Source organism: Mytilus edulis, chromosome 4 (genome assembly GCF_963676685.1).
Source record: "Mytilus edulis chromosome 4, xbMytEdul2.2, whole genome shotgun sequence".
Classification (NCBI taxonomy): Eukaryota; Metazoa; Mollusca; class Bivalvia; order Mytilida; family Mytilidae; genus Mytilus; species Mytilus edulis.
Window position 1 is genome coordinate 10,847,718 of NC_092347.1, and position 144,179 is coordinate 10,991,896.

General features: G+C 32.0%; 6 protein-coding genes across 8 annotated transcripts; 2 read left to right on the top strand and 4 right to left on the bottom strand.

The window, feature by feature from the left end:
* Nucleotides 1-23,505: 23,505 nt before the first annotated feature.
* On the bottom strand, nucleotides 23,506-25,138 carry LOC139518932 (complement C1q tumor necrosis factor-related protein 3-like). Its single transcript, XM_071310625.1, has 2 exons — nucleotides 24,919-25,138; nucleotides 23,506-23,957 (listed from the first exon to the last, which is right to left on the bottom strand). Exons 1-2 carry the CDS (start codon nucleotides 25,091-25,093, stop codon nucleotides 23,521-23,523), a joined length of 612 nt encoding a protein of 203 aa, XP_071166726.1. The 5' UTR covers nucleotides 25,094-25,138; the 3' UTR covers nucleotides 23,506-23,520.
* Nucleotides 25,139-26,651: 1,513 nt separating this feature from the next.
* Nucleotides 26,652-28,782, bottom strand: LOC139518371 (complement C1q-like protein 4). Its single transcript, XM_071309924.1, has 2 exons — nucleotides 28,552-28,782; nucleotides 26,652-27,088 (listed from the first exon to the last, which is right to left on the bottom strand). Exons 1-2 carry the CDS (start codon nucleotides 28,736-28,738, stop codon nucleotides 26,667-26,669), a joined length of 609 nt encoding a protein of 202 aa, XP_071166025.1. The 5' UTR covers nucleotides 28,739-28,782; the 3' UTR covers nucleotides 26,652-26,666.
* Nucleotides 28,783-31,991: 3,209 nt separating this feature from the next.
* Nucleotides 31,992-75,033, bottom strand: LOC139518972 (ubiquitin-like modifier-activating enzyme 6). The gene is made up of 35 exons (XM_071310677.1): nucleotides 74,923-75,033; nucleotides 63,698-63,750; nucleotides 62,721-62,815; nucleotides 61,779-61,807; nucleotides 60,856-60,950; nucleotides 59,976-60,087; nucleotides 59,312-59,392; nucleotides 58,500-58,622; nucleotides 57,403-57,532; nucleotides 56,504-56,616; nucleotides 55,814-55,876; nucleotides 54,421-54,497; nucleotides 53,517-53,730; nucleotides 52,750-52,817; nucleotides 51,968-52,046; nucleotides 49,006-49,077; nucleotides 48,580-48,657; nucleotides 48,252-48,300; nucleotides 47,578-47,607; nucleotides 46,719-46,824; nucleotides 44,748-44,853; nucleotides 44,092-44,181; nucleotides 43,339-43,419; nucleotides 42,941-43,069; nucleotides 42,401-42,452; nucleotides 41,503-41,566; nucleotides 40,315-40,384; nucleotides 39,717-39,788; nucleotides 39,095-39,218; nucleotides 38,369-38,448; nucleotides 37,529-37,642; nucleotides 36,795-36,925; nucleotides 35,859-35,946; nucleotides 35,492-35,586; nucleotides 31,992-35,032 (listed from the first exon to the last, which is right to left on the bottom strand). Exons 2-35 carry the CDS (start codon nucleotides 63,733-63,735, stop codon nucleotides 34,912-34,914), a joined length of 3,069 nt encoding a protein of 1,022 aa, XP_071166778.1. The 5' UTR covers nucleotides 63,736-63,750; nucleotides 74,923-75,033; the 3' UTR covers nucleotides 31,992-34,911.
* Nucleotides 75,034-75,429: 396 nt separating this feature from the next.
* On the top strand, nucleotides 75,430-95,725 carry LOC139518973 (ubiquitin-associated protein 1-like). 2 transcript variants are annotated; one of them, XM_071310678.1, is made up of 9 exons: nucleotides 75,430-75,554; nucleotides 80,223-80,268; nucleotides 84,547-84,620; nucleotides 85,836-85,886; nucleotides 87,113-88,426; nucleotides 89,080-89,115; nucleotides 91,315-91,518; nucleotides 92,064-92,165; nucleotides 93,715-95,725. In XM_071310678.1, exons 2-9 carry the CDS (start codon nucleotides 80,232-80,234, stop codon nucleotides 93,838-93,840), a joined length of 1,944 nt encoding a protein of 647 aa, XP_071166779.1. In that variant the 5' UTR covers nucleotides 75,430-75,554; nucleotides 80,223-80,231; the 3' UTR covers nucleotides 93,841-95,725. The 2 variants fall into 2 exon arrangements, with proteins under 2 accessions (XP_071166779.1, XP_071166780.1); XM_071310679.1 differs by lacking the exon at nucleotides 89,080-89,115.
* Nucleotides 95,726-101,208: 5,483 nt separating this feature from the next.
* LOC139518933 (chitin synthase chs-2-like) lies at nucleotides 101,209-121,061 on the bottom strand. Its single transcript, XM_071310626.1, has 18 exons — nucleotides 121,023-121,061; nucleotides 119,376-119,439; nucleotides 118,956-119,011; nucleotides 118,550-118,699; nucleotides 116,769-116,880; nucleotides 115,209-115,547; nucleotides 114,718-114,776; nucleotides 113,091-113,268; nucleotides 112,284-112,433; nucleotides 110,002-111,308; nucleotides 108,976-109,212; nucleotides 107,598-107,677; nucleotides 107,089-107,191; nucleotides 106,545-106,698; nucleotides 105,868-106,074; nucleotides 105,267-105,402; nucleotides 104,746-104,946; nucleotides 101,209-103,830 (listed from the first exon to the last, which is right to left on the bottom strand). Exons 3-18 carry the CDS (start codon nucleotides 118,991-118,993, stop codon nucleotides 101,879-101,881), a joined length of 5,403 nt encoding a protein of 1,800 aa, XP_071166727.1. The 5' UTR covers nucleotides 118,994-119,011; nucleotides 119,376-119,439; nucleotides 121,023-121,061; the 3' UTR covers nucleotides 101,209-101,878.
* A 15,033-nt stretch (nucleotides 121,062-136,094) lies between these two features.
* Nucleotides 136,095-142,954, top strand: LOC139518372 (ileal sodium/bile acid cotransporter-like). 2 transcript variants are annotated; one of them, XM_071309925.1, is made up of 4 exons: nucleotides 136,095-136,201; nucleotides 139,803-140,210; nucleotides 141,690-141,894; nucleotides 142,492-142,954. In XM_071309925.1, exons 2-4 carry the CDS (start codon nucleotides 139,831-139,833, stop codon nucleotides 142,927-142,929), a joined length of 1,023 nt encoding a protein of 340 aa, XP_071166026.1. In that variant the 5' UTR covers nucleotides 136,095-136,201; nucleotides 139,803-139,830; the 3' UTR covers nucleotides 142,930-142,954. The 2 variants fall into 2 exon arrangements, with proteins under 2 accessions (XP_071166026.1, XP_071166027.1); XM_071309926.1 differs by lacking the exon at nucleotides 136,095-136,201 and adding an exon at nucleotides 139,196-139,248.
* Nucleotides 142,955-144,179: the final 1,225 nt, after the last annotated feature.

The following is a 144,179-nucleotide window of genomic DNA, read 5'->3' on the forward strand; positions in this document are numbered from 1 at the left end:
TGGTGAAGTTGAAATCATCCCTTCGTAAAATTTACGGACGCCATCACGAGTTGGTTGCCCGTTATGGAATAACCGTTTCACAAATGATATCGGATATGTTCCTCACGTCGTAACTACAATCCCCTTCCCTTTCATGAATGTGATCTACCGAATTAGAATATTTACCGGATTTGTTATTACATAAGCAACACGACGGGTGCCACATGTGGATCAGGATCGGCTCACCCTTCCGGAGCACCTGAGATCACCGCTAGTTTTTGTTGGGGTTCGTGTTGCTTATTCTGTAGTTTTCTATGTTGTGTCGTTTGTACTATTGTTTGTCTGTTTGTATTTTTCATTTTTAGTCATGGCGTTGTCAGTTTATTGTCGATTTATGAGTTTGACTGTCCCTCTGGTATCTTTCGTCCCTGTTGTTTTCATTTTTTAATAAAATAAATACATCCTCTATTGTTAAAAAAAATAATTAATTCGCCTGTCCCAAGTCAGGAGCTTCTGGCCTTTGTTAGTCTTGTATTATTTTAATTTTAGTTTCTTGTGTACAATTTGGAAATTAGTATGGCGTTCATTATCACTGAACTAGTATATATTTGTTTAGGGGCCAGCTGAAGGACGCCTCCGGGTGCGGGAATTTCTCGCTACATTGAAGACCTATTGGTGACCCTCTGCTGTTGTTTTTTATTTGGTCGGGTTGTTGTCTCTTTGACACATTCCCCATTTCCATTCTCAATTTTATATCTATATTTAAACTGTCGTGTCTCTCATTGTACATTTAATTTCATGAGATGATTGGATTATTTTCTCAACTCATAGTTTTCTGTTACAGGTCAGAATTTCAAATCATGTTAAACGTCATAGAACTATTCTATCATTACAATTATGATAATTAAAAGATGATTTATCAATTTGTGCATTACCACAAGTTTAACATAATAAGAGTTTCATCGAATATGCACGTCATACACCAGTCGATACAGTTACATTTGCAATTGTTTGATATGTACGTGATTAGCACAAAAAAGGTGTCAACTATTATCCTCATTTTAATAGGTGTTTGCTTTGTAAATAAATCTAAAACATGAGAATATATTCTCTACATACACAGACACGATTCTTAATTAGTGATAGCATATATAGCTAATTGTTATACTAAGGGATTGTGGGTTGCTCAGTCTTTTGTTGTCTATTTAGATTTTTGTGAACTATTGTTTGTCTATTCATCTATGTTTCTTTCCTTTCTGAAAAAAAAAATATCAAGGGCATGGAGTAATCACTTGTCCATTCGACCGACCAAACATAAACCTTTAAATCGAGACGGCAGTAACATATGGTGTACAGCGTTATACATCAGAATTTAGAGTATATTGATATTTCAAATCTGATATACAGATGCATTTTAGGTTTGAGTTACTGTCTGGCATGCGTCCGTCGTCATTGACCTTACTTATGGTTCAATCAGTGTTAAATAAAATACAAATTTTCCATTGTTGAATTACCGTCTTTATGTAAATGTATTCCTGTAGCTCATGCATTTTTATTATGTATCTCCAGTTGGGACTAATTTACAGGGCCTCCTATAAAATCAGGATTTTCTTGAGAGAGAGTTATGACTAAGAAGTAAACCATTGCAATAAGGGTTTGTAATTATAAAATTGCTGTTATCCCGTGAAAATTAAACGAATTCTGAAATATATCCCTTACGTTGTAATCAATTTCAAGTTTTTTCTTACTGTCGAAGGAAATAAAATACGATACTTTCCAAGAAAAAAGTTATCTTTTTGAAAAATTGTACATATGATTTTGACTATACAAATTTATAAGGGTTCCGCGGAACCCAGTGTCTCGCCTACTTTTCCGGTTAATCATAGGCTCAACAAAAATGAGGGAAAAAATTATTAAAATATTCCACTCAATATTATCTTTTTTTTGGAAGAAGCTTCTGTCCAAATTTGGTAACAATCCAGGGTAGTTAATGAATCTGATAATATTTTTTTAAAACTTTAACTGGAGACTGTATGTAATGCTTACTGCAAGAAAAACTAAGTCCATCTATAGGTTAAATACGGATAAACAAGTACAAAATTTTCTTCTTGATACTAGATTTTGATCATAAACAAGCTTCTGTCCAAGTTTGGTAGAAATCCAGATTAGTTTAAGAAAGTTTAAAAAAAAAAAAAAGTTATTTGAAAAACTCTAACCACAGAGTGAATATTTGTTGGCGCCGCCTCCGAAGACGCGTCATCAGTGTCTGAGCAGAAAGTTGATGAACCAGGGGTTTGTCAAAGAACGTCTCGTCCTTTTTCTAAAAAAGTTCAACGGAAAATACCAAGACCTTCTTGATAAATATTCCGTATCAACTTCACAAATAATACATGATTGTCTTGATGTATAGATTCTGAGTACTGACGTTGTTTATCATCTTAACAACGTGTTATATTGTTCATTCATTTGTCTTTGTTCTATTATTAATTTTACTTGTACTTTTGGATTGTTTTCTGTGATATCCATTTAACGTGGCTCGGTACTTATACATCCCGTCAATGTGTTTGTATTATCTTTCATTTGCTGGTGTGTTTTGTATATGCGACTTTTTGTGTTTCTTTGGTTCTTATTACGTGACTCTGTACTTTAATAGATCCTGTCAGTATGTTATTGTTCTATAATATGTCATTATGTAATATTTCTATTATAAATTAGAAAATACGTTGAACCACAAACGTCAAAATTATTTAATCACGTAGTGAAATGAACCATTTGTGGATTCTAATAAATTCTATAGAACTTTGGGACTATTTTAAATCTCGGTCTATTTCTGAAATTAATTCTTACATACTTTTGATTTTTTAACCATGTATGCTTACATTGTACATGTGACATTTTAAGATTGTGTGTATAAACATTGAACGACAAAAATATGTGACGTATAAAATTTTCTGACGTCAGACACGCTAAGCAATTGTTTCTTTTAAAATTGTAACACGATGATGACTGATGTACCCATATTTTGACTATATTATTTATTATGTCGTTTAGTTTACGCATCACTGTAAGTATAACGGAATTCGATGAGACTGTCATACAAAGTGAGAGGTTTATCGCTATAAAACCAGGTTTAATCCACCATTTTCTACATTTGAAAATGCCTGTACCAAGTTAGGAATATGACATTTGTTGTCCATTAGTTTTTGATTGTGTTTTTGTTATTTGAATTTTGCCATGATTAAGGACTTCACGATTTGATTTTCCTCTGAGTTCAGTTTTTTTGTGATTTTATTTTTTATTAAAGATACAGTTGCGACTACAGTGTTCAAAGGGATAAATTAAGGAACACGAACAAAATGATAAAAATCATATTTAAGTTGGTTTTGGGTTTATATATCTCTGGGTATCACAAATATAACATAAAGGCAACAGTAGTATATTTCAAAAGCCATAATCGATTAAGCGATAACAAATCCGGGTTACAAACCAAAACCGAGGAAACACATCAATTATTAGAGGAACAATAGAAACACTAGAAACACTAAACGGTTTCAAACGCCAACATAAGAAACGGACTATTTAATAACAAATGTCACACTCGAGACTTGGTACAGGATATTTTAAGACAAAATGGTGGATTGAACCTGGTTTGATGGTAAGCCAAACCTCCCGTTAGTATGGCAATGTTAACAAAACAACGCTAAACTGACAACAAAACGTGACAGGAATACAGATCAATAAAACGCAAGGATACTCGGGACAGAGATATACATATATACGAACTAGACCTACTTGATCGACTGAAAACAAATACTATATGCAATAATACAACTTCACTTCACAGAGGAGAATTTACGTGTGTGGCTGAATTGCATTCCGTTGTTTGAGATGAGGAAAACAGAACAAAAATAATTCCTCCAGTTTGATTCCATTAGGAAAAACCATAAACAAATACTCCAAGGCAAATTCATAAAGGGGAAGTCAATTAAAATACAAAATCTGCTACCATGGAAGCTAATCGTGAGAAACATCAAGGTAGCAACTAAAATAAGAAATGCATATGTACATGCATGCACACAATGCAGAAAAATCTTATACCTGGTACCTTTGATAACTATTTTATCAATTGGCTGACATCTACTTCAGGTGCTTTGCTCGATAGATAAATTTTCAAAAAATTTCATTTTGAGTTCTATTTCAATCTTTGGTCATTATATTAGTAAAGGAAATCAAATGAAAGATGCACAACTGTATCAACTTAAATAAAAGAAGTTACATTAGCTGAAATAGGTAATTTTGTATGAGATGTTTTATCGTATGTTTTAAAAATAATTATGTCACAAAATATATATATATAACGTTATATGTACCTGAAAAAAAAAAGATTTTAAATAATTAAAATATGTCTTGAATTTTGATAGTTTTCAACTACTTTAACACATAAATAAAATGTCATTTCTTTTGTATCTTAAACAATTGCATGAAACATACACAAAAGATTTATTTAATATTGTGTCGCTGAAGTATTTTTCAAACAAAATTTCAACAAATTATGTCTGTTGAAATTCATTTACATCTTTTGTACACTTTGGGGTTTAGACTGTATCATGGTATGGACCCTTTAACTTCCAATGTTGCTCCTTGCATTGCCTGTAACATTGCGGATGTTGTGTCGTTGAAAATTTCCGTAGATCTACCTTTTTCTGTGATTAATTACAGTGACTTGACTGTTAGTGTTGCTATCCACCAATAGCAATTCATTCAAAATTTTGACCAAATTGCAATTTGTTTTATTAAACCAAATTGTTCAACTGGTCAGAAATTTGAACCAACTGCTGTAGAAAACCACAGTCAAGACTGAAAGTGCAAGGTGATAAAATAAAACATACTTACAATCCTATAAGACTTTAACTCCACTTTATTGATGGTATTTTTAAATAAAGGCAACAGTAGTATACCGCTGTTCAAAACTCATAAATCCATGGACAAAAAACAAAATCGGGATAACAAACTAAAACCGAGGGAAACGCATTAAATATAAGAGGAGAACAACGACATAACACTAAAATGTAACACACATAGACAAAATCCCACGAGAATAATATATATAACATCAAAACTAAATACATGAATTTGGTATAGACAAGTACCGTGACACGTCTTATCGCAATGTGAATTTACACTCAAAAATAAGAGAAAACAAACGACACAACGTTATAATGTAATACACACAGAAACGAACTATAATATAACAATGACCATATTCCTGACTTGGTACAGGGCATTTTTAAAGGAAAAAATGGTGGGTTGAACCTGGTTTTGTGGCATGCCAAACCTCGCACTTTTATGGCCATGTGAAATATAACATCAAAATGACAACACAGGACTACAATATAAATAAATTGGAGAACACAATTGACAAAGAATCACACGAACAACAGCCAACAAAAGGCAACAAGTTCAAAATTTTAATACGCCAGAAGTGTATTTTGTCCACACAAGATTTTAAATCAGTCTATCAATCTGTATAGTTATATTATAGCCATTACCATACTAAAGGTGAACTGTTTTATTTTTAATTGCTATAAAAATGTCCAAACTAAGCTTTTATATAGTTTTTCTTTCGAAAAGTATTCTATATTCATAAAAATCACACATTATGTGAATAAAAACATTTCATATTCAGTAAAATATTTGTGAAATTGCAATATGTTTGTAGGAAGGGGAGATAATCTTTTTTGGTTTCAAAAAATCTTTATTCAAAAGAATAGTATTTTAGGTTATCTCCACAAGGAAACTTATCAATAGCATATTGTTATTTCACACATATTTTACTGAATATATGATGTATTATTTTAAATGATATATGATTCTTATAAATATAAAATCCTTTTCAAAAGAAAAACTGTATAAAAGCTTAGTTTGGACATTTTTATAGCAATTAAAAATAAAAAGGATTTTATATTTATAAGAATCATATATCATTTAAAATAATACATCATATTTTCAGTAAAATATGTGTGAAATAACAATATGCTATTGATAAGTTTCCTTGTGGAGATAACCTAAAATACTATTCTTTTGAATAAAGATTTTTTGAAACCAAAAAAGATTATCTCCCCTTCCTACAAACATATTGCAATTTCACAAATATTTTACTGAATATGAAATGTTTTTATTCACATAATGTGTGATTTTTATGAATATAGAATACTTTTCGAAAGAAAAACTATATAAAAGCTTAGTTTGGACATTTTTATAGCAATTAAAAATAAAACAGTTCACCTTTAGTATGGTAATGGCTATAATATAACTATACAGATTGATAGACTGATTTAGTAATACCATCAATAAAGTGGAGTTAAAGTCTCATAGGATTGTAAGTATATTTTATTTTATCACCTTGCACTTTCACATTTTGACTGAACAATTTGTTCAATATTCTGACCAGTTGAACAATTTGATTTTATAAAACAAATTGCAATTTGGTCAAAATTTTGAATGAGTTGCAATTGGTGGATAGCAACACTAACAGTCAAGTCACTGTAATTAACTTTGTAATTAGATAATCACCTAACGCGCATTTACCTCAGTATGTGCGAACTATGTACGAAGTAAGTGTGAATAATTAGAGGTCCATTATATAAACTATAACATGTAATAGGATCAAACTCTAATTATGTAGATAAACATCATCCAACTTATAGATCGATAAAGGCAGATGAAAGTTGTCGACATGAAATAGATATAATTATATACATAAGCAATGGCAAATATGTTTACGTCATCAAAGCGTATATAAAAAAAGACGCATATTATATTTAATGAATATCTTGGTGATGTATGTAAAATCGAACACTGTGGATAATATTACAGTAAGTCAGAGACAGTGATTTTTGAATATCGGATTTTCTTCATATTTTGTAACTTCGATACAAACAATATTAGCAATTTCTTATCATGCTTTGGGTTGTAATCTTAGTTATTTGTGTTGTGCTTTGTTGCATTCATATTTTGGCAATAATAATTTTAGCTAAGACTAAAAAGCTATCGAAAAATAAGTTTGTGCGCATGGCATTGTTTCTAAGCATAAATGATGGAACCATGATGTTTGAACGAATACTTATTGAATTCCTTATACAAATGTCTATAAACTTTGACGAAGACATATTTCAACACTTTTGTGGACTAATGATACATTTAGTGGCGGGAACAATTGTGTTTTCATTGATGCAAACATTTTTAATCTGTTTAGAAAGATTAAATGCCACCTTTGCAAATCCGAACAAACTTTTGACATTTATGACTAATAATATTTCCATTTGGATATGCTTTTTACTTGCGCATTTATGTCCAATTTTAGTATTTGTTTTTTCCGAAGTGACTGCGGATGATCAACATAAACACAACGGATGTCATCCCCAATTCACAATGCAAAACACCACTTACTTGTTGTTTGATGTTCCGAATGGAATTTTAGTTTGTCTTATTACCATTTGCTATGTTAGGGTAATAGTAAGAATGAAGAAACATCTAAACCATCTGATTTCTGTTCCTACATTATCAGAAACACAGATCAAACAAAGAAGAAATAACATATTGAAAATGCGCAAGAATGTTATTACTCTGAGCATGATTATTGTGTTGACAGTTTGTGGAATTGTACCCCGAACTATTTATGGACTATACTCCCAAAGTATTAGAGAGCCATCGACCTCTATAATAGCTATAACAAACTCTCTTCTTCTGCTGAATCCATTGTTTGATCCTTTTGTGTACGTTTTCAGAATACAGGGATTTCGAAATCGACTCAAATGCAAATGGTTCAAATCAAATAAGATTGGACACCATGCTACTGAAACTGCAAACCAGAATAATATCAAAATTCAAGTACTCGACAACGATGGTAATAAGTAACACGTCAAATGTGACAAAATACACTCATAAAATCTACTACATTGGTGAGGTATGGATAAGGCACATACATTTTAATAGACAACTTTCGAGTTCGATGCATTTCTATGGAACGCCATGACTGTCTTCTGATGTTGATTGTTTAATATGTTCGGTGCTTCATGCATTATGTTCAGTAGTATGTATATTATGTTCAGTAGATATCCTATTATGTTCAGTAGTTATTACATTATGTTCAGTAGTTATTACATTATGTTCAGTAGTTATTACATTATGTTTAGTAGTTTTTACATTATATTCGGTGCTTTGGTTATTATGTTCAGTAGTTTCATTATTATATGCAGTGGTATTTAAATTATGTTCGGTACTTCTGACGTTATATTCAGTACATTTTTCATTATGTTCAGTACTTTCGACATTATGTTCAGTAGATTCAATAATTCAGGAGAAAAATAATGGAATTGAGAATAGCTTGTGTTTATGTCAGCAGCAATATTTTGACTAAGATTAATAACAAGTTTTTCATTCCCAAAGAAGCACTGGAATCCCCCCCTTTTTTTTTGGTGCTCTCTATTTTCAACCCTCGAATTAAGCTTTCCAATCTAATTAAAATTAAAACCTTGCTTTCTAACCAATCTGTTCATGCACCGGACCTGCAACTTTCTTTATTTAATACGAAAATCTTAAGTGCCGTTATACACATGCATGTTGTTTGCTTGGCGGAGTATACGCCCGCAAAGAAAGAAATAGCCTAATAAAATTGAGAATGGAAATGGGGAATGTGCCAAAGAGACAACAACCCGACCATAGAAAAAAACAACAGCAGAAGGTCACCAACAGGTCTTCAATGTAGCGAGAAATTCCCGAACCCGGAGGCGTCCTTAAGCTGGCCCCTAAACAAATATATACTAGTTCAGTGATAATGAACGCCATACTAAACTCCAAATTGTACACAAGAAACTAAAATTAAAATAATACAAGACTAACAAAGGCCAGAGGCTCCTGACTTGGGACAGGCGCAAAAATGCGGCGGGGTTAAACATGTTTGTGAGATCTCAACCCTCCCCCTATACCTCTAGCCAATATAGAAAAGTAAACGCATAACGCACATTAAAATTCAGTCCATGAGAAGTCCGAGTCTGATGTCAGAAGATGCAACCAAAGAAAATAAACAAAATGACAATAATACATAAATAACAACAAACTACTAGCAGTTAACTGACATGCCAGCTCCAGACTTCAACCAAACTGACTGAAAGATTATGATTTCATCATATGAATATCAGGCATAATCCTTCCCGTTAGGGGTTTAGTATCATACCATCATAACATATATGGGAAGAACATAACCCGTGTCATGCCAACAACTGGTTTTTGAATAAATGTGTTTAGTTCCGATGCAAAGACCCTATAAGTGAATCAATATTAACGCCAAAATATGCAATCTTTAATGACCTGACAACAGTATCGTAACTATATCCCTTCTTAATAAGTCTGTTCAAAGGTTTTGTTAGTTTTTGAGGTGAATACTGACACCTTTGTGCTTTATAAAGAATATTTCCATAAAAAATTGGATGTGAAATACCTGAACGTATAAGAAGTCTGCATGTTAAGCTATATTTACGAATGATGTCCTTATACCGATGACTAGTTTGTGATATCGAAAACCCTGGTGTAATAATTTTTCAGTAATACATAAATTTCTCTCGTTAAAATCTAAAACATTGTTAGATACACGAGCGAATCGTACAAGTTGAGATGTATAAACACCGTAAGATGGTGACAAGGGAACGTCACCATCACAAAATGGATAATTAACGATATGAAATGAAAAAGCATCTCTTTTATCATAAATTTTAGTATTCAGCTTTCCGTTAGTGATATAGATATCAAGATCGAGGAAAGGACAGTGGTCATTGTTAGTATTAGCTTTATTTACAGTAAGTTCAGCAGGATAAATTTCTTTAATATACATACTGAAGTCGTCATTATTGAGAGCCAAAATATCATCCAAATATCTAAAAGTATTATTAAATTTGTTTATCAGATGTTGTTTCGATGGGTCTTTGCTTATTTTTGTCAGAAATTGTAACTCATAGCAATACAAAAACAGGTCCGCAATAAGTTGTGCACAGTTAGTCCCCATTGGAATTCCGATAATCTGACGATATACGGAATTCCAAAAGCGAACAAAAATGTTATCAAGGGCATATATAGTAGCAAAGCATGTCCAATTGACATAGTTTTTTTTTGTTTATTGCTACTAAAAAATTACCTAAAAGAGTTTGAACATATATATTCACATTATGAATTTTTAAATGCCCATTTAATTAGGTGTGTGAATTTCTTCTTAATGAGAATGTGAGGCAATGTGGTATACAGGGTAGAAAAATCAAAACTTTGAACAGATTCAAAATCACCAATATAAGCATGCAATTTATCAAGTACTTCCAACGAGTTCTTGACACTCCAAAAGTAATTAATTCCACTATTTTCAAAGGCCTTATTTGAACAATTTATAAGCAGATTTTTAATTGTACCAAGTGTGCTGGTAAGAAGAATAGACAATTTAGTAGTGGAACAATGGCTTGAAGACGAAATAAATCTATATTTGTAAGGTGTTTTGTGTAGCTTCGGAAGCCAGTACATAGTTGGGACTTTCATTGTATTTGGCTCTGCTTATAAAAGCGGTAGCTAAAAGTTTATGTTTGTTACAGATGTCGTTTTATGAAAATGGAGTCAGTTGGAATGTTGGTGAATTGGTGATTTCTTTTTTCAGAACTTCAATGTAAACTTAACGTCAAACAATAATAATGTTATTAGCAGCTTTATCGGCCGGGACAAAAACAAATTTCATGGCTAGTTCTTTTAGTTTATGTTTGAAACGAGAAATAGTTTTTTTTTGTGGTTATTGTTAATAGTAAAATGTTCTTTAAAATGTTGAATACGTATATCAACTATCTTCATTACAGAATTAAAAATAGAGTCCAAAGATGTTTTGTCAGCTTTTTCCCGTTTTATCCATTTCATACAGTAAGTATGGAGTGAGTCGTGGATGATATTACGACACTCATTCCAATTAATAATTGACGGGGGACGATATTTAGGTCCTTTACTGAGGAATGATTTTAACTTTCGGTCTTGAACGATGTTAAGATCTCCTGTTATAACATGGGAAATGGGTCCATAAATATATTCGGAGGTACTACAATTACATGAAGTAGGTGTATTTTCACTGGTATTAACATCTTTACACAGTTGACTATAATTAAACACAAATTTCCGGGTAGATTTCTTGTAAATATAACAAATAAGAGGTGCTTTACGGCTCCTCATTTCTTACCCGTGAAAACTTAAAATCTTTTGTATTCCCCTCTAAATTTAAGCCAATTAAGAAAAATTATCCCCTTCTACAGTAATCCGAAAAAATTAAAGGCGACAATAATAATACATGTAAATATTGTAAATAATCAAAATGTTTCTGTGTATTTGGTTTTGGTTTGTTCTTCAAACTATCACTAAACTATCACTTAAGGGCAGTGTCTTGCCTGAATAGTGAAGACGTGCCCTTACTCTAAGCCCAATTATGAATAATAAGAATTCATGAACCTCAAGAAATCTGACGTACCCATAATTGACAATCCTGATACGAAATTATCAATTGGCATTTATCCGTTTCAGATCCGTTCATCATCCATTTTATCCGTTATACGCCCGGTAGAAGTCCGTTTCACATTCGTTCAACATCAATTTTATACGTTAAACCACAAGCAAGTGCCGCCAAAGGGCAGTGTCTGGACTGAATAAAGCTGCTTGATTGTGAAGACGTGCCCTTACTCTAAGATCGATTATGAATAATAAGAATTCATGAATCTTAAGAAAGGCTAATTGGCATTTAAGACGCGAAATTTCCAATTGGCATTTATCCGTTTAAGATCGGTTCATCATCCGTTTAATCCGTTAAACGTCCGGTAGAAGTCCATTTCACATTCGTTCAACATCCGTTTTATCCGTTAGACGTCCGTTAGAAGTCCGTCGATGAATTTATCTGCCAGACCTCAAACGGATGTATAACGGACACGTTACGAATACAAAACAGAAGTGAAACGGACGAGTTCCGTACAAAACAGACGCCTACCGGACGTTCAACGGACATTTCATCCTATGGACGTCAGTTCAAAATTTGAACATGCTCAAAATTTTCCACCAGACAGAACGGACGTCGACGGATTAAACGTACGCTAAACTGACATGCAACGGATATGGACGGACGTCTAACAGATAAGAACGGACGTCTAGCGGACATAAACGGATTGAAAAAAAAATTATCCGTTAGGCATTTGTTCGAGCTATCTTAGTCAAAATGTTGCTGCTGAAATGAACACAAGCTATTCTTAATTCCATTATTTTTCTCCTGTCGTTCATACATAAATACGCGAAATCTTGTAGCGACAACTTACAAATTAAGTCAGGAGTTATTTTTCCTGGTGAAAAATGTTAACTTGGAAACGTAAACCACACCGATTTAAAACTGCTTCCATTTCTTTCATTTTCATTTAATCATGTAAAGGTGTTCATGAATAAAACGTCCGTCAAAAATATCCGCGTTCGTTTTTTTCCGACAATTTCCGTTATTGACTTCCCGACTTTTACTACATCATCATAATGATACAACCACTTTTACTACATCACCATAATGATAAAACCACTGAACATAAAGTTGAACAAACCGAATATAATACAGATGCTTTTACTGAACATAATGAATAATCTACTGAATATAAAGAAAGCGGGACTGCTGAAGGTATTACATGATGTACTGCAAATAATATTGAATCTACTGAACATAATGTCAGAAGTACTGAACATAATGAAAAATGTACTGAATATAACGTCAGAAGTACCGAACATAATTTAAATACCACTGCATATAATAATGAAACTACTGAACATAATAACTAAAGCACCGAACATAATGTAATAACTACTGAACATAATAGGATATCTACTGAACATAATATACATACTACTGAACATAATGCATAAAGCACCGAACATATTAAACAATCAGCATCAGAAGACAGTCATGGCGTTCCATACATTTCCGTCAAAAACTTTGGTTTTAGTGAACGTCATTCGTGCGTTTAAGAGCGTCGTCACTTCCGTTCCAATGTTGAGCGAGTGGTTGGAAAACTATAATACTATCTTGTACGAATTATTCGGCAAATTGAATTTCTCATAATTAATAATCAGCACTGCTGTCATTAGGCAATTGTGATTAAGTAACTACAGAACAAGGATTATTTCTAGTTTATCCTGCACAACGACGATCACTAAGACGCTTGATGAACGTTTATAGTGCAGGAATACAAGCTATCCACTCTATCTGGTAACTGACGTCATAAAGGCGCGCATAATGGACGAGCTTTTCTGGCGATGGACAAACTCAAAAGTGGTCTATTGTCACTCTACATTTTGTGTATTTTTGTTAATGAATGAAAGATTAAAGAAAATGTATGCAGAAACTGTCTGTCTTATATTGAAGTTATACTTTTGACCTAATTACAGAGCTAATGATCTTTTACGACAATCTAAGATCATCTTTCTAAATGCACCAGCTTTCAATGTCAATGTTTGTTTTACAAAGGAAACGTTGTGAAAGCTATATTTTAGTATATTCCATACGTACAAAGAAATAATACGTTCTTCGTTTTCTTTCTTTTGCTCTTTATAGAAATAGAACCTCAACAGGATTTTTAATGTCGGTTGAATTGTTATTGTTCGATTCTTTATAAGGACTCATTGAAAAAAAAACTAGAAGTCTCTTGTCAGTGGCATATTTAGGGTGGTGTAGATTTCGTACGTCTCCTTTTTTATCTGAAATAATCCTTCTTTAATGGGAGGATAAAATCGATTCGCTAAGTACGACGTAGTTTTCACCAGTACAGGCAATTACACAGTTTTTCCTCGACCACTAGATCGTTTACTTTGTTATGTTGTATTCCTTCCCTAGTAGGATACGATAATCTTGTATGATTATTTTCAACTTCGTAATGTATTTAGCCTGTAACTTTTTGATTTGCGCGTACCTGATGGGTCTCCAAGGAAAATTGAATACGGAAAGCCCTAATCAAATGATACAATCAAAAGCTCTTACACACCAAACAAATGGTTAACAACTGTCATATTTTGACTTGGTACAGACATTTTCTTATGTAGAAAATGGGAAATAGTTCGTTTCTATGTATGCTGGCTTTCTTTTGTCTTGCTTTTCAGTTTTCCTCTTATAGTTAATGTGTTTCCCTCGGTTTTAGTTTGTTACCAATATTTGTTTTCTCTCAATCGAATTATGAATTTTGAACACTGGAATACTACTAGTGCCTTTATTTGTCCCACTTGGGTAATTATGACGTATGCGAGTAGAGTCTATAGATAACATTTATTAATTGATATACCAATCGAGCGTAACTGATAAGTCGGATTTAGACGAAACGTGCGTCTAGCGAACACAATTAAAATCCTTGATGAGTTTTAACTTATATTGGGTTTCATGTAGCCGTAGTTGTCCTAAATACCGATTTCATGTAGTTAATTGTATTATAAGTTTGACTATTCTGCGATTCCATAGATTTGGACAAGACAATAAAGCTGGGGTCACACATTCACGATTTGTAATGCCGTCCTTCACAGCACCATTCCCGATTAAAATTTGTCAAAAGTCTGACAAGATCCTGTGAATATTTTTGTGTTTTTACTTTTTGTTATCATGAATGAAAAGTTATATTGAGCAATGCAATTGCTTACGGAATTACACGTGATGTGCAGTAAACCAATCAATAAAGTATCATAATAAAACATACATCTAATGTAATTATAATTAATTTGAATATATATCATAACTTCAAAATTTGACACCTTTTATTTTGAATATTCAAAGTGTTTATCATAAATGGCAGATCTTTTAAAGAAACCTCTATAAAAGTCATGTACAGTCCGGGTAACTTCGACGTTAACGTATGGCATAAAACGTGACTTTGAAAATCACAGTTGCCGCCCTACGATCACATGATCCAACATTACCGGAAGTAAACAAACGGACTATCAACTTTTTTACTTTCACGCTAAAACTGTTTATTAATGAGGCTTTTCTCTTAACCTGTACTCCTGAGTTGCCCAGGTGACGAAGATTAACAACTGCTCAACTAACAAAATTACCCTCTTTTCACAGCTCTGAAATTCGAGCACTAGTAAAAGGTAAATATTATTATAATGCAGCTATATTATACCCCACTGATCTTGTCCATCACATTATTAGTAATTACCCAACTAAATATATTTAAGCCAGTATATACATGTCAAGCTCGTTCTATCATTAACCATTCAAACATTCGAACGACAGGAGTACTTGCCACCGAGCTCAAAGTAAACAAAGGTAGACCAGTAAGTAAATACATCTTTATCTTACTACTAGCCAATGCCTTCGACACAGAAACTAACCCAGGGACCATAACACCAAAATGACCTTGTGGTACTTGTGGCAAGGCTGTGACTTGGAAGACCAGGGCAGTATGTTGTGATAATTGTGATAAATGGTTCCACATACAATGCCAACATATCCACACAGGTGTATTCAGATTCATGGATGCTAGTAATGTGTCTTGGTAATGTATCAATTGTGGAATGCCAAATTTTTCAACTGCTTTATTTAACACAACCTATAGCATTGAAACAGAAAACCAGTTCTCAAACTTAAGCACAAGTTCTCTGGTCAGTAGCCCTGGTGTCCCAGTAGCTACTTCATCACCAAAATTGAATGAAAAAAATCAAAACATTCCATCTAAATCAACCTCGTCTAAATTTAAAAGACCAATTAGAGTGGTAAACATTAATTTTCAGTCTATCTGTAATAAAAAAAAACAGAACTTGATGAAATTATTAACTCTGCAAAACCTGATATAATTATAGGTACTGAAACCTGGTTAAATCCTAATATACCATCACATGAACTTTTTCCACCAAACCTTTACAATGTATACCGAAAAGATAGAACACATAATAACAAAGGAAACGTTATGGCGGAGTATTGATTGCTATCACCAAAGAGTTTATAAGCTCCAAAATAGATGAATTCCAAACAGATTGTGAAAATGTATGGGCCGAAATTAACATCTCAGGCACCAAAAAGATCATTGTCGGATGTTATTACCGACCTCCATCAGATGATGGAACATCTCCTGAAAACTTAAATAGTTCTTTAACAAAAATCAAAAACATCTCAAATTCTAACATATGGCTAGGAGGAGACTTTAACTTAGGCCATATTGATTGGTCAGTTCCATCTATTATTGCTGGAAAACCAGAACAAAAATTACACCAACAACTTCTAGACATAGCTTTTGACCATAATTTACAACAAATGGCAGATATAGAAACACGCAAAGACAGAACCCTAGATCTGTTCTTCACTAATAATCCATCTAGTGTAAATAAAATGACAACTTTACCACCAATTGGTAAGGCAGATCATGATATAATATACCTTGAAATTGACACATGGCTAAACAGGGTACGGGAACTACCTAGAAAAATCATGAAATTTAATAAAGCAAATTGGGAGAACATAAAAGCTGATCTCACTGTATTATTAACAACAATACAAGAAAAATACAAACACAGTAATGTAAATGAATTGTTTAAGATAGACCTCATAAAATCTATAGAAACAAATGTACCACACAAAATGATAACTTACAAACATAAATTACCTTGGGTAACAGACAAACTACGTAGGCTTATAAATAAGAAAAACAAAGCTTATCAAAAAAGGAAGAAAGATCCAGAAAAATATAAAAAGTTAAAACAAATAGTACAAAAAGAATTACGAACAGAATATTGGAAATATATTGAAAAAATGATCTGTGACATATACCAATAGACGAACCTGGTCAATATGAAACATCAAAAGCAAAACCAAAAAATCTGTTCAGCTATATCAAAAGCACACGATCTGACAACACTGGTGTTGCACCTTTGAAAAAAGACGGCAAACTAGTTACAGACACTGAGGAAAAAGCGAACATTTTAAATCAACAGTTCCAATAAGTATTTACAGATGAAACAGATGATAACATCCCAGACAAAGGTACAAGCCCCCACCCAAAAATGCCAAAAATAACAATCACTGAAGCAGGTATTACTAAATTACTGTCAAACATAAATCCACATAAAGCTTGCGGCCAGGACAATATCAATGGCATAGTCCTTAAAGAACGAAAGGAACAAATCTCACCAATTCTTACATTGATATTTAAAAAGTCACTTGATACTGGAGAAACACCTAAGCACTGGAAACATGCTAATGTAGCTCCAGCTTTCAAAAAGTGGGAAAAATACAAACCCGTAAACTACAGGCCAATATCTTTAACCTGCATATGTTGCAAGCTAATGGAACATATAATTACAAGTAACATCATGTCTCACCTTGAAAAACATCACATATTATACGATCTACAACACGGCTTCAGAAAATCAAGGTCGTGTGAAACACAATTAATAGACTTCATTCAGGAACTAGCACGATCAAATAATAGTAACACACAAATTGACTTAATCATATTAATGGACTTCGCTAAAGCGTTCAACAAAGTCTCACACCTCCTTTACAAACTCAAATTCTATGGTATTGAAAATAACACACTAAATTGGATTCAGGCATTTTTACAGGACAGAACACAAACAATAGTCATTAATGGTATCTCCTCCACCTCAGTTCTCGTAACATCTGGTGTACCACAAGGAACAGTATTGGGCCCAATACTGTTTCTTATCTATATAAATGACTTACCGGAATACCTAGAACACAGTAACCTTAGACTCTTTGCTGATGACAGCATAATTTACAGGGAAATAAAAACACAAGATGATTGTCATAAGCTACAACTTTACCTTGACTCAGCAGCTCGATGGGAGTCAGATTGGCTTATGGCATTTCACCCTGATAAATGTTCAAAACTTTCCATCTCTCAAAAGAAAAATAACTACCGGCATAATTACATCCTCCACAATCACATTCTCGAATCAGTTACATCCGCAAAATATCTAGGCATTACCTTACAATCAAATCTGAAGTGGAACAAACATATAAACAACATAGTATAGAATGGGAACAGATCACTTGGTTTTCTAAAAAGAAATTTAAAAATTACAAACACAGAAACAAAATCAAGAGCATACCAGGCACTAGTAAGACCCAAACTGGAATATAGTTGTAGTGTCTAGGACCCCCATATGAAAGAACAACAGATTCAATTAGAAAAGGTACAGAGACGCGCTGCTCGTTATGTACACAACAACTACGATTACACGAGCAGTGTCACAAACATGCTAAATCAGTTGAAATGGCCACCACTAGCTGAGAGACGGTTAAAAACCAGACTTATTTTATTTTATAAAGTAATACAGTGTCTTGTGGCCATTCCATCGCAAAGAAGAAGAAGAAGAAGAAGAAGAAGAAGAAGAAGAAGAAGAAGAAGAAGAAGAAGAAGAAGAAGAAGAAGAAGAAGAAGAAGAAGAAGAAGAAGAAGAAGAAGAAGATCTCAAATAAGATCTCAAATATTCTCCACTTGTAGTAGCTAATGAAATGCTGTTACACGTATATACATGGATAACATTTACTAAAGGAAAATTCGAAAAATTTCTGTACTTTATAAACAACTTTTATTTTGATGCATCAAAAAATGTTATATATAATTATTTGTATCGAATATATTTGTCTTCCCCAATTTTGCACTCACCAAAATCAGCTGCAGTTTGTACACGTGTCGGTATTGCACTTTTAATATCATATCCATCTTATGTTGAATATTTCAACACGATTAAAAAGTCAAGTTATCAATATATTAAAAAAACATACAACTTCGGTTGATTACTTCCGGTATAATAGTGAAAATAGGAAATGCTTATGTCATTTTAAGTCTGTTACTGGCTGTTTTCAAAATAGAAACTCAATCATTTGAAAAAACTTCAAAAGAAAATCTCAGATTATTTCACGTTTTAACCCCCCAGACAAACAAAATACCATTAGATAATTTTCTCATTTTAATTAGGCATCCAATTTACATTTGATCAATTTAGTTATTTCGTATTTAAATTTAATCAATCACTTTTTTCGTTGCACACAGAATGGAATCAATTAAAGTCTGATCATCGTTTGCAAATGACATTTAATTGCTGTAATAATATTGAGATTAGTAGACATCTTAATGGAAGTCAGCTGTAATCACATGACCAAGCTTCCGCTCCAAATAAAGGCAATCAAAATATACTTGAAAAGGCATAGGAAGATATCATTGTAAATAAACACACGGAAGATCCCGTAACGCCTGATTGTTCAACTGTCTGTCAATATTTGTGTTGTTTAGAACAATTTTATTGTTCTCCTAACTCATTTGTGTTGATTGATAGCGGAAATACTGAAACAATGCTGATTTATGTTACCGATTGGAAATACAAGATTTATTGGCATTGATTTGAAATTAAGAAAGCGTTAATTTGAAAAGTAAAAACGTTGACATGACGAGAACAGAAATGGATATTGTGGCAAAAATAGTTAGTTGTTATTCCATTAAAACACCAGCAATACAGGAAATGGATAATTTTGTTTGAAAAAATTAAGTGAAGGTTACTGTTTTAATGGATTGAAAAATAACATGATTTCAAACAATTAATTTAAATTTAACATTAATTTAACGGTTTTATAATTAATGTAAACCGCACGTTAAAAAAATATATAAACATTTAAAACCGCAAGCAATGCTTCAGAGGCTGATAAGTACATACAGGCCAGTGTGTCCCATTAAATTCGGGAAAATAAAATTTGGTTTCTCTTATTTTTTTCTTCCTCAGTTTGGGTCATTTAAACCTGATTCTAATACACATTGCTGTTGTATCAAAAGCCTTCGCTCATGCCATCCATGTTATTTTAATGTATAAGAATCCTGGTTATGATTGTCTGTTATTACCAAAACTCCGTTTTTAAACTTGCGACTAAACATATACATGCTACTTTTAGGCTTATTAAACGAGACGGGGAAACCATTAAGCTACAAACAAGATGAGAAGAAGGCAAACAGCATCATGACCCAAATGAAGAACATTGAACAACTAAGGGCCAACACAAGATAACACTAAAAGAAATAAGCTACCAGAACTCTTAAAAACAATTTATGTGCTATTTAATGCGTATTTTACATATGCTGTAACGGAAGACGGGATGAATGTGGATAACTTACTAAGCAACGAAAGCGTATGGCTTTATTGAACTTATAGGTCGAAAATTATTTGAAAATACAAAGAAAAATCTGTTAAAACAGAGATCTGTCTCGCTTTAAAATTTAGAAAAAGACAATTTGATGGACAGCATCATTGCTTGTTTAAGTAAAATTGCTGGATTATGATCTTTTGTGCAGCGCCTATGAATGGACAAGCAACTAAACTGTACTGATAGAAATATATATGTATTGATAGTGATGCAACTTCATACAGAGTAGAATTGATCTATTACAAGTAGACCCTGTCAAACGAAGTCAGGTAGAAAACTTAACATTAAAAAGTGCTCAATAATCCAAAGACACGGAATCCTGTTTTAGGGGCCAGGGCCAGGGCATCAGAATAGTCATTATAATGATATGGTCTGATAGCAATGCGACTTCAAACAAAATATTAATCTATCACAATTAGATCATATCATATCAAACGAAGTTTTAAAAAAAACTTGACATTGAAAATTGCTTATGAATATAGTGCAAAAATAAAGAAATAAAAAAAGATAGTAATTCAACTTTGTATCATATATTAATGATCTATTACAAGAAGTTCCTATCAAACTAACTCATTCAGAAAACTTAGCATTGATAATTGCTAGTTAATTCTCTGATGCAGGGGACTGGACAGGGACAGGACCCCGAAATAGTTGTCAAACTGATATGTCCTGATAGTAATACATCTTTATTTTAAGTATCAACGATCAATCATAATTAGTTCCTATCAAACTAAATTAAGCAGAAAACATAACAACTGTTGACACCAGTGCCGTCGCCGTCGCAGGAAAGGGAAGACCTGATATGTCTCGGTTTTCGCAACCTTCGTCTCAGACGAGACAAAAACTGACCCTTGAGAATCTCGTGGTTTGAAATTTATAACCGTACAATTTTAAAAGAACAAAAAGACAGAAGATAAAACATAGAACAAACAGAGCAGACCATTTTTCCTTAAAACTTCAATTAATACTTTATATATTGTTTGTTTCGAAGTGCTTTATAGATGTGCCTTCTTTATGAACTTGCAAAGCCAAATATTTCAAAGTCATTCGAAACACAGATAGAACAATATTTCCAGCAGCGGTATGAACCCAGAGATATAAGATACTAAAATAGCAATAGAAAAATGTTATTCGTCGAAAGCTCATTCTGGATTTACCTTCATCTAGAACGACCACGCAAACTACTTGAAACCTAAGCGTATATATGTATGGAAACACACAAAAGGCTAGCCTATATGACCAATAGGGAAATACCATATATACTGAGTGCCAATGAAAACGCAACACTTTGTTTTTCAAAAATAAAATTTATATTAGAAATGATAATCTTTCAAAATAAATTGTTCTTGAAAATTAACAATTTTAACAATAGATCGATATCAAACAAAAATGTTTCCTTGTCATCTTTCAGGCGCAATAGGTAAACGAAACATCCTATGTCGAATCATCAACTCACAGTCCTAACAAAAAATGTTCCAACCCCGTGGTGCAGCGCAATCTCGACAACGCCGTGGAATAGATCATCCCGGACGTTTAATGTAATCCCGAGGAATGTTTCTCCACTTGTCCCACAAAGAAAACTCAAGCTGACTTTATGATATTGGTAGTGGTTTTCATCGTCTAAACCATGTCAAATCTGATGCAAAATTTGCTCGATCGGACTAAAATCCGACGAAAAGCATGACTTTTGGCCAAGGCGGGTGCTAAATGTCTATGTAACCACCACTGACGGTTATTTGATACATAATGAATGATTTTTGGTCTACAGAACTCAATGTTTACGCCAGACGGCCGTTTAGATAACACTAAGGAAAGACTGTGGTGCTCTTTAACAATTTCTGCGCAAATGGTGCTTTACTGAAACTGCTCCAAAGGTTCTACCGTGACCACCATTGAACTCTCGTGACCTTTGGACAGCCATCAGAGTCGATATCGGATATGTTAAAGACCAAATGTATCGGTCTTGCTGAGCGTTTCTTTGCGTTTTGTACCCCGGGATGTGACTTATCATTAAATGATCCATTTTGGTTGATTTTGTGGATGATTGGTGTTATTGTAGACGCTACAACTTCAGTCTTCTCGTAATTGTATGCTGTGAAAGGCTTCTTTGGATCATGCCCAAAACTGCATGTCGCTGGTTGTCAGAAAGTCCTGGCATTTACTCAGATGTTTATTGCAGTTTCTTAACAATAAGGGCGGGAAAATTCATGACATTAGCCAAGCTTTAAATGACAAAATCGTGAAAATGGTGCGTATGTTGAAAAGCGGTGAACTCGGTTTATGTCCGTTCAAAATAACCCTTACTTCGCATTTGTTCCAAAAATCACTCAACCGTAAAATCGTCAACAATTGTCTTAAAAGTCATTTTCAACCAACTATATAAAGTTCTAATATAAATAAAATAAAAATTTTAAGATTTTTTTCAAAAACAAAATTGTTGCGTTTTCATTGGCACTCAGTATATATTAAGCAATTTACCCATGGTTAACTTTGCTTGAGAGAGTTTGAAGCTTGTTTTCATAATAATTTCTAAAATTAGAAACGAATAATTTCAGAGAGGTATTTTATAATACATGTCACTACCGACTAAACACTGACAACTTAACTGATTAAACCCTTGGCGACTAATAGTCCATTTGCAACGGTTCCGACCTTTTGTTATAACGAAGATAAAAACACAATTATAACTTTTAAAAGTTCGAAATGTTTACTGTATTTTTGTTTACCAGGAACGCTCAAAACGAAATATTTGTAAGATGAGGATGTATAAATTTTAAAAACACGTATAGAGAATTATGACCAAGGGATAGACTATCTCGCTTACAGCGATGCTTCTAAACCAAGAGTATATGACAGTCAATGTAGGACTTCAATACGGACATGTTTCACAGGTTACCACGGATATTCTAAGCTTGCCGTTATCGTCATCCTGTTTTTAGAAAAAATGCGACTTGTAACAGGAATTTCAATCGCAAAGAATAACACGACGGGTTAAACTAAACCCGAGTGCATTCCATAATTTAAGTTTAACTCATGTGTCTCAATCGAAAGTGTCTGAAGTGTTGTTGGCACTTGTTCGCAAATATATGTTTTCTTTATCTTAAGTCCATGATGTTCAATATGAGAATCTGTTTGTCGGCTTGGTAACTTACGTATGGGTGTTTATAACACAATTCAATGTTATTAAAAGGTAAAGCTTCGGTCTGTTACATGAAATCGGCCAAATAACCTGATACAAAGAAATTGATTTCTTTTATTTGATTTTGAAACATTGACCAGGAAAAACGCAACCCCAGTATAATGATAATTTAATTAAGTATCCAGCCTGCAAAAGATGAATAATCATCACCAGCTAACGCACCGCTATGCCAGGTTCCAGACTGAATCCAAACTTCGTCTCCTTCTGTTAAATTAATAACTGCAAAGCTTGTAGCAACAGCATAATCTGCGTGATCCATAGCATCGGACATAGCTCGCGCGACACGAACTCCATTTTTCAACAACTCTGAATTCATGTAACTGTGGTCTCTATTCGTTGTCGTCCAGATGAAAACATAAGTTCCAGTAACAGGGGTATGAAATATACCATCGAGTGGGTTATATGACTGGCCGTTGTTTGTAATAACACGGTCGAAATGGATGGTGTGATTATTTCCAACTCTTGACAAATCCGTAGATAAATGAGCCATAAACGATACTTTCGAGTGTTCAGGTACAACAGAACCCAATAACAAACGAGTCCGACCTGAAATATAAGTGAAAAATTTGTTTTGCGAACTTATCATTTGTTACAGCTATTTCATCATGTTCGTAAGGAAAACATTTGTACTTTAAAACAATGTTTGATTGAAGATTTGCCATTCATTAACACTGTAAACATTTGTTTCAGAAAAAAAAGCAGATGCATGCGTACACTTCATGTCCTGGAATATATTGGTTATAAATAAACTTAACAAAAAAAAATATGCTTGTTTGTGTCAAGTTCTTGTGGTTGATCTGACCAATCACGGCAGTGCCAATATCATTAGGCGACTGGGGCATTAAGTTTAACACTAGTAAGTATGTTCGTCAAAACGTCACAAAACTGCTTATTACCACAAAACACAGATATAGTTCTGATTTGATGGGGTTGTCCCTTTACAAATGGATAAATGGCCGAATTTGCCGTTTCCGCACTTAAACTTAAGTTTGCTACAAAAAATTGTTATGCCCGGAAATTATACAACAATTTCTTATAACACAGATAAAGTTTGTATTTGGTTGACGTCACTTGTGCCATTCTTATGTTATATTCTTTTATACAGGATACAAAATGCTGAATTGACGTTACCGCACTGTGGACAATGTTTAAATTTACCTCCACCAAATATTATGTAACTTATACACAATGCGTTATACTACCAAACACAGGTCGAATTTGGTAGATCTCTTTCAATACTCATGAGTTATGTTCCTCCCAAGAAGCATTATAAACGTTCATGACTGGGTGATATTAAGATTCCTCTCAATTTAAAATATGTGTACATATATGTCAGTAAGACAGAAACCTGACAAAAAAAGAAAACCATACACTAATATTGTTACGGTTGACGTCAGCAGTTAATTGGTTTGTATACACTACATTTGAAGTTCACGAATGCCGTTCTATGGACTCATTTAAGTCATATGATTTATCCTGATTTACCTGTATTTAGAATGATACTTACGATTTTGTAATGAAAGTTCATTTTCTAGCGAATTTATCCTCCTCACATCCTCTAGTCTCTGTTGCTGAAGCTCATAAACGGCATGTTCAAGACGTTGAAACTGAGTGTCTTCCACAGCATCAGACAATAAATTTTGGAAAAGAAACAATAAAATGAAATTGATAAAGAAATTCATCGTTGTGTCTGATTTGTGCGTCTTATATAGACGAGATAAGAAGCACTTCCGTTATCGATATCAGTTGTAGACGAATATAGGGCGTCATGTGATACTAGTAACTCATGTGAATTCGTTCATACTTGAGAATCACAGTCTACATACGACTGTAGATGATTTGTTTAAAGACTTCAAACCGGATAAATGTCATCACACAAAATTTCATTCAACATTTAATGTACTAACAAGTAAGAAACGCCAAGTAGCCCCTCCAACCAAAACTGACAAACAAACTAACTAAAAACAAATGCGCACATGTCTTATTTACTTATGCAATACATCTTGAAATATAAAGGTGTTTTACAACAAGTTTCATACAACCTGAACATTAAGAATGATTCATATGAAAAAGTTCATGGTCAGAAGGTAATGTAAATTTAACCATTAGGTTATAGTGTATAAGAAACAGACATTACATGAAAACTTAGAACAAATGAACGAGAAACTGACGTCAAAGTCATATTTGAACTCTGCTAGATGGATATTTACACTATACAATTCATCCATACAATAAATATAGTTGACCTATTTATATATAAAGCATATCAGCAGAATGAAGTCAACATCAGATGTCAATCTTACACACAATAAATCATTCCATGCAGAACATATAGTTGACTTGTTGCTTAATAGTATATGGGCTTAAATTAATTTTTGATAACCTGTGTACATTATTTAACACATAGTTATGATTGACTTTCTAAAAATAATTTAACATCCTCAGCGGTATACTACGGTTGCTTTTATTTATTCAACCCCTATTTGTTTTATTGTGTATTTACATATTGTGCCATAGATCAAAGTTATTAGGTCGGTGCATGTTCACTTGTGTTAATATGTATTTTGTTTCAGTTAAGCATTTCAATTGATATTTGATAGTGTGTATGTTTTTATTGTAATGTTACACTATTGTTTCGAGTAAGGGTGAAGGTTGGTACCACTAAAACGTTTAAACCCGCCATATTTGTTTGCACCTGTCCTAAGTCGTGAACCTGATGTTCAATAGCTGTCGATTGTTGATTTGGTTTATACGTGTTTCTCGTTTCTTGGTTTTCATTTAGATTATACTGTTAGTTTTCCCGTTTGAATGGTTTAACATTAGTAATTTTTGGAGGCTCTGTATAGCTTGCTATTCGGTGTGAGCCAAGGCTCTATGTTAAAGACCGTACATTGACCTATAATAGTTTTTCTTTTACAAATTGTTACTTGGATTGAGAGTTGTCTCATTGGCACTCATACTACATATTCGTTTATCTATTTACCACAAACACATAACCTTATCACTGATTCCTGAAATGATGTCACTGTCAAGTCCCATTATTATTTTTCAGTGAGAAAGTAACGTGACAAAAACTAGGCATCAATTTCAGCAGTAGTTGAAACATGTAATAGTGGTAAAGAACAATGGAAAAAATGACAGACCGAAATTCAAACTTCAAGATAGGTTTAATTTTTAGTAAGATGCTAAATTCTTAGTTTCTCAGATTTTTTGTCGTGACTTCATAAAAAAAAGCAAGAACAATATGAAGAGATTTTAATCAAGTAACCATCCTGCAAAAGATGACAAATCGTCACCGGCTACTTGACCACTATGCCAAGTACCAGACTGAATCCAAACTTCATCTCCTACTGCTAAATTAATAACTGCAAAATTTGTGGCAACAGCATAATCCATGTGATCCATAGCATCGGACGCAGATCGCGAAACTCGAACTCCATTTTTCACCAACTCCGTACTCATGTAGCTCTGGTCTTTGTTAGTGGTCGTCCAGATGAAAACATAAGTTCCAGTAACAGGGGAACGAAATATACCATCCAGTGAGTTGTACGCATGACCGTTGTTAGTTATCACGTGATCAAAATGAATTGTATGGTAATTACCAACTCTTAACATATCTGTCGATAAGTGGGCCGTAAATGATACTCTAGAATATCCTTGAAAGGATCGTGTCTGACCTGGAAGACAAATGAAACAAGGTAATGTGAGCTAAATGTTGGTTAAATTTGGTTAAATGATAATACGTTAACAGCCTTAATGATTAAAGATGCATCCGTCTCCAACACAGTTGAATATATATGTTTTCTCAGAAAAGATCAAATGCAACTCGCGAACGATAAATGTCAAACCCACAAACAATTGAATTACATTTGACCCCGTTCATCTCATAGTGTATACGCATTAATGGATTTTATCTAGTGGTTCTAAAACTACAAGTGTTAAGAGTGGACAACACTTGGGGATCACGGTATGTCCTGATATTCCCCCATTCCATCGAACGAGTTCATATATAGCCATTAGCATGCATTTATGTCAGAATACATAAAGTCACATTCATATTAGTACTCATGAAAATTTTGATCAGCTGTTCATTACCCAATAGTTATCAAAGGTACCAGGATTATACTTTAGTACACCAAACTCGTGTTTCGTCTACATAAGACTCATCAGTGACGCTTAGATCAAAATAGTTATAAAGCCAAACAAGTACAAAGTTGAAGAGCATTGAGGACCCAAAATTCTCAAAAAGTTGTGCCTAATACGGCTAAGGTAATCTATTCCTGGGATACGAAAATCCTTAGTTTTTCGAAAATTCAAAGTTTTTGTAACAGGAAATTTATTAAAATGACCATATAATTGATATTCATGTTAACACCGAAGTGCTAACTACTGGGCTGGTGATACCCTCGGGGAGGAAACTTCCACCAGCAGTGACATCGACCCAGTGGTGTAAATAGTTATCAAAGGTACCAGGATTATAATTGAGTACGCCAGACGCGTGTTTCGTCTACATAAGACTCATCAGTGACGCTCAGATCAAAATAGTTATAAGGCCAAACAAGTACAAAGTTGAAGAGCATTGAGGACCCAAAATTCCCAGAACGTTGTGTCAAATACGGCTAAGGTAATCTATTCCTGGGATAAGAAAATCCTTAGTTTTTCGAAAATTCATAGTTTTTGTAACAGGAAATTGATTAAAATGACCATATAATTGATAATCATGTCATACAATAAGTTTTCAATGCATACAATGAGTTTCGTCATTGACTGATTCTAATCTAATAAATACCCATCCGATTTTTGTGGGAAGGATTCGGAAACAGTTGTAAATATAATTATAGAAATTGCAAGTGGATATTCTTATACTCTGTTCTTTAATAGCATCGTGTTCTTTTGTCTCTTTCCGGCTACTGATTTCTGGCCTACCATTCATGATAAGGGAACGACCAATTAACTTTAAGTGGGGTTATAGTTTTTTCCTTCAATAAAATTCTGATCCCCAATGTGATTGGTCGAGTAGATGATAAAAAAATGTTCTGAATCCAGATGTTCCTCATAGTGTTAAGCTTTCTGACTCCGACAGAAAAACATAATCCCCCCTTTTTTTTTTTAAGTTAAATGGTTGCTCCCTTTTACTTACGATTATGGTACAACAGTTCATTTTCGAGCGATTTTATCCTCTTCAGATCTTCCTTTCTCTGTTCTTGGTACTGTTGTTGAAGCTCCTTCACTACATTTTCAAGACGCTGAAGCTTATTGTCTTCCAAGGTAGCAGACAATGAATTTTTAGTCAGAAAAAAAAATAAAACGAGCGTGATGGAATTCATGATTGTGACTGGTGTCTAAGTCTTGTCTGTACAAGATAAGAATTGTCACCAGTTAGTTCTAGATATATATTTATTTCCTGTCTGGTCGTCTAACTAGATCACAGTTATGCATCTAATGTGGTGTTCTCACAGTTCCAATTATGGCTCGATAAACAGCGATAAAAAAGTTATCAAAGGTACCAGGAATCCAGGATTATAATTTAGTACGCCAGACGCCCGTTTCGTCTTCATAAGACTCATCAGTGACGCTCATATCAAAATATTTATAAAGCCAAACAAGTACAAAGTTGAAGAACATTGAGGATCCAAAATTCCAAAAAGTTGTGCCGAATACGGCTTTTGGTAATCTATGCCTGGGATAAGAAAATCCTTAGTTTTTCGAAAAATTCAAAGTTTTGTAAACAGGAAATTAATAAAAATGACCACATTATTGATATTTATGTCAACACCGAAAGGTGAAAAAGTTGGATTACTATCCTCAGTGATCTCGAATGTCCTATCATTGTCTGAACGCAGTCGTATACGTTCATCACAGATTACTACGCCCCGGAAATGGTATGGAGAGTATGGTCAAGCACCACCGACAGATAGATGCGCCCCCGTAATGCAGTGTTCAGATAGTGCCGATTATGACTCCCGTTCGACATCAGTCAGCGCTAAGACATGAAAGTGAAAAAGTCGGATTGCTATCTTCAACGATCTGGAATGTCATGTCACTGTCTGATGGCAGTCGTATGCGTTCGTAATAGATTAAAACGGATCGGAGAGGTCGGTCAAGCACCCCCGACAGTCAGGTGCATCCCGTAACATTCGGGAAAACTAAATCGATTTTGTCTTGTCGGATTGCAATCGTGACTATGTCGTAACTGATTTTGCCGTATCGGATTAAAATCGTAATAATGTCCTGTGTTTTCTGAGCGGTTTCCCATGGAAATGGCATATGATCTGAAGAAAAATGTTATTGCTGTTTTTTGGCGAATGAGTCCAGATCTTGCCAAATCAGTCCCGTTATTGATACGAAATTCGGCAATAATAATCATGTCAGAATCTCCTAAAAAGCTGTTTGTAATGCGATACATATGTTCCTGGTTGTTTTTGTTTTCTTTTTTGGCCATGCATGGCGTATAAAGTAAATTTCGATCATTGTCAATTCACTCCTCTCTTCCACATGTGTTATCCAAAGGCCTGAAATATTATGAACCTAAATACTTCAATTTGAAACACAACTTTAACATACTGATGGATTCAGTCGACGATTATGAAATACTATAGACTAGTCTAGACGCAAAAGAAGATTTATGGATTTTTTATTTTGTTTAATACGTTGTTTTTCTCACAGATAAAGCTCTAAACAATACGAGGCGTCATGAATCAGTTTTCGATACTTAAAAATGTGTACAAACAAGTACAAAGTTGAAGAGCATTGAGTCTTGAGTACAAACAATCTATTCAAGTCTCTTATAGTATTAAACAAACGACTGTTATACCTATTCATCATTTTAAACTACAAGACAAATTGAAAGAATTGGTCCTGCTTTGTTTCATAAAAAAAGCGGCCAAGGTAGATACAAAATTAAACCAGGTGCTCCGCAGGGTGCAGCTTTATACGACCGCAGAGGTCGAACCTTGAACAGTTGGAGCAAGTATGGGCAAAACATTCTGGAAGCTAGATACAGCTCTAAATTTGGATTGTGATAAAATTATTGACATTATATGGGTTTCTTACGCAAAACAAATGTCGAGATCTTACAAATTTATTGCACAATATAGTGCAATTAAAGATGTCTTCTTCAAACTTTTTAAAAATTTGGAGAAAAAACTAGAGGCTCTCAAGAGCCTGTATCGCTCACCTGACTCTACTTGGGGTTTTTAAATCATATAAAAAAGAAATTGGCTACAAAGTTACAAAACTTGGTCAGCACCTAATAAGGAACATTCATGGTAAGTTGGGTTTCATATAACAACACTTGGTCAGCATCTCATAAGAAACATTTATGCTATGTTTGATTTCATTCCATTCAGTGGTTTTGTAAGGGAGGTAAATATAAATAGTCAACATACCTAACATTGTTGCTGGCGGCAATCTAGGATGATGGATTGGCTACAAAGTAACAACACTTGGTCAGCACCTCATAAAAAACATTGATGCGATGTTTGGTTTCATTCCATGAAACGGTTCTCTAAAAGAAGTCATTTGTATGCATTTCCCTTAGGGTCCTATGTTTAACTAAGTTCCCTGCTGGCGGCCATCTTGGATGATGGATCGGCTAAAAGTAACAACACTTGGTCAGCATCTCATAAGGAACATTCATGCCATGTTTGGTTTCATTCCATTCAACAGTTCTCTAAAAGAAGTCATTTGTATGCATTTCCCATAGGGTCCTATGTTAAACTAAGTCCCCCGCTGGCACTCATCTTGGATGATGGATCGGCTACAAAGTAACAACACTTGGTCAGCACCTCATAAGGAAAATGCATGCCATGTTTGCTTTTATTCCATTCAGTGGTTCTCTAAAAGAAGTCATTTGTATGCATTTCTCATAGGGTCCTATGTTAAACTAAGTTCCCCGCTGGCGGCCATCTTGGATGGTGGATCGGCTACAAAGTAACATCACTTGGTCAGCACCTCATAAGGAACATTCATGCCATGTTTGATTTCATTCCATTCAGTGGTTCTTTAGAAGAAGTTCAAAATGTAAAATGTTAACGACGACGACAACAGACAATGACGACGACGGACGACAGACGCCAAGTGATGAGAAAAGCTCACTTCTACCCCCCTTTTTGTAAGGGAGGTAAATATAAATAGTCAACATACCTAACATTGTATGTTGAATATTTTTGAATTACCACCCTTACACTGCTTTTAAATTGTCTTAATATTAATTGTCCATTGACCAGAAAAACCTAGTTTTTCCCATTTTTTCTCCCCTAATTCCAAAACATATTGAGCCATAACGCCAAAAAATGTTGCGGTCGTATAAAAATTGAATTGGTTTGTGATTGCATCGTTGAGATAAGGCTGGTTATGGGACTGACTAACTTTTCTAACCTTAATAAACTCTATGTATATATATTTGACTTGGTCTATGATGTTTGTTCCCCTATTGTATCTCATCTCATTGTCTTTTCTTTTTCTAACATAACATGTTCATCCACAACCCCACACCCCATATTTAGTCTTTTAAGGCTGTGTAGTATAAAACACAAACGGCAATTTATGAGACTTTAAAAATAAAAAACAAACAACATAACATATTCTGTGTGTATTTCAAGTTCAATTTCTAATCTTTAGATCATCTTTAAAAAATATGATAAGCACTAATAAATAATAATAACCAGTGAATATATTATGCGGCCGACATTTTATATTTCTAGTACAAAAAAGATTCATTTACATTTATGCTAGGTGGTTTTCAAAATGCACATTTATTCCAGACAAAAATTAAATAACTATAATTTGTATTGTATATGGTACTGTGGATTCGTTTATTTTTGTGGATACTATTTTGGGGAATTGAGGTAAAATTGTGTTATTATGGATATTTGATTTTGTGCCTTATACAAAAGTCTGGATCTGCATACAAGCCTAGAGAAAATTTATATTTTGTTGTTCACCTAAATTTGTGGTTTACATATACCGATGTAAATTGATATTCAATGAATAAGAAAAAATGCACAGTAAATTTATGTCATTGATGAGTCAAACACCATTGTCAGGTGAAACCAAACAAGTTTATTTACAGGTGAATGCTTACTTGCTTAATCCTGTTGCCCCTTGGTGTAGCATACGCCATAGCAATAAGACCTGTAAAAGTTTATGGTATTTTATCTGGCAAAGTCTTAGTGCATTTTATTAGAGTTAGGACTAATTATGGTTTCAAACTTAACAAACATCACATCTTCCTATATCTATCAGTTGGTGATCGTTTATGCCTAATTATTATATAAATAAACTTATTCTTTTATTACCAGGGACAATTATAAGAATTGTTAAGCTAATATATATATTGAAGAATGACATTTTTGCAAATTGAAACAACCACTTAAATCTGTACTACATTCTTAAAATGAAGAATATGAAATATTTTTGTACAATAGGCAGACAGCCTATTGTAGAAATTCAATGAAATCAACTTTAACAGACTGTATAAATATGAAATGTTTGGAATTTCGTGTGCTTGATTTAAGAGTAAACTGAAATAATAAAATATTATGTAAAATACAAGTAAAATAAAATCTGAAAATGCCAATAAATCTTTATCTCTTCCTTTGTCCCCACTTATGCTGACTAGTAAGGTTTAAATAGCCTGTACTACAGATGGTAAGACCTGCGAACAGGAGTTAAAAAACAAAAGCATTTACATGTAGTAGCATAATAAATTACTATAGCAACAAAAGACGATGCTTATGTAAATTGCTCCTATTTTGACATTGATTTTTTTGTCATCTACATTCATTAACAGGAACTGATTTAGTTATCCCAAGGAGCATACAAAATCAGAAAATCTTTCATCGCAAAATTTCTTTCAGCTTTTTTCAGATATATGATATATTGTATAAAATTCTTCAATCCATATAATGGTGTTAAGCAAACTACAATGATGCACTCTTTACAGTTAAAATATTAAAGCATGCAATCCAAGAGTTTAAATGCCTTGCTTGCCAACTTTGTTTGGTTGTTTGCTCATACATTGTAATAAGGATTGACACCTTATTTCAATGGGTAGGTGGAGTATAGCAGTCGGTTAACTATACATGATGGTTTATTGGTCAATGAAAATTAAACTTGTTTCTAATATAATATCCATTGTCCAATCAACTCTTTTTTATATAGTAAACAAATTGTTACTACGCCTCTCCAATGAATGTAGGTGTCAATCTTAATTACAATGCACGAGAAAACAACCAAACAAAGTTGGCAAGCAAGGCATTTAAACTCTTGGATTGCATGCTTTAATATTTTAACTGTAAAAGTATTGCATTTACAGTCTTTTGAAAATATTCAACTACAACTAGATTCAATTAGCTGTTAGATTTTTTTGAAAGTTCAAGGAAAATTAGCCATACCTCTTCTAGCACTGTGATGTGTATATCATACTGATATTTGAAATGCTTATCTAACAGTGTAAATAATAATAAATAGCCAAATCATGGCATCATAAACATGAAGATATATACATATACATAAATCATTAATAAGTAATGCTTGTTCAGTAACAAATCAAAAATATTAAAAACAAAAACAACAAAAAACATTTCTTTCCTTTCCTGTCTTTAAAACTGTTTGTTACTTACAAATGATTCAACTTACAATGCTAGTTTTTATTTGGCATTTTTTTTTTTTAAATTAATTGGAGCTATTATTTTATGAATTTTATACAAATTATTTCAACATGAAACTGATATTCAACAAAGGAAAACTATAATACTCCTGGAAACCTATCAACAAATGTTTCAAGAAATCAAGGGGTGAAAATCTGAGAAATAATTGTTTATAATAAGTAAAATAATGCCATATTTTGAATGAAAAAAATATTAAAATTTATAGTCCAACTTCAAGCGTTAGCCAGAAATCTTAGGCAATTCCCTTTTAAAGAAGTTTAGTTAGAAAATGGTGTGTGAGAGTTTTGAAAAAACCTTTATGTATAAAAGCAAATTTCTTTGAAATGAATTTAGATATTGAATAATTAGGATAGATTTTGGGGGATTATGTTTAACCATTTAACTTTTTGGTTGTTTAGGAATCAAAGAATCCATTTGCAGCTTCCTTAATCAATTTCATTGATTTCAGATGCTAAAAATTTGTTTACTACAAATGTACATACTTTGGGTGTTCTACGATTAAAATAACATAACTTAAATAATCATTGCCAATTTATAAATAAACCCAGCAATTTTTCTCAAGAATTTCATTATACTAAGAAGAACATTTACTCTGTCATTAATAACAGCCATCCAAGCACTCATATAACAATGAAATATTTAGGGAAATACAAACTTTACATCCATCAAATATTCTTAAAAAATAGCAAAAATTGTACATTTCACATCTTTCGTAAATGTAGATAAAAACATTCATACATTAAGGCAATAAAAGCCTGTTCACAAACAGACAAGAAATACTCATACAATAAAAGTACTGTCACAATGAAAGACAATTGGTATATTTATCACAGTCCAAAGTAATATCTAATGGGTGGACCTTCTATATCCTCTTCGTTATCACCCTGTAGACATACAACCAGATCAGCATACTTCTGACCAGGGTGAGGCTTCAGTAACTTCTCCATGCTACAAACAAAATTTAGGCTTTTAATAATTGTTTTTAGTTCTGGGAAATATTGTTTGAATTTTGTTTCTTTATTACAAGAAAACAGACGATATATTCAATTACAAAATATGTACTGTAAGTTCTAAGAAAATTCATATGAGTTTGAAAAGCATTTATTGAACAGTTTATATACTATTTCACAGAAATAACATAAAGTGCTATTTTCTAATCTATCAAGACTCATACCTCCTGTATGGCTAGTGATTATTTCAAATGTAGCATTTGATCTCTATTTTGTTATGACTAGTAACAACATATCAAAATTGACAAAAAAAAAAGATGATTGAACAGTTCATAAGATTTGACATACCCCTTGGCAGCCACACTCTTATGAAAATAAGGTCATGTTGTATTATAATAGCCTATACTAGTTTTGTTCTCTTTATAAATATAGCTTAGGCCATTGGCATTATACATACGTCTGATTTAGCCGTTTAGAATGTCCTGGCATAAATGGTACATACACCATTTTTACACCATGCCCAACCATTGTTGCTTCAAATCCATATACATCCTGAAATTCAAAAAAAAATATAAAGGAGTGTTTTCATAATTTTCAACATTACTTTATTTTTCCATGAAGGTATGGGTTTGACAAAAAAAACATCATGATATAGAAATACAGCATTTGAGATAAGCAATTGTTCTATCAACATGATCAATGAAATTAGGTAAATGTTTAACAGGTCACTGAATTCACATAATTTCTTTTAAGGCAAATAAGAAAAAAATTGTGAAATAAATTTCAAATCACAAAAAAATCTGGAGGATTTATTATAAATTTACCTTGAAGTGTTGTAAGAATTGTTGTAACACAAATGTCTTGTTGCCTTTAACTTCCCATTTGTCCCACATTGTAACTGTTAGACCCTCTCTGAAAAAAAATATCTTTTATAAACAAGGAAGATCTATTGGTATATAATACAAATCTTTAATGATGTTGTGGAAAACAGCAAAATAAACAATGCAAGAAAAGCATACTGATAATCTAAAAAAATAAAATTAATCAATATTCACTATCTGGACAAATCAAGTGTAAATAAACATCTTTTTCTCTGACTGTTCGTGACATCTTTACACCAAATCCATTGGATATTGGATGTGTGCTGATTGATAATTTAATCTCAGATACATATTTTTTATTAGTGGTTATTGGCTTTGAACTGGCTGTCAGTAACTGCAAGTACTCTCAGATCAGTACTAAGTGCCTTTTCATTTTTGAGATGTACAAGTACCCGTCCATGTCTTTTATTTGTATCCATCTATTGATCTCATTATTATTTCTGCTTTGATGTATCTGAGGCCTTTTTCACAATATGTTTTTAACAGAAACCTTTTATAAGCCATAAACATTTGAGTTCATCCTTCTTTCAATTTTAATCATGAGAAATATTTTGTGAAAGAACCACTGTAGTTTGTATAATTTAAATTCACAACAACATTCATGACATTAGCAAATCCTTTTTTATGTTTTTTTTGTTTTCAGCATATAAAAAATCTTTGTAAAAATTTGAATATCCAGTATACATCATTGTGGAATTATGTAGTTGTTATGGTAAGATGACATATTTCTACAGACTTTTTTAAATCAATATTAAGGTTTATTATAAGGTGTGTAAATAGTTGATTAATTTCTCTAATTTCTACCAATTGTTTTTAATGTAAAAGTATTTGTTTTATGACTCCTCCTCCATTTGATTCAAAGTAATGTCTTTATCTTACTTAAGTACTGTCTTTTCTACTGGTCCTGGTTCTGATAACAGTAACACTGGTAATGCCAGATTCAGGAAACAGTTTTTATAAACCTCTATAGGTTGTTTCATATCAAGGACTTTCAGTAATTCCACAGACACCTATTAAATATCAAAACAGAGTTTTTATCTTATAAATATGTTTTTTGTGTTCTTGACAGAACCTAATATAATATTAATACATATATACTATTTTTTTGTCTATGTTCAAAATATAAAGACTTCAAGTCAACAAAACTCACTGAGGTTGTCACTTAATTTTTCATTGTTTTTGTCCTTCGTTGATATTGATAAAATTTAACTGATGGTTAATCTTACAGTTTGATTAGTAAGCAGGATAGTGTAATTCAGACTAAGTCCCCTTGGTTTGGACTGATTTATTGATTGTGTTATCTTAACTTCTAGTGGCAAATACATAATTGTTTGGTTCATAATGGGCCAAGCAACTGATGTTGTACGATAACTAAACACTGAAAATTTGACAACCTATCTATAGCTATTGTAGTGATTTAAGAGTTTTCATAATCCAAAATATAGTTTGTGCTTAGTTTGGCTGCAAACCTAGTTTATAAAGATAGAAATGACCTTTATGTCAGAAGTTGGAGGTTATCATTGTTACTGCCTTTCCAGTGTCTTTTGAACTACTGTTAAATGCTATATCAGTAAATGTTCCAAAGCACACTTGTATATATAAATATATCTCACCAGACCAGCTACAGCAGCCGTGGTAGTAGCTATTGCAGGAACAATCCTACCAGCTATTCTCTTTACTTTTAATCTGTCGGAACATTCTATACCATACATACCGGCTCGTAAATTCTGTAATTAATCAATTGATTAGCCCTTGTAAAACTTGTGCAAACTGTTAAGTTAACTTGTTTTTCATTATTTACAGCATTTTGTGATACACAAAGCTGTCTTATTAAGGGGTGTAACAATCTATAAAATATACACACCTTCACTGGTTTTCTTGCAATTCACCAAAATATTTCGCAAGTTAAACTGGGTACTACAGGTGAATTCATTTTATTTTTTTTTAACAAAAAATCCCCAAAAAGGAACAAAAACCTGGAAGGAATTTTATCAGCCTCCTTGATGTTGCCATGATGTTGTTGAGGGTCTTTTAACAATTCAAAACGACTCTTCACAATATATATCAACAGCTTGTGTATTTTTATCAAAAAATACTTGTAGTGTAAACGAATTATATTAGGTAATGTTTTGAACATGTGTACAGCAGAATGCATTGAGTGTGTAGGTCAAATTTATATCTTTGGTAAGGTTGCTTGTAAGCTGAACCGTGAAGTCATTATTAGGTTAGGTAATTTACCCTCTTTTAAGAGTAGACTAGTCAATCAGATAACTAATCTATCTGTCCTTAGGACTAGACTTCTCTGAAAGGAGGGTAGAATACCTACCAGTAACCTAATAACAACTTCACGGTTCAGCTAACAAGCAACTTAACCAAGATGCTACATTTCCTCCACACTCAAGGCATTCTGCTGTTATAAGGACTATCTCTATGGAATAACCCTTGTCACTTACAGCTGCTGCAGTGATAAAGTCTATGTGTCCATTGGTATCATCATCCTTCTCAAAGTCAGCTACTGCCATCACTGATGTTACTGGAATATGTAAAATATACATACAGTTGGAATTGTCTCAAATCAAAGTTTTCAAACGTAAATGTAACAATGTGTGATGCTTCAGCAAAAGACAAAATATCTTCAAATTATTAACCTTTTATTTTATTATCTAACTACCTGCATCTAATTTTACACCAATATCATGCTAAAGGAAGTATGTTTTCTTTTATTTGCACATAAATTTATTCAATGTCACCATCAACATAGAACTCTAAAATGTCCCGAGTTCGAAAATATTTCAATAAATCTACCAAAACTGTTGACATTTTCAATGATCTTTCATTAATGTTAAAAAAAAATTCTCTGCATATTAAATAATTCTTGCAACAACTCTTCAAGGGCCTACTGCAAGTGAAGGCTAAATTTCTTTTTATATCCAACATAGTTTATCCTCATTTTGAGTAGCAGTCCACATGTCTGACTCTTCAGTATGGTCAGTCCATCTTGTAGAACCTATATTTTTTTTATTATTATTTGTTCTTGATTTCTTGTTCTGAATATGCATGAAATAATTGTAATTGCATGTAAAGCAAGCAACAATCAATCAATTTTATCAATTATATAATATTCATAAAAACCTAATAATTGAATAATATCATTTCTATGCAACATAAATAATATGAACCTTCATTAGGACTTTTTGATTGGTTGATGACACGTTGTATTCTATTGGCTGCATCTTGGTACTCATCCCCATCAGCTGGGCCTTCGTCCAATGGTTTAGATGCTGATTCATCTGTGACTATTCTCTGAAATCAGGTTCAAAAAGTACTTTATGCAACTATGAATACATGTAACTATTCAATTTTCTGAAAGGATTCACTCAAATCTATGACAATGGCTTTAATTTTCTATTTATTAACACCTAACTAAACCCTCAGTTTTTGGTTGGGTTTTATTTTTCTATTTTTTAGTCTTGTGTATTATTATTTGTCTGTTTGTCTTTATTTTTTTTTAGCATGGAGTTGTCAGTTTATTTTCCATCTATGATAAAATTGAGAATGGAAATAGGGAATGTGTCAAAGAGACAACAACCTGACCATAGAGCAGACAACAGCAGAAGGTCACCAACAGGTCTTCAATGCAACAAGAAACTTTCGTACCCAGAGGCGTTCCTCAGCTTTTGAATTTGAAATGTCCCTCTGGTGTATTTCACACCTCTTTTACAAATACTTTTATGAATTTTCAATCATACCAGAACTATTTGTTCGTATATCATACTAGAGGCTATTGCTGTTTAGACTAACCTTAGATGATGGACGAAATGAAGGAACTACTACTGAGTGCAGAATCTTTATAACTGCTTCTGTTGATGTATCCTAAAATAAAATTTGTATAAAATAACAATCTTTCAACAATGATTTTGCTTTTAACAAAACTCATATTTTATACTATGAAATCAGAAATTATTGCGATGTTTTTACTATTACCAAAATGCCACAAGGTTATAATTGCAATAATTTTAACTTGCATTTTAAAAGGACTTTTTTTTTATGAATTAAACAGGAAATTTCATAATATTACAAAAATGAAAAATTGCATTTTAGTGTTAAATGACAAAATCGCAATATTAAATGCACGCAATAATTTCTTAATTTACAGTAGTTAAAATAAATGATGAAAGGGAGAAGATAATGACATTGGTAAGATTATATGACCTTGACATTTTTTAAAAATACAGGGTCTATATAATCATAAATTTATTATTATTTCAGTTAATGCTTATGACTGCCACAAACTTGAATTGTTCTAAATAAATAAAAATAATAATTTGATTCAGTTAAAATCATTATAATCACCAGTAAGCCATAACAATTCAATACTAAAACAGTATAATGTATTTACCTGTGATGACTGAGCAATGTTTGCAGCATGGCCATAAAGTCTGGCTGTACTGATCACAAATGACATATGACTGAAAAAAATACAATTTCAATACAATGATGTCCTACAATAGAGCTATTCAATGTTATATAAACATCATAAAGGAAGGTACATGTTAAGTTGGTTGTAGCAGTTGTAGTGTATGAAATAAACTTGCAGTACTAAATTCTTGATCAATGCATTAAAATTCTAATTCAATATAAAAACAAGAATGTGTCAATAGTACAAGGATCAGTGAAGGATGACCAACTCACACAATCATTTTCTATGTTCTGTGGATCATGAATATGGGCCAGGGTCAAAACTCTTATTTGGCTTTGAAATTAAAAGATTCTATCATAGGAAGCATGTGTACTAAGTTTTCAGGTTTATTGGACTTGAACTTCATCCATCAAAAACTAATCTTGACCAAAAATTTTAACCTGAAGCAGGACAGACAGACTAACAAATGAACAGACTCATAGACTGAAAAACATACTGCCCCAAGGTGGAGCATAGTGAGATATGGTATGATTAAAACCGCTAAGACAAAAGTTCATCCGAGACCATTGGACAAGGCACTGTACCACCTTCAAGACAGTATTACAGGATTATTATTTGAAAGAAGAAAGACAACTCTGCTTTGTCTATGTACAAATTACCTGTACAATGTATAATCATATGTCAATTCTACTAAATAATGTATAACATATATTTTAATGTGGCTTGTGTGTTTTTGTTTTATAATGTTTTTATGGAAATTAACATTCTTTTTGTTCATTGATTCATTTCAAAATTAGAATTCATAAAATCTTTAAGACTAAAAATATCTTGGTAATTTTCCTACATGTATATATCACACAACTTCGTTTAAGACTAAAAATGTTTTCTTCTGTAACTTGTCCTGAACGCCTTTTATTTGGAATACGTTTTTTCTTAATATTTTGGACCTTAGAGAGATGTTCATGCTGATAATTTGATACATCACTCATGTTCCCCATTTGATTATGTTATTATTTCATGGTGTTTTTAATGTTTTATTTTTCCAAGAAACATACGCAAGGGAGATAACTGATTAAACTTGCACATTAAAATTGTCAATATCTTGTAATACAACTTAAATATAGGTATAAGGGCCTTACTTTATATTGTTGTAAAGGCAGTACTCACTTTTCATTGGCTACATCAAACTCCTGTGGCACAGGAGGTCTCTTTGGAGACTGCCAAAACAGTGCTGAAATAACACAAACAAAAATTAATGTAAGCTTGAACTTGAAAAAGCCAATGCATTTATTCAACAAGAACAAGTTTGATTTGAAAGTTACTTATCCTTGGGGCTATTCCAGAAAAAAAATGTATGGGGGGTTGGAAGGCACATTATATTTATAATACATTGGTGATGGGTATCAGAGCAATTTTTCACACTATAATGCACTATAATTCTCAATTACAATTGTCTGGATGGGGGTGCTGACAAAAACTGCCTTCCAACCCCCCATACATTTTTTTCTGGAATAGCTCTTGGCTAAAAATGGCTAGGTTGTAATTTACAAATTTCTCTATATAAGTAAAAAGAAACAGAAATCCTACAAGCTCTTGGGATATATCATGTAAAGCAGTTAATATGTCTAAAAAGAGGGTACTCTACATGGATAACACTACTGAAAAACTGAAATTTCTAAAAAAAACTCTTCAAAACAATGAGTGCTCATAAAGAGGTGCACATTTTCAATTTTTATATATGCTCGACCAATTCTTATTGATTTTGATCAATGTTGATAAAGTTAAACCTCAACTTATCCCTATCTATCTCTTTTGATTAGTTTATAAAAAAAAATCTATTTTCCTCTCAGGGCAAAAACACAAGTACAATGGTAATAATCTATTAACAAAAATCTTCCTATTGGTAGTGTAACATTTCAGCTGTTCAACACAGCTAGTTCACTGTGATAACTTATCATAAAGCTTCATATTGAATTTAAATGTGATATTTAACAATTTCAATAAGTATGAAATCTGATTATTGATACATATATATGTCTCTTCTACAACTGATAGATTTACTTACATCCATCACTCTGTTTGGTGTCTAAAGGAAAATGGTGAAGTAATTGCTTTGCCTGTAGAAATAAATTAAAAGTGATCACATTTTGCAATTGATTAAAAAATCAATAAAACTAGCAGTTTTTTTCTTATAAAAGAACAAAAAATATCTTTCTGACATGAAAGTCATACAGCTTAATTTTTAAAAGTTGATTGTTGAAAACATTTATGACGATTGAAACTGCTGATTCAGCTCAAAGTTGGAAGTTGCTTTTTTCAAATTCAATCTTCCTAAGATTATATAAATATGACCAATTGTTACTTGGTTGTGTAACTTTCACAGCAATACACCTTATCGCTATTTGTCTGCCATTACTGGATATCACACAGGTTCCCGTAAATTTTTGACGTCACAAAACAAAATATCTGACGCCACAATGGAAAAGTGATTGTTGTATGTGTAAAAAGTTCAAACGGCCGGGTCAGCCAGGATTAGCGATTAGGTGTATTAAAACAAACTCCCCTTTTTTGCCAATTTAATAGAATTTGTTGTTGTGTAACTTACCCGATGATTAAAATATTTTTCAAACTTAAGCCTCCCTAACTTGATACAATCTGACCAGGCTGCAGATCTGTTGTGTAATATTTTACTGACTTGAACTCCACCATCTATACTTGATCCATCTAATAATTTCTGTAATATGCAAGAAAATGTTGACCAACTTTTAAAACAATCAACATTTTTAACCATTCATGTTACTTTGGTTCCAAGGATATACCTTGAATTCCCATGCAGATAAAAATCATATTTCACTTGTGAAATAAATCATTTTTTTTTCAATATTCTAATTCTTTACAGTATTTTTTTTTATATGCCCTTATAAACTCTTGTATACAAAATGTTATGTTGTATTTCACTATGTTAGAAATATTTTTTCCATGTGAAACTTATATAATATTTACCTCTATCACATCTTGTGCGTCTTTATTTTTGGACCAGAATTTGTTAAACATACTGGGTTTCTGTACAAATGAACTCTCAAACTGTAATATATCAAGTCATTATCAATGAAGAATCATACTTTGTGTAATTGTCTGCTGTAACATTGAAGGCATAAAACTTTGCTCAGTGCTCGGAGCACAAAAATCATGCTCGAAACATGAAATCCAGCAATTTGATTGGTTGATTTTCGAGTCGGAGTACAAAAATCATGCTCGAAAGTTTTATGACCGTGAGGCCTGATGTTCATTAGATTGAAGATTGTTTGCAATATCTAATTGTTTGTAAAAGAGCATTACTCCTAGACACTTGTCTAATAGAAAAAAGTATGCACTTAAAAATATGGTAAATACATCTAAAAATTGATATTATCAGTAGAGGATCAACTCTGGCAAAGTTATATCTTTTAACTTCTGAAAAGGACACACAGGTTTGTAAAAGCATTAATAATTGTCAATATGTTCATTAGTATTAAACCGTTACAGGCAAATTGTCTTCAACCCATCAATTTTGCTTATTTTTGAATCCTAAGGTCATAATTCCTGAACTCATTCAAATAGATATAGGAAGATGTGGTATAAGTGCCAATGATACAACTCTCCATCCATGTCACAATTAATAAAAGTAAACCATTATAGTCAAGGTACTGTCTTCATCACAGAGGCATATTTGAGTTATCACACAAAAGCACCAATTGTTTTTATATAGTAACCTACCTTATCTCTAGCCCACTGTATACAATGTTCTATAGTTGCTGGAAAAGACTTCAGTGTACAATAAGGTACATCTTCATCTACTGGATCTCTCTGTTTTAATAAAATAATGTAAAATCATCATACTACAAAATCAACAGTCTGTATGTGCCTGTCTCAAGTCAGGAGCCTGTTATTCAGTAGTTGTCATTTATTGTTGTGTAACATATTTGTTTTTATTTAACCATTCTGTACATAAATTAGGGTGTTAAATTTTTTTGAATGCTTGGCTGAAAATGCAGAATGGGCTTTGCTCATCGGTGAAGGCTGTGCAGTGACCTATAATTATTAATTTATGTGTCATTTGGTCTCTTGTGGAGAGTTGTCTCATTGTAAATCATACAACATCTTCTTTTTACAATCCTTCACTTATATATCCTAATTTGATTTTCTGATGGTTTTAAAACCCATTTCCAATTATAAAGGATAGCAACTTCTATATATGGTAAAATTAAGGTCAATAACAAACAGAATGAGTTCATAGGTCTCAGTGATGATTTTATACCACTCATACTTTTTGTGACCTTATGATTCCAAATTTTTCAAAAAATATGTATTCCATCATGATATAAATACTAGTACAGTCTTGTATCTTGTCCATTTTCTTAATCAAATTTTACCTGACTGCCATATGATTCTGTGATATGTGGTACTATAACCTGGACATGACCTTTAGTTCCCATGGTACCTGACTCTAATAATGGTCTCTGATTGGTTACACATCGACTAGGAATGAAAATTAAAACCTGCTTTTAAATATCATTTTATTTAAATGAATATAAAGTCACTGATAAAAAGCCTGTGAAACTCCAGGATTAAATCCAGCATTGTACACACATGAATTTATGTAACCATCAAGTCATTATTTATAAAAGATTCTTTTTTACCTTACTGTTATCAAAATCATTTATTTATCTTCATGCAAAACTTATCATAAACATTCAAACAATATCTAAAAATAAATGGGGAATAAAGGCAACAGTAGTATACCCCTGTAAACTCGTAAATCGATGGAAAAAAAAAAAATCGGGGTAACAAACTAAAACTGAGGGAAACGCATTAAATATTAGAGGAGAACAACGACACAACATAAAAATGTATCACATACAGAAACAAACTAAGCATTAGACAAAATCTGATGAGAATAACAAATATAACATCAAAACCAAATACATGAATTTGGGATAGAAAAGTACCGTGACACGTCTTAAAGTAATGTGAATTTACACTAAAATATAAGAGAAAACAAAGACACAACGGAAACACAACGTTTAAATGTAACACACACAGAAACGAACTATAATATAACTATGGCCATATTCCTAAATTGGTACAGGACATTTTTTAAAAGAAAAAAAAAATGGTGGGTTGAACCTGGTTTTGTGGCATGACAAAACTCCTGCTTTAATGGCAACGTCAAACACAACACTAAAACGACAACATAACATTACAGAACTACAATACAAATAAATAGGAGAACATACTAGACAAAGAAACACATGAATAACAGCCAGCAAAAGGCACCAGGTCTAAAACTCAAGCGCACCATGTCCACACTGGATTTACCAGTGACGCCCAGATACAAAAGCTTGAAAGTCAAAACAAGTACAAAGTTGTACATCATTGAGGACCAATAGTTCAAAAAGGTTGTGCCAAATACGGCTAGGGTTTTCTGCCTTTCATAAGGACATCCTTATTATCCAGAACAATTTATGCCTCTGCAAACAGTAAATTTTATCAAATGAATATAAAAGATATACATGTACATGATAAAACTGAAGTATTAACTAATTACAGAAAACAAAACCCGGATAGGTTACATAAACCAACACAAAAAATAGACACACCTGACATAGTCAAGGCCTCAACGCAAAAAGTGAAAAAAAGTGACGTCAAATACGAAGTGGAAAAAAGGCACAAAAAATGATGTCACATTTGAAATTCTAAAACAGCACACAAAAAATGACGTCACATTTGAACACAGCTGATGCCTAAACTTGCATAAAACGTTAAAAAGGGAATTTACTCAAGAACTGTAAAAGTGACACTACCCAAATTTGTACTTGATCTGAGTTTTGTGGTGATAAGAATTGTGTATAGGTTTTATAACCTTTAATAGAGGCAAATTAAAGTTAGAGAACAGAAACAAAAAAATCTATTTTTTTTCCATTTGTAAACGGGCATAACTCTTGAACTGTAAAAGTAACGCCACCAAAATTCAAACTTGATTTGTGGTAATGAGCATTGTGTATGAGTTTCATAACAATTGGTTGAGGCAAAATAAAGTGAAAGAAAAGGAATAAAAAAATCAGCAATTTTTCCAATTGTAAAGGGGCATAACTCTAGAACTGTATCCGTGACACCTCCAAAATTCAGAATTGATCTATTTTTTTTGTGGTAATAAGCATTGTGTTTAAGTTTTAGAACATTTGGTTGAGGCAAACTTAAGTTAGAGAATGGAAAGCATTTTTGTGATGTATGGATGTACGGACAGACTGAGGGAAAGACATAAATATGTATAGACGTACAGACAGACAAGGGTAAAACTTAATAGTCCCTCCAATATGACGTGGACATAAAAACTAACTTACCTATCAACATATCTTCTAGCCTCTACATTATCCAATGCATTGACTATTAGATCTTGATATTCAAAGAAAGAATCAGGATAGTTAGATTCTTCTGTCTGTGGACAAACTGGAAATATATAATTCCTATATAAATATCTGTTAGATAACTTTTACCATGCAATGTTTACGTGCTTATAGTATTGAAACCTTTAAAATTAATTTGGAAGATTCAATCTTTATTTTATTAGAAACAACCGATATCACTCTAAATTTTAACAGAGATTATTTCACTTATGCCTTAGCAGATTTTTTTTTTATGGCATGTAGATGTATCCACTGTTTTGATCAGTATATTATTTTCCTTCATCTGGTCTGGTCTGTTTTCAGTTGCCCAATTCATGTATCTTCTTCTTCTGTGTCATTTTCTGTCTATCAACTTATTCACATTCAATGCATTGGTGTATTATTCAAAAATAAGGTTGTTTTCATTGAATTTTGAAATGAACAAATGGGGATAAAAATTCTAATCATCCGTACAGTAACCTATAGTTGTTAATTTCTGTGTCATTTGGCCTCTTGTAAAGAGTTGTCTAACTGGAATTCATACATCATATTTTTGTAATAATAATGAGCAACCATATCATTTCTGTTAGCATCAACAAAATATAACACAGAATATAAAAGGACATTCTAAAATTACAAATTCAAAGAAATAATTCCTTTAAAAAAATGTTCTTAACCATTTGTTTATACCTGATTATATTAAGTGGGTCTAGTTGACTACATATTGACTAGAAATTTTAACTTTCTCAGCATCATCCCCATTCATAGGAATAAAGTTTATTTTAATATTTACAAGACAATACAACAGATATCCTACCTTTGTACTGTTGAGGTTCTATCTTCAAATCTAAAAAAAGAATGTAGACAAAAATCACTTGTCCTGTATTATTACTAATCAATAATCTTTAATAAATAAAAATGTGGTAAATATTTCGTACAAAGAATTTATTAGAATTACTGTAATTACATCCAATAAATGAATTAGTGTTGACAGCTTTAAATGTAGAACACTTTAATTTCTGTACATATTATTTGCCATTTCTATCTTTTAGATTATTTGTTCTGTTTTTCCATATCCCATTTCAATAATGTATCATTTGCCAACAATGCCAAAATGCATCAAATTCTTAATAATTTGTGAAATGAGTAACTTAATTAATTTGCAATATATGTAAAATTGTCTTGTAAAAACCGTTCTACCCTCCTCTTTCCTTCAATGTAGTAAAACTTTATTATGGTAATAACTGATATTCATGTACCTCAGTTTGTTCCATATTTTGAGGAAGGAGGAAAAAATAATTGTTAAAACTTGATTTTGTGGTTTTAAACAAATTTTGCAAAAATTAACAAAAGAAAATTTGTATTTTGTTGAAAACTTGTTTTTTTTTATAACTCTTATCCACAAAATCTTTAAGTTGTTAAAATATTTAATCCATAGTACTTAAATATGAATTAAAAATTAAGAAAAAGTTTTTATAGACATCAACAAACCTGGATTTATTTCTAGTACTGACTGTGCTGCTGTTGTACTTTTGGGTTGCTGTAAATGTTAAAATAAAGTATCATATATTCAATTTAATTCAACAATTTCTTAAGATGTCTTGCAACCATTTAAAAACGTTTTTACAGTTTTATATTTTATAGTAAAATTATATTTATAGTTAAATATTACAGTAAACCATCGAGGTCAAAATTAAATATTGAAATATCCTATTGTATGAAACATAAATATGATATACCACTAGCTACATTGTTAAATCAATATGTCATCTTATACTACTTCAATGAAACATGTACAGAACATTATAGTAATACTTACTCTTATATGATGGGGTCTGAAGAGAAACTGTCTGTTCAGATTGGACTTCTCAATCAAATCATTGTCTGTTATAGTTATCTGTCAACAAAAAAGTTCTAAATAATAGATTTGGTTCATTTCTTTAATTTATTTTATAATTAATCTAAATATTTAAGGGACTTTTAAATGAAAACTTTATGAATACTAAAAAAATAATTATATTGCACAGTTTAAAAAAATTTGATTTTGACAAATAGTTTTAAAAGAAAATCATATGTATATGACCTCAATTTTTGTTGATGGGCATGATTCACTTTACTTTGTACTAATATATCAAAAAGTATCATTTTTGATTTATTTTGAATTTTCATCGAAATTTATTATCATATATACCCCTCCTTTACAACTGTAATACTAAATATAGACAGAGATAACCTAGTTACCTACCTTTCCATCAGAACCCACACCTAATAATGCATAATTCTTTAACATTTCACAGCCTATAGCACCACAACCGACCTAAAATATAGATAATGTGTGTAAGTCTAACACAACTAACACTATTTGAAGTTCACTGGAATAAGACAATGTCTGGAAATTGTTTTAAACATTATTTTACATAGTAAATCATATGTTCACATTTTAACAAATTTACTTGTAAGGTCACACCAATTTAATTCCTTGTTCAATGGACCCGCCCGCACCTATTTTTTTCAAAACGTTTTTTTTTTTTAAATTTTATTCCCGCTTCCCGCATCCGGAAATGTAATCATGTCCATTTCTTGCACCGTTTTTTTGTAAATATTATAAAAAGATACCAACATTTGTTTTTAAAATCACAGTCTAACCTGTATATAACGATTTTAAACCTAGAAGCACCCCACCACACTGTGTAAATATCTGTGAGAATATTTGTTTCAGCATGAAATACAAATATATAACAGCTGAAATACCTGTACAGAACAAAACACTGGTTTCTTTCCCCCTTACTTATATTCCCTATCAAAACATGTTCGTTGTTTGAATAAAGTACAAAGAACTTCTGAAGGATTTGCCTTCCACTGTATTTATATGTATGCCGGTGAAACAAAACTATCCATTGCCGCTGCATGTTTATGCACCTCTCCTGATTGATTAAGGGGCCTGTCGTTCAGCAGTTATCGTTTGTTTATGTGGTTCACTGATATTTACTCGTTTGGATATATAATATAAATAAGATTGTTGGTTTTCCTGTTTCGAATTGTATACACTTATAATTTGGGGCCCCTTTTAGCTAGCTGTTTGGTATGGATCAAAGCCCTGTGTAAAAGGACGTACTTTGACCTGTGTTATTATCTGATTGGGAACAACCCTCCCTCAGACAAGGGGTCATTTTACTGTTGTAGAAAAGGAAATAGAAATACCAAGGGTTTGTAAAGTGCTACTATACAAAACCTTTGAAAACTTAGAATTAAGAGATAACTGTATTGTATTTGAAGCTTTAAGGATGCCATTGGTAGTTTTACTGTCACAAATTTAGTTTACCTAGCGAACCGTAGCAGAGACAGGTAAACAGGTATTTGCGACAGTAAAACTACCGATGGACGTCCAAAAAGCTTCAAATACAATACAGTTATCTCTATTCTAATGCAAAACAAGTTCATAATTGAATTTCAATCATTATATCAGTGTAAAATTTTCATTAAAGAAAATTCAGCAAAAAAAAAGATTTATCTTCTTTGGACCCTACACTAGGTGACGTCATAGGTATGCTTCGGGCGTCAAACATAAACACCAGGCTTTTTCTGGCCTCTGTGCCACTTCAGAATGAATTAAAATTTGATAAAAAGAAGATTTTTACTTGCAACATGTGAGTTTTTTGGCTTATTATTGTAGAAATTACATGTCAATTCATTCAGCAATTCAAAATGTCGGCTTCCTTAGTTACAGACTAGGAGATAGAGAATTTTACGCTAACTGTTATCCAATCAGAACCATTGATTGATGCAAAACAGTTGCATTAGAATTTTTTACTCAAAAAGAGGAGAAATACATCATATTTTAAACAACTTTTCTTAAAGAGGGGTCCCCTTATTTTGAATAATATTAAACTGTTAAAGTAAATGTGTTAACAATAACATGGTAAAAGTCCAGGAATATTACAAAATTCTTGGGCATGTTTTGACCATTTAATACCAGATAGATATATAGTTCTTTGAGAAAATATGAGCCCTTTTGTACTTAAAAGTGTTTTTTTACAACAAAAATATATTAAAACTTATATTGACCCCTCATAAAAGGGATATTTATAACATTAAAGGGTTGTTCCCAACCTGAATATGACTTTGATGGAGAATTGACTTATTGTCAGTCACACAAACATAGACCAGATTTAATTATTCAATTATTTCTTGGTGAACAGGGAAAAAATACTTCTTAAATTAAAGAAATATCTAAAATACAAGTGATTAATCAAGTTTTAATATTGACAAAACCTACTATTTTATATTTACAATAAAAAATTATAATCGCTCGCCTTTACTTTTAAAACTTCGCCTCAAAAATTTGCAAATTAATTATTTTTTATTAAAATTTTCAAATCGCTCGCTACAATTTTTAGAGTCCAAAAATCTGTAGACCAAGAAATTAAATTGATGTGGCCTAAGCGGTCCATTTTATATTTGATTCATTAAGTGCGTTAACAATAATACGTCATGTCATAGCTACTCGGGTGATACTGATGTAAATCTTGATTAAAATCACACTTAACAAGCTGCATCACCTGAACAATTCTAATATACCTTTTAATAAAATTTAATTGAACTAGTCTACTGCTTAGAGCGCATTTGTTTCTAACCTAAACGATGTAAACGACTACGCGCGTAGTCGTTTAATCCATTTGTTTCTTACATTTTTTGGTCAACGTTGACATCGTTCACATAAACGATGTAGGCGCAAAATAGTCGCGGAGTCGTTGATCGTTTATCGTTGAAACGTGTAAACGATAAATTTGTTTCTGCATCTGTCGTTTAAATAATTACGAGCATGTGTTGTTTTCGCAAAGTCCTGGTTATTTATTTTGCGCACTTTTATCTGTTTGTTTACAGTGCGTGAGTGTAATCTATTTTTGTCTGACAACGTGGGGTCGATAAAGTTTATTAAACGATGTATTTGTTTCTAGCAGCTTAACGTTTACTAAAAGATAGTCATCGATGAGAAAATTTCGGGTTAGAAACAAATGCACTCTTAATAATTGGTCTACATCAATGATGTCATTCATTTTTCATCTTTGCAAAAAAACAAAATTTTATTATATTTTTAGTTCAATATATATTTTATATTTTAAGTTCAATATTTTATATTTTTAGTTCAATATATATTATTTATTTTTAGTTCAATATATATTATATATTTTCATTTCAGTACCTACCATAAATAATTTAACTTGAGACAGTTTCCTACAGCCATTTTCCCCAATACATATTCTTAATAAATCATATCTGTCGTTTCTGTAAAATACAAAGCATATCCATTTCAAAGAACATTTATACTGGTAAGTGGAGTAATGAAACTTATAATTAAAAGTCGTTTCAACAATTGGAATACTGTTTGAATGATACAACCCTCAAAGAAGTTCCTTTCAAATGTAATTTATGGAATTGCCTCTGGAATATTGATCGACACTAAAAAATCTTAAGTAAGGTGGAACTGTTACTAGGACAGGTCTGTTCTATGAATAGTTATTTTTCCATTTAAGAAATGAATGTTTAAATGGAACAGTACAAGGATGAATTATATGAATATGGGGAACAATTAAGGTTTGCTAAAGTTAACAAGCTAGGAAGCACCTGCTGAATTTTCTTGCCTAATTTTCATGGATTGAGGAAAACATAATGTTTTTTTGTTTTGCCGAAGTCTGACTTCAAGACTATAGAAAATATGTACTTCATTAAACATTGAAATTCGTAGTTCATCTTTACCCACAAAATCAACAAAAATTGGTATCACACAAAAACTTATGTATCAACAGTATCGTTCTTCTATATTTTTGTTAGGTATGTCAGTCTGTTTGTTTGATGGTTTTACTTTAAAGAATAATATTAAAACCTAAGAAACAATTCATCATCATCCATGTATAAAGAAAATTATTGAATAAATGGAAGATTTCACACAATTTCCATATGGACTTGATAAAGAATCTTAATGACTTACTTTGATTGAAATAATGAAGGATTTAATCTATCTTCTTTAGTTATAACATCTATAGAGTCTAAATATATCTGTAATAAAAAATAGTACTTATAGTATAACTAATCGTCGTATTTGAATATCAAAAATAAGGCAACGCGTGACCGAACGACGCTTGGATTAAACGAGTGCGCAGCACGAGTTTAATCCATAGCGGCGTTCGGTCACAAGTTGTCTTATTTTTGATATTCAAATACGGCGATTAGTTATTCTTTTTATTACATTGGCAAATGGCTTTTTTTTATGAAATTAATGTGGAAAATGTAAGGAACTATATCTTTGTCCTACGCATTGACAATTTGTTTTGATCCGACATTATCGACGTCTTGACAACGCCTATTATGGTATGACGTCAGAGAGTGAAATAACCCCGTTTATTTCACATGTGAAATTATCGGTTTTTATCTAACTGGGAAATCAATGTAATTCATTGCAACCAATGTAATAATTGTTTATACAAGACTTCTAAATATAAAAAGCATGTATATCTTTTAGCTGTATTCAGAGAAGGATAGATTTTTTTGTATTGTTTTCTTCATTGGAAAAAAAAAAGTTTTTCTTTTTTTTAATATCATTTTCTTCACCATATAAATCGTTATTGAAAAAGAAGGTACAGGAATTGCTAAATTTGAAAAATTAACAAACATACATGTTTGAGTTTGCAAAAAATAGCCTGATATTAATTTGATTTCTTTTCTTTTGGAGTGTATCAATTGTGATGATCATATTACCATTTGATTAAGAGGTGTAAATTTTCCAGTTAATGCTTTTAGTCCTTCCTGGGCAACAAATCCACCAATAGCAGCACAGAGAGGGGCAAAACATCCACGACATGTGTACGAAATCATACGTATCAAATCTTCATCAAGGGAGTCAACTCTTGTCACCATTTGTTCATTTAACTGTTTAGCTAATGATAAGACAACTTCTGCATCTGTTTTACACCTGAAAATATAACATTATCACCTTATAACTATTTTGAGAATAGCAGTGAGTTTGTTAAAGATATTGGGAGGTATATACATGTCTTAATAATCTTTAAAACAGTATCATTAAGTACAAACATTAAACTAGGAACAGTATATTTTTTATGTTTGAAATATCAATTATGTTGAACTAGTACATTTGAATCTGATTTTATTGTGTGCCCTTTGTCCATGAACTAATCATGATAAAAAGCAGTACTCACAACTTCTTCAACAAGTTTATCCGTACCATTTGTGCCTGTCATAAGACAGCAAACTAGTCAGTTCTTCTAATAAAATTGAGAATGGAAATGGGGAATGTGCCAAAAAGACAACAACCCGACAATAGAAAAAAACAACAGCAGAAGGTCACCAACAGGTCTTCAATGTAGCGAGAAATTTCCACACCCGGAGGCGTCCTTCAGCTTATAAGCATTTTCCATTGAATAAGGAAATTGGCATAGTTGGAAAATGTTGCCACTTTCAGTTTACTTAAAATTGTACTTGAGATTCTTAGAGATTTACATAAGGTGTGAGAAATTTTTATTAACCTCCAGATGATTTTTTTTTATTCTATGGTATAGTTGGCTTCTGTCTCACTATCTCCTATGTATGTCTGTATGTGACTGTCCTTACCTAACGTTTGATAATTTCAATAATATTTACTTACCAAATATTTGGCAATCTGTTGTTTTCTTTCCTAAATTTATGAAGTGCCATAAATCCCAAGTGAATAGAACTAGGGGCCTGTAAAACAAATTAAATGTAAACAAAAGCTGTAACTTCATCACAAAAAATTAAACATTTTAATTTCTTACTGAACAAATAATGTTTTTTTTGTCTAGTTTTCTATTTGTATCATTGGATAGCTGTGTCATTGACTAGTATACACATTTATTACTATTTTGTGAATTTTTCCTTTGATCTTTTTTTGTGATAATTTTTCATATAATGCTTCTTGCTTGAGATGGAAAATTATCCCTAGAAACTAAGGACGCACGTGGCGCTGCTAATGAAATTTACATGAAATTGACATCGTCCTCATAGGTAAAAACGCGATAAACAGATTATCATTGGTCATCTCAACTCGATTGCTTTTCTCGTTTTCGCCATACTGGCTCAAGCGAAACCAGGTTCTCCACAGGGTGCAGCTTTATATGAACTCAGAGGTTGAACCCTGAACAGTTGAGGCAATTATGGAGACCACATTCAAGCTTGATACAGCTCTGAATTTGGGTTATGATCACATTTTTGACATAATATGAGTTTCTGACACAAAACAAATGCCAAGATCTTACAAATCTATTGAGCAAGATTTCTTCTTCAAACTTTTCAAAAATTTGGAATTTGAGAAAATTGGAAAACAATCAAAACTACTACCATGACTACCACCCCCCCCCCCCCCCCCCCCCCTTTTTTTGCAATTAGTCTAAAACCTGACATTTCTATTTACAAGTAGTTTAAGGGAGGTAAATCTGAACATACCCAACATTGTATGTTAGATGTTTTTGAATTACCTCCATTACACTGCTTTTAAATTGTCTTAATTGTCCATTGACCAGAAAAACCTAGATTTTCTTTTTTATTGGCCCTTTTACCCCTAATTCCAAAACATTTTGAGCCATAACCCCCTAAAGTCAATACTAACCATCCCTTCATGGTATGGAAACTTGTGGTATAATTTTAGAGAGATTCATACACTTTAACACAAGTTATTGTTTGAAAACTACAAAAAAGCTTATTTTGGGCCCCCTTTTTGGCCCCCAATTCCTGAACTATTAGGACAATAACCCCCAATATTAACCCAACCTTTCTTTAGTGGTATTGAACCTATAGAGATCCATCCACAAAAACAAAAGTTATTGTCCAGGAAACTAAATGCGTCTTGGACGACGACGACGACAACATGATATTATTATACGACGCAAAATTTTTTTTACAGTCATATAAAAATCAATCTTGTTGATATGATCAACAATAATCTATAAATCTCCCTTTATCTAACAGTAACTTTATGTAAAAAAATATAAAATATAACCAAAAAATTGCTACATAAATCATACCTCAAATTTACTAAGATCACAGATTAAGATTTTTGGATCATGTAACTGTTTTTCAAGGCTTTCCTAAAAAAATAATATTAGAATATACAAGTTAGTAGTTGAAGCTTTTTGTACTAAAATTTCAAAACTTTGTAGTTTAAGGCTATAATAATACCTGAATCTACTACTTCTAGCAGTGAGGTAAACTAGGAGACTAAAATTCATAACCCTTCCTAGGTTTTTTTAGTTTTAAAGTAATATCATTGAGTGCAGAAAACAGATTTCATTGTTTGTTAATGATTTCATGGATTATTTGGATTTTATTGACTGGTACCTACAAATGTCATAATTCATCTTACAAAGATAATCAACCAGATCCTTTAAAACTGTTAATACAATAGACAAATATGTGTGGAATCCAAACGTCTATGCTAATAAAATGAAAATTTATGGTGAGTCCAATATAAACCATTAATGTTACCAAAGAAATGTCAAAATGTTTTCATATATTTTTACTAAGGTTATGCTACAAGCATATCTATAAAACATGTTAAAGGCCTTATGGTGACCTATGTTTGTTAATTTCTGTGTCATTTGGTTTCTTGTGGAGAGTTGTCTCATTGACAATCATACCACATCTTCTTTTTTATAGTTGGTGCTTAACCGAAATAGTCAGATTTTGATGTAGAAATGACCATACACTTTACTTACATATTTTAATGTGGCTTGACCTTTGATCTGAATGGCTCTGCCACCATGTGTATATGGTGAAAACTCATCACTACTTGTATCACAGTTAATTGTAAATGATTCGGGAGATTTTACTGAAAATAAACAAACAATTATTGTTTTAATTATTACAATAACTCTTGATTTGTTGTAATAGATACATTTAAAAATATTACTAATGAAAAAAAAAAATGCTTGGAACAGGTAATTTCATTGGCTACTGTGGGATATTTGTTCTCTACCTTAAACCATCGAAGATCTGAGGTTAGTCACCATGGCAACTTAGTGTATTGCAGCAGATGATCTTACATTACAAAATACCTTTGATAATACCATTTTAACCAAGATTTCAGTTAGTTTTCTCTTTCCTTTGAAAACCAGACAAGTAAACAATGGTAAAACCTATTTTGATAAGCAATATTTATGAACTTATAAAAACCTGAAATCACCTAACATGTTTACTGTGTCCATGTAACGTATGTAATGTGTTAATGTAACATGTAATGTGTCCATGGAAATAGTTACAACTACACCAAATTTAAAGTTGCTTGATGGTAAATGAGATGTAATAACATAACCAACTGAGAGTCTTTACTAAACACAAGACTAATTTTGCTATTATTGAAAACACATGAATGATAGCATGCAAATGTTTAACCCAGTAAATCTTTTTTTTTTTAAAGATTAACTTTATGTGGATACTGTAAAGAGGTTGAAAAAGAAACATCAATATTATTAACTTCAGTGTACATTGCATAGATGTTCAATTGTAATTTGCTGACAGTTTACAATCAGTCTTTAAATATTCTGATATCTTAGGCGATCAAAGTGTGTTTCTCTGTAATTTTTCATGATGTAAGGACACTCATTGTTATTCTTACCTGATATTTCAAATTGTTTCTCATTAATTTCTGTCATTCCATTAACTTCCCTAAACGTAACAACATCGCCATCTTCTAAACCATGTGTTTTCTCTCGTACTTGTAAGATTGTGACTAGAGCAGGATTATCCTATATATAACAAAATAAGACAAATCTGTTATATTTTATTCATTTTTTATCTTGCTTCTTGTGTATACAAATTAGAAATAAAGTGACATGAATAAAATTCCTAAGAGGTAACTATTTACTATAAAAAATAAGTGTAATAAAAATTCATTTCGATTCAATTCTGTTTTCAGAGTAAGTTACTAAAAGTATGAAAGTCTGATGAATATTGAGTATTTGTCTTTTCATTAATTCAACAGCCCTACTTTTTAGAGATATTTAAATAAACTACATGGTGATTGCATTGACTTCAATTCTCAGTGGTTTGTAAAAATATTCAGTTTACTTTTTATTGACAATTTTTAAACATGGCTACACATACAGCATTCAGATTCTCAATTTTAACTATTTAAGCAGACATTCAATATTTATGTTTGTATGCATTTAAAATCAATTTGTGTTTAATGTGTAATATTGTCCCAACGATAGAACAGAGATGATGTATGGAATGCAACACTCTTTTTCTCCTCAGATTTAATCTGGATTTTAAAGAGTTGTCTCCCATTTGAAACTCAATTTAAATATACAGAATTGAATCAATCTGTATCTATTTTTGATATTGCTTAGAAGACAAAACGAGACTGTGTCCATAGTACAATGATGCCTCACTCAAACTATCATTTTCTATGTTCAGTGGAGTGCCACTTGGAGTAAAACTCTAATTTGGCAATATAATTAGAAAGATCCTATCATAGGGAACATGTCTACTAAGTTTCAAGTTTATTGGACTACTCTGACCAAAAACTTTATCCTGAAGCAGGACAGATGGATGAACAAACAGACTCACAGACCAGAAAACATAACACCCCAAGGTGAGGCATAAAATAGTTGTAATCAATGCATTAATGCATATCAAATGTTGTCTGAGGACCAGATAATTCATGCCATAAGTCTTAAGAAGATGAATTTTCGTAAAGTTCATATACCATACCTTAGATATACTCTCTATGAATATATCTCTTGGTTCTTCTCCATTAATATCTGTTACCTCAAAACTATCACCAAAATCACAGAATGCTGAACAAAACACACCATATACATCACAACTTATAAACTGTAAACATAAAACAATGCACATTATTCATTACAAACTGTCCATTTAAATAATAAATACATAATATAATATCGATTTACAATGTATTTCATAACTTTATACTACATGTATATGGTTTATGCATTTGTGCCAAACTCACTTAGTGGAATCAATCAATTTATCATACAATTACATCTTTTAAACAGTAGTAAGATATGTTATTTTTCAGCAAAGTATCATGTGTCTTACATGCCTCAACACCAAATTCTGTAATTCTGCATGATTTTGTGATTTTTTTTTGTATGAAAGCTTAAAGTTTTTGCTGTAAACTTTTACTAGGCTTAACCAATAACAATTCATCTGTATAGTTGTATTAAAATTTCATGATTAAAATTGTCAGGTGTAAAACCAGACTTGCTAAAGTTGATCTCAAATGCAAGCCTACGTCGCCTATCTAAGCAAGCTGTCTCAGATAAAGAATTATTAAATTCAATAGCTAACATCTGTTTCAAAATTAAAATAACCAGTTCTAATGCTTGCTGTTTAGCGTGAGTCAAGGCTCTTGTGTTGAGCAGTACTTTGAACTTTTTTTATTCATTGTGACCTGGATGGAGAGTTGTATAATTGGCACTCATACCACATCTTCTAATTCATATTGTACAAGTTTAGGTAAAACAAGGATAAAAACTTGATTCCACATGATTACTTACTGTTATTTGTGGAGATTGTTCTCTACAAAATTTGTTAATCTTCAGTTGTAAACTGAGTGGTAACTCTGTTAATATGATACACTGAAACAAAGTAAGAACATGAAATTAACACACACATGCATTCGAAATTATTAAATATAATTGATCTAAGAGATATCAAGTAATCTGTATAAACCAAGCATTACACTTATCTAAACAGAACTCTTAGAACCCTTACTTTTTATTTAAGAACATTGACAGTAACACATTGATTGATTGATATTCATGACCAGCGGGTTATCTACCATTTCATTCACAAAACTAACAATTAATTATCATAAATGTGTCTGTTTATTACTAATTATTTCTAATAATGTTATTATGAAGGTCTAAATGCTAAAGTGAATAGCATATATATATATCCTATTCCAAGCCCATTACACAATAGCATAATATCCTATATATCAGCAAACAATCTCATTCAGCTTCAGCTAAACTTTAAAAAAAATAGTTCCTAGGGTCAATTCTTTCTTCTATCAGAATACTTGCTGTTTCATTCCGATATTATATTTGTGCCCATATTATAAGTCTGGAAACATTTCTTACACTCAATTGCCAAAAAATAATTAATTGAAATTTTAGGTAATGTGAACTATGAAGAAACTAGAGGTCAAGGACAGTTTACCTGGTATTGTTTAAGGTAATCTAAGTCTGTGGAATCTTCTAAACTGTATGTTACAATATTCATACTGACATAAGGGTTTAGTTCACTAAGTCTGTTCACACTAGCTTCTGCCCTGTAAGATACAAATCATACATGGTTTACTTGTTTTGGAATGTTATTTGGTTATTGTTTTATACATCATAAGAATTGTTTTCCACATTTGATTGACAATATTGAATAAATTAGACTATAATCAAAAGCTTTTACACTATAAAGATTTCTTTCTTATTACCAGGCATATGATATAACACTTGTCTATTGTTGAAGACCATTCATTGCCAAAAGAAGTCTTTTTTTAATTTATTGGGTTTGAGGGGTTGCTGTCAAAGAATGTCTCAGGTCATTGGGGATTCATTGGTCTAAGCAGTGCAACTTCTGTATCACTAGCCTGTCAACACCTAAGTTGTGAGTTTGAGTCCTGCACATGGAAGAAGAGTTTGACTCCATCTTGGATCCATTTGGATTGCAAATTTTCCTAATAAAGGTGGTGGTTCTCTCAAACCAATCTAACTTCCTCCAACAAAAAAACTGACTGCCATGAAATAATAAAATAGGGCAGTGATGTGTAAAATGTAATCATTTTTATTAATATGCAGAAGAAACAATCAAACAAATATTGTTGTAATTTGGATAGTTGTTTATACATGTATGTATTTTCCACTCAGTATATGAATCAAACAATGAATGTCTTTAGATTTTGCAAATAAATAAAATAATTAACCTCAATGAACATTAACTTTTTCAGAGGAAAATTCAACTATACATTTACATATCACAACGTAATAATGATACAATACAAACAATTACATAATAAATTATATGTATATATATATTTTATTACCTATTTCTTTGTTGTTTTACATCATCCTCCCTTAAGAAAAACTGTGTCCCCAAATCCTGTATAGTACTGATATTTCCATCCTGAACAGTCAAAGCCTGTAGTATATAGAAACAGAAATTAAAATTCAACAATAAAACTATCAAAATTTTGCAATAAAATGGCTTTGTATTACAATTTTTTTTTACATTTAAGAAAGATAAGCAACCTAATCATATATATAATCTACTAATTCAAATATGTGCTCCTATAAAAAAAAAGTCATACCTATGGTTGAAGACTACATAAATTCATGCAAACATTTCTAAATTTACATGTACAGTTATGTTGCTCTCTAGATAACTTTTCATTATTTGGATTTGCTGTCTCAATGTGTATACCCCACATCTAGATTCATATTTTATTTTATAAAATTACTTAAATTATCATGACAATTGTGCAACATACATCTCTTAGTTATTTTCGCAACACAAAATAATATTTATTTCACATCCTTCATTGAAATTTAATTTGCCCTTCAATTTCAGCACTGGTAAATAACCTGGTAGGGTTGATATCATCACAACTGTACTACTGTTTGGGTATCACTAATAGAAGTAATACAAACATAAGTCTTCATGACCTAAAGTTGCATGAAAACCATACCACTTTTTTTGCAGGTACATATATATATTTGTCAATCTGAATGCGACTCAAAAGGTGATAAATTCAATGACACACTCATAAATTAAATCTTAATTTATCTCTTGTTCTTGTTATCAATTGTTTCCTTTCCTTCCTTAATTGAATTTGTGCATATTTATATATTAATCATGAAATAAGATGTCTGACGTTGGATGTAAGTTATAAAAATAATTTTAAAGAAGTAAAAGAACCTTTTTTATATAATTATATGGATGAGATGATTGAACAAAAAATAAACTCACCTTTACTCCCGCTAGGACAATATTCTTAGCTGAAATATACAATCTCATTAATAAAAAATGTTAATACCAGTAACTAATTTGATATAGATATAGATAGATTTTTAATATTATTAATTCGTATATTTTAACAAATTTGATTCGTTTAGAGATAGTCACATGTTAAACTATATTTTTGAAGGTAGAGAGAAAACGGCGGATAGCAAAAAGCATATTGACCGGCAAAAAGCATATTGCACGGTTATTTTTAGAATATCTAAAAACCGATATACTTTGTGACGTCATGTAATGAATTTCAGGATATTGTTTAACGTTTTGAAAAAAATGATATCTGTGATCGATTATTTGACGATAAAAAATCTTCAAATATCTAAGATGCAAAAAAAACAAGTAAATGAAATAACAACTAATATATTGTTATTGTCAAGGAGACAATGTAATATCTACAAAGTTCCAACAAACCTAAATGACGATTTTGATACAAACACGGTCGGAAATTAGTAATATAACAAATATAACCTTTGTATGAAGTCAATACAGGATATATCGACCCAAAGAAGTATATCGACCTCGGACTTCGTCCTCAGTCAATATACTTATTTCAGGTCAATATATCCTTGTATCGACCTCATACAAAGGCTATATTTGTATAATATCTTTCAAATGTTATAATTACAATACATGTACTACAATTTTATCAACAGACTGTCAATGAAAATTTATGACATTGTTAACGTAAATATACCAGTAAGCAGTTCATTTCTTTTTAAAGAAAATTGTTTGAATATTTCTAAAATTGTTTAAATATTTTTAATTAAAACTTTGGTTTGAATATTATTAATCAATCTAATCATGTTGATGTATAATTCTCTGATACAGAGATAAAAATTTGATGACAATGTGAAAGCCCTAGTTTGACTAGCTAAATTTACAAAGACATCTTACCAATTTCTATTCCTACTCCACCCATTCCATAGACTAGGACTGATGAAGAAGCCATCTTCTTCATGGCATGGTCACCCAGAACATATCTCTGACGACTGAAAATAGTATTGAATATCATCAATATATATACAAATATAATAATTCTTAGCAATTCTTAGAAATTTCAGAGATTTCATGTTAAAAATATTTCAGAACCACTTTCTTTATTATCTTTTTATAATTCAGAACAAATGTCTATTATCTATATATATATTTCTTTATCTTATCTAAATCAAATAAATTTTATTCCTGGCATGACAAGAACCATAGAATAAATGTATTTACACTTTTTGTGTTTAGCTGTATTTTGTTGACCTTAGATCTGCTCCGAATAACCTTCTGACTTCAAGCAACAATCACTTTTTAAAGATGTCAAATGTTTTGAATTATGATGTCAAAGTTTACAGGTATGTGTGTGATTTTTAAGTAATGGCGGACACATTTGCACACAAAAAGTGTAAATAAGTCTATAATCTATTGTAGGGAGTGTGTATTACTCTTGTTAATTAAGTAAACACTTGCAGCATCTCTAGATGGTCTGTTGCAAGTACAATTTTTCCTTTTAATGATGAAAGTTTTAATGACCCTTCTTTCATCTCAGGTCATTTTTTTCTAAAAATCAATCTGTTATTTTTTAAATTTACTCTTGTCCTGAACATGCATGATCAATTTGGCATCAGGAATTATTGGTTACCAGGCATCAGGAATTATTGGTTACCAAACAATAATCAATCAACCATTTCCATAACCTGTCTATTTCACTACAACCATTTCCATAACCTGTCTATTTCACTACAAACATTTCCATAACCTGTCTATTTCACTACAATTGTATTTCCATAACCTTTCTATTTTACTACAATTGTATTTCCATTACCTTACATATCCTCAATAAAAAAATAAAAATAATTATGTCCTACAGAAGAAATTATCCATACCTGTAGAGGGAATCGTCAATTTCCATTTCTGTTGCCATCTTTTCTGTTTATTTCTGAAAAAAAAATCATTGAATAAGGTATTTTTTCAAGATAAAGTCATTAAAAGTAACATTTATAATATAATTAAAGAAGACAGGTCTAACATATAACCTGTAGGAACTGAGTGAATAATATTTTTTTTCTTTTAAATAGAATTCTTGCATCACTATATATACATGTACATAATATACATGATATATAGATGTAACTAAAGTGAAGTGAATTTAAGGATCATAGATACCCCAGCTTCATATAAATAATCCGTTTATTTTCTATCAAAGTAAGAAGAATTGAAACTTTTAATATACATATATTCATGTACAATTAAATATAAGTAATCAAACATAATGAATTCAAAATAGATTTTTTGACAATGATTTATTAATGATTTTGTAAATTTTAAGCACCTTACCTTTATCATGTGTCTGAGCAATTTAAAAGATCTACGCATATCATATTTATTTTGCAGATTATAAATCATTATTATTCCCTGAACTACATGTATTTTTTTTTCATTCCATTAAATATCCTTCCTAATGTCAGCAATTCCCAGGTAAATTGTTTGAAATTAATCTTCAAACGTAATCATTAGAGAATGTCATAAAATATTCATGTGTTTCTTCATTAACTCACCAAATGTGACAATTAAATCTATTGTATATTGATTTGAACATAGAGTTTGTTACCATAGGCGGATCCAGGGGGGGGCCCTGGGGGGCCCGGGCCCCCCCTTTCGTGGGAAAAATTTGGTTGATTATATAGGGAATCATTGAAGCATGACTGGAGCGGGCCCCCTCTTAGGTCAGTCAGCGGGCCCCCCCTTAGGAAAAGTTCTGGATCCGCCACTGGTTACTATTCAGGGTGTTATAACATCTACTGTGAAAAAACAACTAATATCTTCCAGTATACACAATCATGACAATGGTATAGTTACATTACTACAGCTACAATCTTTTAACATGTTTAATGAAGAAATATAATAACTGTCTTTACAGTTTTTTCTCTTACATGTTTTAACAATCTCTACAGTACATTTAGGAGATAAAATAACAACTTTAAAACTAGAAAACAATACATGTATATACCTTAAACTAAGGGCATATATCATGTATATGTGTAAGCTTGTTGGAAAGCAAGGGCAATTGATTGGATGTACAGGACATAAAGAGACCATTGAAACAAATCACTGAATAATTATTGAGCCTTTTGCTGCTTCTCATCTCTATAGTTATTGGATTGGAAATTAATACACTACTGAAGAGTCTTGAATGATGATTCTAGCAATTTTTACTAAATCCACGAATATAAGTATGCACTTACATGTATATAAATGAATTCAATGACCTTAATATAAATGTATATTGCACTTGCGTGTTATTAAGCCATGTTAGTACAAATGTTAGTCATTGTTAGTAATCAAGTGCATTTGTGTGTTATTTAGTCATGTTAGTACAAATGTTAGTAATCAAGTGCACTTAAGTGTTATTTAGTCATGTTAGTACAAATGTTAGTTATCATGTGCACTTAAGTGTTATTTAGTCATGTTAGTACAAATGTTAGTAATCAAGTGCACTTGCGTGTTATTTATTCATGTTAGTACAAATGTTAGTAATCAAGTGCACTTGCGTGTTAATTAGTCATTTTAGTACAAATGTTAGTAATCAAGTGCACTTGCATGTTATCTAGTCATGTTAGTAATCAAGTGCACTTGCGTGTTATTTAGTCATGTTAGTACAAATGTTAGTAATCAAGTGCACTTGCATGTTATCTAGTCATGTTAGTAATCAAGTGCACTTGCGTGTTATTTAGTCATGTTAGTACAAATGTTAGTAATCAAGTGCACTTAAGTGTTATTTAGTCATGTTAGTACAAATGTTAGTTATCATGTGCACTTAAGTGTTATTTATTCATGTTAGTACAAATGTTAGTAATCAAGTGCACATGCATGTTATTTAGTCATGTTAGTACAAATGTTAGTAATCAAGTGCACTTGCGTGTTATTTATTCATGTTAGTACAAATGTTTAGTAACCTAGTGCACTTGCGTGTTATTTAGTCATGTTAGTACAAATGTTAGTAATCAAGTGCACTTGCATGTTATTTAGTCATGTTAGTACAAATGTTAGTAATCAAGTGCACTTGCATGTTATTTAGTCATGTTAGTACAAATGTTTGTAATCAAGTGCACTTGCGTGTTATTTAGTCATGTTAGTACAAATGTATGTAATCAAGTGCACTTGCATGTTATTTAGTTTCAACAGGAAAACTTCCACAGCTGCATTAATTTGTCTTTGTATAATATCTATTTTCGCACAATGATTGTAAATTTGTGTATTTTGAACAGTGACATTAAAAGATTCATAAAAATTTATTTGCCGTGTGAAGACAATTCCACGATATACATGTCAGTTATCAACAGTTTGGGTTGAACTTGAACTTGACTTGCTTAACAATGTTAAATGCTAACCAGATGCTCCGCAGGGCGTAGCTTTATACAACTGAAGAGGTTGAACCCTGAATGGTTGGGGCAAGTATGGACACAACATTCAAGCTGGATTAAGCTCTAAATTTGGATTGTGATTAAATAGTTTACACAGAATAGGATTCTGACACAGAATGAATGTGGTCTAATGAACTTAAAAAATGTGTTTTGCCTTTGAGCAATTCACTATGCTGTTGAATATTAATCCTCTCAAAAAAATGTTTGAAGAAATTTTCTTTTTATTTATGAAATCTGAAATGAGAAAAATTGACCCCCCCCCCCCTAATTTGTTTTTCACATCCTCCTTTCCCTTATTCCAAAACTGATCTCAATTCAAATTTCTAATGGAGTTTGCAACAATAACTACCTATTTAAATACACCATAAAATATTAAAATGTAAAAAAGTGCTTGTAATCACTGAATGGTAAAGATTGTTTTAATTTATTAGTTGGTAGTAAAAGTGACTATACATTGTATATTGTATAAAACAATGATTTAAGATGATTCAACTACTATTCTGGACAAAGAAAGATGACTCCAATTTTCAAAGAATATTTCATAAAAACTGCAATTGAAAATTTCTTGCTATTGGGCAATATCAGTGATATTGTTTGCCTCAAATTACAGCCGAAATTCGGCCTTTTCCCCTAGAGAAAATTCCCAATAACTAAAAAAAATGGCTTTAAATTCCTCCCATAAAGTTATACATTTTCCCAAAACAGTGATGGCATTGGTACATGTGGTAGTAATGTTTGTAAATTTCGTATTCATGTTATTATTTTGATATTAGAAAGCACTTTTGAGATCTGGTTTTCTGATCAGAATGATCATGTTCTGTTCTGTTCTGTTCAGGTAGATTCCTCCGTTATATATCGGAGCACTCCCACTTGGGGATATATGGTTTTAAAATATTTACAGATATTTACAGTGTGGTGTGGTGCTCAAGTTTAAACCAGATGCTCCGCAGGGCGTAGCTTTATACGACCGCAGAGGTTGAACCCTGAACGGTTGGGGCAAGTATGGACACAACATTCAAGCTGGATTCAGCTCTAAATTTGGATTGTGATTAAATAGTTGACACAGCATAGGTTTCTGACACAGAATGAATGTGTTCTAATGAACTTAAAATTTTTGTTTTCTCTTAGAGCAATTCACTATGCTGTTGAATATTAATCCTCTCAAAAAAATTTTCTTTTTTATTTATGAAATTTCAAATGAGAAAAATTGAACCCAATTTTTTTCAATCACATCCCCCTTTCCCTTATTCCAAAACTAATCTCAATTAAAATTTCTAATGGAGTTTGCAACAATAACTACTCATTTAAATACATCATAAAATATTAAGATGTAAAAAAACTGCTTGTTATCACTGAATGGTAAAGATTATTTTAATTTATCAGTTGGTAGTAAAAAGTGAATATACATTGTATATTGTATATAACAAAGATTTAGGTTGATTCTGGACAAAGAAAGATAACTCCAATTAAAAAAAAACCTTGCTATTGCACAATATTTTGCAATTAGATATTTCTTGCTTACTATTCTGGACAAAGAAAGATAACTCTAATTAAAAAAAAATTGGCTATTTCACAATATTGTGCAATTAGATATTTCTTGCCATTGCGCAATACTGTGCAATTGAAAAGACTTGCTATTGCACAATACTTAATATAATAATTTTAGATCCTGATTTGGACCAACTTGAAAACTGGGCCCATAATAAACCAGATGCTCCGCAGGGCGTAGCTTTATACGACCGCAGAGGTTGAACCCTGAACGGTTAGGGCAAGTATGGACACAACATTCAAGCTGGATTCAGCTCTAAATTTGGATTGTGATTAAATAGTTGACACAGCATAGGTTTCTGACACAGAATGAATGTGTTCTAATGAACTTAAAATTTTTGTTTCTCTTAGAGCAATTCACTATGCTGTTTAATATTAATCCTCTCAAAAAAATGTTTGAAGAAATTTTCTTTTTTATTTATGAAATTTCAAATGAGAAAAATTGAACCCAATTTTTTTAATCACATCCCCCTTTCCCTTATTCCAAAACTAATCTCAATTAAAATTTCTAATGGAGTTTGCAACAATAACTACTCATTTAAATACATCAATATTAAGATGTAAAAAAAACTGCTTGTTATCACTGAATGGTAAAGATTATTTTAATTTATCAGTTGGTAGTAAAAAGTGAATATACATTGTATATTGTATATAACAAAGATTTAAGTTGATTCTGGACAAAGAAAGATAACTCCAATTAAAAAAAAATCTTGCTATTGCACAATATTTTGCAATTAGATATTTCTTGCTTACTATTCTGGACAAAGAAAGATAACTCTAATTAAATTTCTTTTTGATATTTCACAATATTGTGCAATTAGATATTTCTTGCCATTGCGCAATACTGTGCAATTGAAAAGACTTGCTATTGCACAATACTTAATATAATAATTTTAGATCCTGATTTGGACCAACTTGAAAACTGGGCCCATAATAAAAAATCTAAGTACATTTTTGAATTCAGCATATCAAAGAACTTCAAGATTTCAATTTTTGTTAAAATAAGACTAAGTTTAATTTTGGACCCTTTGGACTTTAGTGTAGACCAATTTGAAAACAGGACCAAAAATGAAGAATCTACATACACAGTTAGATTTGGTATATCAAAGAACCCCATTTATTCAATTTTTGATGAAATCAAACAAAGTTTAATTTTGGACCCCGATTTGGACCAACTTGAAAACTGGGCCAATAATCAAGAATCTAAGTACATTTTTAGATTCAGCATATCAAAGAACCTAACTGATTCATTTTTGTCAAAATCAAACTAAGTTTAATTTTGGACCCTTTGGACCTTAATGTAGACCAATTTGAAAACGGGACCAAAAGTTAAGAATCTACATACACAGTCATGACAGTTAGATTCAGCATATCAAAGAACCCCAATTATTCAATTTTGATGAAATCAAACAAAAGTTTAATTTTGGACCCTTTGGGCCCCTTATTATGTTGGGACCAAAACTCCCAAAATCAAACCCAACCTTTCTTTTATGGTCATAAACCTTGTGTTTAAATTTCATAGATTTCTATTTACTTATACTAACGTTATGGTGCGAAAACCAAGAAAAATGCTTATTTGGGTCCCTTTTTGGCCCCTAATTCCTAAACTGTTGGGACCTAAACTCCCAAAATCAATACCAACCTTCCTTTTGTAGTCATTAACATTGTGTTTAAATTTCATTGATTTCTATTTACTTAAACTAATGTTATTGTGCGAAAACCAAGAATAATGCTTATTTGGGCCCTTTTTTGGCCCCTAATTCCTAAACTGTTGAGACCAAAACTCCCAAAATCAATCCCAACCGTTCTTTTGTGGTCATAAACCTTGTGTCAAAATTTCATAGATTTCTATTAACTTAAACTAAAGTTATAGTGCGAAAACCAAGAAAATGCTTATTTGGGCCCTTTTTGGCCCCTAATTCCTAAAATGTTGGGACCAAAACTCCCAAAATCAATACCAACCTTCCTTTTGTGGTCATAAACCTTGTGTTAAAATTTCATAGATTTCCATTCACTTTTACTAAAGTTAGAGTGCGAAAACTAAAAGTATTCGGACGCCGGACGACGACGACGACGACGCCGACGCCAACGTGATAGCAATATACGACGAAAATTTTTTCAAAATTTGCGGTCGTATAAAAATCTAAGTACATTTTTGGATTCAGCATATCAAAGAACCCCAAGATTTCAATTTTTGTTAAAATCAGACTAAGTTTAATTTTGGACCCTTTGGACTTTAGTGTAGACCAATTTGAAAACAGGACCAAAAATGAAGAATCTACATACACAGTTAGATTTGGTATATCAAAGAACCCCATTTATTCAATTTTTGATGAAATCAAACAAAGTTTAATTTTGGACCCCGATTTGGACCAACTTGAAAACTGGGCCAATAATCAAGAATCTAAGTACATTTTTAGATTCAGTATATCAAAGAACCTAACTGATTCATTTTTTGTCAAAATCAAACTAAGTTTAATTTTGGACCCTTTGGACCTTAATGTAGACCAATTTGAAAACGGGACCAAAAGTTAAGAATCTACATACACAGTCATGACAGTTAGATTCGGCATATCAAAGAACCCCAATTATTCAATTTTGATGAAATCAAACAAAGTTTAATTTTGGACCCTTTGGGCCCCTTATTCTGTTGGGACCAAAACTCCCAAAATCAATACCAACCTTCCTTTTATGGTCATAAACCTTGTGTTTAAATTTCATAGATTTCTATTTACTTATACTAACGTTATGGTGCAAAAACCAAGAAAAATGCTTATTTGGGTCCCTTTTTGGCCCCTAATTCCTAAACTGTTGGGACCTAAACTCCCAAAGTCAATACCAACCTTCCTTTTGTAGTCATTAACATTGTGTTTAAATTTCATTGATTTCTATTTACTTAAACTAAAGTGCGAAAACCAAGAATAATGCTTATTTGGGCCCTTTTTTGGCCCCTAATTCCTAAACTGTTGAAACCAAAACTCCCAAAATCAATCCCAACCGTTCTTTTGTGGTCATAAACCTTGTGTCAAAATTTCATAGATTTCTATTAACTTAAACTAAAGTTATAGTGCGAAAACCAAGAAAATGCTTATTTGGGCCCTTTTTGGCCCCTAATTCCTAAAATGTTGGGACCAAAACTCCCAAAATCAATACCAACCTTCCTTTTGTGGTCATAAACCTTGTGTTAAAATTTCTTAGATTTCCATTCACTTTTACTAAAGTTAGAGTGCGAAAACTAAAAGTATTCGGACGACGACAACGCAGACGCCAACGCAGACGCCAACGTGATAGCAATATACGACGAAAATATTTTCAAATTTTGCGGTCATATAAAAAACCTTATATATAGGTAAAACTGTGAATTTTAAGAACAATTGTGTAAAATTATGTGCTATTTACATCATTTATGAATTGATTCTACCTAGGTTGGAGTTTATGATTTTAAAAACAGTTCTGATCCCTTTTTATGAGACGTTACTATCATATGTTTAATAGATTTAAAAAAAAAAAAAAAAAGGATTTAAATGTGAAAGAAAAATGATAAAATCAAAGGGTAAAAGGTAAAAATAAGTACGGTAGATCAAACAAAAACAATAAGAATGGGATTAAATATATGGCAGTATGGTAATAGATTTTAAGAGATAATGTAACCAATTAAAAAATAAAAATTATCATTAATTAATAAAAAAAGAGAAAATCTTTCATATATCGTAAAATTTGAGTAAAAGGTGAACTCCTGCCAAGGTCTTAGCATATAATTAGATGTAAGCAGCTAATCTAGTCGTAGATGGAGGCAGTTAGCTTGGCATTCCATGCATACTGCTTGGTCCATCTTTCCTTTTTGTAAAATTTCATGGTGTTTGTAACACATAGTTTTCAATGCATTAAGTACCATCATTGTTTCTGTGTCTTTCCCCTCTCCAAAAAGTACCTTTCAGGTTGAAAATGTCTGACAACCAAAATATACATGAAAAAACAGTGCAGAAAAGACAGCAAAGGTCAGCAAAAAATCGGAGATGTGTTCAAAATAAAATATACAAATTTTCCAATTTCAATAAAAATATGCATTTTTCCCAATAAAAAACGGTAGAGCCGGTAGTTTTGAAAAAAGACAACAATAGCAATGAATATTGTGCAATTAGATATTTCTTGCTATTGCACAATACTGTGCAATTGAAGATTTCTTGCTATTGCGCAATACTGTGCAATTGAAAATTTCTTGCTATTGCACAATACTGTGCAATTGTAGATTTCTTGCTATTGCAGAATACTGTGCAATTGAAAATTTCTTGCTATTGCACAATACTTAATATAACAATTGTGGACCCCGAATTGGACCAACTTGAAAACTGGGCCCATAATCACAAATCTAAGTACATGTTTAGATTCAGCATATCAAAGAACCCAAAGAATTCAATTTTTGTTTAAATCAAGCTAAGTTTAATTTTGGACCCTTTGAACCTTAATGTAGACCAATTTGAAAACAGGACCAAAAATTAAGAATCTGAATACACGGTTAGATTTGGCATATCAAAGAACCCCAATAATTCATTTTTTGATGAAATCAAACAAAGTTTAATTTTGGACCCTTTTGGCCTCTAATTTGTTGGGACCAAAACTCCCTAAATCAGAATAATTAGATTTCTAATAAAGTTATTGTGCAAAAAACAAGAAAATGCTTATTTGGGACCTGTTTTTGGCCCCCAATTCCTATACTGTTGGGACCAAAACTCCCAAAATCAATCCCAACCTTCCTTTTGTGGTTATAGACATAATTTTAAACTTCATAGATTTCTGTTTACTTATACTAAAGTTATTGTTCGAAAACCAAAAAAAATGCTTACTTGGGCCCTTTTTGTCCCCTAATTCCTAAACTGTCGGGACCAAAACACCCAAAATCAATCCCAACCTTCCTTTTATGGTCATAAACCTTGTGTCAAAATTTCATAGATTTCTATTTACTTTTAATAAAGTTAGAGTGCGAAAACCAAATGTCATCCGACTACGACGACGACTACAGACGATGGCGCCAACTTGATACCAATATACGACCAAAAAATTTTCAATTTTGCAGACGTATAACAATAGTTAACATTGGTTTTATCCGCAGCACAAGATTTTTAAAGGGCGGCAAATAATATCACGTACCAGTAAACTCAGGTGATCTTTCTGGACGACCGTGGGAAAATTCATTCAGGTTTAAAAGTTGCAGAAAGACATTTTTGTGCGTTTCTATTGAGGCTCCACAAGGTCCTTTAACAATTGATTAACTACACAAAATGTATCTAATCTAAAATATAATTCTTTTCCGAATAAACAAAAACACATCTTCTTTAGCTATTTAATTTTTTATATTATCGGTCAAAACAGGACATAGACCTGAACATTAGTTATACGTCCATGGTCAATAATATAAATTTATGGTTGATGAAAAATTGAAATTATGATGAGATATTGAACGGGGGAATCAATTGTGATCAAATGACAAAAATATGATAAAAAACTGCCAACTGTGGGCAATTTAGAAATTTTGAAAATGAAACGCTGACTGATTTAACTGGAATAGTTACCAAAGGTACCAGGATTATAATTTAGTACGCCAGACGCGTGTTTCGTCTACATAAGACTCATCAGTGACGCTCATATGGAACAGAATATTATGATGGGCAATTGAGGTTTAATAATATTTAAAGGATTAGTGACCTATCGGATGGCGATAAGCAGATTACTTATCACAACTTTTAACATCTTTTGTAAACGTTCAATGGCTGAGTGTCATAAACTTGTCAAAAACATGAAGGCAGGTAAAATTATAGTAATTTAATGCGATATATTTTTACATTTTCAAAACTTAAATGACGCAATTGATATAAAATACTTTCGTCAATTTGAAAACCGTTTCGTAAAATACGAAAATGACGAACACTAGCAAAATCACTTGAAGTTATTCCAATTGTTCAACAGAGTTGTCACTTTACAGTTTCTTTTCTTAATTTTAATTATTCAAGTCTGTATAAATGTATCGAGGTGGTGAAACATAATATTTTACATTGCTCAATAAATTGAGTTTAAATAAATTTCTTCATTTTTTTTTTGGTAAAATTATTTCAAAGATAATGACATGGGACAAAAACCTGTAAGATAATAATTATTTTATTCTAAATTATAATTTCACATCTTTATCTGACAAAGGAAGGAAAACATTTGTTAAAAAATTTTAATACCGTGATTTTATAGCACACCTGTGCAATCAAGATCGATTAAATGTACAAAATGTACATAGGTAAATTATCTGGCTAATCCAATTATGTTGTTACGCCTTGTTAATTTTTAGTACATCCGATGGGCAATAAACCAATTAACAGCCACGCGGAGTTGGGAGAGAATCTTTGCAGGAATTAGGGAGTGAAATCCGCGGTACTCTGTGTGGCTTCAAAAAACTCGGAAATCGAATCGATCCGTTTGAATGGTACTGTGTGTATGTAGATCCCTCGGTTTAAGGAGCACCCCTTGAGAGCTGCATACATGTAGGCACAGTGGAATCTGTGTTCACTCCCTATCGGGATAAATGAAGATGTGTCACTAACATGTTTACAACAATATTTACAAAGACAATTCCCACCCAAACATGAGGGAGTGTTTGGACACAGGGCAGAATCTGTTATTATGGTGGAGAAAGCCGAAGAACTCTGTAAGTACCACCGGGCTGCATGGCAGAAAACAGTACCGAAAAGATATCCGCAGATTGATCTCCAGATCAAATTCCAGAGAAACTTTGACCAACTAAGGCCTCCTAATTACCTATTCTAGATTTTACTACGGTCTGGGTACCAGAGACAGAGATATGTGTCAGAGGGTTAAAATCACCACTGTTGTACTGATATTTTAACACCCTAGACAAACTCAGAACCTTCAGCACTGTACACATCAGTCTAAATAACTAGACCACGAACTTACATATATAATAGGAGATGATAACAAAAAATAGTTGTTTTTATAATTTGGACCCAAAAAGCTAGAAATTTTTAATAGCACAAACCAAATATTTTGAATATGTTATTAGTCATGAAAAAGGGACTCAACCTTCATCTTCATAACAAAAATACTTGATTGAAGTGTATAACTGTCAATATGCTTACATTATGCAGCTTGTATCAGAAACAAAGAGCTAGAAACTGCAAAATAAAAAACATTTCCAAAGGGAAATCACTCCAGATTAACCGGAAGTTGTGAAAGCCCAGCGGAAAATTAAAAAATATAAATATTGTCATCCCGAACTTGGCTCTGATATCTCGTAAAAAAACTCATAATTATTTCAAAGGACTCAAAGGCCCTATTTCAAATTTCTTGAATAGTTTAACGAAAGAAACGAATAATTTTAAAACTATGTTAAGTAGTTGCAGACATATAGTAAAATTGTATAGACAAGCACAAAAGCCAGAATTAAAAAAAATCCTCAGGTATTAGTAAATTGCATAAACGATTTTTATTATTATTTCCTTATTATTCATGTAACAGAAAATAAACCCAATGAACATTTATAGTTACTCATATTCATAAAAGGTTATTCGACATGAAATACTTCAACTTAATACCTGGTAGATCTAATAGATCAAATAATAACCCTTCTTGAGCCTCTCAATATTAAACCGGAAGTTGACATTATAAAATCAATAATAGATTATCTTTTCTTGAATTGTCATTTCGCTGCTGACCATGACATCATCGAGAATAAAAGGACAATAATAACAGAGAATATAGTATGAAAATGGTAATTACAATTAATTGTTAGCGAATTCTTGTTTTAAAGCACCAGAGCTGCAACACTGAAGTCAAAACGAAGTTGAAGTACTGTAAAAATCAGACTGTCACAAATTATAAACATAAAAACCACTGAAGAAATTATGCATATGTACATCCGTTTGGTTTTCATTGACATGTTTATAATTACAAATAGACATGCTTTACAAATACACTATATTAATTATACGTTTTAGTTTGAAAACAGATATTGTGTGACTATTCTCAAAGGTCCTTCAGTTTTACTGTGCATCATGACTCATGTGCATTGATAACCAATAGCGACATTTGAATTATAGTTATCCCGTACCATTGTAAACTCGTACCAACGTCAACTCGTACCACTAAAAAAAAACTCGTACCAATGCAAACTTGTGTAACCGGAGGGGTTTTTACGTTGTGTATTTTCTGTGTCAACTTTAACATATTTTTACCCCAGACCGTGTAAAGAGTAGGTATAGGAATCCTGAGTCTCTGATCCTTCATATTTGGCTTTGCAAAACTTAACACTAGCAAGTTTTCATAGTTTATTAGCAAATTACATATAATTCCACAAATATCAACAATTTGTAAAGATAAAACATGAAACATGAATATGAACAACAAGTTAAAATTCACATACAGTTTAAAAGTGACATAGCTTAATCTGTCATTTTAACCTTTGTCTAGCTAAATGCATTATAATTCTAGACACAACAGCGACATTGTGTCTAGATACTGTGAAATGCATTACACCTTTCGTGTTGACAACACCTTTCGTGTACACAGTGAGCAAGGTCTGTGCAAGACCATCTAGACAATGAAGTCTGTGCCAGACCTTTCGTGTAAATAGTGACTGAGGTCTGTGCAAGACCAGTTAGACATCGAGGTGTGCAACACCAGTAAGCTCTTACTAAAAAGCTAAAATAAGAGGTCGTTTTATCAACCAAATGGCTTATGAAAACAAGCCCCGTACAATTATTTAAATTATCAGTTATTTAATAAATACTATTCAAATATGAACACTCTATAACTAAACTGTAAGTTGCAAATTCAACAAAATATGAGAATAAATTCAATGAGTTATAGCACAATAATGTAACTAAATGTATAAACATGTTAAACAACAATTTTTATCAATAATTCATATTAACAATAGTAATTAAATGTTAATTTTACAACAGTCCATTTTAAAGGGACATAATTCTGTTCCAAAACATAGGGTCGCCGTTACATTCCTCCCTCCTTAAAAAAACTGAAGCCATGAAGTTTAAAAACAAGGCTGGTATGAATCTCCATTATATACACACAGTATTTTCATCCATATATATTGCACACGGTACACAGTCCAACTCATTCACCATTTGAATACTAGAAATGCTGGCCAGGTCATCTCCAATATAAGTTCTAACACGCGTATATTATCTCATATTATCACCATAAACTGAAAACAAGTGCTGAAAAATTGAACAACAAAATTAAACAAATAGTAAAACTGAATCGTCACCCAGTAAACTGTTGTGTCAAATGCTATGGAAATAATGTAACTGTCTAAGATGTAGATACATGTATTCTGTATGTGTTTAAGAGATATTTACTATAGAATAAAACAATCATGCAACAACCAGCACTTTATTATAAAAGGCCAAAAGCGATTACGTGAACCAGAGGCACACATTAGCGATTAAAACACGTCAATCGGGCAGAAACAATTATGTTGACATCCAAGCTTATATCCACATAAACATAATAATCTTGAAGCAAGTTAGCATAAAATAAAATGATGTAAGCGACATCCCTTTTCATGGGTCTAAAGGATACAACAATGAGGTACTTTACAATGCTGTTCCTGCGGATTCATACACATTTATATTGAGCTATGTGTAATTACTGAATGTGTTAAGTAAGACAAATATAATCAAAATATACCATTCTATCTAAACAATCTAAGTTAAGCTTTCTTTAAACCATTTCAAATTTATCATCTATGCAATTAATTGCATTTACATTCTATCAATATCAATACATACTTTATCTCTGTGCCAATCTATAATCAGTCTCTAAAGTTAAACTGAAATGATTACTCATCATTATTACATACATATACATGGCAATATCTTTTAAAATCAAAATTAACATCAAGCAAGCATAATGACATTTATTTTACAATATTAAAATTTGACAATTTTACTTAACATGTTTAACTATATCAATAGCATTGCCGCCTAATGAGAAGATCAGATGTTTCACCTCAGGATCCCACCGCTGCCACCAAAATGTAACCGGAGGGGTTTTTACGTTGTGTATTTTCTGTGTCAACTTTAACATATTTTTACCCCAGACCGTGTAAAGAGTAGGTATAGGAATCCTGAGTCTCTGATCCTTCATATTTGGCTTTGCAAAACTTAACACTAGCAAGTTTTCATAGTTTATTAGCAAATTACATATAATTCCACAAATATCAACAATTTGTAAAGATAAAACATGAAACATGAATATGAACAACAAGTTAAAATTCACATACAGTTTAAAAGTGACATAGCTTAATCTGTCATTTTAACCTTTGTCTAGCTAAATGCATTATAATTCTAGACACAACAGCGACATTGTGTCTAGATACTGTGAAATGCATTACACCTTTCGTGTTGACAACACCTTTCGTGTACACAGTGAGCAAGGTCTGTGCAAGACCATCTAGACAATGAAGTCTGTGCCAGACCTTTTGTGTAAATAGTGACTGAGGTCTGTGCAAGACCAGTTAGACATCGAGGTGTGCAACACCAGTAAGCTCTTACTAAAAAGCTAAAATAAGAGGTCGTTTTATCAACCAAATGGCTTATGAAAACAAGCCCCGTACAATTATTTAAATTATCAGTTATTTAATAAATACTATTCAAATATGAACACTCTATAACTAAACTGTAAGTTGCAAATTCAACAAAATATGAGAATAAATTCAATGAGTTATAGCACAATAATGTAACTAAATGTATAAACATGTTAAACAACAATTTTTATCAATAATTCATATTAACAATAGTAATTAAATGTTAATTTTACAACAGTCCATTTTAAAGGGACATAATTCTGTTCCAAAACATAGGGTCGCCGTTACACTTGTACCACTGCTAACTCGAACCAACTTATTTAAATGGTGTTAAATGATGAATATATACTTTACTTTCACTCAATACATCTTAAGTCTGTAAAATATATCTATACTATTAAACATACTAAATGTATGTTCATATTGAAATTGATAGAAAACCACCTTTATACTTTATTTTCGGGTCCTGAAATAAGCCAAAGTCTTCTACTGACCCCTCATCTTGGATTGTTGTAATGCAATTTCTCATCTCATAATAATCACATAAAAATATATTTACACACACAAACAGAAAAATGATTTATATATATTATACTTATAAAAATAGAACTTATTAAGGTGCGCTTAGCTTAACAATTAACATGAATATATAGATTTATATGGGTTCCAATTCTCACATTTAACACTGACTTAAAATTATTCAAAGTCTTTGCTGTCACTGTTAAATATGAAGGCTGTTCCACTGATCCAATTGAAAAAAGTATTTAGTCTACATGTACAGTCAGGGGTACTACTTGTACAAGTATAAGTATCATAAAGCGTACTTCTAAAAATATTTTGTAGCCAAATAACAGTGGTCTCCCCCCCATGACAGTCACCGCATGGTAAGGGTTGGGGACTTTCCTTTTTGAATTTTTCTTGGAGTTCAGTATTTTTGTGATTTTACTTTTTAAGTATTTGTGCAAGGCCTTCAAAAATTGCTCCTTGGGGGCTTTTAAATGAGCAGTGTTCTGAAGATAACAAACAAATGGGATTTTCATTGTCCATCAAATGACACTTACAGTAAATGATTAGTAAAGTCATCTGCAAAGGGCAGACCATTTAAAATTCTATTAGAGCAAAGAAATCCTAAGAATTCAAGAAAAGAAGATAGAATGACATCTGAATGTCTAAGGGACATAACTAGGTTTTTTTTTTACCTACATGTATACAAGTAAATTACTTGTATAAGTAGTACCCCTGACTGATGTATGTGTCTTCTTACACTGTTTCTAAAAGAGGTTTAAGGAGTGACATCTAGTATTATTAGTTGGTGCTAAAGTAAATAGGCTCATCCAATTGATATTATCTATACTATGCAACACTACATATATGAATATGGGGTTAGTGAAACTACATGTAGCCCTGAATTTTGACAATGATATTTTTATGTTGATACTACAAATGTACATGTAAAGTACGGTGATACATTTGACTTTGGACATCCTTCATGTAGCAATGAGTCCAAATACCTCTAACAATATCTGCAATCTACAGGTTGATTGAGCCTATTATATATTTAGACCCTTCTACAACGAAATTTGTTTTACATGCACACGTATAAAAATTGCGGTTTTTATCCAACGTAATCATAGGTTTGAACGTAGTTTTCAATTTAGACTTGTTTATATATATATATATGTCTGTCTATTACTTAAACACTGTAACATGGCTTACGCAAATCATATTTTTCCCTAACTTGCTAAGTAGGTATGTGATATTTGCTACTGAAAACTGTCCTTGTCGATCAATTTTAAATGAATTTAATCCAATTAAGTTGTATATTTATTTCAGAGTTGAGACATGGCTTACAGAACAGTGGAACGGGAAGCAAGTTTTGGTATGGTTACAATAGAGGAATAACATAATAAAATAGAGATATGCTTTATTATAGTGATATTCAAAATGTAGTGTGTATATAAATTATGCAATTAATATATAAATATGTTTTTATGCAGTTAAGCTGCATTATGCGAGCACCCTAGATTTGTGTTCTACCCAATAAATGCTGAAATACTTGCCATTGTTATTATCTAGCTCGCTACTATGTTATATATAACTAATTGAACACTTTTTTAATACTTTTTATTCTGGATTACAAAAAATATGACCAGAAAAACCTTAAATGATCGTCAATTTATCCAAAAGTTTTAAAGTTACACATAGGAAGTAGTGCTTATTAAGAATCCTTGTGTAGTTCATTATGACTTGTGCTTTTAGCTAAGATGTCAAAGAACAATTGTATGAAATATTTAATCGCCGAAAATCTCTTAAGACAAGTAGTTTAGATTTCCCAAATGACAAAAGTCGTAGGAATATTGTTTGTCATCAATACGTAGTACAACTACGTCAGTAGTCTATTATATAATAAGTTCAACTGTTCATGCTGTTGGCGGCAATTTCAAATTGGAAAAAGAAATTTTCGTAGCTTTTCATTTTGGAGGCAAGTGTGCAAATTAGCGGTGGTCCGAGGTCCGCGACCGTCCACTTTTGCAAGCGGAATTTCGAATAGGATAGTTAGTTTCTAGCTACGCCCGACGTAGTCACCTTCCACTTGAAAGAAAACAAGAAATTACTTTGCAAACCTTTTCACCATGTTCACCAAAGTCTCCAATTAAACGAGCTAAAAACTTATTTTTATCATTATTAGTCGTGACAGCGATGTTCATTTTGTTCAACCGCTAGCTTTATGCAGAAAATCGCCGACAAATATTGTATAAATTCGAGTAAAATCGTATCTGATTGACACAAACAGCATTGTAAACACATAACAATGGCGGCCGTGAAGACCAAATTTTATAATATCGGATCCGATTCCGGAAGCGGATAAGGGTACTTCCGGGTTTGGCGATCATTTACAAAATAAATCCAAGCAGGTGAAACAACACATCTATGCATGGTAAATTAATGAATATAAACACTAGAATTGTAAACCAAAAGATATATGTAAAAGAAAGAAAAATCAGAAAAATATTTTATTCAGAAACTCAAAATTACTTTTTGACAAATTTTTAATCTAAAAATCCAATACAAAGTGACAGCTGGGAACAGTATATCTAATAATATACATGTTCATGGTCACAGTCTAAATTTTCTTTATAAATGATAAATGATGATAATGCATGTGAGATGCTTTTAAAGTGTAAACATATTACTGCAATTTTGAAGGGTTATTTGTTTTTCTCAATTTTGAAGGGTCAATTAAAGTAGCTGAAAGTTTCTTTCTTTATTTTCACAAATAATGCAACTATATTATATATACCTTAATGTAAGTAAATCATATGATATATAGGTGGTATTCTTTGAGTCACTCTACCCCCTCCTGTTTGATAACTTGGAAACGGTCGAGCTCCCCACCCCTAAACCATATGAGGGGCAGATCCAGGATTTTAGGTTAGGAGGGGTGCAAACTTAAATTTTTGCCGAGCAGAGCGAGGCTAGAAAAATTTGAGGTAAAATTATCGGAATATTCTTTATTAAGCTAAGAACAACCCATGCTTTGCAAATTTAAGGGGTGGGCAAGCCCGCAACCCTCCCCCCGTCTGAATCAACCCCTGCATATATTCAAGTATAGGACAATATAATAAATAAAAAATGAAATATAGGGGGAGTCTCTGGAGTTACCCCACCCCCTCCTGTTTGAGAACTTGGAAACGGTCGAGATCCACACCCCTTAAGCATATATATTCATGTTTGTGACAATATGAAAAATCAAATGAAATATAGGAAGAGTCGCTGGGGGTCACCCCACCCCTCCTGTTTTTAGAATTTTAAAAATGGTCGAGATCCCCACTCCTAAACCATATATATTCATGTATGGGACAATATAACAAATCAGATGAAATATAGGGGGAGTCCCTTGGGTCACCCCACCCCCTCCTGTTTGAGAATTTGAAACCTTGTTGAAATCGCCACCCCTTAACCATATATATTCATGTACGGGACAATATAACAATTCAAATGAAAGATAGGGGGAGTCCCTGAGGTCACTGTTCACCCTCCTGTTTGAGAACTTGGAAATGGTCAAGATCCTTACCCCTAAACCATATATACTCATGTATGGGACAATATAACAAATCAAATGAACTATAGGGGAAGTCCCTGTGGTCACCCCAACCCTCCTGTTTGAGAACTTGGAAACGGTCGAGATCCCCACACCAAAACAATATATATTCATGTATGGGCCAATATAACTAACTAAATGAAATATAGGGGGAGTCCCTGGGGTCACCCTACCCCTCCTGTTTGAGAACTTGGAAACCAATGAGATCCCAACCCCTAAACCATACAGTGTATATATTTATGTATGGGACAATATAACAAATAAAATGAAATGTAGGGGAAGTCTCTAGGGTCACCCTACCCCCAGTGTCGGATCCAGAAATTTTCATAAGTGGGGCCCACTGACCGACCTAAGTGGGGCCCGTTCCAGTGGTTCCCTGTATAAGAAACCAATTTTTTTCCCAAAAAAGGGGGGGGTGGGGCGGGCCCCCTGCCCCCCTAAATCCTCTGCCTACTTTGAGAACTTGAAAACCGTTGAGATCCCCACCCCTAAATTATATATATTCATATGTATGGGACAAAATAACAAATCATTTACATTTACTATGGGCAGGTCCGTCAGACCTCACCTTTGATCCCTGTTGTAGTGGACATTTGTCTGATTCGTGTCTCATAACTTTTGTACTATAGAACACAAACTCAGTTTTCTTTCCAGGGAAACCAGTCCATTCATACTATTACATGTTCATACTAAGTCAAATTGAACTTCTAGCAGTCAAATAAAACCAAGGTTAACTACCAAGTAGAACAACTGCAATCATTGGGAACTTGTACCACTGCAGACTCACCATAAAAAAATATACATTGATATATGCATTGCTTTTGAAACCTTGATAACATGTAAATTATTTGCCTTAATAAATAAATCATTAGATAAACATGAATGTACTATATATGAATGTTTAATGTTGAGGCAACATTGCCACAGTTTTCATAATTACGGTTGCCTTGGTTTTTGGTTAACTGCCTTCAGCACTTACAGCGTTTTGATTTTTTTATGTCAATGTCATGAGATATCATTGACAGCAATCAAACAACAATATACCAAAAAGTGACCAATGCATTCTGTATGCAATGTATCTCTTCAAGATATATGTCATGCTTCAAATCACCCTATAACATGCATAATGATATTGAGAATGGAATTCTATGTCTAGGTTTATACATTAAGGGAGATAACTACCAAACATCACAATAATCGAGAGATTATCATTCAGTTTTCAATAATAGAAAAGTGGGTATACCATGTATACTAGTCTACTATACAATGAAACATATCAAATTCTACAATACATGAAGCATGTGAAGTCTAGACCAGTTGTAAATATCCAAATAACACAAAATATTATCTGATGGAGAGTGATTCAGATACGTCTATTAAGTTATTTGCATAAGAGGGAATCCATTTTTGTCAGTATGCTTTCACATATTCAAACAAGATTTATCTCCTGAACAGACACTAGGAATAGTCTAGAATTGAAACACAATACACGGTACACCTGTTTAGACTGAATCATTTCATGTCGACTAAAGATTTTATTCTGATATTAGGCAGGTCACCAATGAGTCTGATTACAAATAATAATTAAAAAATGAATTTCTTCTGTTTGTTTTGTCTTTTGATACAAAAGGTAAATTTGCACAGGTTTCTGTTTATGTAAAGTTCACTGTAACTTTTGTAAGTGTTGATTTCTCAAACCATTTAACTTAATTTCAATATACATGTAACTACATAGTAAAGACTAAAAGAATTTTCACAGTTTTACTGTTGTGCCATTGTATATAACATTGAAACCTACATTGTACCTACACCAATTCTTTTGGACAAGATTTATTTAGGATTAGACCATTAGACAGGTGCTTGCTTTAATTTACAGAAGTTAATTGCTGAAGAATTTTAACTGTATATATCCAGACCAAAGGCATGATATGTGTACCATATTTATAGGAATAAAAATATACAAATCATGGCTGATATATAAAAATTTTGCAAATTGTAGCTTACATTACCAGATTAAACTGAGAGTTTACTTAATTGGATGTAATTTTCTTGTAGCCTTTGGATCCACCTCCTCCTGTCTTGATGGTGTTCCGTTTACCATAAGTTCTCAGTTTCAGGTACCAAATAAGGTAAGTATTTGACCAATAGAAGTAGATACACAGAGATAAGTTACAATGTATCTCTGGTTAAATTTGCATACTAATAAGGACTATTATCGCTATTTTGTGCATTTTTCTTTTGATCTTTTTTTGTGATAATTTTCATATCATGCTTCTCGCTTGAGATGGAAAAATTATCGCTAGAAACTAAGGAGACCACGTGGCATTGCTAACGAAATTGACATGAAATTGACAACGTCGTCATAGGTAAAATAGCGATAAACAGATTATCATTGGTCAACTCAACTCGATTGCTTTTCTCACTTTCGCTGTACCAGCTCAAGCGAGAAAATCAATCTCGTTGAGATGATCAACGATAATCTATAAATCTATAAAATGGCTCGAGTAAGGAAACATTATTTTGACAGTTTGTGGGACATTTATTGTTACATGTATGTTAAGAAAATGAGGGGTTAATATGATGTGCAATGTGCAAAATGTATGCGCAATTACATGTATCTATCTGTTGTTTGGGGATTTTTAAGTTCCATCCTTCCTTCCCACATCGATTTTTATGGATCCCGAATAGCCCAAATTGCCCTGAACCATATTATTATAATTTGAGTATGGATTTTTTAAACATATCTGAGGGCACAGCAAATAAAATTTTATAAAACTACTCCTATCCAATTAGACAATATTAGAATCATAGCAATATCTGATGTAGAATTCCCAAAAATATCAAATATTTCCTTTAATTTTGATTCCTATAAAGATCAGATTTAAAAATAAAAGTACTCCAAAAACATCTTAAGGGAACCATACAACCACAAACATTTTAAAGGAAAAATGTCTTAAATGCAGTATGTTAAGCATTTAAAAGTCTCTAAAAGTTTAATTTTGGGCAATTAAACAGAAACTATAAAACAATTAAAAGTGATTAACTTCAATTTTATTTCAAATTTGTATTCTGTCGACAATTCTGATGTCAGAAAACAACAAATACAAAACAGAAGAAAAAACTAGCAGATTGTAACTATCTACCATTAACAAAATTATCAATGATTATTTTCCTGCAACATCACTATTTCTATAAGTAACTGGTTTTGGAGTATCAAAATTATATACTGTCAACTTCGTGAATGTCTTTATATTGAACAAGCATGACATATCATAGATAAGTTTGGAACAAGCCTCTTCTTTATTCAAAATGAAAATAGTTTTTAGAAAGAATTTTTTTTTCAGGTGAGGTTACAGGCAGATTTTTTGAGAAGTCCAAAGCATGCCAGGGAAGAGGTAAGTCAATATATAAAAGACAGCAGAATGCAAGCTCATTGATTTACTAACAAACATTGTTTGACAAACATGACTAATGGAGAATGTTCTCTCTTCAATTCATGCATGAATACTGGTACATGTATATATGCATTTGTAGTTGAATGTTCTACTTTGGTAAAAGAACTTACAATTTTTTTTCACAGAGAACAAAATTTTTAGCTATTGATTTATACATGTTATATAGAAATATGAAATCATCACAACGTTTTTAGTTTCTTATGATCTCAATGTATTATTTTCTTAAAAAATCATTCAAGAACAAATATTTTTATTTCCCAACTATTTTTAAATTAAGAAATAATTCATGGCAGCTGTAGATTTGATTTTCATTTAACCATGGGTTGGGCATTTATATTCGATAAATACGATGATAGGTCGTCATATTAGAATATTTATAAATTTCAATAAAAGAAAACTTTCCTCAATCATGTTCACTCTAATCTATATTGCATCCTGTTGTTTCCGTTGAAATAGATGATTTAGGTTAGAACAAACATCAATGAAATCATCACACAAGACAACACTGTTTTAACAATTGCTTTTGATGTGTATATTTTAAGGGGCATAAGCTACGAAGTTGACAAAAATTCAAAAAATGCATTGTTTTAAATTTGTTTCAAACATTTATAAAAGTACAATTGTGAATTAATATTTCGCTATTAGGACTCAATTTACTCCAATTGTCAAAATGAGCTCCAAAAACTGCTGATGTTCATGTATTATTGCATTGCAAGTCAAAAATTCAACTCCCTAGAATCAGTATTCATACCAACTTAAATTTGGGATGGATTACACATGATCTAAGCAAGATTAGTTATTTAAAAAGGAAGGAATATCAACATTGAAAAGAAAAACCTGGCAGTCACTGGGAAGAACTCTTTCATTCATTTATTCTGCCCACTAAAAATATTCAAAACATCTGAAACAGTGATTTACATATTCTTTAAATCGATGAAATTAAACAGATCTAGAAAAATATATGGTTGAATGTGTTTGTATGTGTATTTATATTTATCCTTAAGCTTGTTTATGATAACATAAGGTTATATAACTATTGGGAATTTTCTGACCTAGAATATCACCGTTACCATTAGTCATTATATGATTTATTGCACGTGATTGTATAAATGTATGTGTATTTATATTTATTTACTTTTTATGTTATAAACCATCTTTTTTTTCAGTATAACTTTGAGATTGAAGAAGGTGTTATGAAATGGGCAGAAGAAAGGGAAAGAGCAATTGAGAGAGAACGTCAAATACAAGCACAAAAAAGACTTGAGGAAGAGATCCAAGCTGGTAAAGTTAACAGTGGCCCTATAAGAATAACTCAGGAGGAATCAGATTCTGAACCAGAAGATGAATGGCTGAAAAGTAAATCTCAGAATTCTAATATCCCAGGAGGTCCACAAAATATTGCACGTGAAAAACCCAAACCTCCACCTCGTCCTCCTCAACCAAGAGGTCCTGTGATAAGTAATGGTATTCTGACACCAATTCCTATCTCCTCAGCAAACAATGATAAAACAGTGTCAGGACCTAGCAAACCTGTAGATGTCACCCTGTTTGAAACAGAGGATAATCCTTTTGATATGTTTGAAAGACAGACTTTGAATGATTTAGAGGAGTTGAAAAATGTGTTCCAATGTACGAATCAAACCACTAGTGTAACTAGTACCGAACCAATAAATAATACACAGCAAACCTTGGGAAATACAAGCTCACAATTCAGTGGAAATGGACAAACTACTGTGACAGGGAATTCACAAATGCCTGGAGATAATTACGAAAATGTTCATTTTAGTAACGGTCAAGGTCCCGGTGGAACATGTGTTTCTAGAGGTGCTAATATAAACAACGCATTTAGCAGTAGTCCTGAACCTACTGATAATAATGGAGATTATGTTACACTGAAAACTGAATCTGAGCAGCCAAATAATTCATCCCAAATGGACTTTAATAAACTACCCCCAGTTCCCCCTCGGAGATTTTTAGTCAGCAACGATCCCCTCCCACCTATAAATTATCAAAGTGATAGAAGTGCAATAGCTAATCAACCCGTACAACAAATGACTGCCAATGGTACAAATTATGGAAATTTTAATTCTGCGGAACCTAATCCATTTGCATTAGACACATTTACAAACGCTCAAGCTACTGAATATGAAAACACAAATAGACCTTACTTCAAACCATTAGATACTGATATTCCTAGTTATGAAAATATAGACATTCAAAGTGAAAGAGTTGTGTTTAGTAAGAAAAGTGAATCATCTCTTTCACATGAGTCGTTATTAAAGACTGCATCAAAAACAAATACATCTAGTTATGTTAATGTTACTCCTGCGGCGCCATTTAATGACAGTTCTATACGAAATGCCAAAAGTACACCAGATATTGTCAAAACTGTGAATGGTGTTGAAAATTCTAGTGAAGTGTTTGATAGGGCGCCATTTCCACTGTCAAAATCTCCACCATACAGACCCTCATCACAACAGGTTGGTACTACATATATCATGTCATTTGTATACTAAAATTATCCTTTCCAATAAATGTGTTTTTCTTTTCTTTTGTAGAACTGATCAGCTCACTGTCTCATGAATCATGCATAGATTTGATACTATATATAACATGTATAATGTTCAATTTTAAAGAATTTCTTCTTTTTTTATGCCCCACCTACGATAGTAGAGGGGCATTATGTTTTCTGGTCTGTGTGTCCGTTCGTTTGTTCGTTCGTCCGTCTTTCCTGCTTCAGGTTAAAGTTTTTGGTCAAGGCAGTTGTTGATGAAAGTGGAGTCCAATCAACTTGAAACATAGTACACATGTTCCTTATGCTATGATCTTTCTAATTTTAAAGCAAAATTAGACTTTTGACCCCAATTTCACGGTACACTGAACATAGAAAATGAATGTGAGTTTCAGGTTAAATTTTTTGGTCAAGGTAGTTTTTTTATGAAAGTGGAGTCCAATCGACTTGAAACTTAGTACACATGTTAACGTTCCCTTTTGTATGATCTTTCTAATTTTAATGCCAAATTAGATTTTTACCCAATTTCATGGTCCATTGAACATGGAAAATGATAATGCGAGTGGGGCATCCGTGTACTTTGGACACATTCTTGTTTTAAGTAAAACATTATTTTTTTAGGATCTTATAAAACAAAATTTATATGTGGACTTGCCAGTAAGTACTTGTATATTTATGTCATTTGTATGTTGGATCTCCATGTATCTGACTGTAGGATTGTTTTCTACTCTGAAGCCTCAAAGATTTAATTTATTTCAAGTTCAAAACTATTGAAAAAAGGAACCCCAAGTGGGTACAGTCAATGGAAAATGAATGTTCAATAAAGATTATTATGAATCACCTTTGTTTTAAAGAGGAAGTCATGTAGTGCTACGTATACATTATGCATAAGAACGAGATAAATAGAATTTCATTATGCATCTCCATCATGCATGTCATGTTCATGGTTAGTTTTTACTTTAGAATAAGGATAAATGGTATGCAGACTAGATGTAAATATAGAAATTGTTATGGCTGCTTTACAGGTTTAGTAAAGATCTTACATGTATAACATGTATAAACAACAGATGAATTCAAGTAGATCATTAAAATTAGCACAGAATCAATGAATGAGTAGAAAACTTTCTGTTTAATTAGAATCCTTCTATATCATTGTATATCATGTATGTTATATTCTAGAATAGTTCTGTACTAATATTTATCTATCCCTAACTTATACTGTATCAACTGATGTCCTCATCATGCTCATTGTACTTTACATGAAGTATATATTACTTGGACTATTTTCATAGATACTTTCTAATAGACACGGTCACACCTACCATCATGACCATCACATCTAACTTTTGCAGGAATAGTTTTACATTTCTTTAACATGTGGACCTGGATATTTTGAAACCATTCTGGCATACATGATACATGTGATAAGTGACTTTCAATGATGCATGCATGCATACATGTGATAAGTGACTTTCAATGATGCATACATGTAGGTGAAAGTTGTCATTAATTACATAGACAATGTAGACAGACAGTGGACTGGTAATGCAATGATTATGTGAACATTTCCAAGTTAGAAAACAATGTTGACATTCAGCATATATATTCATGATGTAATCAAAATAAGCCTTTTATCAAAAATGATTTAAAAAAGATAGTTTAAATACAGGCCTGCATCATTAAAATCATGTTTATATTCATAACATACATTTGACATAGTGTTTACAAATAAAACGGCAAACGCATGTATAAAAAAGCATATTGATGCGAAAAATAATTTTGTATGTACATACATTGTATATTTGTAGTTTGTACTCTAGAAAAAAGTTTATATCCTACCTTTTTTTGTACATTGAACATGTTGTACATTATGTTTTAAAAAAAATATATATTCACATCATTTTTAAAGTAGTTGTAAAATTTAAAATGAGCATTGTGGTTGATTGAAGATTGTTGTATTATATTTTAAAAGATGTCGGGACAGGTATAGAGTAAATGTGGATTTACACTTACATTTTGTAGCAATGTTTAGCATGTTAGGCATTACTAAAATTTTACTTTACATGCTTAATACATGCCATATATATTCTGTGAAGCTTTGATATGTATGGTGAAGGATTTAAATGTATTGTATACTATGTATACATGTGTATACTATGTATACATGTACTAGTCATTAAGTTTAGTTCACAAAATAATATTATAACTTAATCAAGACATATATGTCACATCCATACAGGTCTTCATTTACATGTAGAGTACCAGTATTTACTCACATGTACATCATTGTACATGCATGTTTTTTGTATTTTGATATTCAGCTTATATTTTTTTTTTTGATATCTTGTTGTATATAGTTATCTGGTTATCTTGACAATATTACAAACATATGTACATGTACAAGACATATGATAATATGAATATATTTAGAAAATCATTTAAAGAATGAACCAACTATCAGGAATATGCCACGGTCAAAGAATTCTAAAGAATGATGATAGAGATTTGTAAATTGTTACAAGCATTTTCACCCAAATCAATATGACTTCTAACTGTCCTTATTTTTCAAAAACACATTTAATTATCTAGCTGGCATGGCTGGGTAATTCTCTTAAAACCTGGGATTTTGCCATCTTTGATTTGATAAAGCCAAATTAGTCTTAAAATATTCAAATAAAAATGTGGAACACTTTATTTGGATGAGGCACTTTTTTTTTACTTCCAATCTTTTGTTTTTGTAGCATACATATAAAAGTTCCTAGCATGACCTACGATTCCACTTACAGACCATTTGTATATCAAGCATGAAGTATAGTTAACAATAAATATGTTTAATAATTTCTCTTTATATTTCAGTCATGGAACAAATACTCTCCCCTTCCTTCCCCGTCAGGAGCGTCAAACAACAGTAGTAGTGACTTTGCTAGTCCATCTGAGGTTGATCCATATCTTAAACTCACCCCTGAGCTTCAGGGGGTTGTCAATAATCTAGTCGGTATGGGATTCTCTCGACCAAGAGTTGCTCGCGCTGTTGAACACTTTGGCTGTGATGAAAAAGAGGTAAGGAAAGTGTACTTAAAATTTGGTACTGTAATTATACAATTACATGAATATTTTGAATGTTGCATACATTTGTACATATAAATCAATTTGCATTATAGATATTGTAAGTATTAAAAAGACACATCTTTAGGCAGTAACAGAATTGTTTTGTCAAAAATCAAATTGATGGATGTATGCCTATGTAACAAGAGCCAGACGTGAGAGAAAAGTTAAATTTGTTTGCATTAAAAAGTATTTTCTTTTGAAATAATCTTTGAAGAGTCTATAGACAATGTTTTCACTTTGTTTATTGATGTCTTTCATCAACTTAATAAATATTAAAAAATTATGGTGACATAAGCAACTATTTGAACAACTGGGCAACAAGATAACTGGTTTGGTGAAAATCAAAGGGATGTAGGACCAGTGGAATTGAAGACCTCAACATTATTGCCCTATAGTGTGAGCCCTGTTTAGATTTAGAAAATATAGAATACAATAAATTGTTAATAGTAGATCTGTTTTAAGAATTCAATATATATATAATGACTATGTTTTTGTAGATTGTAGATCATTTATTCAATGTAGACAAGATGACAGAAGCTGGTTATGATACATACCAAAGTGAATTGGCATTAGTTCTGCATAAAAATGATAAACAAAAGGTTTGTTCATTAATACTTATATCATAATACAATAAATGTTTGAATTGTTTTACATTGTCATTTCGGAGCCTTTTATAGCTGACTATGCAGTATGGGCTTTGCTCATTGTTAAAGCTGTACGGTGACCTATAGTTGTTAATTGCTGTGTTATTTGGTCTCTTGTGGAGAGTTATCTCATTGGCAATCATACCACATCTTCTTTTTTATACGAATAGTTAATTTGTAGTTTTGATGTACTTGCAGGAGAATTATTATGACAATCTCATACTACTGGGAATTCATTTATTTTCGTGGGTTGCGAAAACCTTGCATTTTCGTGGATATGTGATTTCTTGGTTCTGTCAAAGTCTGGATACAACTTTATAGATAATTTGTACTTCGTTGAACATTTAAATTCGTTGTTCATCTGTAACCATGAAACCCATGAAAATTGGTATCCAAAGAATAAAATGAATCCACAGTATATCATATGGATCACAGACTGAGACAATATCCTACAATCTTTCATTACCTTTAATCCTGTTTCTAATTATTGCCAAATCCCAATAAAAAATTGATCCCATAAACAAACAAATTCATTGATATATCCTCATTTAACTGTAAAATGAACGAACACTGAAGTACTAGGGTTTGAACTTAAGTTTAAGAATGCTCAGTTATAATACAAACCCAGAAACAGTACTAGTCAAATAAGAATACAAAACTGATTACAATGTAGAATAAAATTACATACTTTGAGATGAAGAACATCAGTAAAAGCTCTGTTCCTTTGCTCTTTGTGTGTTTTTGCTGCACATGTGCTGGTTTTGAAACTTGGATGGATACCCCATATCCTTTGTTTTTCTATTTCACATAAAGAATTAAATCTCGTTAAAATTTCAAAACAAAATTGATCTGACTTAGCTGACACTTTTGTATGTTTTATTTATTTATACAAACAAATCTACCTGCATAGTATGTGTCATGATAAATAAATTATTGATAGAACTGATTCAACGCTAAGTAGTCTATTTTTAAACCATATTTTTTTTACAAGTTTATTATTTCATAGTACAGGAAGCCTGCTATAAAGGTCTTCTCAATTAAGTGATAATCTGTCTTGTTGTGTCCCAAACTTGCCATGCTGTAATAACTAGTCTATTCAAAAGTCACCTCAGTTATAAGATCAGTTTTGTTTGGTCCAGACTCCTGAGGCTTATTTCTATATACATATTTGACTTTTTTTCTCTTCATGCCCCAATTGCAACGGAAGTACATCGAATGTAACCCTTGTTTGTCCATATGTCTGTCTTTACTATCCACAATTGGTTTCCTCTCTGTAACTTTAGTTTGCCTCAACCTAATGATATGAAACTTATATACACAGTGTTTATTACCACAAAATGCAGATAAATTTCTTCTAATTTGGCTGGCATCACTTTTACCATTTTCAAATTCTGTCCCTTAATAACATTATATGCATGCAGGGGCATCATCTTTGGCTTATGGACACATTCTTCATTTATTTTAAAATAAATTAACCACTTTTTGCCATTTTTTCTTATTTTAGGCAGAAGCATACTTAAAGATATTCAAACAGTTCCAGGAGTTGGGATTTAGTGGTGACAGAATCAAAGAAGCATTGGTCAAGTTTGAGAATGATGGTGACAAGGCTCTGGACTATCTTACCACTTAAATATTGTTGTGAAACAAATTACATATGTGATAAAAGCTGAGGCATAATTGATATTTTTGACAGTATTTGTAAATAGGTAAAAGCATATAAACACATGGAAGAATGAACTCAAATCTAGAATTGTACTCACAACCAGATGAAGCTGAAATAGTGTCAGTATTTATAACTTTTTTGAAAAAGTTTTAATACATAGAACCTTGCTGAGTAACCATTTATGGTATTTGGTTTTCAACACAAACCATGCATTAAAAAGGGGTATTTCACAAATTAAAACCTTATATTTTTATACTATTTCACTCATTTCATAGAAACAATAACTAAAAATTTGTATAAATTAATGATTAATTTGTACATTTTGTAATCTGATTATTTTTTATCTGTTTAACATTTGCTATAAATTCTGAGTATAAGACTTCTTCAAAATGAAAATGACATGTTTTGTGGAAATTCTTTCCAAATCAAAACATTACTTTTGCTGCAGATCAGTACTATTTTCCAGCCAGGTAAACATCTCACTGTAGAATTTGATTTCATAGATAGATTCAATAATATGAATTCAGTTTTAAAAAAGGCTATATTTTTGGAATAGCCCAGTCACCAGTGACAGAAAAACATTTACATTAGCTACATAACTGTGATCTTAATTTATTCCATTTGTATGTATTGTTTTATTTGTTGAAGAATCCATTTACGTTTTGTATAACTATGTTTTAATGTTTATGTAATTGAAACAGGATGGGGTACCTGCTGTGAAATTTGCCTTTTGCATTTAGACATCATGTTATAAATCAACCACATTGTTATAGTATAGATTAAGCTAATGTGCTAAGGGGATTAAGAATTTTATTGTTGAACAGCTTTAGTATTTTTTTTAAAACTGGTAATTCAAAGAGTATTAAGTTTATGAAATCTGATTTAGTCATTTGCCTACCATCAAATTGTAATGTCAACCAAATTTTCAGAATTTTGATTGTTGTTTTACTTCCCAGTGCATTTGATACTGATGTTGTGAAATGGAAATTTCTTTTGGAAAGAAAGCAGAAATATGGCTTCTTTTATAAATTTCCCCAAATATATCTCCATCCTATTCTAATATACTTTGAAAGATACATATTATAATACCAAATTTTTGGATTCTGTATTGCTAGATTTTTTTTTAGCAAGGATGTCTTTTAACGTGTTAAAATTACAGAAAACTTAATATTAACATTGTCTAAATTTAATTCTTTGTGAGACCAACATTTCCAAATCTTTCAAATATCACTTTTTAAAAAAGTACATGTACCTGGAGTTATTGATATGATACTGTTGTCATTTTTAAAGTTTCACCATATGATAAAAGTGCTTTCAAACAGATACTAGTAAACAGTATTTCATATTCATTTTAATTCAAAAGCTTGTGCTGTATATAATACATGTATTTAATTTTGGACAATATTGCAATAGTCGTATATAATGTTCATGTGGGCTTTTTATTTAACAGAAATTTATATAACAACAAGTAAAAGTAGTAGAATGATACTTATAGATACAATGCAATTCAAATATTTTTACATATCTAAAGAAAATAACTATATGATATTTCATTATAAAACCTTGCTTCTTTTATGATATTGTGTTCATAATTTTTTATTTGAGTGTCAGCTTATTTTTTACCAATTTTGTTAAAAGTGTAGACTGGTGAAGTATATGGTGTGAAAGTTTCATGTATGTAATTGTCAAATCATCTAATGATGTTGTTGTTCCTGGTAACCAATGAATATATTTGACAATAGGTCCTAGTGTATTATGCCAGGACATGTTACAAATAAACTTGTATGTATGACAATTAATATAACTGTTTATCTGTTTCCTTTTAATCAGAGTAAAAAATCTGATATTCCTAGATTTGTTATCTAGCAATCATTTTATACAGGGTACTGTGGATTCATTTATTTTCTTTAGTATAAATTTTTCATGGATTGATGAAAACTTGCATTTTCGTGGATATTTGATTTTGTGGTTTTGACAATATCTGCATACAAAGCCCAAAAACATAAAAATAAATGTATATAAAATAGGGAATATGTCCAAGAGACAACAGCCCAACCAAAGAGCAGATAACAGTTGAAGGCCACCAATGGGTCTGAAATGCAGCGAGAAAATCCCACGTCTAGAGGTAGGCCTCTGCTGGCCCCTAAATAAAAATGTGTAAGAGTTCAGTAAAAATGGATGTCATTATAACTCTAAAACATACAAGACTTTCAAAGCCCAGAGGCTCCTGACTTGGAACAGGCAAAAAAATGGCAGGGTTAAACATGATAAGTGAAATCTTAACCCTCCCCCTACACCTCTAGTCAATGTAGAATAAACAAAAAAACAGTATACACACAGTATACACACAGTAAAACTATGTATAGCAAATTCATATATATTGTAACTGAAAATCCATTAGATATCTTGCAAGACATGTAGTAAAAAAGAGATTTTTAAGGGACAAGTTAATACCAAAAAAACATTGTTCATATATCAAGATACCTGTAAATAAGAAAAGAAAGAGGATAGCATCAGTGAATTTAAACTATATTGAAGGCCAGGCATACCAAGAAACAAATAACATTCAAGTGAACTTCCAAGTATCTGTGACCTAATAGCAACTTACACATTTAAAAAACCCATTAAAATGAATAATTGAACAACACGGCCAAAGTTATGAAGAGCTTATGTTATTGTATTTTGACATGCCTACTTTAATTGCAGATTTTGATGAATTTGATGGAGTAATTGGGTGGTAGGGATCTTTTAGCAATTCCCTTTAAGGGTATGGGTCGCTGAGTGGTCTAAGTACATGTATTTCAATTACTGTGTCAAAGCTTTTCAACACTGAGTTAACTATTTGTATAAAGTTTTATATTTCAGAATGTATAAAATCCAGTGTGATTGAAAACTTGTGTGCAGATACCTAATATATAGATTCTGTGTGTCATATGACTATTGTTTTGTGTCCTATGTTTATTGTCTGATTGTCAAGGTTCAGCGACTGCTTGAAACGTATTTGGTGATTTTTAGTGATGTGAAATACCCATTTACATCGACCTAATTTATAAGTCAGTGATCAAGGTTAAAGTTTCGTGTTCAGATACTGTAAGAAACAGGTGCAATTCATTTGGTATGTTGAATGTTCGTAAGATGTACATGTCAGACTAGCAGGTTCCGGAGCACCTAAAAAAACCTTGTTTTTGTTGGGGTTCTGGTTGCCCAGTCTAGATTTTTATACTGATGGTTTTTTTTTTAGCCATGACGTTGTCAGTTTATTTTATGACTTATGGGTTGGACTGTCCTTTTGTTCCGGATTCTAAGGTCAATATAATGACACAACTGTTCTCTTTGTGCTGGACTATTTTATCATGGTACTAAAATTCTCCGTTAGTATTTTCACACGGTACTTGTAATCTTTCGTCTCTTTCACGGTTCATTGTTCAATGTTAAGTTTTGTCTGTTTTTGGCATGTTTCTCGGATGCTATAAGAAATACGAAGAAGAAAAAACGAGTAGTGAGCGTGTTTGTGTTGAGCGAGTTGGCCGTAGGTTGAGTTGTCACAAATTCAAAACAAATTGAATACAAAACCATTACCGCCTGCTTACAAGACGAAGACGATAAGGAACCTGCTACATTGCTTTATTTGTGGTTTAATTATTTTAAAAGCTACCCTGATTATAGCAATTACTATTATTAATTATGAACTTATAAAGTATATTACATACACAATTTAGTATAATATAATAGTTCAGTAAAATCACACAAATACTGAACTCAGAGGAAAATCAAATAGGAAAGTCCATAATCTCATGGCAAAATCAAATGACCAAACTCATAAAAAACGAATGGACAAGAACTGTCATATTCCTTACTTGGTACAGGCATTTTCAAATGTAGAAAATGGTGGATTAAACCTGATTTTATAGCGTTAAACCTCTCACTTTGTTGACAGTCTCATCAACTTAGATTTACAATGATGTATGAACTATACAGACATAATAAATAAAATAGTCAAAATATGGGTACAGCAGTCATCATCGTGTAACAATTTTAAAATGACCATTTAACAGAACACAAAAACATCTACAAACACATTTATTGATTCGACATCCAGACGATCGTTCCACAGAGACAAACCGGCTCAAAAAAGTTGGTCTCAAAATTTTATAGTACTGTATATGATATTATCTCTTATTGGTTATAGAAATGATTGAAAGTGGTGATCTTGACTTTTTCCGTTGTTCATTTGTCATTGATACACTCTTTCACGTTTGATCTACAATTTCTTTGTTATTTCAAACATAAGGGCCACTGTATTTATTGAATGGAATGATTGCAAGGCGGACATGTCTGTTTGTACGATTTCATTTGACATTGGCCTTTTTATAATGATTTATTGGTCAAACTTGGAAACTTAAAAAAAAATTATATATAGGTCACCTATATTTGGTGTATGGAATGATTGCTATGTTAGGTTAACTTGTCTGTCTGACAGAATTCTTCTTACCTTTACTTCATTGTTATGGTTCGTAAATAAACTCATCATATAGCAAATTAACCTGACGATATCGGGATATGGGTATTTAGTCGGATCTTAACACGTACTTGTGATTTGTTTGAAACCGGTTTTAACGAAGAAATGGCGAAATGTTCAGAACTTAATTAAATCTGTTTTTGGTTATGATGGTGCAAGCATACGATTTTTATTGCGTCTTACACTTTGAGAAGCGAATAATATTTAGCTACTTTATTTAATTATTGTGTAAAAACGTTAATTATGAGCTATGAAAGTCAAGTGGCTCAAGCATTTTACTGAGGAAGTTTTAAAAAAATGCAAAGAAATATTTTAACAGTGGGTTAGATTTCTTTAGTCTTTACTATCTATAGATTAACAACTTTTGGTTATATTTATAATTTAGAATCATCATTGAAGGTGGAGCGCGATTGCACAGTTAATTAATTATATTGATGTGCCATTTGTATGCAAGAGTGACATTCCGTTGTATTATGTGCCAATTCGAAAAAGTTATGCGAGTATTGTCTCCCTTTAACAGGTCCATTATTTTATAATGAAGTTTAGGTTTCTGATATAAATTTGAATAGTTACAAAATGTATCAATTCAATATATTTCAGTTTTTGTTATTGGTGTATCAAAAACATTGATGTACGAAGATAATTTCATAAATTTGAAACGTTTAAAATGATTACATACCGATATAAAGAACCGTTCATCATTTTTGAAAAAGACTATGAATGAAATTGGTATTATTTCAATCCAATCCAGTCACGTCTCAGTCATTACAGCTGAACGGACGTGCTGGGCCAGCTCTCCTTTACCCGCTATCTTCGATGAGGGTTTACAGTTAGATATCAACGACTTACTACTTAAGATGACAGAAACCAATCCATGCCGTACAGATAGACGTAGTAGTTGGCGTACCCGCGTTAACATGCACTCCAAAACCATTGTATCATGGGGAGTGTTATGCCGATTAACGTCCGAGGGCTGTATCCTAGGCTGTTGGGTGATACGACCTTCATTTCACTGCCTCACGGCTTTGGTCCTGATAACGCTTCCTGTCATCTTTCGAACTACGTCCGAGATCATCTACCAGTACTCCATCATCGAGGCTAGCGGGCTGCCAAGCTGACCAAACTGGCCCTGAAAGCAGCCGTTAGTGAAGAAATAACATCAAAATAGTAAACAAAGAAAAATCTACTCACCAAAACCAAGATGGCGGCCTCCATTCGGCGTCCTCTACTACTAGTTCCTGACCCACGGCAGAAAATATTTAAACGCTCACCAATCGCCTTCGGGCACCGAGCCGACCGTGCGAGGGCTGTATAGCCAGTCAAGGTCGTTAAACACTTCCATTTGTTGTTGGTATTATTTATCTTCCCTTCATGATAGATTGATTGGGAAATGAACCAAAGTTCTCTAAAGGTAATCACAGAGAGGGACTAGCAAGCAAGTTATAATTGTAGCTTATTTAACGTTAAAACAACTTTCCACTATAAACAAATGTTATTTTATACAAATATAAGGACCTTGTTAGCTAAATCTACAAATCTTATTAGATATTATGAATTTTTATTACAATAGATTAATATGCTACATCATAGATACGGCAATGTCAAATTTTTATTGTTTTGAATGTTTCTCATATACTTTTAGCAATAGGTCAACCTATTTTGTGTATGAAATGAATGCATGGTGTTAGACAGGGTTCGTCTTACCTTAACCTAGTTGTTATGGTTCATTGGTCAATAATCAAGTATATGATGTATAAATAACTCGACTTATACTATCGTTTAATTAGTGCTGACCTCTAAATCTTCTGTGTAAGAGTATGAAAAGTGACATTGATCGTGACTGATGTCAGCGTGTATCCTGTATACATTGTCATAAAATAACAATTTTACTTGCATCAAATGATTCATTAACTCCTAAACTAAAATTAATCTTCAGGGACTCAGTAGTGCACATCAAATTGGATGTCTGTGGTGTCATCATACTGTTGCGGTGAACATTCTTATTTGTACGTGTATGTATGAGGGTTTGGATGTGTTTTACAGAAGTGTATAGTGAAAAAAAATGCAAAAAAATGGCTAAAATATAAAGAATATCAACACATATAATGGGGTGCTGATATATAAGAGGATCATATAAAGAATAGAAAAGAAAGGGGGAAAATTTAATGAATAGAGAAAAATGGCTATAGAAATAACCACATAAGTGAATTTTCCCTTTCCAGACCCATGTGTATCCCTTTATCATGTTCAAAGAAGCGATACAGTTTGAGGTAAAATGTTTTAGACTATTGACGATACCAATTTAATGATTCCAGATACGTATTTCGACAATACTATCATTTCAGTGATGCTCGAGGACAAAATATTTGAAATTAACTAAGTTGTTAACAATAGTTAAGGAGTAATTTCTTACCATATCCGGTTTATCTGAGTCCATCTGGGTGTTTTGATGGGTATACATGTTTCTCAATTAACTATATTTCTGTTTAGTGTCTTTTTCTTTTGACTTTGTTTGGTCTGTTTTTTATTTGGTTTGTGGTTTCAATTTCCTCTACGGTATTTCTTTGGTACATTAGATTATGAAGACGTAAAGTCCCATAAATCTGTGATGAACGGTTTGTTCCTGATATAATGAAAACACGTTTATAAAGAATAAGCTTCCAAAATGTGTCTTTCTAAAAGTTAAATTTTCATATTTTGCACAACTATTTATGTCCTTATCAGTTTATGTAGAAATGTATCTCAGCACAAGATGACATAATGATTTTGAATTTGCTATACTATAAAGGTAAGTGTAATTGAATTTATTAACTAAATGGAATTTAGATGGGTCTTTATTGAGTTTGGCCATACACTGTACTTAACATAAATTCATGAACAATTCTACTATTAAATAGGATACACTTGATGCCCATGAAAATACCTACAAGTTGTCGATAAGCTTACATAAATGTTTTCAGAAATTGTACAGCTTTAATCAGCTGATCACACTTCCAATCAGTTTATCTACTTATTTTACTTTACAGAAGACGGCTATATAGAAATTGAAGCAGATACATTTGCAATCGCATTTTTCAAACGACTATTTTATTAAACAATATTTGGTTGCTTGATTATGTGCAGAAAAATAAACGTACAATCCATTTTAATTTTATATTCAGCGAATACTTTTTTTATCTCATCAAAATTTGCTTCATTTGATTAGCGTTACACGTTGTAAGTGTATGTTACAACTATTGAACACATTTCTTTTGTAACACACACACAGAGTTGGTACAATCATACAATTCATATATATAAGATATGAGAATAAACATTATATATGTGTGTATTAAAAATGTCATATAGGTGTTTTGCATTTCCCAAACCAAAAATTCATTTACGATACCCAAAAAAATAAAATAAATTTTCATCACAGATACAGTTGGAATCACAAATCATTTTTGATAAGCTCTATGCCATTAAAAAAAAATAATATGCAAGCGTTCACAAAGAAGCAGTCCTGATAATATTGTTTCCAGCACCCTCTGGGGCAGCTGTGTCGTTCTCGGAATCGCCACTAGTAGTCCTTTGTAATTCATTTCTATAGCGTCTCTCAAATGCGTGACGTAAAGTACGCCCTGTAGCATGGCCTCGTCTGTTAAATATAGCACTATGTCGACGCCGTATGCATTTCTTCCCATTTGTTATATCGTGTGAATGATAAGATGGTGGAGGACGCGATATACTAAAAGACGAACTTGATGTGTCTGTATAGAAACAAGAAGATATATCATCTTCATCGTCGAAATCTTCACCGTCAAAGTCTGTTAATCCATCGTCGTAATCCGGTTCCGGCTCATTTTCTATGTTAATTACACGTTGTAATTCCATTGTTCTAGTTATAATTTCCTGTATTTTATGTTTCTCCGTAAATTGCTGAGTGCAGGAAATATCTGTTATTGACAAAACATGTAAAATTGTTCCCCATCTATGAGAGAGCATTCCAATAAATTGAAAAAATAAAATAGTGGTGAACAAAGCAAGAAAAAGCATACCTAATGGTTCAAATGTCAAATCTTTTCTAGAAGAGTCGAAATAGGGAATCTTGATAAATAAAACTGTATCCTTAAATTCATCTTGTAACAACTGTAGCTGCATGGTTAGAGCTACCCACAATGCACTTGTCATAAAGAAACCAAATACAACGTTATTTCGTAGATTTTTTAAATCGGCTGCAACCTTTTCCTGATGCATTTTATCTTCATTTATAGGAAACAAATATTTTTTGATTAATTGTTTCCAAAATATACGTTCTTTCTCTGTCAATCTTTTAATCGGACCTTCACCACACGTTGAACTGGTTAACCACCCTGGGTTTTCTGGGTCTTCATTTCTCAGCCAAGCCGGTGTCGAGTCTGTTCTTATCAATGACATATCACCGGGAACCGGTTCTATCCTTTTCACCTGTACAATTGGAGTCTCGCCTTTATCGGTCATGGTGGACGACGATCTTTGTCTTGGAGGGAGTGTCTTATTTTCCCTACTCTGTCGAAGTTCTAGAATAAGTTCTTCAAGTAGTTCATCGGTTTTTGGCTTTGTGTCAGTTTTATTAGCACTGGCAGCTTGTCGGAACTGCTTGAACATCTCAACTGTCTCATTCATGACAGTATCGAGGCCCAGCCAGCCTAAAAATCCTTTCCTTTCCTCTCTCTTTTTTCGCTTCTCTTCCTCAGCCCTCTTTTCGGCTTCTATCTCTTCACGAGATTTTCTTTGTGGCACTTCTCGAGTACCCCATGATACAACATGCAAATTGCATAGATAATAAATCGTTAAAAGAAGATAGCCAATTGGTATGCAAATGAAGTAAAGGGCTCCTGAAATCAAACACGCAAACTCCTCTGGATGTAGTAAAGCCGATATAAAGAATATAATGACCAATAACATAAGAAATATCACATTCGGACTGGTGATACCTCCCTCTATACCAGTACCGATGGTTCCTACTAACACAATGGTCATAAAGATTGTATAGCAAGCACTCATTATAGTTGCTACGGTGATCTGAGTGGTCGGCTTGGTAAAGATGCAAACCACAATAAAGAATATTGCTGGAAGCAACGATATTGCATATGACTCTACAATTGTCGTCTTGAATACGACAGTAAATGCACCAGCCATCATAAGTAATACTGTTGCAGGACCAAGTACGGTAGATACAAGCAACAGAAACTGATACAAAACGTAAAGGGTACTGATGTTATCGTTTAGACGAACAGTGTTCTTCCAATCTCCCAATAAATCGCAAATGTTTGCGAGTGTAGAAGGTCCCCATCGACGTCTCTGATTAAAGAATTCCGAAAAGGTTTCGGGGGCATGCGTCAACGCATCTGCAGCTGCGCAGTAATCTATTCTGTATCCTTGTTGTAAAAGTAGAGTACTTAACCATCTGTCTTCACCTGGAATAGAAATTATGTATTATTGAATGTAACCATTTATTGCAGTTGACGTTGGGACACCCCTGTCACTGCTACATAGAGAGAAGGAAACGATTTTACAATTCTCCCAAAGAACATGCAATCATTTGTACGATGATTGCAAAAGTTTGCGGTTTTGACGTTTTTTTCTAATTACTTGAAATGTTGAATTAGTGATTAACTAGGGAGTATCTTTCTGAAGTACTTTCAACTACAAGAATTATACCTCAAATTTACCTATCCAATACCTTCCCCCTATTTATTGTAGTCAAAATGTTAGTCATAGAATAACAGGTCAGGAAGACAAACATAAACAAGAATGTGTCCATAGTACACGGATGCCCCACTCGCACTATAATTTTCCATGTTCAGTGGATCGTGAAATTGGGGTCAAAACTTTAATTTGGAATTAAAATTAGAAAGATCATATCATAGGGAACATGTGTACTAAGTTTCAAGTAGTTGTGACTTTAACTTCATCAAAAACTACCTTGACCAAAAACTTTAACCTGAACTTGGCACTTTCATTTTCTATGTTCAGTTGACCATGAAATTGGGGTCAAAACTATAATTTGGCAATAAAATTAGAAAGATCATATCATGGGGAACATGTGTACTAAGTTTCAAGTGGATTGAACTTCAGCTTCATCAAAAACTACCTTGACCAAAAACTTTAACCTGAAGTCGGACGAACGAACGAACGGACGAACGAACGGAGGCACAGACCAGAAAACATAATGCCCCTCTACTATCGTAGGTGGGGCATAAAAAAGAAATAGATAAGCATATTCTGCATATTTTAGCTATGACGCTTGGACTGATACATCAGATGATGGGAATACACTTGGGATATAAAGAAGATAATGACTTATATGCTCTATTAATTTTATAACATACCTTGATCATATTGTACATATTGTCCAGCCTCGGTTGTTTTTATTGCATAACTCCTTGCAACATTGTCATCCATAATGGCAGACCCACGAAATAAGCTGAAACACCCAGGAGCACAGAGAACACAACCAAATACATGTTCTGTAGCTTTCTGTAACCAGTGACCAATGGCATACTCAAACTCTTGATACCACAAAATTGGACCTGAATGAAAATAAATAGCTTATTAAGACTTGTTCTTGTGCATATTTAGCTGCTATCTTCTTTAAAAAATAGTTATTATTTTATACACAATTTACCAAGAAAGGTAAAAATCTTTTAAAAGGAAGAAAAATATACTAGTAATTGTTTCAATAACATTAACGGTACCAATTTCAATGCCATAGATGCACAGTTCAACAGTTCTTTTAGTAAATGTCGCTTTTATTATACTGAAGGCAAAAATAGTTTTAAAAAATGGAAGAGAGAACAAACTGTAAAATCAAATTTGAGTAAGGCTTTCTAAAAATATGTGTATTAATAACCTGAACCAATGGGATGAATACGTCCACAAGCCGCTCCAACTTTTTTGTTCTTTTTAAGTCTATCGACTAACAGTCTGACTGCATCAGGTTTAAAGTCTACGTCACCATCCAAACTCAAAATAAATGTATTCTCTGCCTGTATGAAAGACATTGTAACTTTGTATAAAATTTGAATATCAGAACAAAAAACGGAATTTCTTATACCTTGCTTATATGTATTTGATATCTCGCTATTAAAATATTTGATATAAAGGATAAGTTATGTCTTTCTTTTCAATGTACACGTTTAAAAAATAAAATCACAAAAATACTGATCTCAGAGGAAAATCAAATCGGAAAGTCCCTAATCATGGCAAAATCGAATGACAAAACAAATCAAAAACGAATAGACAACAACTGTCATATTCCTTGGTACAGGCATTTTCAAATGTAGAAAATGGTGGATTAAACCTGGTTTTATAGCGCTAAACCTCTCACTTTGTATGACAGTGTAATCAAATTCCGTTATATTTAAAATGACGCGTGAACTAAACAGACACAATAAATGTTTTCAATAAATATTTCAACACATGAAAAAACACAAACAAAACCAGTCAATTACCTGTGTATGAACTTCCTCACTGGTATAGTTAAATATGACACTGCGAGTAAAATGGGACGCCTGTCGCCTACGTCGTAATTGAGTTTCTGTGAGACGAACTCTTGAAGTATCCGAGTCCGGAGTTTCGGTTCTATCACCGTCTTTACGTAGGAGATTTTCTGGCTGAGCTAAGATTCTATAACCAAGCAGGTAGTACATATACATCACCTAAAAAAGATCAACAAAAATCTACATTTGAGTGATATGCAGAAATACATTTTAAAAGAAACGAAATACAGAAATTAGTCTGCATCGGAGATGCGAAGATTTAAAGAAGCTTTGCTGTAAAAAAGTATGGTTAGGAAAAACATTTTACCAAAGATTTAATAATTTGTAAAAAAGATGACTGCATTGGAACATAGTTTAACATAAAACCCTATGACGAAGACATTGAAATAGCCCAGGAAACATATGGTGGTGCACAACAAATACATAAACTCGATGGAGAAATAAAGGAACAAGTAGTATACCGCTGTCCAAAAGTCATAAATTAAGAGAATCACTGTTAAAATACTAACGCAGATAAACAATTGCCATCCACTCTGATCTGTTTACACACTTTTTTTTTTACTTTAAAAACATATTTAATATAATGTGTGATATGCGCACGAGAATCAAAACTGTTTGATATAATTTACCTGTGACCAACGTTTCTTGTGACGAGTTTTATGTTTGTCCTTCAGATGTGCTATAAGTTTTGTACCACCCGGTAATCGCCATATCAGACGTCCACCGTAAGGAGTAGGTGTTCTCACTGGAGAGCTAATATACATTTGCCTCTCATGTACTGAGCTGAAATATTCAGTACATACATATATATTTATAGTATGATGATACGAATAAGTGTTTGGATTACATTTCACTATATCAGTATATGTAAAACTGTGTCATATGAAATGAATAACACATAATCACATTTGATATGCAATGTTTCGACATTTAAACAAACTGTTTGCCGAATACAAAATATTCGTCATTCTCAAAATGGGTTAATGTTTAAAATTCAGATTTAAAAAATAGTATTTACTACCGATTTTAACGCTATTTGATTTTTGAGTGTATAGGAATGTGTACTCTTAGAACCAGTTTTACAATACCATCTTTTAACTTGACGGCTTAAAATAATCAGTAGAAAGAAAATAAGGAATAATTTCGATCACTGAATAAAGTATAAAATTTTACCTCAATGCATCCTCTATACAGTCTATCAAGTCAGCAACGAAACTATTGGGCACAAGTATATCATCATCTGATAGCTCCATAGCATCATCAAAGAAAATATGTGCTGAAGAAAAAGTGGAGTATTTACATCTTAATCTATATCAACAGAACACAAAATAATAGCGTGTGATGGTGTATCTGATAATTTCATATCATAAGTCTTAAGCTTAAATTCGTCTAAATTTAAGAGCCATTTACGAATAATTGTTTGGATTATATTTCACTATATCAGTATATGTAAGACTGTGTCATATATTTTTTGTGTTTTTACTTTTTACTGCTTGAAAATGCTAGAATGTACATTATGCAAATCATAACAATGTCTTTATATAACACGAGTGCACACGCTGAAATGTCACCTAACCATAATTGATTTTATGTTGAAAGTCTTAAAGATAAGTGTATGACTACAAGTATCACATACACTTAAATCAATGACACTATGGTCAAATTTTGTAGTAATAATTTACCTTCAAATTCATAATAGTCTGGATCCTTGATATCATAAAATTTCTGAGCAAGAAATCGAGCGCTATGGTCTATATCCATTCTACAAAATACGAATGACATATGAATAGATAATGTTAGTATATAAGGTCAAGCAAGGGCATAAGGAAAAAGCTATTTAAAATAATGAAAACAGTAGCATACCGCTTTCAAAAGTTATAAATGGATTGAGAGAAAACAAATCCGTTTTACAATCTAAGACAGAGAGAAACACATCAACTATAAGAGTAAATCAACAGAACAACAGAAACACTGACGTGCAACAAAAACAAAAATACGCGAACATGCATAGAACCGAACTATTTGATAACAACTGCCATATTCCTAACTATTTAAGTTATAGAAAATTGTTTTATTTATCGTAAAATTTCCCAAGATTTTTTTGTGGGGAAAAAACTAAATATACTACATGAAATGTTTTTGTATGAACATTAAGACTAGAGAGAGTATTTATAAGACTATACTACATAAAGAGTGTATGTATAATAGTATACTACCTAAAGAGTGAATGTATAAGATTATACTACCTAAAGAGTGTATGTATAAGATTTTACGACCTAAAGAGTGTATGTATAATAAGATTATACTACCTAAAAATTGATTTCAAAAGTTGTGTCATAATATTTTTGGTTTCATGCCACTCGTCCTCGTGTGTATGAATAAATGCAACAGTATTATACTACTGTTCAATAGTAAATCGATTAAGCGAAAACATATCCTGGTTTCAAACTAATAGTTATCAAAAGTACCAGGATTATAATGTTATACGCCAGACACGCGTTTCGTCTACATAAGACTCATCAGTGACGCTCAGATCAAAATGGTTAAAAAGCCAAATAAATACAAAGTTGAAGAGCATTGAGGATCAAAAATTCCAAAAAGTTGTGCCAAATACGGCTAAGGTAATTTACTCCTGGGGTAAGAAAATCCTTAGATTTTCGAAAAATTCAAAGTTTTGTAAACAGAAAATTTATAAAAATGACCATATAATTGATATTCATGTCAACACCGAAGTGTTGACTACTGGGCTGGTGATACCCTCGGGGACGAAACGTCCACCAGCAGTGGCATCGACCCAGTGGTGTAAATAGTTATCAAAAGTACCAGTAAAATAGAGGGGGGCCCATCAACTATAAAATGAAAAGATAAGACCAAAGAAGCACTTTACTTCAACACAAAACAAACGCCAACATACATAGAAACGTACTATAAGATAACAATTTTCATATTCCGGACTTGGTACTGGACATTTAACGAAAACATCGTGGGTAGAACCTGGTGCTATCGCTAGCCAAACCTCCCGCTTATATGGAAGTGTTAAAAATTAACATAATATTCTACCTGAAAATTGATTTTAAAAGTTGTGTCATCTCATTTCTGGTTTCATGCCACATTGTTGCGCATGCGTATATTTGAGGCACAACATCGTCTGCTTTATGAATCTCCTCGTCGTCGTCAAATATAAATGAATCATCTTCGTCGGCGTTAAACAAAGAGCAATCACGATCATTAGTCCTTCGACGAAGCATCATACTGTGATCGAGAAGAACTCCACATCGAATGGGCAGTACAAATAATCTGAAAAGAATTTAAAATGAACACTCAAATATATATTTATATAAAATTTGAAATTCACACATTGAACTACCAAGTAAATGCATGTTTTAAAATGAACGTTTATTACGCAACAAAATTATAAGTTTTTAGAATTAGATAAGCATCTATGAAGTTGAGAATTTTGTTATGTATCTATTACTAATAAATTTGTTTTATAAGTCTAATTATATTAGTGAGCGTAAGTGCAAACAAAAAGTGTTTTATATAAAAGACGTTTTTTTTTAAATCACACGTATCAATTTAAAGAATTTCAAAATGAGGCTTGCTTTGTGTTTCTTATTTTCATTTAGATAAGCAGCATTTACATATAATTCAAACTAATTCATGATTTTGAACATAGGATTAATTGACTTTTGTATGCTTGCAAAAAACATGTATGCATGAGAGTAATGGCAGACAAAAAGTTTACACATGTATCTACCCGTTTCGGACGTTATAAGTATGAATGATTACTACATATGTGAAGTAGTTTATGTGTTGATTGATTGTTTACCATGACATTTAATTTCACTCTAATAGTTCTTAAGGTTATTTTTGCAGAGTTCATTTATTTGTGTGTCATTCCAAAACTTCGGACAACTTTATAGTTGACGATACCTTAAACATGTCTTGTTTCCCCGAAATCAGTACTGGTTGCTATGAAAATTTTACCGAAATATGTGATAGTTATTTGTCATAAATATACTTTAACCATTTGTATATCTTTATATTAATCAATAAATCACTTTAACAACCGTCATTAATCCTTACCGATCTATTTTGGCCATACGTCCATTTTTAGGTGACCATATATGTGCTGTCACAATAACCTGGGATATCCAGAGGACTCCAAACCATAGCAAATGGTAAAGTCTAATGTTACCTTCCATTTCTGGGCATATCCAGACGTAAAAATATGATGGTATAAACTGGGTATATGATTGTGCAAGAATTAAACCAAGTGTTGCTGGTGTTGCCAAAAATAATGGTATAGTAAATCCAAATGTTTGCATACATAACTTGCAAGCCAGGCTACCAAAGTACGACATCAAAGTGCTGGCAATAAGATGTAAGTATAATGGTCCATATTGAATAAAGTTAATCTTCAGTGCTTCGGGAATTGAAAAGGAAAATTCGTTGTTATTGGAGGTCTTCGATTTCGCTGTGGGTTTTGTGGAATTGTTGGCTGTATTTGATTTGGTTATGGAAGATACTGTACTTGACATTAGCTTCTGATACTTTTCATTTAGTGTGTCACTGGTAAGATTAGTTACAGCATTTATACCATTTGTGTTAATATCATCAGCAATTGATCGTCTTACTCTTATATTACGTCCAGAACCATCATAGATTGAAGGAGTTGTCGTTTCCTTAGTTGGAAGACTCGAGATAGATCTCAGGGTTGGACTTTCTGTAATCTTATACGAAAGTGTTGTTGTTAGCATTTGGGGTAAAACATTATTATCACTTTTCACGACCTGAGGTTTATCACTAAAATGAATGTTGAAATTAAATCCTGGAAACAACAAAACAGCAAACACCATTGTCCAGCCTATCTTCCAGATTCCAGCGAATATGTATAGGCGTTGGCGCACGGAGTGCATCTGTTTCTTCCATTCTAACAACGGAATGTGAAAAGAATTTATACTGAAATTACCGTAGACAAAATTTTCCCAGTATGAAATACTGATGAAAAGTAAAGCAACTGGTATCTCCCACATAATTCTATCTTCAAATGTTAACGGTGGTCTCGAAACCGTGTGAACTATTTTATCATTATTTAAAACAGTAGCTTTAAGAGTATTCTTTTCAGTTTCAGTCAATGGTGTACTGAACAAAGTTGATGCTGCTAGATTTGCTAGCTGTATTATAAATGCTAGGCTATTGATAAGTCCTAGAGCACATCTTTTAACTGGGGGAATACTTGAATCACATGCTAGGCCTATTGTTTTGAAAAATGCTGGTATCGTAGATACTCCACAAAATGTTAGTAAACTTCTTGCCATGTCCATTCTTGGCAAAATATGAAAAACTAATAAAGATAATCCGAAAGTATGTAAAAGTTCCACAAACAGCGTCTAGAAATACAGAATATTAAATAGGTATATTAACATGACAAGCAACATTCACGAACACATTTACGGTCAATTGAAAAAAACAGTTAATTTAGTTTTGTACTGTTTTCTACGTTTCTTATAAAGTGCATTTATATCAAATTCCATTTAAGCTTATAAATAATTAACCATTTATAGCAGCCCAAATTTACATTTACTTAATCATACTCAGATTAACGTATGTGCATGATGTGAAAGATGTGCTTGCTCCGGAAAAATTAATTCATAACTTGTCTTGACCCACAAAGATTTAGAGGTTGACTTATCATATAGACATGTGTCTTTGACGCATGTAGATATCAATATGAATTCTTTGGTTTATTGTGTTGCTTCCTTCGGAGGTTTTATAGACGAGTTGGTTGACCATTGGTGTCACAGACGACCACGTATCTGTTTCAATTATCGTAAACACAATCCCGTTCTATATTTCTTGATTATAGTGACACTAATCATCGATATGGACTACACGATCACGACATTAGCGGATCACAATCTGCAAAACCTTCTGGAGCACCTGATATCGCCCACTGTTTTTTGGTGGGGTCCTTATAGCTCATACTTTAGTTTTTCTATAGTGTGTGTTGTTCATATGACAGATACGAGTATGGCAACAACACATGTTATTTAATATTTAACACCAATTTATCTTAACTTAATGTTTTTAAGCATTGTAAACCGGAAGCCAAACTAATATACAAGCCATTTCGAAAACAAAAGAAAACAGGAATATCATTCTTTAATGGACAATAATGCATCGCACTGATTGATTTCATTTATAGACCCATATAACAAGTGAATAGTTAAATCTCATATTTGATTTTTACATCTGTTTGTGTATTGTGTATTTCCTATTTTTAATATGGACGCGTCTGGTGTGCCTAAAAATGTCCTTTAAAATTAGAGACCAGCATATTATTGATGTCACCAAAAGCTACTTACAACGATAACCATCCGGAATGATGGCCAAGCACTGCTTCCAAACAAGGACTTTGCAGAGTAACTAAATACCCAACATATGTATGGCGAACACATGGCAATAACTAACATAGTATACGCAGGAGAGTCTGCATCATTCTTTGTTACAGGATCCTAAACAATAAAATAAAGCATCATGTTTAAATGTTATTGTTTAATACATTTCCCCTTATAATACATTGACAGTAGAATGTGTGACGTTATAAAGACTATTTATTTTTCAATTTATTTTTGTATATCAACTTTATGTCTATGATGAGTTTATTTACAAAGCAACTGCTGGTTGAGTTTTTATTTCCCGAGGGTATCACCAGGGCAGGAGTCAGCACTTCTGTGTTGACATGAATTATCATTGATATGGTCATAATTATAAATTAACTGTTTACAAAACTTTGAATTTTTTAAATAATAATACTTTTCTACCTCAGGAATAGATTTCCTTAGCTGAATTTGGCAACATGTTTAGGAATTTTGGTCCTCAATGCTCATCAACTTTGTACTTTATTTGGTCTTTTTAACTTTTATGGTTCGAGCGTCACTTATGAGTCTTTTGTAGACGAAACGCGTGACTGACGTAAATATGAAATGTCAATCATGGTATCTATGATGAGTTTATTTTATTTAAAAAAAAATAAAGAATTCGTTAATACAGATATGCGGACGAATTTCAAATTAAATTTGAAAGCAGAATAATAGATAACAAATGGGCATACTAACATTTAGTAGACAGTCGAAAAAGGACAAACACACACTAAGAGTACCCATACTTACTTTTATAATACTGGATGCCAATAAAAGAACACACATCTTACTAACAACAGCTGACGTTAAAACAAGGCAAAACAATAAGACATAACAGATGAATTTAAACACTTTAACAAATGGTCGAATTGTATCACTGGTAGAGATTCGTTCACGAGGTATCATCTGAAATCTATCCCATAAACGCCTGAAAAATAATATAAAAATCTATTCAAGCTATTTCATTATTGCATTGATGAATTACGGAAGAAGTGTTTATTTTTGGATTTTGAATTGTAGTTATATGAAGGTATCTAAAAACAATAATTAAATAAAGGCAACAGTAGTATACCGCTGTTCAAAACTCATAAATCCATGGACAAAAAACAAAATCGGGATAACAAACTAAAACCGAGGGAAACGCATTAAATATAAGAGGAGAACAACGACATAACACTAAAATGTAACACATATAGACAGAATCCCACGAGAATAACAAATATAACATATATATATAACATCAAAACCAAATACATGAATTTGGGATAGACAAGTACCGTGACACGTCTTATCGCAATGTGAATTTACACTCAAAAATAAGAGAAAACAAACGACACAACGTTATAATGTAATACACACAGAAACGAACTATAATATAACAATGACCATATTCCTGACTTGGTACAGGGCATTTTTAAAGGAAAAAATGGTGGGTTGAACCTGGTTTTGTGGCATGCCAAACCTCGCACTTTTATGGCCATGTGAAATATAACATCAAAATGACAACACAGGACTACAATATAAATAAATTGGAGAACACAATTGACAAAGAATCACACGAACAACAGCCAACAAAAGGCAACAAGTTCAAAATTTTAATACGCCAGAAGTGTATTTTGTCCACACAAGACCTATGTGTGACGCACAGATACAAAAGTTTGAAAGCCGAAACGAGTACAAAGTTGAACAGCATCGAGGACCAAAAGATCAAAAAGGTTGTGCCAAAAACGGCAAGGGTTTTCTGTTAAGTTACCAGAAAATCCCTATAATTTAGAGTAATTTATACTATTGCAAACAGTAAATTTAATAAAATGAATATTCAAAAGATGTACATGATAAAGCTGAAGTATTAACTAATTACAGGAAACAACTGAAATACATTTACATAACCAGACATTTGAAACACAAAAGTAGACACATCCGAATACGTTTAAACCTCTACGCCAAGTGACGTCCTATTTGAAACTGAAAAATGACGAAAAAATGACGTCATTTGAATTAGTAAAACAGAGCATCAAAAAATGAAAAATGACGTCACATAAGAATGAATAAGATAGAATTAGGATTAATTTAAGATTATATATTTGAACTAAATACTGATATTGCATTTAATAACAAAGCACATTTTAATTCTTATTAATATAAAACTGAGGTAACCCGTGAAATAAGAAAATTTCAACATGCATAAAAGTCCTTCAATTAACTCATAACAAATCAAGTTCACAAAGGTAATCGAAATTTTAATTTTAATGGTATTATATATCTAGTAAGGTAACTCTGATTGCTCAACTGAACTTTTTATTTGAATTGAACAAGCTTTCATGTAATGTTAAGTGATAGGTGACGTGTTGGTATACTGTAACTTCAATGAACTTACTCGTCAAAGACTTTTCTTTCAGAATACTCTGGAATACTTATTCTGACATGTTGATCCCTCTGTAAAATAAATGGGTTTCATTAAATAACATGCCAACTTAAAGATTGTATTAATTTAAATGTAACTTTAAATTATTGTCATATTTAAAAAAAAAAACATTTGGATCTTGGATTATGATTCATTTTTTTTATTCCGACATGTTGATTCCTATGAAATAGAACAAAAGTGGGTGGTTTCGTAAAATAACATTAACACACTACTAGATTTAACTGGTGTAACTTTTTCACATGAACAAAACCATTTGGATCTTGAAATATCATTCAATTTTTATAGCTGGGAGCGCTTTTTGATTAACATTTTGTTTTTCAGTTTTAGAGGAAACCCTCTGCGCAGTTGTTCAAAATTATAAAGTAAGATTAGATTTAAGAAACAAAAATGTACATGTGTATAAAGGGTACATTGCTGAGGGAATTGTATTGCCTTTCATCTACCTGAGGTTTTGGAAATACCGGAGGAGGTCCGGGTTCAAACATTGGTAGACTAACATCTTCTGATATATTATCATTTTGCTGCATCCATTCAGCTACACGTTGTTGTGATGACGTAGACGTACATGAGTTAGAACGTTTTGGTGTTGTTTTGGATGTGCTGTTTTCGTCACACGTATCTTCGTGTACTGTGTCATCTCCATCTGTGTTTGAGCATGCGATATACTCGGTTTCTGCTATCGCAGTGTCGTTAATGGCACCACCAGTTGCTTCTATCATTTTCGTTCTTGCTTCTGATACAAGATCTTGTAAAATTCGACCATGCCAATGGCGAAGAAATATCTAAAAGATATGAAAATGTTGAAATATAAAAGCATATCAATTTTCCATGCCAACGGGGGACAAAAATAAAAGAATGCGATTTTTGTTCTTAAAAAAAAAAGATTGTGATATAGTTTTCTTTAACATAAAAAAAGATAATAACATAAATGTTTGATTTTTTTTTTTGATTTTTTTTTTATCTTTTTTCGTTAGTTTAACTGTAGTTATTCAGACAAATCATAACAAAACGATATAATACAATTGAAGCGCTTTTCTGGGTGAACATCATCAGGAACACCAAAAGCTGAATATTTCAAAGCCAAGCAGGAAAGCAGTTATAAGAAACATTATTTTTATTTATTCTTTTTGAACACATTTGTTTCTTGTTATAATATATAAATGAGCAATTTAACTGCAACACTATATAATGTAACGAAAACCACGTACATAAATAGCATTATATTGAGTATATTTGACCCTTTGCGACTTAAATGTAATTAGATTATGACGAATTTGTAACTTTATATAATAAAGTTAAACAAAACATTGAAGCTTTATTTGATATAATTTTATAATACGTTTTTCACAATTTGTTGCTTAGTCGTGTGTTTCTCTCTCCTATATGTTCTCTCATTTATTTGTATTGTAGTCCTGTCATGTAATGTTGTCATTTTAATGTTATATTTAACATTGCCATAAAAGCGGGAGGTTTGGCATGCCACAAAACCATGTACAACCCACCATATTTTTCTTAAAATGTCCTGTACCAAGTCAGGAAAATGGCCATTGTTATATTATAGTTCGTTTCTGTGTGTGTTACATTTTTTAAATGTTGTGTTTCTGTTGTGTCGTTATTATCCTATTGTATTTGACGGGTTTCCTTCAGTTTTAGTTTGTAACCCGGATTTGATTTTTCTGAATCAATTTATTAGTTTCGAACAGCGGTATACTACTGTTGCCTTTATTTATCAGTATGATAAGGATATACTCAAATCTTTGTCTGTATATTTAATATAACAAATTTGTCACTTAGTAAAACTTGTGTAAGTTTATGTTGGGTTTTATAAGATAATGACCTAATATAATATTATCATCATATTTGTAATTTATCATTATTACAACTATGATCATTGTGGTAAGTGATCAAGTTTATATGAACTTAAATCATATTGAAGATCTTTTCTCTCCACTCTTTACAAAACCACTGTTCTCTGAAACATAAATAAAACCACCCAGACGAACCTTTTGTTTCCCAAAGGCATAGCCAGTAACTTTGGCGTCAAGTAGAACTTTTTCACAGTTGTCAAACGTAGATTGTATTATCTCCTTCCTTTCAAATGATATGTCTCTATATCTATAAAAAGTATTGTTGACAAACCAATAACATATAAAAGCACTTGAGGGTGTGATGTTACAGCTATAATTAGTAAGTATTGAACAAGATAACAACATATAACAAGTACATTGCAAGCTATATAAGAGGTACATACAAGTTGTATTACATTATGTTTAACATTATGACAATTGACATTTGGAACACTTTAAAAACCTGTGAAACCTTGTTAATGAAATATAAGTTGGAATCAAGATAAAAAATATGTTAGGTGAGAAAGGATGTAACGTTAGTATCAAACATTCAAGTAAAATATTACATAACAGAAAAATCAGATCACCTAGATCACATTATTTCTGGAGTTTGCTCAATTTTTTGGTCTTCTTTTTTTTTGCAGTTTGTTTGTTTATATTACCGAAATACATTGATAAGTTTTATTGGCAACAAGATAATTTACTGAGTCGGAATAAAGCATTGGTTTTTACATCTCAGAGACCCTTTCAGAATTTTATAAACATATTTGAAATTGCATGAATCTCATAAAATGAAAACTTAGCCGCCAAACAAGCGAGATTTTCAAATCCAGGAAAATGGTGTTGTTTTATATGTTAATATTGGATTTCATTGGTTATAATAGCATGTTTTTAAAATGATACTTATAATGATGCTCATACAAAGCATAATTATATGTTTTTAACTAGAAAACCTAACACTTTTTAATAGATGTATCATTATCTAACAGTTGAAGGAAAATGAAACATCAATCTAAAATTCAACCAAAGGAACACGTCACTTCCAGCAATAATCAAGATTTATAAATTAAATGACTGATATATTGATGACAATTCACTTATCATACATCTGATATGTACCCGTGTGGTCTAATGAACCATATAATTACCGTATATGAGATATAACTTTAGTGACTGTCACGTCATACTAAATGATTATAATCTTATGTCTCATTGGTTTACACAGATTATTGTGCAATACTAGAAGATAAAAAAGGAGAAACAGTCAATAACATTTTTTCTCATAACGAATAGAGGTTAAGCCACTATTTGAACATCATATCTACAAAAATCTATCGTAAATATCAGAGACATATAAATACATGTCTCTGTAAATATATATAATCGTGAATTCATTCTGACTGCTGAAAGCTTACATCCAAACAAAGAACATTCTTTTCAATATAGCACACATTTCAGTGTACAACAAAATGGTTACCAAAATAGCTAATTGAGTTATGAATTTTAAGATCGTTCAGAACATTAGTGTGCCTAAGTTGTAATAAATTGTCTTGTATTGTCTTGGAAATATCTGCAGCTGGATAATCGCAAACAACAATAAAACTTATAAAAAATGTAACGGAAAATTAATTGATGTGTATGCTTACGTACATTTTACAAATATAATTAGTTTTTGAAAATGGAGCTCGATACGCAAATGGAAGAAGTTCGAAAATCCTTCACATTGAAAATATTTATTCCTTATATTAATGCCATGACAAGAATAGTGCAGTCAGCTAATGTGATTGTATAAATCAAGAGCTTTGGTGGGTACTTGACTCATTTGCATTAAAGAGTACAGAAACCCGCCTTTACAGTTTGATAAAAAAAAATATGATGGCTATAAATGAAGAGTAAGCTATACAATAAAAACAAGAATTATTATTAAATATACAAACCTTTGTAAAAATTCTTCTGCAGTTAATCGAAGTGCATATCCATTTTTACGAATCCTTGCAATTTCAAGTAATCCATTACACTTCAGCTGGTCCACTATAAGATCAGTTTGTAACTTATCTGGAACTTGCTTTTCGTTGGGCTTAATACATCTATAAAAAAATAATCATACTCAACATCTATTTGACGAAAGTGACAAATTAAATAAAATCCGTGAAAAATTATATCATTGGTTCGAAATGATTTTACAAAATGTAATTTTTATTATAGGAAATATGACTAGCCAGAAAGGGTGGAAGAGATTTTCAGATAATGTAATTTACTATAGAGTATTAGAGATAACATTACCCCCCTTAAGGCTTTGTTTTGTCCTTAAGTCAAACTGGTAACTGGACCATATTTACATACCTGACAAACCAAGGCTTGGCATCAGACATTTTGTTCATTAAATCTGATAATGATCTCTGTAAAAGTAAATATTAATTTTATAATTCTATTAAACGTATATGCACTGCAGGCATTTATGATGAATCTTATATGAAAAAGTGCAAAATGATTAATCATTTCTTTATTTTATTAATATCTTTATATAAATGTATTTCATTTCTGTTAAAAAATGAAACCACTTATGCTAATATAAAATTTAAAAATATATCTCCGCTGCAATTCACTTATTGTTTTTTGGTTCAAATGGCGTTTGGTTTACGAAAATTGTATTAATGATTATAATATAGATATCATCAATTCAATTTATAAATTAGATACCAAGAAAAATAAAAAAATAAGTGTACCGGTTTTGCTACGAAGGGAAAATAGAAAAAGTCTTACCCGAAAATGTCTGGAAACAAAGTTAGATTTTCGAGACCCCGAGCCACTACTTCCAGGACTTTTTCTAAAATGAATTTGAAAAAAAATTAAATAAAAGCAAATTTTAATGATAATAATGATAATAATAAATATAAATTTAACTGAACACCATTCTATGAAAAATCGGATTAACGAAACTGAATACCAGCAGCGATACTGGTCAACTAAACTGCAACGACGTTTCCTTTCAGGTGAGTCCTAATTTTGAAAAAAAGGGGGCTCCCTTTCAAACCAATGTTTGGAGTGATGCTCATAAAAAGTCTCTATGTATTTATAATATATGTAGCTCCATTCGCCTCTGCCTTTGTCTTGAATAAAATCTTTCAAATGCAGTGTGTAATTAACAAATATTTATTTAGCATGCAAACTAAAACATTGTCATTCTGATATCTTGAAGTCATGTAAGGTGTACATGTTGTCCATCTATAACATACTTAAATAATGGACAATGACTAAATTTATCCCGTGGCTAAATATTTTGTACATTTCATTGAAACTTAGGAATGCTAAATCACGATTTGAAATACATCAACCATGTGTGATTTCAATCACTTACGTTTTGATATATGTATTTATTATTCAAATGAAGAAAATAGTTCAGGCAAAACCAAATTGGCATAATAAAAAAAGGTAAAAAAAATGTTATATAAATAAGTGTTTATGACGGTTATTTTATTTACAAAAGAATTGGTATAAATTAAGTACAATATCTTTGAGACAGCACACTATAATATGTCTCAATTAAACATGTTAAAGATTTATAACTCTCTGTTTTTTTATAAAACATTTATTCTCTGGACTTTTTTATTGAAATTTCCAGCTTTTTATCGTCATTTTTATAGGGTATGCTGTACCATCCTGGTTATGCATGAAATATTGGTCACTGGACTGTAAACAAACAAAATTCAATCAATCGATATTTGTTTACTTTTTGATGAGTTTAATTGATGAAAAATTATGAATTATCAAACAAAAATGAATTATCAAACAAAAATAAATTATCAAACAAAAATGAATTATCGCAAAAATATTAAACAAAATAATTTAGATTCGCATCTATTTTACTTATGAGCATTTTGAAGAAAAAAAAACACCAAATATATAGGTATAAAATACACGGTTACTCCCCACGCTAGTGAAGATTGCTAGTTTGCAAAGCTTCATAAACATCAATAACAAGAATGAAATTGAGAATGGAAATTTGGAATGTGTCAAAGAGACAACAACCTGATCAAAGAGCAGAAAACAGCCGAAGGCCACCTACGGGGCTTCAGACTGTGGACAGGCGCAAAAATGCGGCGGAGTTAAACATGTTTTGTGAGATCTCAACGCTCTCCCTATACCTGTCGCCAATGTATAATAATCAAACACACATCAATATGCACAGCAATACACACAATAAAACTCTGTTTTAAAAAAATCCAAGTCCGATGTCAGAATGTAAGAATGGCAAAAAAAACGGAAGTTTCCCACACCTCTTTTTATTCTCACAATATAAAATGTTATGTTATTTTACAGCATAAATGTAAATGAGACATTACGTGCAGTATATCTAAACAAACAAAGCAGGTTCCAGTACTTGTTGATTATGTCTACCTTCTACATTACCTTTTCTCCTTTGAATGTGTATTCCTATCGTAACTACTGATAGATATATCACTGACTGTACCTTCACTCTTTGTAAGTGATTGTTGGGATTTCCATTTCGTTGATAAGTTGCTGCAATAATTGTACAAATAAAAAATATTTTTTTAGGATTTGAAAATGTAAAAACATAAAAATTAAGTTAATTTTGATAAGTTTTTATATGAACGTAAATGAACACACGTTTCCTAATTTTGCAAAGATACGGAAAGGGGAAAATGAGCGAAAAAAAGCATAAAAGGCGGAAATCCTTCGCTGGATTGTTGCAGCCAAAGTTATACGATATTCGTGTGCACAGAAAAATTAACATTTCTCAATTCAGGAATTATTTAGTGAAACTTAGAATTTGGCCTGTCTAAACTTATTGCATTGCAATTATTCGGCGATAAATTTATTACAGAATCCTAATTTGTTTAAAAATTTACTTAATTTAAATACATTGTGAAAATAGCACTTTAAAGAAATGATGGGACAGCGGAATCAATTGCGATTTCTTATGATAAAATTTACCTTGAAAAATCTGTAAGGTTCCGAACAAATTGATTCTGGCTCTCAGACAAACAGCTGACAAAATCTTGACTCAATTTATCCTTGTTTCTGTCCAACATACCATCAACCTGGTACTCGACCTATTCATGATATGGAAGCGAAAATTTGGTTCTTGCTTTACTTTTGATAAGTGGAAAGCAGATATGAAGATGATTACGAGAGTATGGAGACAAAAGATCTATTTTCCTTTAACGTTTCACATCTGTGACCAGCCACGCCATTTCAATGCTCATGGAGGCAACAGTGTCAAATGATTTTTTATCATTTTTATGAAGTATACATATATTCAATACACTGTGACAAGTCCCTTTGGAAGATACTTCAAAATAGTAAAAATATGGTAATTGTTGTTAACTTTTATGCATTTAATGGAAAAATACATAATATGTTATACCAATGATATCATTGAAAGTCAAAATATAAGTTTGTGCCACATCAAAAAGAAGTGTATCTTGTCAAAGTATTCTCAAATTTGCCGTGTTTATGCATAGAAAATATGCACGGCCCATGTATAGCGATAAGCGGCACCAATTGTGATATAAATAAAATTAAACATATTCCAAGCAAATTTATGTTTTGAATAAAGTCTCAATATCATTTTACATTCATTGCATATTTAAAAGTTTGAAACTATAAAATAAATTAAAGTTGACATATATTTTATATATGAAATCATGTTTACTGCACTTATTTCAGTGGAAATTATTACTAACGTAATGGTTACAATACAAATATGCCTACCACAAGCAGTCCATTTTTGCTTTATCGTCCAATTAAACAAACATAAAGGTAAATAAATGAAGGTCAAGTAGTAAACAGTTTTATATATGACAAAAAATCAACCTTTTTAGGACTGGACAATGAGAAAATTAATTGATATATCCCATGTACATGACATATTATTGTGACATCTTATTTTACGCGGTCGTGTACTAAAACACTGGTACTATTTGCAGAATTCGTGTTTTCATTGGAAAATAAATGATATTTCTGTGTTAAAATATATACAAGGTTTGAGGACAACGAACAAGCACATTGCGTGTTATAGAGTAAAAAAAATCTTATCCCTTACTGCACACGATGATTCAGCATTAATAAATAACGAATCTACATAACACGTTATGATAGAGAAATTGAAGTGTAATCTATTTATAAAACTGCTTTTTACAGGGTTAGGGAAAAAAACCTGAATAAAAATGAATGTTTCTTCGATTTAAATAAAAAAATAATAATAAACAAGTAAAGAGGTGGCATTGACAACCGATGCTGTTTATAATTCAGAAAATGTTTCGATGTGTTTGTTAATGCAAAACAATGGACAGCAGTGGCGGATCCAGAATTTTTCATAAGAGGGGGCCCACTGACTGATCTAAGAGGGGGCCCGCTCCAGTCATGCTTCAATGATTCCCTATATAAGCAAACAAATTTTTTCCCAAAAAGGGGGGGCCCGGGCCCCCTGGGCCCCCCTCTAAATCCGCCTCTGGACAGTATCATTGTTTCATTATAATACGTTATTCTGATTGGCTACACTGCAATATCTCCTTATTCCTTACACAACTTCCTTACACAATAAAATTCAGCATTCATGATGACACGAGGTCCAACAATAAAGTACACAGGTAAATTAAATAAAAACTTGATAAAAATGTGTTTTCATGACCCTTGCTAAAAATGTTATTATAAGTATTGAACTTGCTTCTTTTTGTAATTTCATAGGGCTGTTAAAGCATTGACCGTGCGCACATTTTTAGAATGTAGCGCGGAACAAAATTTACTTCGGTCAACGCTTAAAACCCCATTGAAGTTACAAAAAGAAGCATTCAATTTTTATAGTGACCACGACTCCAAAATCGATAGATTTCTCCCTTTTAACTATGATTCCAACTGTATAAGTTTGATTCCAACTCAGCAAGGGACACTCACACATCCGGAAACCAATTGTTTTGGACACATGGACGGGAGAAAGATGGACTGACAAAGCGTTAATTGAAATTTGAATTAAATTAGATGTAGCGTACATATCAATCAGACGGCAACAAATACACATAAAAGATATCAACAGGATAACATGTAGACTGATGTCTATACATGTTTGGCTCTCGATCGTCTCAGTCTGAAAGGGTAAAAATAATTATACAGAAACTAACAAAGAACTGACATCTATATCATACTTACTTTCCCTGCATAATGAGATATAGAAAACTTGTCATCGTCGGCTGTTGATGAATAGAAAGGTGAAGTTGAACAAACTTGATCCAATTTCTGTTTTAAGGTCGCATCTGTCGATTTTGGAAATGTTGTTTCTTCGTCTATTATATTAAATATTCCTATTGGCTTCTTAAAATAAAGGAAACACAAATTCAATTATAGATATAAAAAGAAGTGGTATGAGTGTCAATGAGACACCCAAGCCACAATTATAAAAGTTAACCATTATAGGTCAAAGTACGGTCTTCAACACGGAGCCTTGGTTCACATCGAACAGCAAGCTATAAATGGCCCCAAAAAATTCTCGTGTAAAACCATTCAAACGGGAAACTTAGTGAAATGATCAATAAAAAACGTAAAGTAATATTCTAGAATTAGTATAAAAATTATAGAGTTGATTTGAACCCGAACATTTTATCATTTGCTCTTTACAAAACAACTTTGATATTTGTTTTGTTTTTATGAAAAGACAAAGTTCAAGTTAAAAAAAATCTGAATGTTGCATGAATGTTGTAGCAAATAGTACATTTTTACAATGCACTTATCTTCATCGTATATTCAATTCAGAATATCAAATTAATGAAAAGTATGGTAACTTTCATCATAAAATACTCACCTCAAACAGGAAATCTACAGTCTCATCATTATTTTGGAACTCAGCAGGGGAGACCACTATGCCCTCTGATATATAGTCTGTTTCTTCTTGAACAAACATTGCTTCGGTAAGGAACATTTGCATTCTTTCATTTGCTGAATTTATACAAAGTTGTTCAAATCCATTTCTTGGTAAATTTTCAAATCCTGACATGTCTAGAATACTTATAGCTTTAACAGTCCTGTGAAAGTTTAAACCAAAAATTTAGAACACTTCTTTTCTTATTAATTGGAAAGACTGTACTTTATTTTAAATATCAAATAAAAATTAAAGATGTTTATTATATATGACCTGCCTAGAATACTTATATCTTTAACAGTCCTGTGAAAGTTAAAACCAAAAGTTTAGAACACTTCTTTTTTTTATTAGTTGGAAAGACTTTAATTTATTTTAAATATCAAATAAAAATTAATGATGTTCATTATATATAACCTGCCTAGAATACTTATATCTTTAACAGTCCTATAAAAAGAGCTAAAAAGGCACCTATATGACTAAATGTAAAACAAAAGCGAAAAGTACCTACTCACTTGCTTTCGTTGAGTTATGTTAGTATATTGGTATTTTCTTATTTGCAAAATTAAAGATCGAAGTATAATTGTTTTGTGTATCATTGTGAAATTTTCATAGTTTCTTTTTAATATGATTTATTAAACAGCTATTTGGAATTTTAAACTTACGACGAAATACATTTACTACTCAAATGTGAGTTTATCTGTTCTACAATCCAGTCGAACAGTTTGGAGTAAAGAGCTTTCGCTAGTGCATCTCTTTCTGTACAAGCTTTGGTTACAGTTTTCTTTATTTGTACAATTTCCCCTAAATACCATAAATAATAAAATGTAAACATGTATATCTATGTTATATTTATGTTATTTCACTATTTCACTACTATTTATAAAATGAAATATAGAAGCATATGGTTATTTAAAATAAAGTGAAATGCAGCACACGTATGAAGAACGAATAATGAAGTTATCAAAACAGTAGCATATTTTATCTCTGCATCAAAAATGCATCTAATTTGATCCGAAATTGAATAAAACTAATTGCGTTTTCAGCAATTTCCCCCTTAAATTTAAGTTAAGATTTTAGAATCTATATCCTTCGGCATGTATTTTTGGATGTGTTGATGTTTTTACTGCCTATATCAATTGCTACACAATTGAAAATCGATCTGGAGCTTGCAATACTAAGAAGTAACGCTAGAGACATATACAGAAAAATATCGTCGTGTAAGAGTCGTTCCTATATTCATGGTAGTAGCGCTGGTTCGCTGCCATGACGAAAGTTATTAAAAGTTCTTAAATTTCACATAATCTATTATAATTTGGATAAAAGTGATGTGTTACCTCTTCATGCGTAGTTTGTTTGTTTTTCAATTTCAAAGTTCAATAAAGCTTAGTGATAATACATGTAGAAATATATCATAGTTAAAGCAGCTTTGCGTTGTTCGGCGGAGTTCCTCACTTCAAAACATAGGTTTAAAGTCTTATTTAAGATACATGTTACTGTTTTTTCGCTAATAAATAGATTTTATTTACATTTCAGTAATACTAATTCACGATCACTGGCAAGTAATACTGAGTAATAATATCCATAAGACACATGCTTACCTCTAATACAGACAGTGTTCATCAAAAGAGCATTTACGAAATCTTCTGTTTTTAATTGTAACAGGTCACAAACTACAATTATTAAAAAACATTATGTAAGACCTTGATTTAACTGATTTTGTGTTCTCGCAGGGCTGACATTAAACTAGTTGACCATTTTACTGACACTTGTATGTAGATTTCAGGAGTGTGTTGGTATCGTTTAGGGAACGATCTTTTAACTTCATTTAACTTTCTAAAACATTCTTATCCCCAATTTGATGAAAAATAAATAATGTGGTCTAGCAGATGACAAAAGAATAGGCTATATCCAGATTTTCCTCATAGACATACCTTGTTGTGTTAAATCTAAAAATAATTTGATTGATAGAGTCGAAAAACAATAAAATACTCAGCCAAAAAAACCTCCATACTTTTTGAAGTTAATGGTTGCTCTCTTACATTTTTATGATCAGCATATGGATCAAAGGTGAATTCAGTTTATATTGGAAAAATACCAAAATGATACTTTATTTATACTGCACATAGACACTTTTACAAATACTTTTATTTATTTACTGTATGCAAGTAAATGCAAATGTTTTTATATACTGCATGCCGGCTTGTTTTTATTAACCAAATTATTGTATAAACATGATAAATAGGGAAAGGAAGATGCGTCAGACAGAATAAAAAGACAATCAAAGTAAAACATGGTCATTTGTGACAGATTTATATGTTCACTCAATTTCACACTTATTTGCGAATAAAACTACTATATACATGAAGAATATTTATTTCTAACATCTATGAATATTTGTTTAGATACTAATTGTTAAAGGTGTATATGAATGGCCAATTCACCCTCGAAGGGTCAAAGTAAGAAAAATATACATATTTGCATATAAAATCTTCGTGAAACTAACTGAATTAGTTATTTGTACAATAAGATTAAATTAGACATAGACTTTTTAAGTCGTATGCATATAGATGTCCGTAGCCATATTTAGAATAGCTGTCTATTTTTATGTTTTCAAAGCTTGTTAGTCTTAGATGCATTGAACTACTTGTCAGTAGCTGTGAGTAGTCTCAGATCTGTAATACGTGTCTTTTTTGTTGTTGGGATGTACGAGTACCCAGCCACGTCCACTCTGTGTTTCTGTTAGATGTATTTCTATTTGTATCCAACTGATAATTTAAGCCCTTTTCAACTGAGTTTAATAGTTCGATCTTATATTAAAGGCCGCACGGTCACTTATAGCTGTAAATTTTCATTTTCAACTTTTCAGCTGTTTGATTCAAAACCTATTAATGTTCTTATACATGTAGGTAAAACGTGAGTCTGACTACTAAATTATACAAGTCAATTTACTTGGGCTTACATTAAATTAGAATGCTCTATTTATCAGGTTTATATATATGTATTCATAAGCTAGAGTTAAGTTCAGATAAACGATACAAGCAATGTTATCAGAACCACAACAGTAAAATTTGAAGCATAAAGTAGAACTGAATCTGTGATATTGCAAAATTGGCCTTAGTGTGAAACAAATTAAATTAAACGTTGCTCTTCCTCCAAAACTTAAAGTAGCAGAATAATAGTTATACCTATTTTGAGAGTATGAATGCTTGATATGCTAATAATTTCCTTCTGTTGGTCATCTTCGAATGCGATCTCGGTGATATGGAGCACGACTACCAACACCATCAATATAAAGGATATTTTCTGCAAAATATTTCGAAGATATACATGCCATATGAAGACATACCAGTTACAATGTATGTGCATTTATTCTTAATATGTATGCCAAATTACTGATACTATTGTTTATCTACATACAGGTATATCACGTGAGTCTAAATTGTATCTTTACTTTGCCATGTAGCACTGTACTTTCATTGGTGGCTTTTGCTGTAAGTCACATTTCAAATGATTTATCATTTTATTGAAAGCAATATTTTATGTTGGTGTGTGTCTGAGAATGAGGTACCATACTGTAGTTTTTATATAATATATAATTTTCTTTGTGTTTCTACATGGTTACTGCATGCATGCGTTTTATGGTTGTCTAAAATAATGTCTTATATTGTAACCTGCTCTTTGTGAGCCCATTCTTTTCCTTCTGCACAAGCTGTAGTTAACCTGATATGAAAACGGACTTCACAAATACAGATATACTAAGGGGAATAACTAAATGATCACAAAATATATAAGGCACACTGTAAATTTTGTCCAGATCTTCATTGTTAAAATTCCACTTAGCTATAGGTTAAGCTTCTTTTTAGATACTACAAATTTTCATTGTAAATTTGAAAATATGTTGTGTGATTGCCAATGAGACAACTTCCTACCAGAGACCAAAGGACATTTTCATAACTGCTAAATGGCAGTAGTTGACCAACCTGAACAGTAAAGCCGATTATTTTCATGATTCCGATCTGTTCTTCGAGTTTGTTCATATTACAATTACTCATGTCGTGTTGTATAGATTCTGTACCTAATATTCTTTGAATGAAAATACAATTATATTATAATAAATCACAAGGCATTAAGGAAAACATATATACCATTACTTTTGGTCACTTTGAAATTTTTTTTTTTTTCAAACTTCCATCAATACAGGGTAGTCGTACCTCTACGTTTAACAATTACAATTGGCACACAAAAATATCATAAAAGTCCATTTATATACAAAAATACTGAAAAGTTGAAAGTAAGAAGAGTTAAACAGACCCAAACTGTATATAAAAGAAGACTGTACATTCATTTATTTCGTGAATACAATTTTTCGTAGATTGAGGAAAACATTGTACGTCTTTGAACATATTAAATTACTGATTTGTCTTTATTCACGAAATCCACAAAAAAAACCTGTTTTTTTACAACAATAATGAATCCACAGGTAGGCTCGGTGCAAGAGATAACTTTAAGTTAGCAATAATGTTTATTAGCACAAAACCGTTAACGACGAATATAGTCCTAAGTGTGAACAGTGTGTTACTTGCCAATTTTTGTTATACCCCTTCCAAATTTATTACAATTTTATCTTAACAGAATATTAATTGTGTCCGGTCGATGATTTTATCGTTACTTTCAGTTACTATTTGCATGTATCGTCGGCAGTTGGGTACAGAATAGAAGTTAACATGAAATGTATGTTTATATTTTCAGTATTAAATTAGTTGCATTACATGATTGCTATATAAATGGCTGAAATGATAAACTGATATTAGTAACATGGAAGTTCTATAAATGAGGTACAAATGTATTACGTAAATATGCATACACTCGTCTTAAAATGGTTGATACATATTGTCTTGAATAATAAACTACATAGATCAGAGATATGGTTGAAAAGTGACTTCCCCCTCCCCAATAAAAAAATTAACATAAATAAATAACAAATTGATAACTACACTGAGAAAAAAAATCAATTTCGACTACATCAAAGTTTATAATACCTATATTTAGTAGCTTTTGATAAAGCGTATTCTTGTATTTGATGTTCTGGTAGTCCGGACAGAAGATAATAAAACATGTGAAAATTCCGTTCTCCTGCCAAACCGGAAACCACACGTGTCTTTTCAAAGAGGTAGTGTTGTATGGATGCTGAAAATGATCAATTAAAATCCATTATAGAAATTTAAAACATAATAACTTTGCAGTATACAAATATCGTAAACTCCAAGACATAATAATTTGCAACATTTTGACTTTGGTTTTTAAAATTTTAATTGATGACAACAATATCAAAAGTAAAAGATTGAAACTGTCGATAACAATATACATTATTATGTGAATCTTATCTGATGGAACTACCTGAATGTAAGGCTCCGGTTACATCAAACTTCAAACTGATGTATTTTCCGAATCGGCTTGAATTTTTGTTTATGCAAGTTTGTGCATTTCCAAACGATTCTAGCAATGGGTTGATCTGTACTATTTTTTCGTGTAAATTATTTTTCCTTGTAGATGAGATATGAGCGAGATGGCGAAAAATGAGTTTTGTGTTTTCTGTTTTTCCTGATCCAGATTCTCCGCTGACTAAAATGCACTGGTGTCTTTTGGTCTCTATCAGTTCTGTATAAGCTTGCTTTGCAATCCAGAAAATATGAGGCTTCTTTGAGATTGGCAATACTTTGTAATGTTCATGGAACTGAAAAGTTAATAAAATATAGGTCATAATTGTTCATATAATAGTATGTATTCAAAACCTGACGTCCCCCCCCCACTAAACATTGTTACTTTTCTGTTTGTTTAAAGGTAGACAAACGTCAATAAAGCGGAGAAGCAAAAGATAACAAGGAACAATCAAAACACTTAAATCAAAACACTTAAATCAAAACACTTAATCAAAACACTTAAATCAAATAAGAATTAGACAACACCATGACTAAATACGACGACCAGACAAACCAGTCTACAACACTTTACAGGACGACGACCAGACAAACCAGTCTACAACACTTTACAGGACGACGACCAGACAAACCAGTCTACAACACTTTACAGGACGACGACCAGACAAACCAGTCTACAACACTTTACAGGACGACGACCAGACAAACCAGTCTACAACACTTTACAGGACGACGACCAGACAAACCAGTCTACAACACTTTACAGGACGACGACCAGACAAACCAGTCTACAACACTTTACAGGACGACGACCAGACAAACCAGTCTACAACACTTTACAGGACGACGACCAGACAAACCAGTCTACAACACTTTACAGGACGACGACCAGACAAACCAGTCTACAACACTTTACAGGACGACGACCAGACAAACCAGTCTACAACACTTTACAGAAAAATAAAGACTGAGCAAAACCAACATCATTAGAAAGTGAATTTTTAAAACGACCATTACAAATCTGAAACCAAAATAACCTTGATCAACACAAGGCCTTGTATCTAAACATACTAAACTTCACAGATAACAAAAGTTAAACTCTAATGCCTTATACTGTTGTTTTTTATTTGGTCGGGTTGTTGTCTCTTTGACACATTCCCCATTTCCATTCTCAATTTTAAGTTGTATATTTTATGAAAGTGAAAACTTAAATTTATATGTATAAGTTTCATTCTGTTTCCAGACAGACTAAAAAGTTGTTTGATATTAATATAAATCGACGAACATAACATAATATAACAATATCTTAATTGAATTTTACAGATTGAAGTTTAACTCCAATAAAATGTCCACGTCCGTCTATAAGCAATGCAACTATATAAGTTTGAAAGTACAAAATGTTGGCACCAATTTATTTTATTTTTGTGAGTTATTATGTAAAATGAAACTAAAACAGACAAACCACTTGACTCAGATTTACTAGTGATCTTTATTATACACCTAGATCTTTATTATACACCTACCTGATCATTATATATCATCAATGGTTTATTTGGATTAATTGATACCAATACATCGCCTAAAAATGTCTGAAGAAAATAATAAAACAAAAATGGTAATTAGTTCAATAAAATTGAGTTTTCGATAGAATGGGTTTTACCTTTATCTGCTGTAGTTTTTACATTATATTTTAAAAAAGTACATTAATTAAACATGCAAAATAACGACTGAAGTCGGTACATTTTTATTTGATAATATGTTAAGTAGAAAAATAAAGGATATGGGGTATCAATCCAAGTCATAAAATCAGTACATGCACAACAAAAATCACAAAAAGCAAAGGAACAGCGCTTTTATTGCTGTTCTTCATCTGAAAGTAACAATGAGAATTCAACACAGAGCAAAACAAAATCCTCTCATCTCACTAGAGGTTTGAGATGGCCTCTAGAACCGATTTGAGCTCTCCTGATTACGTCTCAAAGGAAGAGTAAACAGTTTTACTACTTTCTGTCAGTCCATCCGTCCGTCCATACGTCAAAATAAAACAGCATGTGGTCCGAGACCACAATTGTCGTCCCTTGATTTTCGTTGTTCCACGAATATAGTCCCTAGTGTTGACAGTGGGTTACTTGCCATTAATTTTTATACCCCTTCCAAATTTATTTCTCCATGTTTAATGCCTCAAATTGCAAGTAGGGGGTGAAATTACACTGTAAAAAAATTTGGGTCCAGAATTTTAAAGGAAAGTAGTGATTTGGTCCAGCTGAAAAAGGTTAAAAATTAGCACTTCGGAAGCTGTCAAAAGATTTCAAGACGCCCTAAACATAGAATTGTCCGTATTTTGAGTTAGAGCTGATGAAGTTTTCTATAATTTTGGGATTTTTTTTATTTTCATTTATGTTCTAAAAGAAATGCACTACGAAATAATTGTGTTCTCGGACCATGTTTTACTGCGTGAAGCAGTTTTAAATTCATCGAAGATCAAATTCATGTATACCGAATTTATACATATCATTTTAATTCATACTGGCCATGTATAAAATTTTCGTCTCATATTTCTTACTTATTTTAACGTTAACAGTGGTTGCTATCTATTTTGAACTTGTTTTCGGATGTTCCTTCCTGCATATAAACAGAAAATATTTAACAAAACATAGTTCAATTCATTGCTTATTTCTTTTTTCTAATGTTTTGATTTAAAAAAAAAAAACGGTTTTTAGGGCGAGGGGGTAGTGTTGTTCAGTCTTTAGTTTTCTGTGTTTTATTTTATCTTTTTATTTGTTTTGTCATGGTTTTGTCAGTTTATTTTATACTTATGAGTTAGAGTATCCCCCTTTGGTATTCTATATGTTGTTATACTTACATAATATTTATCATGTTGAAAACGTTTCTTTAATGTTTGTAGGATGACGCTCTCGTCAAGGTAACCAAGTTTGGATATATCATCATCTGATTCATCATCATCAGAATCGCTGTAATCTGTCTCCATTTTCTGTGATGATGTTTTCTCCTTTGAATAAAATGATATTTCAAAATGAAACTGGCGCCATGTTTTTCAGTGGATCAAATCCCCGAATACAATTTATAAATTAGATACTATAAGGAACATTCATTCAAAGTTTTAGAGTATTTGGCTAAAAAGTTTCAGAGAGGAAGATTTTTGAAAAAGTAATTGAACTTTCATAAAACATTGGAAGAAAAAAAAAGTTGTCAATTCACTATTTTGATCATATTGCCTAATTTTAGATACTACTTAGCTGAACATTTTATTGCCATTTATACTTTCTCTCTATCTATTAAGATATTAGAGAATATAATAAAAAAAAACCCAGTAAAACTTGATAAAAATAAACTATTTCCAACAGTAACTTAACAATGGGTTGTCGTCTGAAAATGTCACAACAGATAGATCAAGACCTATTTATCATTTTTTAAACTCCCATTCACTTTTTCTCTAACTGCTTTAGTTTATGAGATATCAGCCAACAACTGCTTTTGTCCCCTATTTTCTATTTTTAGCCATGGCAGCCATGTTTGTTGATGGATCACAACTTTTAATTCAAGTTATAAAATAAGTACCATAAGAAACATTCAGTAAAAGTTTGGAAGTAGTTGGCTCAGTAGTTCTGGAGGAGGAGAAGATTTTTAAATGTTAGCAAGCATGATGAACAAATTGTGTAAAATTGTCTTGAAAGGCCAATTACTCCTTAAAGAGATAATTGACAATTTTGGTCATAAACATTTTTTTTTCTTACTTTGCTGAACATTTTTGTTGTTTACACTTCATCTAAAAATATCTTCGATAATATTCAAGACCATTACCAAAAAACTGCAAAATTTCTTTAAAATTACCAATTTAGTGGCAGAAATCAAACATTTGGTTTTTCGATTCGTCTGAAAATCCTGAAAATTCCTTAGTTTTTCTTTTAGATATAAGCCAAAAACTGCATTTGATCCCTATGTTCTATTTTAGCCATGGCGGCCATGTGTGTCAATGGATCAAAACGTCGTATACAATGTATAAACGAGATATCCCAATCAGTCGGAAATCTGTATCTATTAGGTTGACAATGGATTAATTGATTGGTGGTTGGTTGTCAACGTCCAGTAGAAAATATTACATGGAAGCTCGTGACGAGAACAAATAAATAATAAATACAAAAGGTATATCATACAATACAGGCCCTTCAGGATAAAGGTCATAGGAAAGTTTTAAGCCTCTGGAAAGTGAGGGTGTTTTGGAAAGTGTCAAAAATTTGCCTTGTAAGTCTTATAACCGACAATAATAAACTTGAACGAACCCTTAAGCAGACTTTATAGGAGTAGTTCAAATGAACTTTGAAATTTGATTCCAATTGTGTCCAATGGTTTTGAAATTTAAGTTTTTCAAAATGTGAAAGGACGATGACTGTCGCCAACTGATATGAAAAATTCGTATTTCCCTTTAGGTCAGGTGAGCTATAAAAACCTACACTTGTCAAACACGAAACAAAAGTTAATCGCCTGTGAAAGTATGTCATGGAAAACATGGTTTACATTAACCTTAGCTTTAGTCTCAAATCGTAGTATCCATGTCAATCTGATAATCTTTGCCCTTAAACATTCACTTTTCATCGTAAATCATATAGATAATGAGACATAATCTATTTTCCCCAGAGCAAGAATGATATATACATAAATAGTTAGATGTTATTGATTCTATAAACATACTTATTTCTTCATTTTAAAGTTTCTGTTCTTGTTCCTTTTATTCCCCACTAAAGGGCATACTTTTTTTCGGTCTGTGGGTCCGGTCATTCGTCCGTCCGTCCCGCTTCAGTTTAAAGTTTTTGGCGAGGTATTTTTTTTATGAAGTTGAAGTCCAATAAACTTGAAACTTAGTATACATGTTCCCTATGATATGATCTTCCAAATTGAGCCTTGACCCAATTTTCATGGTTCACTGAACACTGAATAAAATTATAATGCGTGTTGGGCAACCGTGTACTATGAACGTATTCTTGTTTAATTATAAAATCTCACTTTGTACATGTATACGTACCAATTTTCATGGGGTTTATTCAAAGTCGATAATTTTTGGGGTTCATTACCTGTATGAATAAAACTGTGTATTTAGTTCTTGGATGTTGAGTCCCGGGGCGTATGACACCCGATTTTGAAAAATTTTCATTCTCTCATTTGCGCCAATTTCATTTTTTTTTATTTGCGCCGATTTTATATTTGCTCCTAATTAGATTTACAGGTAAGTTAATATTTGTACATATACTGTACTAAACCATTGATAAAATCTGGTTATAATTGTTGTTCATTAATTTTATGTTTAAATTACTTTTGATTCATATTGTTCTGGAACTTCGTTGTAACATGATGGGCATATGACACACTGAAAGGAACCGAGGAGTCAAGGCTCCGTGTTGAAGGCCGTACATTGACCTATAATGGTTTACTTTTATAAATTGTTATTTGGATTGAGAGCTGTCTCATTGGCACTCACACCACATCTTCCTATATCTATGTTATGATTGACAATTCATTACATTTATACAAATGGCTAATGGAATAGGTTTAAAATGATAAAATAAAAATAACATGACATGGATGGAGAGTTCTCTGATACCACATCTTCTTATATCTATTCACCTGTAATTTACCTGTAAAAAAATCGGCGCAAATAAAAAAAACTCGGCGCAAATGAAAAAAATAATCCGCGAAAATGAAAGAAAAATCGGCGCAAATGAAATGCAGATCGGTGCAAATGCAAAACGCCGGAGTCCCGTTTCGAAATTGGTCCGCATTAAGGTCCGAAGTCTCCAAAATTAAACTTTGTTGGATTTCAATAAAAAAATATGAATTCTTTGGGTTCTTTGATATGCTGAATCTAATCGTGTAACAGTATTATGATTTATGATATAATTGCACTTTGCATTTATCTTTTATTACTATATTTTGCGGATATAGATTTCTATTTCTACAGTTTGGTTATTTAAAGTAACTTATTTAGATGACAACATGTGTTTCTTTCCATTTTTCATAAAACTTTATATTGACTTTTCTCCACATGAACTCGAATAGCAGATAAACAAAGATAATCAATGTTTTTTTAATTTATTTTCAGATTTTCTATCTATTTTATAGATATTACTTTATTGACGTATTAAAAGTTAACATCAATATTTGTTTGTTTTCTACCGATGTGCAGTTTACTATCCAGATCTGAAAACTCCAAGGAGTAATTATTCTTCTACTCAGCATTTAGTCTATGTGCTTATTTAAAGGTAGGTGTTAAGCAAAAGTAATTTTACAATGTAAAACAACTGTATATCCAAAAGAAATAAATTTTACTGGGTTAATACTTATTTTGATCCCGATGGCCATTCTCTTATGTATCATACCAACACAACAGTTTGGATTAGAAATTATAAAAAAGACATGTATTTATCTAAATATTTCACTCTTCAATGATGCATACCATGACATGATGTAAATTTTATACAGATGTATGTCAACACTTATCGATTCAATCAACAATTGGAAGTCTGGGATGTCACCACACACCGCTGTTATTTTTCCTTAGCACATTCTGGTGCAAAGGTTTTAAAAGTATATAAGAAAGCAACGAGTACACATGGTCTTTTATTTTTTCTCCGGCATTTGTTAATTCAACTACACAAGTAGATATTAACTGTACTATATGTAGAAATATTGAATATCTTCACGTGTGACGAATAAAGGGAACACATGTATTTGTAGTATTTGTAGCATCTTACAATTACTGATGAATGCATCTTGAGAAAGGTTTCTAGAAATGTGGATATAATTGTAAAGTACTACTTTTTCAACATTGTTCATTGTTCAATAGAATAGAGATTTGAAACTTGAAACAGACCAAGATCACTAATTCGTCTTCATCAACGCACCAAGAAAATCCAACAAAGACCAGCTTCAGCTGCTCAAAAACAATAATGTATACGTCTAGTTCTATAAAATGAACGCCACAGTAAACTCCAAAACATACAAATGAACCAAAATTTAAATTTAAAACACACTAGACTATACATTTAAAAAAGAATTCATTTTGTTTTCAAATTTCAGCATGATCTGAATTCTACGGAATGTTAACTTAAACTTTACTCAAACTCAATCTTAAATTACAATGTATGTTTAAGCAAACCTACAAATATTATTTTAAAATAACATAAATATTATTTACCTTTTTTTATGTAAATAATACAAAAAAATTCTAGCTGTCTAAAATTCCATAAAACATCACGAAATATCAAAGTAGAATTATAATGGTGTCACTGAAGCAGGACAAACAACAATATAAAATTAATAAAAATTATCATATTAGTACATTGTAATATGGATTAAGGCAATACACATTTATTGGGATTTTAGACTTGAAGAAAACATCGTATATATATATCAACCTGAAATGTTAATCAATCTGGATAAATGTACCTCATTATCATATGATGTCAAAAATGTGCAACGTTTTTTGTTGTTATTAAAGGTGTATATTTGATAATTTTTACATTGAAATATATATTGACAGATTTTTTTTCAAGAAAAAACAGTACATAAATAATACTACATGCATTACAATTTGGACATTAGCTAAGGAGTAAATTTTTATATTATGAATGAAGTGGATTATTAGAACCATCCCAGTCATTCAGAAAACAATGAATTATAATTTTTCAAGAAAATTAGTTACCTAGTTTTGTGTATAGAACTTTTATTTATAATCAAAGTCACTGTCATCGTCAAGATTTAAAAAAGTAAGCAAATGCACAGATATTACAAAAAAACATTTAACACAATATTTTAAATTATAATTATTAATAATGAGTTAAGCTTTGATTGCCAACTATCCATCCCAGTTCAACTAATGTAATTCATTTTCTTCGTTCTTATAAACACAAAAAACAGAAACAGCCCAAAGCCACTTATGGGTCTTCGATAAAGCCAAGAGAGGTGGACTCCAGCTAGCCCCTACATAAACATTTCAAGTAACATTATAACGGGAGTATGACATTTGCGCAGATTTTTTAAATTTTCATTCTTGCATTTATGCCGATTTCATTTTTTCATTTGCGCCGATTTTATATTATGTTTGCTCCTAATTGCATTTACAGTTTAATATTATACAGAAGAATAAATACTTGTACATGTACTATACTTCTGAAGGTATATTGGTTAAATCTTAAGTTAAGAAAATCAAGGCCGTAACGTATGTTAAAATGATCTCAGAATGCCCGCATCAGTACGTTAGCCAGAGAAAGTAAAGAATGACGGACTTTGTTATTGACAATTACGACACACAGAGAAGAGACGAAACCACAAGAAAGGAATATTTTAGAATTGTCGTACTTGACTTTTATTGCCTATAAATACTCGGCAAGAACAGATTTATGATTTTCATGTATTACGTTTTTATGGATTTGAATGTTGTTAATAGATTTTTAATTCGTCATTTTAGTATAAACAGACTGAGTATATACAGAGTGCTTTTATCTTAGGTTTTTACTTCTTGATTTTAAAGTATGTGGGCATAGTGATTTTACATTGACTTATCCTGCTCGAAATCCATCTGCTTGAAAACAAAAATCGGCGCAAATGAAATACAGATGCGCGCAAATGCAAAACGCCAATTATAACGTTAACACATGGAAATTAAAAATAAAAATATCACGGTGGACTGGCGCTAATACACAATTTATACTAAAATAATTAAAACAATATGAGTAAACGTACTTCCTGACTGATCATATAGACAGAAATATAAGTTTAACAAATAAAAATATGAATAACTCAATCATGGGAGACTTCGCTGGCCAGGAACAACCAAACAAAACCCAATGTTACTGAGGGTCAATTTGAAACATGTGTCCGAACCCAATGCGACGACAAGTTGCTTCAAGAGATATTATACATGGACGTAAAAAATCAAAATTTAAAAGAGTAATATTACAATGCTGTATGTCAACAATTTAACGTCTATTCTGTTTTTACAAAATGTCATGTGTTTCCGTTGACGTTATGAACATTTGGCGTGGAGCAACACACATACATTGTTATCAACAATAACGATAAGTTGTCCATTCATTTTATAGATTTCCATTTGGAAGCGTTAGTTTACATTTACTATAACACTGTAAAGCACCATCTATCTTGACCTTTGTCCTAAGATATATGCCTTCACTTTGATAAGATATGTGCCTTCACTTTGATAAGATCTTTAAGCTAAAGATATTTACAAGATAAGACAATGTTATTATGTAAATATTTCCAAAATATCTTGGACGGAGTAAAAATAGCGGTAAGGTGTTTCAAATATTTTGCTAATCATGTAGGCTAGTAGTTAGATTATTTGTCAGTTTCTTATATATGATCAGGAGAGCTATTGTGATGTTTAAATAAAACAATAGTTAAAACAATATACTTTGGAACAATTAACTAACTGTTATTGATGTAAACATGGTCACATTATGATTGATCTGTTCCTATATGAACGTATACACAGATGCGCCACTGGTATGGGTTCCATAATGTTATGTCATATATATCAGTTGGTTGCTATTTTACATAGGGAAAATGCCAATGGGTCAGTAATATTCATTGTTCGATTAGATATATGTATACATATGCTGTTTTATCTTTGTAAATTAAATTAAGATGTAAACAATTCTATATGACAAACTATAAAAATATAAAATTTTGAAATCATATCCACCCGTATGTACCCAAAATTCTCCTCCTCATGGGTCACGTGGAAATCAAAGGAGACACAATTAAATAAAATGTAAATAACGTTTATAGCTTATTCTGTTGAGTTAAATAGGTTTTATCTAATTATTGCATAATTTATTTCAGATATCAACTAAAACGTGTCTTTTTCACTATGACTGCACATTTTAACTTTACGTCTGGAATTGACATACAAATGAATAATACTCTAAATAATGGAACATCGCATTCGTCATCTTCTGCGCTTAAAACAGCATCAGATATAAGTATTACTGCTTCTCTTGTTGTTATCATGCTTGGAATGGGATGTACAATAGAAATCAAAAGTCTGGTGAAGCACATTCGGAGACCAGTAGGAATATGCATAGGAATGTTGTCTCAGTTTGTTGTTCTTCCGGCTGTTACATTTGGTCTTGCGCATGCGTTACAGCTTCCCCCGTTAGCTGCCATTGGGATGTTGGTTGTTGGATGCTGTCCTGGTGGTTCGACAACTAACATATTTAGTTACTGGACAGATGGTGACGTTTCTTTGAGGTAATTGATGTAGTTATGAATTATTTTATTTTGCTCACATATTTAATATGCTTTTGTATATTCCTGTTATAAAATCTTTGCCAAACAGTTGAGCAATTTCCAATTAACACAAAGGTCATACAAGTTTGAAGAAAAATAGGGAGATTAATATGGATATACTAGGACAGACAACATAGGGAGACCAATATTGACATACTAGGACAGACAACATAGGGAGACCAATATTGATATACTAGAACAGACAACATAGGGAGATCAATATTGATATACTAGGACAGACAACATAGGGAGATCAATATTGACATACTAGGACAGACAACATAGGGAGATCGATATTGCTATACTAGGACAGACAACATAGGGAGATCAATATTGATATACTAGGACAGACAACATAGGGAGATCAATATTGATATACTAGGACAGACAACATAGGGAGATCAATATTGACATACTAGGACAGACAACATAAGGAGATCAATATTGATATACCAGGACAGACAACATAGGGAGACCAATATTTACATACTAGGACAGACAACATAGGGAGATCAATATTGATATACTAGGACAGACAAGATAGGGAGATCAATATTGATATACTAGGACAGACAACACAGGGAGATCAATATTGATATACTAGGACAGACAACATAGGGAGATCAATATTGACATACTAGGACAGACAACATAGGGAGATCGATATTGCTATACTAGGACAGACAACATAGGGAGATCAATATTGATATACTAGGACAGACAACATAGGGAGATCAATATTGATATACTAGGACAGACAACATAGGGAGACCAATATTGACATACTATGACAGACAACATAAGGAGATCAATATTGATATACCAGGACAGACAACATAGGGAGATCAATATTGATATACTAGGACAGACAACATAGGGAGATCAATATTGATATACTAGGACAGACAACATAAGGAGATCAATATTTATATACTATGACAGACAACATTTTCGCCATTGAAAGGACAAACAGTATCCAACAAAACCATATATATATATATAATAATATATATAAGAAGATGTGGTATGAGTGCCAATGAGAAAACTCTACATCCAAGTCACAATTTGGAAAATTAAACCATTAAAGGTTAAAGAACGGTACCCACGAAATAAGTGAATCCACAGTTGTTTGAACTTTATTCTCTTGTATTGAAAAACTGATCAAATTGCAAATTTCCAACACTCAATATTGTCCTCTCCGTGAACTTATTTCCAGTTTATAAAATTTACCATAGGAAATACAAATATTCTATCTCCTCACTGATTTATTAGAAAATATCTAAATAAATAAACGGAAATTATTAAAAAAATATATAGAATTCATAAATTCTTTTATGTTATGCATTTTTATGGTTGTATATCTTTTAAATGCAGTTTTTATTACCCATTCTTATATACTTTTGAAGATCAGTACATACATATTACCAATTGACATTTCAGTATATCTATGACAGCTGTATCTACACTAATGGCTATAGGGATGATGCCTCTGAATTTACTGATCTATAGCCGTAGTTGGACAGATACGGCTTTGGTCATACCATACATCAATATTCTAAAATCGTTCGGCATGACTATAGGTCCTGCTGTCGTTGGTATATTAGTAAGATGGAAGATACAGAAACTGGCAGACATCCTTGTTAAAGTGAGCAAGTATGAAAAATACACGAAGAAGTTTAGAAATGAAAAAAAAGGCATATAAAATCAAAATATTACAATATTAAAAATTATGATGTCAATGTAAAAAAGAAGATGTGGTATGAAACAGAAATAAACAACTATATGTCATAGTACAGCCTTCAATAATGAGCAAAGCCCATACCGCATAATTTTTATTCAGCTATAAAAGGCCCCGAAATAACAAATGTAACCAATTCAAACGAAAAAAACTACCGACCTAATTTTATATTCTACTTACAAAGTTTTGGAGTAACACAATTTAATGGAACTTATTCGGAAATACGCAAGGATGGATTAAGCTTCTGAATCATTAATATCATGCACGTTTATAGAAGTTTATTTGAAAGATATGTTGTCAATTTGTTTTCGACTTATCGGTTTGAATATCTTTTTGTATCTTCGGCTTTACTTTATTTGAATGCTATGCTCATTAGATTCAAGATAAATTTTTATTGAACACAAAAACATCTTATATGTAATTCAAAATGGTAGCTCTCATTTTAAGTGAATTCATTTGTATCTGACCCTTCAAATTAATATAAACATATGTTTTCTTTTCCAGTGTGGATCATTTGCTGGAGCGATCAGCGTAGTTCTTGTATTAACATTAATGAGTATCAGATTCCCATACATGTACTTAGCATCGTGGAAAATATATATCGCAGCCCTAATACTTCCTTTTGCTGGTTTCCTGTTTGGTTACGTTGTTGCCATGATTTGTCGGCAGGATCCAGTCAGATGTAGAACAATTGCGTTAGAGACAGGGATACAAAACTTTCCTCTTTGCATGACATTACTACTACTGACATTCTCAAAGGAAATATTTGCACAGATTTCTTTGTTTCCATTATTATATGGTGTCACGTGTATTGTATGCAGTCTTGCATTTTTAGGCATTTACAAAATTGTGAAAAAGGTAAATTCTACACGACTGAAGAAAGAAGAATTTACCAGAGTGTCAACTATCGAAGACGACAAATTTGTATATGGTAATAAATAGGATCAATGTGTACTGAAACAAATCTAACAAAGTCTTTTTATGCCCCACCTACGATCCACCTATGATAATAGATGGGCATTATGTTTTCTAGTCTATGCGTCCATTTGTTCGCCCGTTTGTCCGTCTGTCCCGCTGCAGTCTAAAGTTTTTGGTCCAGGTAGTTTGTTGTTGTTGTTGTTATTGGTTTTGGTAAGCGGCTTACTGATGTAGTAATTGTGCCTTAGATTCATATAACATGAAGATTATGTATATATACTTTCAGTCCTTTATTTATTTTTAGCGTTACGTTTTGGCGAGTAATTATGTGAAACTTTGAAGCACATGGTTGACTGAGTTACTAAGAAGTATTTATATGTAGAAAAAAAAAACCCACATAACAGAAGGTACATGTGATAGGAAAATGAAAAAAAAAGCAAATGATAGTTCCTAATGAAATGTACATTATTATTTAAAAAAAAGTATATTAAGAAACATGTATGGTTAAATGATACCAATGTAAGGACGTCTCCCACGATTGATGTAGCAAATAAAGTAAGGATTGGTTGTAGTTTTTCCTTTTCCATAACGACAAATTGCGATAATTTTTCTAAATAAATTCACGACACCCCGAATTCCAAACCTTTTTAGAGGTAGCACTTATTTTTTTTTAATTCATTTTGTCTTTTTGCTTTAACCCAATTTAATCTGACTTGTTATGATAATTAATATTAATTACCCAAAATGAAATAATCTAGCCACACAAGCAATACCCGTTACATATATGGCATTAGTATTAACTTTTCAAACAGCTTGTAAGAAGTGCCATATTCAAAAACCTTCAAGTGCCGTTCAGTCGCCAAACCGTTATAAGGAAATGCATTTTTGAAATTTACGAGTTAGAAAATGTATAGTCCTTAGTGTATTCATGTTCCGGGCCGGACCATATGACTATTTTGACCATATAGGTATTTTTTTTCAAATATGCATTACCAACGTTTCAATAATACAATAAACTTTATCTAAAAAAACAATGATGGCTACATGACAATGTATTAAATTAAAGGCTACGTTAAAATTAAATATTGGTCCCAAAGTTAATTTTCATCGCTTATTACATTCTTGCGTCGAGGCTTATGGTGACATTTACTTCCACACGGTTTCGAATTTGCATGTCATGTTTGTGCACAATCCTTTTCAGTTACACCTTTTGTTTGCAAGAGAAAATATAACCTTCTTTTCAGCTGCGTGCAGCGATGCCGAGGTTTTGGGTT

Excerpts from the sequence above, each read along its gene's own strand:
- LOC139518932 (XM_071310625.1), bottom strand. The coding sequence starts at position 25,093 with ATGAATTTCTTTATCAATTTCATTTTATTGTTTCTTTTCCAAAATTTA. Across the intron at positions 23,958-24,918 it reads TGAACTTTCATTACAAAATC|GTCGGACTCGTTTGTTATTG; the intron begins GTAAGTATCATT and ends CTTATATTTCAG.
- LOC139518372 (XM_071309925.1), top strand. The coding sequence starts at position 139,831 with ATGACTGCACATTTTAACTTTACGTCTGGAATTGACATACAAATGAAT. Across the intron at positions 140,211-141,689 it reads GATGGTGACGTTTCTTTGAG|TATATCTATGACAGCTGTAT; the intron begins GTAATTGATGTA and ends TTGACATTTCAG. Across the intron at positions 141,895-142,491 it reads TGGCAGACATCCTTGTTAAA|TGTGGATCATTTGCTGGAGC; the intron begins GTGAGCAAGTAT and ends TTTCTTTTCCAG.
- LOC139518972 (XM_071310677.1), bottom strand. The coding sequence starts at position 63,735 with ATGGCAACAGAAATGGAAATTGACGATTCCCTCTACAG. Across the intron at positions 55,877-56,503 it reads GTCAAGCCACATTAAAATAT|GAAAGCCTTGAAAAACAGTT; the intron begins GTAAGTAAAGTG and ends TTATTTTTTTAG. Across the intron at positions 43,420-44,091 it reads TACAGTGGGCTAGAGATAAG|TTTGAGAGTTCATTTGTACA; the intron begins GTAGGTTACTAT and ends GATATATTACAG.
- LOC139518933 (XM_071310626.1), bottom strand. The coding sequence starts at position 118,993 with ATGAACAAAATGTCTGATGCCAAGCCTTGGTTTGTCAG. Across the intron at positions 116,881-118,549 it reads GCAGAAGAATTTTTACAAAG|ATATAGAGACATATCATTTG; the intron begins GTTTGTATATTT and ends TACTTTTTATAG. Across the intron at positions 105,403-105,867 it reads GTGAGGAAGTTCATACACAG|GCAGAGAATACATTTATTTT; the intron begins GTAATTGACTGG and ends TCTTTCATACAG.
- LOC139518371 (XM_071309924.1), bottom strand. The coding sequence starts at position 28,738 with ATGAATTCCATCACGCTCGTTTTATTTTTTTTTCTGACTAAAAATTCA. Across the intron at positions 27,089-28,551 it reads TGAACTGTTGTACCATAATC|GTCAGACACGATCCTTTCAA; the intron begins GTAAGTAAAAGG and ends TTTGTCTTCCAG.
- LOC139518973 (XM_071310678.1), top strand. The coding sequence starts at position 80,232 with ATGGCTTACAGAACAGTGGAACGGGAAGCAAGTTTTG. Across the intron at positions 80,269-84,546 it reads GGAACGGGAAGCAAGTTTTG|CCTTTGGATCCACCTCCTCC; the intron begins GTATGGTTACAA and ends ATTTTCTTGTAG. Across the intron at positions 85,887-87,112 it reads CAAAGCATGCCAGGGAAGAG|TATAACTTTGAGATTGAAGA; the intron begins GTAAGTCAATAT and ends CTTTTTTTTCAG.